The following is a 144,179-nucleotide window of genomic DNA, read 5'->3' as shown; positions in this document are numbered from 1 at the left end:
GCTTATTATTCAAGACTTCGTAAAAATTAGTATCCGAATGAAATCGAAAATGGCGATTTCCCTCTGCCCACCCTCGCGAAACATAGTCCAAAAACTACGAGCTTGAAGTTTCTTGTAGTATACCAAAATCAAAGATCATTATAATTTCTTAAAGGTCTATCTTTTCTTAAAGGTGATGATATTTTGTATGACTTATACCTAAAACTAGTATTAATAATTATTTATTTATAATTTTTCAACGTGATTCAAGTAAAAAAGGTGACAAAAAACTTTATTTAATAATTTAAATATTTGTTTTGCAATCAATTCATCGTCAAAATTCATTCCAATTAGGTATAAGTCGAGCAACATTTCATTAACATTAGGAAATTACAATGATTCTAGATTTTAGTTTACTACAAGAGGCTGCAGACTCGTAATTTTCTGACCATGTATCGCTCGTAGTGGCTGATGGAATTCGCCCAATTGAAACCGGCAATTTGAATTTCAGCCAGATACCGATTTTTACGAAGTCTTGAATAATGAATGTATTTAATCAGTAAAACCAAAAGATTTTTTAACTATTTTACAATAAAAAGAAACTTTTCTTTTATTCTCTTCCCAAAGAAAAAGAACCTCCCCTTAAAAGTAAATCTTTGTGTTCTCAATTATCTGTATAACAATTTAAATTATTCGGCAAAATTATAGTATATTCCCTATGTTTTCAAGAGATTTGTATTTTTTTAATGAAATACTTTTCATCAATTAATTTTAAATGTCTCACTCAGGTGGATTTCTTTGTTTGTATATAATTTAAGTTTAAATTATTTTGTTTCTATCGCTCTATTTATCGTGCATTTTATAATTTTATACTCACAATACAATCTGCAAATTATCACAGACAAATTTTTTTACACGCAAAGCTATAAAATAAATATAAATAAATTAATACCTCAATAAATATCAGAAAGAGTACGGGCATAGCGTAGTGGGTAAATCGATTGCCTTGTACCCAGCTCACCTGGGTTCGATTCCCAACCCCGCGCATAAGATTAGAGATTTTTCCAAAAAAGATTTCTCTTAGCAGAAAAGAGGAGAATGACTCTAAGGTTAAAACCACTATAATCAAAAATAAAATATGAGAAAGGCAAAAATTTAAAAAAAAATCAGAAAATGTCTATGTTTACTAGTATGTGTACATTACATAACATACATATTTGTCGTTCTCGCAGACAACTAAATCGATTCATACAATCTTCCCCTCGTTAAAGGGCTAATCAGTTATAATGCATGTTTAACATATCGGTAAGAATGAAAAGATCTCGTGTTCAAAAGCAATCTGATAATGTGATATGACGATTTTGCATAGCTGGTCCAGGGTTGGAGTAATTCGAACTTATGATGTACTTTTGCGCTTAAGCGTTTATACACAATAAAAGTAAGAGATCGAAAAAGCCGTATCAGCTAAAATGTGCGCAATTGATCAGGCTTCCCAGGAAAAAAATAAATGCAGCTAGTCGGTGAACACATTTCATAGCTCATAAACCCTTACTAGGTCCGAATTAACCCAGGTCCCCCTAAGCCTTTCTTATTGACCAACTGGATATTATATTGTTCTCATTTGCACATCGATCTTTTGAATAAGTTTGCTAGATGTATAACCCAACTTGTTACGAAAATAGCATTGTAATAAAATTCTGTTATTTAATTTTGATCGGATATGGGTATGAAAACTTGTACAGTAATGTTTCGATCAAATCACGGTCGGTCTGTATTTTAGCGTGATATATTTGAAGCGTGATATATTCAAAACAAAACAAAAAATTACATTCAAGCATTAACCCATGTTTTTTTTATAAACAAAGAGTAATAAAAAGTTAAAGTTAGTCAAAAAGAATAAATCATAATGGGTAATGAGCCTATTTTGCCATGTTTCTATTACCACACTACCCATTTGAAGCCATTGGTTAGAGCAGCGTCAACGCGTTGGGTCAAACGATATGGCATAAGCGGATATTTTTTCCCCATGCAGCTTCACTTTACCGCTTCATAAAGTTGTTGAACCTCTCAAAGCTAAACTTGAAGGAATCTGGCACGTTAAAGTTTTGGACAAATATCATGACAATTAAAATCAGTGTATTCGAAGAGGCTACGATTCAGTTCTCGTTGTTTCAACATCCATAGAAATAGTCCCATCTCCAATTGTTGCTTTTGTCCTTTCAAAAGAAAATGCATATCTCGGCATACCTACCATATCGTGCGTATTTTGGTTTGCTCATTATTTTGTTAGATTTTCCTGCGGATAACTAACAATTAATCGAACAAAAAAAGAAGTCGATTTGTTCACCCAATACACCAGACGGCCCCTCAAGGACACTACAAATAGGAATTTAAAACTAAAATTGGAATCGGCCGAAAGATATTTCGGCACTCCTAGACATTACAACAACATTTTTGGTAAAACATGATTTCAAGATCATTCACGTTTAAAGTTTCGCGCCACGCCCTGTGTTCATGTAAAGGGACAAGATGAACAGCGCTATAACTTCTACTGCTTAGACCTCTATAAAAATTTCAGATGCTCTCTTAAGAATCTATACTTTAAGATAAAAAAAATAAAAAAGCTCGACTTTTTGACCAACCTCATCATATACAAACCCTTAACGAAATATGTAGTCCGAAACCCAATAATATGCTCATTACCCTACATGTAAATAAGCAAATCAATTGTAAAAAAAATCCTAAAAGTGCCAGGACACAACAAGGGGCTTAATTGGATCAAAACGTAGTGTGCCTTGTCTGTTTTTCAAAAAGCGTGGTATAATCGAGACAAAACCGTGATATAATCGAGGGTGATATAAACGAGTATTGATATAAACGCATAGTGATATAATCGAAACATTACTGTAAATATTAAATTTATGTAATACCCAAAACTGTGATTATATATGACCTATTTGAACAGATAAAATGCCAGTTTAAATACAATTTATAATATTTCAAATTATTTGGTTCATCAAGGTCAACACATTCTAAAATATGGTTCTTCTACATTGAAGAACCCGTATTGCAACGTAGAATTTGTACTAAACACTCATTTCAAACAGATTAAAGCGTTATGAAACTATATAGTATATTATATATTAACAATTCAATTTCTGTTTCCGACTCTGCACTTGCAAGGATATTTTGCATTAAACCTGTAGACTAGATTTCCGAATAACCCTATCTTAAGCTGTGCCAAATCTATATATATAAAAGTCAATGTTTGTATGTATATGATTTATAGACTCCCAAATGGCTTAACCGATTTCCGTAAAAATTATACACAGTAGGTATTTGTTATGGGGCGTGTTTGTGTGCTATTAGTTAGAGATTATCTGCCCGCCAGATGGCGCTTTGGAACAAATTGTGGTTTCCTCCTATTTCGTTGAAAATCGCAGCAACGCGCGATGGGTATTAGCTAGTATTTGATAAAGAAAATAGTTTTGATGAACATTAGCAGTTTAAAATCACTATAGTATCATGTAGTCATAAGTTTGCAGAGAACAAAATATATTTCCTTACCACACACAAAAAAATAATGAAATTTAAACGACATGTAAATCAATACGAATGTAAACATACAAAGATTGAATCAAAACTTTGATTGAAAATTACGTTAAAATCAATGCACTCAATTGGAACATCAAAAAGCATACAATTTTACACTTTAATTCGTGTAATATTACATGTTATTCATTTTACAGCAATATGCGTGTAAAAATACCTTGAAGTGTATTGCTTTTCCGTTTGAAGAAACTGTAATTTTCAATCCACGTGCAGAATTAAAATAAAATTTGTTGAAGAAAGTACGATAAGTCGTGTGGATTTTTGGTGGAACTTAATTTTACATTTATATTTATGCTCCAAATATGTGCATGAAAATAAACTTAAAATTACAAAATATTTTTTTCTGTGCATATTGTTATAAAGTGAAAGATTACGATAATTTCATTCCTGTCACCCATATCGTTTTGACTCTTCAAGCAATGGCTCGTCGTTATGGTTAGTGGGCAATGCATGATCAAATTTTAATGAGAGGATAAATGCAATCCGCTATGCCCAGTGCTATGGGGGTAGTAATACATAAACATCATTGGATGCGCGATAATTTCATTCCAAATCACTGTGCATCTGCACACGCTATGCATATGGTAGCCTTTTTATCCACTGACTCTTCATCCTGCAGCTAAACGCAACACACAATCTTACGAAAAAAGATTCTCACGAGTGGCGAAAATCGCATTCGCATGAAAATGCTGCCTCTAGATTCAGTGAGGGTGGCATTCGGGAGAATTTGCTTCATCCATCGTACGAAATGCTGTGTGAGCAATTCTAAACTAGATTGTGCCAGCCTTTACTCAACAACGCCACTCATCAAGCATTATATTCATCGCATGAACATATAGCTGGGGATGAACAAACCATTATGAGATTCGACGTGTGCATCATCACAGCACAAAGCGAAACGGGAAAAAATCGACGTTCACTCAGCAATCAACAAGCTTGCGGGGAACGTGCCATTTAAGCCAGTAGATTCTGATTCCTGATACGTTCTCGTCGGATGTTTGTCTTCATATATCGTTTCAGTGTGTCATAAATTGAAATACTTACTGAACGTGCTCAGGAACAGGTTTCTGATTGTGAAGTTAATGTTTTCGTTCAATTGAAAATCTTTTTTTTTCTGGCAGGGTTATGATGGCAAAAAAAGCAGAAAGAGGTACGTTGAACGAAAAAGATTGAAAACCACTGTTCTAAGTAATCAATTTCAGGTAAATTTAATAGATTATCACCAAAATGCATTTGTGATGTGAAATGATAAGTTGGAAATATTTATACAATGCAGCTTCCAAACTCAACTCCAGGTTTTAGTCACCGTTTATGAATGTTTTTCAGTTGATATTTTTCGGTGATAAATTATCAAAACCACAGTTTACCGTTTACGTTTCAGCTTACTTCCTTATTTAATTTCAGCCATCCTCAGAATTATTCGCTCACGCGCCTTGCCGTCGGTGGGGGGGGGGGAATGCGAAACGTATACGGTAAACTGTGGTTTTGATTATTTATCACCGAAAATATCAACTGAAAAATGGTAACAAACTCAGTTTTTCAACAATCATAGACAAAAAGGGTAAAACTTTTGCATGAAGCGAAAGTAAGAAAGATTTAAATATTTAATAATATATAAACAAGTGATGGCTTCAAAATGAATATTAATAACAAAATATTGACAATAAAATGTGAAGATTTTTATGCAGGCATTTTCTAATACTTTTTACATATTTGTTTCATATGAATAGGTGGAAAATAATCGAGCTCTTAAAAATTCATTATTGAAGAGGCGGCAAATTTAATTTTTGGCCCCGAGCGCCAAAACACCTCGCGCCGCCACTGCAGCTAATGTAGCACTATAAACACCTACATCAATTTATTTCTGAGAACTCAAATAGTAATCGATAGCAAATAAGTACCTTTACACTTTCTATGATAATGGTAAATAATCGAAAAATACATTTTTTCATTAAAAATACCAGGAAAAAATTATGGCGCTCAGTTCGCTTTGGCTTAACGCAGGTCATATGTTCCTGTGGCTGATGGCAAGTTCTTGAACCCTCCCAACACGCCGAGGCTCCGCCCAATAGAAAAATATTGGGCAATTGTCAAACGGAGCTTTAAGAAGATGCGAAAGACAGTTGATAGCGAGATGGAGTTCAAGGCAAACTTGCGTCTCCCGGCGGGGAAAGGTACCAAAGATGCTGTGCAAAACTTGATGGATGTAGTCTAACAAAGGCCACGCAATTCAAGTTTGCTAAAAAGAAAGCTCGGGTGAATATTTTTTCTTTATTCTGTATTAGAACTGTAATACAACATGCATAAGAAACATAATTTAATTTTACAATAAAACGTTTGATCGATGTGCACATTGATGTTTGGTTAATTTTGGATTGTAACACCCTTTATTGCTTCAAATGAATTTTTCATTGGCAAATCTCATATAACTCACTAACTAACTCAATTTTTCAGATTTATCTAAAAATTGCGGCCATGTCTGTAAATAGTTGAATAGTCAGAATATCCCGTTGCTTCTAGCTATAATTTAAACTAGTACATAAACGCAAACATCAAAATCAAATATGTTTATCGAACACTACCTATTTGGATTAATCGGATTTTGCATAAACACTTTTTTTGCTTGTAGGCTTTGCTAGCCTGCCCATTTCCCACCTGTACAGGTTAACCATTATTTTCAAAATGAATAATTTTCTGCATATTTACTGACGCTTTTCAAAAAAAATAGGTCCAGTTCGCTAGGTAGCTCCTTTCAATCAAGCAAGATACCGTACTGGACGCACTGCCACCATGTACCAAATTTGCTCGCCCGCATCGGTAATAATTGTGTAAATTAGGACGTGAGAAACGTGCCGCCGATCGCACATTCGATCTTGATTCGATGATCAGCATCATCGGCACGATTTCCGCTGTCGTTTCATTCGCTTCTCGATTTATGTCAGGAAGCAGAGCATCTCCCATCTAAATTTTGATTGGCAGTTAAAACGATATGAATTCGAACCTAGGAAGATCATTCTTTGGCAGCAGTAGGGGAACCTGGGCCAATTCGGACCTGGAACTTGTCACCCGATTAGTAAGTGCTTATTTTTACCAATTGCCCACATTATTTTCTACGGCGAGTTTTTAGATCTCTTAGCGATTTGTGTTTAAATGGTTTTGCGCAAACGTACATCAAAGATCCGAATTACCCCAACCCTGGTCCGATTCGGACAAGGGTTGGGATTTTTCAAAATTGCGCTCCGAATTATCCGAATAGTTATTAGAACTAGGAGGTACCCTTTAGAAAAATGTTGAACTCTTTGCATATTTTTCATGAAAAATTGCAGGAAATGGCAATTATCATATGGTCGGTGTCAAGACAGACCGGACTAAGTCGCAAAACATCAAAAAATGAGATAATGATAGCTCTGGATAAAGAATATCGTCAGCTACATTCGACTTTTGCCAGATTTGAAATATGTAACAATAAACAAGAATTATGGAAAAAATAAATTTCCAATCATAATGTAAAGGATGCTGCGATTGAAACTTTAAACTCGTTTTTCTCGAAATCAATATTTTGTCACTTAATCCGTCGCAAAACTCTGACTTAACACCGACCATATTGTTGTCCATAAATCGCAAAATGTTTCTTACAAAACAGTATAATGGTATGCTATATACCTTAGAGGGTCCTTTTTCTTCTTTCCAGAACTGTTTAAATCGAAAATCGGTTGAAAAATGACAACGGAGTTAATGTTTTGGTGCTGAAGGTCTTTTGCTATTAATAAATATTTTGAGGGTATAATAAATTTGTCGGATATGGTTTTTCGTTGTTTTCTTTCAATTTTTATATTTGACACGGCTCATAGTGGTAGTTTAACGGAGCCGTGGATCTTGTATATGTTTACAAATGTAAAAATAAAAATATAAACAAATAATATTGTAATAATGGATCTCGTTCGCGCAACTTTTGAAGTAGAATACTTCTAACGTTTCAATATGGGGGTCCGGTATCAAAATATCGGCTATGGCAGTCGTGTCAGATTTTGAACGTTAATAACTTCCATCATACTTAACCGTTGTGTGTCCGACGCGGTACCCGGGTACCTTTTTAAGTTTCAATTAATTAAATTCCTATGTTTTATCCATAGCTGGAAAGTGAAACTTTGTTACATCTTAGAACTTCACTAAGTCAAGCTTTTGGGTTAATAATATTGTTGATATAGTAAGGGTGGGAGTGAGGAGGGGCTCCTGATTTTTTTTACTACGTAGCAGGCCGACGTGGGTACCCGGGTACCCACAAAATTAAAATGCCCATAACTAAGGTAATATCCAACCGATTTCGATACTTTTGGCCGTTTTGGATTCAGGAACTCATCCACTTTTGGACTTAGTAAGAATGAACTTCATTCGGTTCCCGGGAATCCGGGTTTCCGGAAGCAGGTTCCAGTGCTGGGGTACTATTTGCGAACTTCAGTGGAATACTAGCAATATGGGTATCAAAATTCTTGGAATTGCATCAGTAGGCTATATCTCGTGGTTTTGGAACCATTTGGTGATTTAACACCGGAACGGCCATTCCGGAGCAGGTTCCCGTGGGGCCGTGAGTGGCCATTCCATTCCAATTCCATTTTTCAAATTGCCATAGGGTCCCGTAACAATAAAAATAGACTTTCGAGACAATTTGAAGAGTTTTGATACTCATATTGCTAGGACATTATTAAAATTTACAAATCATATCCTAGTACTGGAATATTACTCCGGAAAATCCGGATTACCAGAAACCAGATCCATTATTCCGGTTCTATTGTACAGAATCAAAAAGTGGACGAGTTCCTGAATCCAAAACATCTAATAGTGTCCAAATCGGTTAAAGGAAGCCATACACTCAAAAAAAAGTAAACGTTATGCCTATTGATTTTACACATAGATTTTTGCAATTAACGGAGGCATATAGACACTATTTGCTGGCACATAAACCTAATGTGTGTATTTACAAGAAATATTGATCTTACATTCACATTTCATAACTATTAGGCACATAAGACCCCATTCTATAACAATATGCACATATAACTTATGTGTATGCATACATAGTTTATAAAGTTGACACATAGAAGGTATGTGTGCGCGTGATAACAATAGCATTTCTTCTTCATATGAATTTAAAGCGGTTTGAAGCAAATAGAATTAACGTTTGGATTTTTTTCAGTGTAGTTATGAGCATTTCAATTTGTGGGTACCCTTGTTGGCCTGCTAAAGGTGTTTTTTTGTTGGACACATAACTGTTAATAGAATAATTTGAGGTTTAAAGCAATTTTATCAAAAATATGTTCCACAATGTAGTATTAAAGTTTGGAGTATGTATAACATGTATTAATACCGAAAATACTATGTTTTAAAAAATCTTTCAAAAACTACCGACAATGGTGAAAATTTTCAGGTCATCTCAGCCAGAGCCGTCAATATGGTGCACCAATCGAACACTTAAATGATGAAAAGTTTTAAATATAGGTCCGCTACAGATTAGTTTCTATCAACATTCGTATTTGGTTGCTTGGCGCGAACGGATGGCTGTACAATACCGAGAAATATTTGTGAGCTGTACACGACTGGTGGATGAATCAGTTTGTGTCGATACGTGCTACTAGCAGAGGCCATTATTTTCATTTCTGATGAATGTAAGATAGCACACACACAGGAAAAAACCGATTTTAAATCATCTGACTGAAGCTCGTTCCTGCTTGGTTCCCTCTAATTCCATTCCACCGAGCTGCAAATCTTGATTAAAAGAAATTGTCATTTCAGTCGGTTTCAGCAAGTCCACTTGTCAGATGTCCGCAGACTGTATGTCAACACCGGGAGAAAAGGTGATTATTAGGATTCATCTCCGTGGATTAATTTGTGCAGCTCTGTGTTAGAAAGCAGGAACAACGTGAATATCTGCCATTGTACTGAATGGAAAAATAAGACTATTGGGCTATCTGATTGGAAATATGTACAACAATTTTGTATCCAATTCTGCAGGATGTACAATTACTAAAAATAACGGAAAGAATGGATTTTATGAAAGTAGTAATTATCAGATCGTTGATTGGTCGGTACAATTCGATCAATTAGCAAGCGTTGCTAGGACAGCCTCTTTTTCATCGAATGAGCTGCGACACGTTTAAAAAGGGAACATAAGAAAAATTCGTTAGTTTGTGTTCTGACGTTGTAAGCGTAAGCTGCTGCTTTTCATTTCAGCTCGCATTCTTTGGTGGTAAGTGTAACATCTCATGACTGCCGCCAGGCGCTGCTGATAGCATTCCATTCTAATGATGCACGGGAGTGCCAGTTTCATGCATACACGGAAGATACAATGATGACACACCACAGAAAATGCAGAAGGCTCTTTCTTTTGGAGCTGAATAAATGGATTGGAGATGTGGTGGTTTGGTGAGAGAACCGCGCTTTCTTGCTCTGTAAATTATATGTGGCATTAGGTGCGTGTACAGATAAATTCACCACGGCGCGCGTCTCAGAGTGCGCTGTGGTGTTTACAAAGAAGTTGTAACTAGCGTGTGCTCTTTGGTATGTTTTCCTCTAGCAAGCGGTAGTGCGATTGCAATTAACGATTAGATAAGCACTGGTTGTTTCGTTGTGTAAAGATGTGTGTGTTACTTCGGAAAGATTATTTGCAAATTTATAGAGCATTTTTACACTACCAGGGGAAACTTAAAATACTCGGTCATCGGAGCAAACTGGAAAAAAAGTTTCACGTATCATCATGCTATAAACACAGTTAAATAACGATCTATAAAACCATGGAGTTAAACGCGCCCTCTAAGGAAATATGATCGTAGCTTAGCTATAGAACATTAATTGCCAGAATCTAATAAATATCATTCAACCAATATTTCCCCCTGTAATCGCCATCATAACGCTTTGTAAAATGTCCAAAAACATGTAAAATTTTCAATGTTTCATGGGCAAGGCAAAACGCACTTTTGCGGGGGTAAACTTCACCACATCAAGGAGTCATAATTCATTACAACAACGGGACAGAAAGCTCGTTGAACAAAGACGTAATTTTGTTTTTTGTTGGGATTTCACAAAAGTGTAGCTTTAAATCGCTTTAGACTATGCAATTATTGGGATTTCAAAGCAATTTTTCTGTTTTAGATTAGAAAGATGGGTAGGTTATGTCAACGACATTACCGAAATGAAGTAGCATACATTTTAAGCTGTTCATACGAATGCTGCAATTTTTACTAATTTCTAAAAGGTTTTATTAAAATATGTTATTTCGGTGCGATACAAGTATATCAAATTCTCTGCTGATGTCAAATGAATTATTTCACTCTCATTAAATGCTCTTTTCAGGGTTACCATATGAAAGTAAATATGTTCGAATATTTTAGGTTTCGATGTACGTCTACCGATATTTCGGTATTTTCATTAGAAATAATAAAACAGCTTATTTTAATACAACCTATCAGAAGATAGTCAAAATTGTAGCATTCGTATTAACAGCCTAAAATGTATTCTACTTCACTCCTCTCTGACATTACCCTTCCATCTTTTTCACGTCCAGGTCGAAGCCGGCTTGGTGTCCGCGATCAGATGTTTTCCCTGTTTCTTGCACTTATTGTTGACCAGTGAAAATCCCATATTATTATTACCTTCCTTGCTGATGTTGCTTACAGTTGATTTTGGGGTGCTTGTTTTGTGGTTGTCATTATGGTTTGAGCAACTGCTGCCACAAATTTGGGCACCGTTTGTGGTTCAGGCATTGGTATTGAAAACTCTGATTTGGGTTGGTTTGCCATAGATGAGTTGGCAATCGGCTGAGACGTGTCTTCCTCTGCATCTTCCGCGCATGATGTGCTGTCTGATTACAATACTTGCTTGTAGGAGTTTGCCCCTCATCGGTGCATAGCATAGTTTGTTTAATTGTAGTTTGAGTTTTATTGTCAAGTAGGAGGGTACGGGCCTTTCGACCCGCATCCTCACTACAAAACGCCGTTAGGAGTACCCGGGAAGAAGTTTCTCCAAGTATCAGGTGTAACGGATTCTACTTCTCCGTATCGCGACATGCGTTTTGCAATTGGCTCAGGAGGGGTACGAGGTGATAGGTCATGTAGCTTTAGATCAATATAATAATTTTCAATATAAACGAGAATCTTAATCTTAACGTTGTCACTTTCAACCACGTGTTTTAAGTTATTCTACAAAACGAAACGCTCAGCTTATGCTAACGTGTTGAATGATATTAACACTACATTGCGAAGATGATGATACTGAAGGTATAACACTTCCGTAAGGCTAAGTTGCATTTATACCTTCAAAAGGTATTCCACTTCACAAAAACTCGGCCTTGTTGAACAAAATTTCAAGTCAACGACCGCGGCGTTGGGTCGGAGTAGAGCTTTTTCGTGAACTTTACTCATCATAACAAGAATAATCCGATGCTTGCTTTGTTCTCGAGACAATGTACACTAGATCAAGAGGCCTGTTGTTGACTTGGTTTGAGTGTAGTTATGACTGCGGCTGAGATAGAAAGTAAACTGGTGGTTTTTTGTTGTATTTGACAACAATCTATATGTACAAGTTCATTTGAAAAGTTTATTCAATGTTAGTTTTTGTTTGTAGCACTGTCTAATATTGTATTACCTCAGAAAGTTTTAGACTAAACGGAAGGTTAGGCGACCCACATCTAAACGATTTAGCCTTTACATAAGCTTAATTCTACTATTTATGCAAACGCAAGACTACTGGAATGATTTCAGGAGTGTCTACCCTAAGTACAATTACACCAATACCTAACCACACTTGGTTCCACCTGATTAAAATGGAGCACGCTTTCCCGTTGCTTATACAAACTAAACATCGATGAAGGGAGTCGGGCAGGTGTGAAATGGTATTTGAAAATAGATCCATTCAAAAGCGTTGTTGGTGCAAACGTTTTCGTCTGGTGGGTGGAGGGATGAATTAGCAGCATACGTGGGATGTGCAAACATTACCGGTCGGATATTGTGGCTTCTCATTGATAAATAGATATGACAATATGTCTCTAGATTAACGCTGTATTCGCAACATTGTGGCGACAGGACCACACTTGTAATTTTAATGAACACCATTGCCAATAATGATTGTTTGCCAGACGATTTATGAGCCGTAACAGCCGTAGAGATGCTAATGGAAGTGGTGCTGGGAGATGTGTGCAGGGTATTACTTTAGAGACCGTTAATGTCGGTTGATGGAGAATTATTATTATTTTTAACTGCAGCTACAACTCTTAGTGAAGATTGCTGAACAATAGGAAATGTCATATGCACGACTTACATAATTTTGATTTTTCGTAAAAACTACATGGAAACAAAAGTATTTCCAAAATTGTGAATAAAATGCCATAAATTGTGGAACAATCGATGTGACGTTCGAAAGCAGGATCATGAACAAAATTCATGTGATTTATAATTATGTTAAATTTCCCTTCAGTAACGCCCGCATAACGTTTTAATTAGTGGCGATAATTGTTTATGTTTTATAAACTTCAGTCACGGCTTCCGCCATGTTATTAAAAAATCGATATCCATGCTCGTGTAGTTGTTCACAAAATAATGAAATTCTGTTAATGTGATCGCGAATTTGTTCATGATTCCTAGTATAGTGAAATAGTTCACAAAGTCATAAAATATTCTTCATGAATCCTAGTATAATAGTCACGAGTGATCATTAGAGTGGTGCGATATATAACATTTTTCAGCACAGCACATTTTGAGTTCCTTTTGTGGTCCCAAGTGCCTGTGCAAAATTTGGGAGCGGTCGGTTGCTTCTTGGGTTTGCGCATTGCATTCAAAGTTGGTATGGGATTGTATATGGAGAAATCAATTATTTTGCATTTACGTTAATAAAGATCGCTATTTTACTCAATATGAAAAACCAACTTTATAAAACTATAAACCTTTGTTAACAACTTTGTCGAAGACGGTAACTAGCTACGAGTTTTCAAAAAATAGACGATTTTAAAACATATGGTTCAATCCAAATGCAGAAATTTATTATTTTTCCAACACTGCCAATGCACCACCGACATCGACATTTAGAATTTAAATAAATGAGAATATATTCATCGCAAAGACTTGGTACCTGTAAAATGTGACGTTTTCACATTATGTAAAACTTGGTTAACTTTCGATATAGAACTCAACTTTCACGATTTTAATATAATTCGTCTGGATCGAGAAAACCCTTATGAAGAAGTACTTTTGGGGATTAAAAAGTGCTATTCTTTCAACCGAATTAACCTCCCTTCGACACTAGGCATTGAAATTGTTACTTGTCAAGTTCTAATCAAAGGCAAAGGCCTTTGCATTGCTTCCATCTACATTCCTCCTAGAGCCTCGGTAGGGCACCGAACGCTTTGTAATATCACGGAATCCTCATCGGCACCGCGGTTAGTTGTGGGAGACTTTTACTCGCACGGTACGGTATGGAGCTGTCTTCATGATGATAATAGATCAACATTAATCCAAGATCTGACCATCTTAAACGCGGGAAAAATAACGCGGATTCCTACACCACCAGCACGCGCAAGCGCGTTGGATTTATCGCTATGCTCGACATCGCTGTAGTTAGATTGCATGTGGAAGGTGATCCCTGATCCCCACGCTAGCGATCATTTGGCTATCGTAATTTCAATTGCTAACGGTTCAAGATCATCAGAAATAATCATCAATGTCTTGTATGACCTCACACGGAACATTGATTGGAAGAGTTACGCGACCACGATATCCGTTAAAATCGAATCTAGTCAAGAACTTCCTCTGGAGGAAGAGTACAGGTTTTTGGCTGGCTTGATTCTCGACAGTGCGAATCAAGCTCAGACTAAACCAGTACCCAGCGCGAATACCCATGGACGGTCTCCCACCCTGTGGTGGGATAAAGAGTGCTCGAAACTGTACGCGAAGAAGTCCACTGCATATAAGGGCGTCCGGGAAGACGGGTTACCCGCTAGTTATCAACAATACGCGTCGCTAGAAAGGCGAATGAAGAGTCTAATGAAAAGGCCAAAAACGCAGTTATTGGCTCCGGTTCGTCGACAGGTTAACGAGAGAAACAGCGATGAGCACTCTTTGAGGTACGTCTCAACGTAAACGTAACCGAAACAGTACTAGTGAGAACGTGGAATATTCAAACCGCTGGATATTCGCTTTCACCAAGAAGATCTGTCCGGACTCCGCCCGGTACAAAAAACGTACCGCACCCGGCTCCTTACGATACCGCGAACGAAATACCGTTTTCAATGGCGGAGTTCTCACTTGCTCTCTTGTCATGCAACAATAGCTCCCCATGGTTAGACAGAATCAAATTCAAGTTGTTGAAGAATCTGCTTGACACTGCAAAAAGGCGCTTGTTGAACTTATTTAATAAGTTTCTTGAGGGTAACATTGTCTCTCATGACTGGAGGCAAATGAAGGTCATCGCCATCCAAAAGCCAGGAAAACCAGCCTTCGACCACAAATCGTATCGACCGATTGCAAAGCTGTCCTGTATACGAAAGTTGTTCGAGAAAATTATCTTGTTTCCTCTCGACAATTGGGTCGAGGCAAATGGCTTACTGTCAGATACACAATTTGACTTCCGCAAAGGGACGAACGTTGCTTTCTACAGAAATCCAATTTGTCTATACTAACAAAGAGCAGATGGCATCAGTCTTCTTGGTTATTAAGGGGGCTTTCGACTCAGTTTCTATCAACATTCTGTCAGAGAAGCTGCACCAGCATGGTCTTTCGCCGATTTTAAATAACTCTTTGCTAAACCTGTTGTCATGCACTTTTCGCATGGCGATTTAACAACATCGCGATTTAGCTACATGGGTCTTCCCCAGGGTTCATGTCTGAGTCCCCTGCTCTACAATTTTTACGTGAATGACATTGACGATTGTCTTGCCAATTCATGCACGCTAAGGCAACTTGCAGACGACAGGGTGGTCTCTGTCACAGGGCCCAAAGCTGCCGATTTGCAAGGACCATTACTAGATACCTTGGACAATTTGTCTACTTGGTCTCTTCAGCTGGATATCGTGCTCTCCACGGAGAAAACTGAGTTGTTGTTTTTTTTCCTAGGAAGCGTGAGCCAGCGCAACTCCAGCTTCTATTAATGGGTGTAATGATAAATCAGGTCTTCACATTTAAATATCTCGGGGTCTGGTTCGACTCTAAAGGTACCTGAGGATGTCACATTAGGTATCTAAAACAGAAATGCCAACAAAGGACAATAACTGGATCATGCTAGGGTGCCCACCCAGGAGACCTGATCAGGTTATACCAAACAACGATATTGTCGGTGATGGAGTACGGGTGTTTCTGTTTCCGCTCTGCTGCGAACATATACTTCATCAAACTGGAGAGAATCCAGTATCGTTACTTGCGCATTGCCTTGGGTTGTATGCACTCGACCCATACGATGAGTCTCGAAGTGCTGGAGGGCGTTCTCCCGCTAAAAAATCGATATTTTTAACTCTCATATCGATTGCTCATCCGATGCGACCTTCTGAACCCGTTGGTGATTGAAAACTTCGAGCTTAATTTTCAAACCCTATTTATATCCTTGTACTTCGACTACATGGCACAGAGCATTAATCCTTCTTCGTATAATCCCAACCGCGTCCGTCTCATAGTTACTTCTGATTCTACTGTATTCTTCGACACCTCCATGAAGGAAGAGATTCGTGGAAGTCCGGACCATATACGCTCGATGTGATCCCCAATGTATTTTATAATAAATCCCGAGAAGTCGACTGTGACAAAATGTTCTACACTGACAGATCAAATCTCGATGGGTTCACTGGTTTCAGAATCTTCAATAATACTATTATTGATGCAATTCAGTACACCCCACAGATCACTACTTCCTCGTTTCGGACAGCCTCAGCTCTATCGAGGCTCTTCGTGCGATGAAGCCCAAAGAGCAATTCCCGTATTTTCTGGGGAAGATACGAGAGTCCTTGTCTACGTTATCTGAAAAACCCCTCTCATTGATTGCTCTATCCCGAGCAACGAAAAGGCCAACGCTTTAGCAAAGGCGCATTAGAAGGTGGCATATACGAAAGACCAATCTGCTTCTACGAATTTTTTAGTATTTGTCGTCGGAGGACACTCAACAGTTGGCAAATGTCATGAAGCAATAGTGAACTTGGACGGCTAAATTCCATTATCCCAAAGGTATCAACGAAGCCTTGGTTCAGGGGGAAGGATGTGGATCGGGATTTCATTCGTGTAATGTCCCGGCTCATGTCCAACCACTACACCTTGGATACGCTTTTGCGGCGTATTCGGCTTGCGGAGAGTAGTCTGTGCGCTAGTAACGAGGGCTATCACGACATCGAGCACGTTGTCTGGGTATGCGCCGGGTATTGTGACACCAAGTCTCAGTTAAAAGATTCTCTGCGGGCCCGAGGTAGACCACCCAATGTCCCAGTCCGGTATATGCTGGCAAATCGCGATCTCCCCTATATGTGCCTTATTTATATTTTCATAAACCATTTTCAGAATAAAAATGAAATTTCACCCCGAGAGACCTTATATTCTACATGGCGAAATTGACATCAGCGACGGACATGAATGCCTATTTTGCTTTTTATCATATTTATTTTATATCCGGCAGTTTTTTATCCAAATAAATGATTTAAATATCCTTTGAATACTTGACAGGACAAGTTTCAGTGAAGATTTTTTCAGAATTGAATAACTGTGAACTTGAATAGGTTACCTGTTCATTTTACCCACAACTCCGCTATAGTGCAATCTTATGGACACTTGCCTTATATCCAAGCTCAAAATGCGCGATATATGTCAATTTTTTGTCATATATGTCGCATAGTGAATCATAGTTGTTTGATACTGATGTAGAAATAGTTTTATTCTCATAATCAGCAGTGATCCAAATGCTCATCACGTCATTTGGGACTAATTAGATTTCAACTAGAGAGGTGATGAATTGATGAAATGCTACATATTCTCAATTTAGAGAATCGTCCAACATTTGCGCGATCTGGGAGGAGAGACGTGCTATTACTAACTCTATCCTGTGACAGTATTACGAATCGGTTGACCAATTCGCTCAGGAATAAGCTCAAATGTTTGTTATCCCAAAAACCTAGTCATCATATCCACTTCGCTTGGTCCTGATTTGCTTTTTATTTTCATTTTCTTAAAATTATATTCTATTATCAAAGGTGTTATTTGTCACTCTGTGGTGTTGTTACATTCCATGTAGATGTGGTGTGAAATACCTAGCTGCTAACTTTTTGCTTTTTGTGCCTTTACTATCCCTATTGCTAATCCGCTCGCCCACAATATGGTGTGCAGTTCAGCATCGGAACTGCTTTAATGCCCAGCCCGGTTTGAATCAACAAATCAGAAAGATCACGAACTGGAATAGTCGATGGTCACCCAAATCCATATTTTCAGATAATGGCCAGCGAGTATGTTTTAAACGGCACCTACCCCACCATTGCCCAACACACCTATAGATATATACTTTCGATTTCATTGCCGGTGCTGTCAGCTTCAGCAGCGGTCTTGCGGAAAAATAATCACATTAACGACCGTTTTGATCACGGCAGGCAGTTACAGAGAAAAGCGTTCCCGAACTGCCATTATCTCCCATTGCCAGCCAATTTAAGACCACTTTTCAACCTTGTTTTCCCTCGATCATCGCGTCGCCAGCCGATCGATGGCGCAGAAACCGTGAAAACATTCGCGCAGATTTGCATGCAATTTACGATGTTATACATTTTTATTACTGAACATAAAACTTGCATACGCCAGTGGGTATGAAAATTGCATAAAAATAATTTAAAGATAAGCGTAATAAAGTACGATTCTTCTGCCTTTCCGTTCGGGCATGCATGAAGGGCTGCTTCGATAGGGTAGAAAGTTTCTCAGCGAAACCGTAAACTTGCCGCAATCATACGAACCAAAAAGCGAAGAACAAGTTTTCCCATTTTCCTTCTGAAATGGAAATTGAACTCGAAACGATATTTTAAATTCACGCTCAAGGCTGTGGCCGTAGCCTCCGAAAACATCAAGCAGAACAATATAGCTGTCATATCTGTCACGACCGCAAAGCAAGTTAACTGGAAATGGTTTGTTTGGCTTGATTAGCTTGTGGGAGGATAGAGATGAAAACTAACCGGAAAACCATAATTAGAAGCTGCAGGTTGGAACTGAAGGTACAATCCATACTGCGATATCAGAAGCCACGGAAAAACACAATCTCAACAGTCAGACAGCTGTTCAACTAAACGACAAGTGAAAATGAAAACTTCTTCCAGCTAACAATCTAATCCTTCGGTTTGTTGGTGCACCGTACCATTAGAAATCAAAAGAGGATGAAATGTGAGCTTCGTTTAATTTATTGTGCAGTGGGGTGATTTTTTTTGCTTTCCGTTGTCTGCCTGATGAACATAGACTTCTCCCTATTACCGGACTGGAGCACGACTCGTTTGGGTATTGGAAAGAGATGATAAATTTCCATGGACCAAAGAGCAGGTCCCCACTGGTTGATCTTTCACCAGTATGGCACATTGGTTTGTGCTATGCAGGCAGAGTCGAACTATAAACTGCTCATAGCTCGAGACTGGTCGGTAGCCTTTTTACTGTCCGTCGTTAGTATGCTATTTTGTTTCAAATTCAAAAGTAACATTTTCATTTAAGATGCCATTCGAATTATGTACTGGTAAAAAGGATGTAATTTTGAGTGTGTTTAACGAAGAACTGCGTTGTGAAGCAAGGCAGCATATAAACGACGACTGATTGCCATAAGTTTTCGTTTCAATAAGCATTTGGAAATAATGTTATTATCCGGCTGCTTATCTACCACATCGTTGTCATTTTTGCCAGGGAAAGTTTTTAAAAGGCGTACTATGAAGCCTTACTCTGCACAAAACTTCCTGTGCCTACCTTGCATGAAATATAATAATGTATTCGCATACATTTTGTATTTATCCCAAAATATGGTTTAAAACGTAATAGTGAAAATCTACATAGAATGGCGATTCCTTTCGTAAAATTTAGTTAGCAAAAAAACACCATAAGTTGGATTCGTAGAAAGATTATTTACTGGAAATGTAGGCCCAAAAAATGGGTTAGAAATCTGAAACTGAAGCTGACATTAATAACATCGTGGATAGCGTCGAAAACTGGCAGTTAACCTTCGAGCACTCAAAATGTTGAATTTTGTACAAGACTTTGGGATTTTCCGTTATTATTTTGGTAAAGATATTTAAAAATACCAAACTATCGTGTACTTTTTCATGTAACAAGTTCTAGGCAAGATGTAACCATTTTAATACACTGGTATACCTCAAGTGCAGCAATAAACCCTGACATTGTTTGTTAAACCATATATGGGAAGATCAACAAAACAACGACCTTTTCAATATATCTCGAGATCTCGATCATGTAAAGGGTAACGCTATTCGGCAAACTTTTTCAGGAGATCAATACCCACCATGTGGAAGACAAAAAAGTTTTTAGTTCTGTCACTAGGAAGCGCCAGCGAGCATGTTTTTTCAGTTGACTATATCTTAAGAATCTGATTTTTAGAAGGACGGTATCTTCGACAAAGTTGCTCAGGAAAGCAAGACCTACTATGGTACCAAGAACAATATTTCGAGATACTGCCATTTGGCAGCGCTAGTGAACATGTTAATCAATCGACCTACTATATTTCGCTCTTTTATTTTTTTTATGAAATTGCTTTCTTCTGTTCGAACTAAATCAGAAAATAGTGCCTCTCACTACGGAAAGTATATATCAGTGATACTTTAGAAATAAATTCACAAAATTGTCAAATGATGCCGATCCACCTTATCGCAGTAAACTGAGTAATTATGATAATAATGAAACAATGTTTTGCCTTTCTCCTATAGAAAGGTTATGCAATCACTCTGAAAATCGACTTTTTAATCGAGGCCCGGAGGGCTGAGTCTCTTATACCATTCGACTCAGTTCGTCGAGTTAGGTAAACGTATGTGTGTGTGCGTATGTGTGTGTGTACAACGTTGCCATAGACTGCTATTGAATTTCATTTTATTCCGACTTCCGGTTCCAGAGTTACAGGTTGATGAGTGGGGTCACGTATGAAATTCCCATATAAATCGAAATCAGCATGGTATCTAAAAGATGCAAAACTTCATAAAATGTATTCGAAAATGTTTGGATTTATAGTTTCAGCTCACTGATGCCCAATCAAATCCACGTAGACCACATTGGACAACTTCGGCGGAACCGGAAGCTTCGGGAAAGTGGTTATGTTCCTGAGTTGAATAAACATCTTCTTCTCAGAAATGTCTGACTAGATTTTCACTAAAACAGTCTCAAATGAAAGCTAGAATATTCCTATTTAATGCTATTGAACTTCCTTTGAATCGGAGTTCTTGTTCCTGTGTTATGGGTTGAAGTATGCGGCCACATGCGAAATTTCCATATAAACCAGTAATCAATATATGTATAAATGATGCAAAAATAATTAAAATGAGTTACAAATTTCTTGAAATTGTTGTCCGACACTCTTATACCATTCGACTCACTTCGTTCGGAAAACGTGTGTATTCGTATGTGTGCATGTGTGTGACCAACAATTGCGTTTGCGCATCGGTTACTCGGAGATGACCAAACCGATTTTATCAAAACAAGTTTCAAATGGAAGGCATAATATGCAATTTGGTGTAGTATCGCCCCCTATTACCCTAACACCTCCACATTTCATCAACTCCCCTCCCCTCTTGGCCACCCTCGCACCTGCATTAGAGCATTGCAAAAAACACTCATTTTTGAAATCTCAAAGTCTTCCTATTGTGACAAATAACAAAGTAAACTCAGATGCCATATTTCATATCATTTGGACAATTTTAAACCTCCGCCCACTTTGCTTCAAGTTTTTGACATTGGTTCCATGGGAAAATACATTCCATATTTATACGTTTACCCTAATTTTCCAGAATAACTTTTTTTTCTATTAAAGCAAACGGCACTAATTTTTTAGCGTGTGCTTGTTCGTTTGTTATGGTAGTTTAAGTGAAAAAATGATGTCCCATACTTATAAGTTCACCTTACTTTTTTGCCTTTCTCATATAGAATGGTTATGCAATCACTCTGAACATCGTCAACCTAATCCCGGTCTATCCCCCCATCACATACCATCCTTCCTTAAACCCACCTTCCCTCATCTCCCCCAAGAAAATTTCTTAGTTCTTCCAAAATAAACTTCCCTAGTAGGTTTGTAAAACCAGTGAAAAATTTGGTTTGAATTGATTTTGAGTTTGAAAACTGGTTTAAAATTTAACAAGTTGAAACTTTTTGGCGGGGTCCGGACCCCCCGAACCCTCCTCCTGATTCCGCTGCTGGGTTCAAGTGTTTCAGCTTCGACACATGGCTTCTCAAGTTCGTGGCTGTCGACCGTCCATGGTATGTATGTGCAAATCGTACTGAATATGTAATGGACATTTCCACCATTAGATTGAACATAATGGAATTGCACACGAAAAAAGTCATAAATTCATGAACAAAAGGTCACGATTTCGTAAACTGAACAATGTACGAAAACCATGACCAAGTTCCTGAAATTATGAATAATAAACCTCGAAATCATGAAACTATTTGTGTTTTCAAAAAACTTTCGCCCCGAATATATACATGGCGTTACATTTGAATGTTTTGGTGGGGTACTGTTGTTATTCCCTGGACATGTTAGTTTTTGATCTGATTCTATGAACTGAGTATACACAGCCGACAATCAAATGATGTTCATGATTTCAAGAGCTTATTCGCGATTTTTGTGATTTCTCATCACGTTATTGTGCTATCTTATTCAAGAGTTTACTATCACATTTTGCTGTCAGACTAGCGGGATTAAAATTTATGATTTCAGGATCTTAGTCGCAATTTTTGTAATTTCTATTCACGTTATAGTGATATTTTAGTTATGAGTAGAGTGATTTGTGTTCAAGATTTCAGGATCACGATTTTTGTAACTGCTGTTATCGTAATGTTTTAGTCATAAATAGAGTAATTCATTTTCAAAATTTCAGGATCTTAGTCATGATTTTCGTAATTTCTGTTCATGTTATCGTAATGTTTTATTTTAGAACTTACTTTCAAACTTGACACGAAGAGTAATATGACTAATGTTCATGATATCAGCAGTTTTACCATGGTATTCGTAAATTCTCTTCGCCTAATTATGATCTATTACTTTTTACTATTCGGAATTATTATTTTTTTTATTCGGAATAACATGACGATATGAACTGGATCATAAAAATGTGACTGATTCGCAATATCTTGTTCTGTGAATTATATCACGCACACTATTTGGGATTCTCAGCGCAGTTTTCGTTTTCTATCCAGATATTACCATTAACCTTATCAAACGAATAACAATGTTCGAGGTCCTAATAGTTTTTTTTGTATCTAATGCTCGTGTCTATTACTTCGGTCGCTAGCAGCTGGACGTTTCATAAAACAGTGCATGGAATAAAAATGATTCCACGAAAAATTCTCCAAATTTTGTGAGAGTTCACGAGAAAATTTCATTATCATGTTGCATGAAATTGTAAATGATTATATCTTCTAAATATCACGCAACGCAACATAGATTGTAATCATGTAGGTATCATGAAGCAGTTCACGAATATATGAATATTTGATGATTTTGTGAACTATTTCATGAGCACGGATATTGGATCGTACCTAATAGATTAGAGATCATGAATTAGTTCACGAGAATTCAATTGATTCATGAATACAAATTCGAATTTCGTGAAATAGTTCACGAGAACATCCAAAATATTTTGATTTTGTGCACTAAGGATCCTATATCTAAAACCATCAAAAGTCAACCTTTAGTTTTAAGAACAATGTTCATAAAGTTGTGAACTAGTTCGCGTACTGAAAATTGCATTAGAAATGACTTAGCGGAAACCGTGACTGAAGTTCACAAAGTAAAAACAAATAGATCCACTAAAATAAGCGTTACTGAAGGGAAATTGAACATAATTATAAACATTATTTTTGTTCATGGTCCTGTTTCCATAACGTAAAAACCTGATTGTTCCAGGATTCATAGCACTTTATTCAGGATTTTGGGAACATTTTTTTTTCGTGTAGTTAGGATTTATGAGAAGGCACAATTGCACCGCTAGGTGGATTAAAACAGGTTTTTTTAGAAATTTTTACCTTAGGGTGCGGTGTAGGGAATCCAACACAGGTGAGCTGCGTACTAAGAAAGCAATTTACCAATCACACACCAAAAAATAATGAAATTTAAACGACATGTAAATCAATACGAATGTAAACATACAAAGATTGAATCAAAAATTTAATTGAAAATTACTTTAAAAGCAATTGGAGCATCAAACAGCATACAATTTTACACTTTCATTCGTGTAATATTACATGTCATTCATTTTACAGCAGTATTCTAGTAAACATACATTGAAGTGAATTGGTTTTCCGTTCAAAGAAACTGTAATTTTCAATCCACGTGTAAAATTATAATAAAATTCGTTGAAGAAAGCACGACAAGTCGTGTGTATTTGTGGTGGAACTTAATTTTACATTTATATTCATACTCCAAATATGTGCATGAAAATAAACTTAAAATTACAAAATATTTTTTTCTGTGCATGCTATGTCCGACCCTGATATGGTCGGTGTTAAGTCAGACCGGACTAAGAAACAAATATTGATTTCGAGAAAAACGGGTTTAAAGTTTGAATCGCAGCATACTTTACGTAATAATTGGAAAATTACTTTTTGCCATAATTCTTTTTTTTTTTTCATAAAACGTTTATTTGACACGGCATTTGCAAAAGCTTTTTTACGCCGGGGTTTTTTTACATAACATGTTACAAAGGTTCTTAAGACTATCACGTTATAAAAAAAAATTCACTTTCTAATGCTAACACTGAGGATAATCATCATTTTGAATGTTTTTAATTATACTCTATTTTCTTGAATTTCATTGTAAACCTATTGATAGTTTTTTTGTAATCTTTGTTTATTTTTTTTTCTTTATTTATATCGTTTTATCTAACTTAACTAACTGCGAAGAAATCTAAATTGTTTGTGGGTAGCAAGGGAAAAAACTAGAAACATTGTGGGGATAATTATATTTGAATATCTATTGTTTTCAGGAAATGATGAATATGGCTCATGTATGTAAGATCTCGTAAAGCGAGGATATCACGAACAGGTACATAGGGTGGTTTACTTCTGGCTCGTAAGGAGTCTATTAATTGGGATCTGGCTTCACGATATTCAGTGCAGGGGCGGCGCTAGGCTTTTTGCCGCTCGGGGCTAAAAGTTAAATTTGCCGCCCCCTTACATATTTCTGACTAACCAAACTATCTTGTCAATAGAGTTTTCCGCGGTGGTACATATATTGCACCTAAAAACGATTTATTTATTTTTATTAAACTTTCAATAATGACATAAATACACTTTTTTATCCATTTGGAATCAACAGAATAAAACGAATTGAAATTGACCAAGTAGCTTTGCGGCAGCGTTGCGTATTAATCACGGCGAGCAAAGTGAGGTTACAACTCTGTTCACAAGGTCGCACTTCGCCGTTTTGTGTCCGACAGCGAACTTCTTTGCAGATTTTAATCCATGAAATTCCAGTACTCTTTCCCAAACTGGAAATTGCAACTTAGTGACATCTTAGAATAATACCAAGTATTTCTTTTGTGGGAAAAACCTAAGGATACAGTGATCGGGGGTTTGAGGAAGGGCTTTTGGATTTATTTAACCCGTAACAGCCCGGTAGGGTACCCGAGTACCCCCAAAATCGAAATACTCGTAGCCAGGGATGCCAACGGTACCGATAAACTACATTTTTTTTCGGTATATTTACATTTGCACAAGCCGTACAGCCCGCTACAGCGACGCATAACTACAGCTCTTGCCAGAACGGTAGCCAAACCGAGTACATTTTCCCGTACAGCAGTAGAATACACTCAAGTTTTTTTTTACGCGGTTTTTTTTTTGCGCGGTATTTTTTACGCGGTTTTTTTTACGCGGATTTTGAAATTTACGCGGTTTTCATTTACGCGGATTTTGAAATTTACGCGGTTTTCATTTACGCGGTTTTTGAAATTTACGCGGTTTTCATTTACGCGGATTTTGAAATTTACGCGGTATCCATCAATGAGGTTCCCTTTATTGCGGATTCTTAAATTTAAGTGGTCTTCATTTACGCGGATTTTGAAATTTACGCGGTTTTCATTTACGCGGATTTTGAAATTTACGCGGTTTTCATTTACGCGGATTTTGAATTTACGCGGTTTTCATTTACGCGGATTTTGAAATTTACGCGGTTTTCATTTACGCGGATTTTGAAATTTACGCGGTTTTCATTTACGCGGTTTTCATTTACGCGTTCTGTATCCCCCGCGTAAAAAAAAACCTGAGTGTACATTTTTGTTTTGCTGCTGTACTCCGACTGCTCGGTGGGAATGTGGCGTAGTAAAGTTTGTTCTCTCGCTTTGTACATTTTTCTCTGCATAGTCAAAGGGAGAGGCCCGCACACGAAAGCGTTGATGCCGGCCGTGGCGTAAATGAGCCGCATTCATTGTCGTCATTTTTGAATAAAAATATTAAAAAGATTGAAAATATTAAAAAATGTAAAATAAGGAAAGAGAAGCTGTACCGCTCGCGTCTGGTGGCTGTACTGGGGACAGTAGTTTTTTGTCATGTTACTGCTTTGCACATAGGCAGCCGTACAGCGCTGGGCGTCCTGCACTAGCGAATGACAGCAGCATCGAGAGAGAAATGAGAATGTAGGCAGAAAAATTACAGCCGCAGAAAAGGTAGGTATTTTGCATTCTTGCTCGTAGCTATGGCATTTTTTCTCCAATATAGACACATTTGGATGTTTTGAATTCCAGAACTCAACCACTTTTAGAATCTGTAAAAATGCATCTGGTTCATGGTAATCGGATTTCTGGAGGTAAATACCAATACTGGGATATAAAATGTATAATAATATAATTGACTCCGCAATGCTCTTTCCGGAGCAGGTACCCGCAAGGCCGTGAGTGACCGTTCCGTGGTAAAATCGTCATATGTTTCCACTACGATAAGAACCCTCCGAATTATTCCAAGTTAACAAATTGTTTCTCAGTACTGGAATATCCTTCCGGAAATCCGGATTAGCGGGATTAACCAGATATATTCGTCGTGTTCAATTTCACTGATTCTAAAAGTCGATGATTTCCTGAATTTCGAACATCCAAAAGTGTCCTAAATCGATTAAAAATTGGCATAGCTACAAACTTTTGAATTTTCGGGTACCCGGGTCGGCCTGTTTTTTTTGTTGGACACACAACGGATAATTTGTGGGCTATCGTCACCTTCAGTAGCGAAATGAGAAGCCTCCGACCAGATAGGAGTTTTGTGCAGGTGTAACAAGCCGTCCGGAAACACAGCTTTGCGTACGGATCGGATCAATTAAGTCATTCTACGAAAAAAATGCTATTGGAAATTTGGAACTGTAAGTCGCTTGGCTTCCAGGGGATCGACCGCATTTTGCACGACGGGTTGTAAACTCGTAACTTCGGGGTCGTAGCATTGCAGAAACTTTGCTCGGAAGGACAAAAGGTGTGAAAAGGTTAGCATCGAGCAGCCCCATTCTACCAGAGCGGCGCCACAACAAACATGCTGGGTTTTATAGTGCTGTACAAGATTCGCCCACGCTTGCTCAAGTAACCACAAGAGAATGTATGTAGTGACAAGCAAAAGTCCGTTTCTTCAACTACCGTATCTTCAACGTTCACTGCCCGCACAAAGCGAGACCAACGAACGACAAAGATGCATTTTAGGCGGATCTGGAGCGTTTCTATGACAGCTGCTCACTATGGGATGTTAAAATGATTTACAGCGACATAAACGCCCAGATAGGTCAGCAGGTACAAACCGGACAGTCTGCACTCAGTTACGAACGACAAACGGCCAACGATGCGTGATCTTCACGCCGAGGCTCAACATCTGGCAGCTACGATGGTGCTGCGGAAATACGTGCAGAAGCTGGAGACGGCACTACCAACGGAAGAATAGGTCGGTGTGACTACTCTTGATGGCTGGAGCAACTTATGAAGCATCACAGGTAGCACTACTGAGATAAAGAGAAGAATACGGCAAAGGCGAGAATCATGCAGCACCATACGAGGGTGAACGAGAAACGATATAAACAAGCACGGATCAGAAAAAAAACTCGGTATTCGGACAAAAAACGGTAGATCCAGATAACGTGGCGGTAGAGCTATAAGACGATAACAAGGCAAGGAAGTTTTGCGAGATGGCGAATCGTTCTCGCGAAGGCTATGTGTCACGGGAGATATGTTTGAAATAAGTGGAAACAGTATTATGACAAACATCTAAATGGCGAATCAGTATACGCTGATAGTAATGCGCTAATCAGCCCTTGGATGCGCGCAGCTTACGACAGATTCCCAACACCGAATCTAATTGAGTATCAGAAGGAAATCATATGGTTGAAGAATAATAAAGATTAACTGCCGTGTGACAGAGGAGGTAATTGGGTTGAGCACTCCACTGGGTGATTTAGAAGACTTAAGAGGAAGAGACTTTACCAGAGGATTGTATGGTGAGCATGGTGACCGCCGATGATCCCACCAGCAGAGAAATTCAAAGATGTATTCTGGTAGGTACTTTAGGCTCGGATTTTCGGTCGAACAAAGTACGATACGGTACGAAGCAAACCAGCTACAAAATCTTCATTGAGTTGGTTGGCCAATGGGCTAGTGACCTGTAGTGCTTGGTTGGTCAGGTTGACCCCCGCCAAGGGCGCCAAGCTTAGAGGCACACGGAAATCTGCTGTATAAAATAAGTAGGGATAAATATTAAAATAAGTAGGATAAATGCGCTATGCACGCTAAATTACTGTTCGTGAGTCGAATTGAAAATAGAGCACTAAACTGAAATTGCACCAACAGTGTGAAAAGAGTACGCAAAAGGCCCTATCTGAATGGGACTAGATTCATTCACAATAAATAGCATTGAAATCAAATCTAAAGTTGATAGAAGATTAAATAACGAACTGCAATGACTTACAATTGGAAAAAATAGCGAAAATTGTTGCAAACTTAACGCTCGTTTTGATAGTTGCATAGCAACAAAAAAGAGACAAATATTTGATCATAGCTTAGCTTAGCATATACGATTGCACAAATCGTGGGTGGCTGTATAATGATCAGCTAATATTTAACAAGATATCCACCATACCATTTGGGATTAACGGTTTTTCTTTATAGTGGAAAAGCATCACCTTATTCAACAACATTTCAGTGCAAAATGAATGTAACTTACCATGTTTAGCCCGTATTTACAGTAAGAAAATTATTTGGATAAAAAATATAAACATTTACAAAATAACATAAAACAATTTCACCTGATCTTAATTAATTGAGGGGCAAGAATTCTCTTCCACCATCAGTAAAATCGTTGCATCAACTAGTGATTTATAGATGGCACTACGTGGAACGAGCGAGTGTATTTTTTGTGGCTAGATTCACGCGCGTGTATTGTAAAGTTATCAGAATGTGATGAAAAAATCACTACGTATAATCTATCTATTCTCACGATATTTACACCTATTAACACTGAACTGTACAGAAGAAATGACTATGTGAAGGATTGACTTCGATTATCCATAAAACTAGGGTGACCATACGTCCTGGTTTCCCAGGACATGTCCTGGTTTTGCATTGACTGTCCTGGTGTCCTGGGAAGTCGAGGAAAATGCTTGATTTGTCCTGGTTTTTCTCCTGTAAGCCTAATACATTTCTATTTATTCAGTCTTCGATTTTCACTATGCTCCCGACCGCAGTAACGACCGACCGCAACCATAACTGCGACAAACAAAACTTAATATAGTCGAATCTCCCAATTGTACCTTCCGATGGTTTTTTTTAATCTCTCAAGAGTGCCTCGTCAATATCGATGAAACAATTGGATTGAATGACGATTTGGGCGCTTCTTCTCGACTTAAATCGTCATTCAATCCGGGACCCGAACAATTCCCTTTTGTACCTCTAAAAAGACACATCGGCATTTTCGTGCTTCTGCTTCTACTTGAGTTCTCTTGCTAGTGGCTTTTTTCGCCTTACTGGAAATCCATTCCATAAAAAATGAAAGGGTGGTGTACAGGACACGACCACGGTGACATTAAAAATTTAGCTTTTTTCAAGAGCGTGCAAATGAATTTTATCTATCACACATATCGACTCACGCTCTTGTTCACTCGCCTGTTTTCATATGTTACAATTTGCTATATACCCTCCCCGTCAAAACATAATTTATTGAAGGTCTTTTAACGGTAATCTATTAATTAATCAAGTATCTCACTAGGTGATTGGCATTATTTGGCTGATCCATCTAGTAAAAATAGGCTGGTCTGTCCAGAAAATATATTCAAAAGAAAAGTTCCATATTGAGAGCTGTGATGAGGAAGCCCACGCCCGCCAACGGAAATATACAGATTCTCCATGAAATATGAAATTTCATTTTCCATTTAAATTTTCAATAATGTACTAATGAGCTTAAGTAAACAATCTTAAGATTAAGTATTTCTTGATCGATTAGTGATTGAACAAATGAAATTATTTGATAAATTACATTGTTATACAACGTTCGCACTACCAATTAAAACGGGTTTTTATGCTATCTTGGTGACATTTTTCTTGTTGCTAATTATTAAAACGTGTTATAACTCTGTAGTGTAAACATTGTATAATTAAACCAATTCTGCAGCGTTTTATGTTATATAGGCGTTTTATGTGGTAATAGGACTGACATAATTTATCTTCAGTACAGCGGTTTGTTTCATAATTTAAAACAGATTTATTTTAAAATTGAAATTGTATACCCAACCGTTCTATTTGTTGTATACTTTTAAACGCAATTAGAACTGTGTTTTAAATACATAGGGTAGGACAGATATTCTGACTGGATAAACTGGGAAAACAATTTTAAGTCCAGTAACGCTTAAGACATGGCTTGAATTTGAATCGAAAAAGAACAACCGCTTAAACTGCTGCTGGGACGGTAAGTTCTGTTTTAAAATTTTCCGTTGTGTGCAGTACGAAACAAAAGTATTTGAAATTAGAAAACAAAAAGTTCTGCTGGGAATGTGATTGTTTCCGATGCAATTACACTCAGATTTTTCACGCAGGGGATACAGGCCGTGTAAATGAAAACCGCGTAAAATTTAAAAAAAACGCGTTAATGAAAACCGCGTAAATTTCAAAATCCGCGTAAAAAAACCTGAGTGTACTCTCCTATATAAAATACTACGCTGCTGAACAGTGCAATAACTACAGAAGCACGTTGTCAGATGCCTTACTCATAAAAAACATATAACCGAAATATGAAACATGAAAACCAATAGGCTCTTTACCCTACGCAGCTACAAAGCGCCGTAAACATGGATTAACAAGTTACAACGCACACGCATGCATAAAAATAAATATATTTTTTTCAAACGCAACACTCTTAAGCAGCACACACCGTATTGAATTAAATCCAAACCACCCCACCCACCCACTTTGCAAATCATTCTGTGACACCGTGCTGGTACCCGAAAAATCCGCACACGGCCACCGCTGCCGAAAATGCATAGCGTCTACCGCTTAGTGTAGTGCCTAGACGCTGCAGCCATGATCTTACCCGTTCGACATAAGAACAAAAACTGATTCAAACGGGTACGCGTCACCTCTATTTATAAACTAACCGTATATGGTTTAGTCACTTAGGTGCGAGTGTGTGCGAATGCCAACGTTGCCGAAAATCGATAGCGCTTATTGCATCGCCCGGAGACGATGTTGCTCATATGGGATAAGAGCAACAACTGATTTAAACGGACATGCGTTGCTTCTATTTATGACTTTTCGTTTGTGATTGAGCCACTAACCTACCCTCTAATGACGGCTGTGTCTGAGAAATCTGCATCACGAATGGTAATTTTCCCGTTTTTCGTGAACTTTTTAATTTTACCAATTTTTAAAAGTCTACTTTTATTGGGGAGATATTAAATTATTACCAATATTTAAGTTAGGTGTTTCTGAATCGGTTGGTGTATGAATGATTAAAATCCATCTAGTAATATCGGAGTTATAAGCGTGCAAACCTTACATAGTTTCGTTACATGGGAGATAGTTTAGATTTTAGAATGACACCTAGCCCCAGATACTGGAGTAAGACATTTTTAATGTCAAAAGAAAAATAGCACCTAATCAGTCGCTCTGCTTGTCAACAGTGCAGTGAATCAAACGAAAGTTTCTACCTAAAGTCTGCTGTCTATATGTAACGTGATAGTACTATAAACAAGCAAAGCAATCGAATAATAAATTTCGTCCCAAGCCACTGTGAACAATAAAGCACCGTTACTTTCATCGATCATTTATTTCAAGATGTTTGAAACTCAACAGTAAAATTCAACAGCAAATTTGCAAATGCAGTATAGACTGACGGAAGTCGTCGTTATACACGCTAACCACACTCGATACTGATAACGTTTAAAACTTTGGCTATAACGGAAAGCTACGCTATGGAAGACAACATGCAATACGTCATTGAGCATGAAAATGTTAGGACCAAGATACCCGTTTATATTGACAATGATAAGATTGATATGCGTCTGCACGATCTACACCTGGGTACTATTAATAAATTTATTACAACCATCATGTCGGAACACGTAACGGGTGAATCCTTTAAGTTAGAAACCTGGAGAAATTCAGGTATTTCCAACGGTTTTTGTTTCGTGAGAATGCGAGTGACCTATTCCTTTATATCTGAACTTTCAATTCAAAGCAAAACTCCTGACCAAATCTCAAATCACGCTGTGCACGTATGAAGGACAGACCCCTGTGTGCCCTACGTTGTTACACCGGAAGACACACTACCAGAAACCATGTACACAAACCTCTAACGAAGCAATATCAACTGCAAGCATACCCATCATCCAGCCCTTCATCAACATCAAGTAAACCACAAACCACCGGAGTTGCAACTCAGGCACCAACGAATACTGGAACAACAGAACGTACGCACAGCGTGAACCATCATTGTGATATGCCTACTACTTCCCAAACAACTGCCAGAACCACCGATAATAAAGTAAATAACAAAGAACACGAATACGCGATCGTGACCCGTAGACCCCACAAGCAACTGAAACTAGATAATTGTGAAAGCCCATACAACATTAACAGCGAGAATAGCATGAAAACGATAAACCTAGAGAAAGCGGACTAAGCGAATCACAAGCAACAAGAGGCAATAAAATAAATAGATCTTTACGTAAAGTAACAAATCGTGTATACAAGATCCGATGGATATACAATAAAATTCGATTTATATTTATTTACACATTGATAATATTAAAAGTTCCACGGGTCAGGTAATACATTGAGGAGTGTCGAATAAAATGGGTGTGAAATATCTAATGGACGATTAACATGCCTTCACGCCAGGACGCTGAACAGCGACTAACCGCCGAGTCGCATTCTACCCCAGTCAAAAAATTCATCGCGACGGGCATGAATTGAATTTTGTTTTCTTTCAAGTTCACGCAGGGGTGTCAATTTTTTCAAGCTCGGCCTCAAACTCGTATTATTTTCACCAAGCTAGTTTTCATATAACAATCGATTAAACAGAGAAATTTTTGGTAACAACGGTAGGTTTTGCAGCTCTCAAATCGAGAGATAATGGTTGTCAATGGAGATTGCCAGGCATAGCGCAGGGAAGCTACTTGGGATCACTGATGTTTCTGATTCACGTCCATGTCGTGTTTTAGTACTGAAAACTCCTCGCCGGTACTGCACAGACCATCTCAGCATTAAACGTTTGCTTATGGTGGTCTAGCAAGAACTGCCACTGTGGAATTCCGATGAAAGACTTTCTGGCAGAGTTCTTCCTTTCAGACTCCCATAACTTTTTTACTGTCCAAGCTCTGCCTGCCAGACCCCAGAACTTTTCAACTGCCGAAAACGTGCGGAAAAGGCAATGCCGATTGAGAGGTATCGAGGGGAAGCAGTACCCTTTCGACTGTCCTGGTTTTTCACTCGTCTGATATGGTCACCCTACATAAAACACATTATATACTATAGGGAAACTTTGGAACATATCGGACGAACAGAAAGACACGTCCGAGCGGTTCGGCCATGTTTAAAATCAATGTCAAAAAGAGACAAATATTTGATCATGGGCAGTAAAGCAGGTAGCCTCTTTAAAATTGTAGCAAAGACCATGAAGAAAGTTAGATCATTTATCAGCGAGAAGATAACCCCCTTTTTGATGTTTCTTGAAACGCTGGAAGCTCTTAAATTTTCAAGACCTGGAGCTGTTTGCTTCGGCTTTGTTTCAGCGTTTCCTGTAGCTGTTATATTCGATCGTTCATAACAAATGTTTTTACCTTAACAAATAAATCGGTGATTTTCTAAAAAACAGTTTTCGTGCTTTTTTTGGTGCTTTTTACAAAAGTCTTCATATTTCGATATCTTGATTTACTTTATAAACTAAGAGCAGATAAATCATACAGTAAGTCACGATACGTGTGCGATTTTCAATTACACACTCAATTATTGTTCGAAAGTCGAACAAATTCAAAGTGGTGTTTAGGGCACAAAACTGCGACTCCGCCAAGGGCATCAGAAGATCACGTTGTGGCTTTGGGACTATACTATCCATCGTTCACACAGCAAAATATGCGAGGCTGTGGTGAGTTGGGCACGTCGTTAAAGTCGCGGACGACAACCCGGTAAAAATGTTTCCCGGAACTAATCCGACTGTCACAAGTAGCCACAACGAGCAAAGTAGGTCAACCACGATGGAGGGAGCCTGAGGAGTCCTCGTGATCTGCGAAGCTGGGGACAAACAGCAATTAACGGAGTGGGCTAGAGACGACATATTGATACAGCAAAGGGCATGGTGGTATTAGACTGATTGGTACGGTAGGTAACAATAGAGTTAAAGGGGTTAGTGTAAAGATTTCGCCGTTGTCAAAAACCAATTGCAATTGTGAGTGTTGGAAATTCCCAAAATTTTGGAACGGTTATTGAAATTAAATAAAACGCCGTATAGCGTGTGGGATATATTTGCCACAATTAGATAGTGTTAATATAAACACAAGAAAAAAAATTAACAACAAATTTACTTTCAATTGCGGCAGTAAGAATCCAATTTTTCTGGTTCCTTATTTGTGAGACATAAACTGCACTTTCACCTTTATTCTTCCTTTTGTTAACCTTAGGCCATTATAGTTTTTTTTTCTCAAAAATAATTAAGTTATTAAAAAAGGATTTTTTTAAAACAATTTTCACTCGCATTTGCTAAGCTCGTTGCGTTCAGGTTCAGATATATATTGTTTTGTTCCGTCAGATCCATCGTACTTCTGATCATTAACACTCTTAATCTTTTACAGTCGCCGAAACAATTCGAATTCAAATTTTTCACACGAACTTAACGTCTATCGCGATTAATGAACAATGATAATCACTAATAGATAATTATGTTGAGCAGCATTTGCCGCTCCCAAATTTTGCCGCTCGGGGTGGCTGCCCCCTTCGCCCCCCCTTAGCGCCGCCACTGATTCAGTGCAAGACCAAACAACATGTTCAATGTCTTCGTAACCCTCTCCGCAAGCACATTGATTATCTTCTGCGATCCAAATACGGCGGAGATGCGCATTCAACGTATAATGGTTGGACATGAGTCTAGACATCACACGAATGAAGTTTCGACTTACATCCAACCATATTGCCATAATTCTTGTTTATGGTTACTTATTTCAAATCTGACAAAAGTCGAATGTAGCTGATGAAATTTTTTATCCAGTGTAATAATTATCTCGACTTAGTCCGGTCTGACTTAACACCGACCATATAATGTATTTAGGATTTTGGAACGGACGAAGAAATTTAGAGTAAAAAAATCTGCTGATGCCAAAGTGTACTAGAATGGATCGACATATGCCATTTCCCACCATAGCAATTCTTGAGTTCCTTTTCTAGTCTGAAGTGACTGTAAATAAGGGGGGGGGGGGGGGGTGACTAGTGGTTCCTCGGCGGATTTATGTTTTGCGTTTAAAGTATGTATATAAACAGTGGTGCAGTAGCGTCAGAGGGGATTGGGGATTCCATTGAAATTTGAAAAATTCAATATCTTCGACAAAAATGTGCCTTTTTACGTTTCTTTTGCAAGAGTTAACTTCTGAGAATATTTTCTTGTAGCGAAAATTGGCGACAGACCTCAGCATCTACCGGTTAGCTCGTTGTGCAAGCTAGGTCTGCCGACGAGGACTACATCAAGTATGTAGTTCGCGACGAAGCGGATAGTTAAATAGCTCACTTATATCGAAACAAAACTGGGAGCTAATTGGTTCGCGAAACAAACATCGGTACCGAAAGAAATTCCGCCGCCGCGGAGCTCTCAGTCGGAATAGAGTAGTTACACCACCTGGGAGCTTGATGGCTCAAAGAAACGGATATCAGTTTCGGAAGAACTTCCGTTGCCGGGGAATTCTCAGTCAGATTAAGGGACAGATTGCGACAAGGCTTGGAACTACCTAGCGAACGGAAACCGGAGCTAAATGGTTCATGGTATCAGGAGCTAAATGGATTACTGAGATGAAAGCTAAATGGTTCCCGAAAACGAGAGCTAAACGGCTCAGAGTAACCAGAACTACATGCAAAAATGGCTCATGTATGCAGAGAATCTATATAGCGGAATAGATGGAGAGAATGACGAAAAGCAAGAGGAATGTCGGATGAATCGAGCCATTTCATAGATCAAGCGACGCTTCTAATTAACTGCAGAAAACTCCTGAGAAAAAGGCTTCGTGTCGGTCATTGGTGCGACTTCGACTGGACAGTAGAGTGAGGCAGTAAAGTAACCAACACAAGAGGATTTATAATACGGGAAGCTCTAGTGAAATTAGACATACGAGTGTGCAATGAAGGTTCCGTTACCACATTTCGGAGCGACGGGAGGGAGTCTATCGTCGACGTCACATTCTGTATTCCTTCACTGACGGCGAACATGGTCTGAAGAGTGTGAGAGAAGTATACCCATAGCAACTACCAGACGATTCACTACCACATCTGCCAAGGAAACCTGCTGCAGCATGGAGAAGGACGTCCGACGAGCGAAAGTGGAAGACCGGTTGGGATCCACTAGATAATTGATAACAGTCTATAACACTGCGGATTTTTGGAAGCAGAACGAAAAAAATGGCAAAAGTTTGGGCTCCCAGAAAATCTCTGGCGAAGAATTTTTTGAAAAAAATTGGAAGAGGGCTTCACAGATTATAACCAAACTTTGTATGGAGAACTTGGGGTGTTCAAGAGGGAAGATATTAATGAAAATGGCCATCCCAAATTTTCGCTAGTCTTACATAAAATGCTTATTACATCGAAAAAGTAAACTATGCAATTTGTTGGGTCAATCGGACATCGGAATTCAAGATGACCATTTTCATTGATATCTTCCCTCTTGAACACTCATAGTTCTCCATACAAAGTTTGGTTTTAATCTGTGAAGCCCCGTTCCAATTTTGTTCAAAAATTTCTTCACCAGGGGTTTCCTGGGACCTCAAACTTTTGTCATTTTTTTTTCGTTCTGCTCCCTGATCGTGTATTGAACAGTGTTACCCGCAGTACAAACAGAAGAACAGGTAGACGAACTTTGTCAAAGTGGCTATAATTGGGAAAAGAAGACCCGGTCATCCGCAGTGAGTCTGATAGAGTGTAAATAGACTCACCCCCTCAATGTTCCCGGTATGCAATTGCTTGCAGTCTAGGATCTTAACTTGTTGAAGTGAGGGGTCCTTAAAGAAACCAACCCCGTGCTTCAACTCATCTTCGCACTTCAGACCAGGTTCGGATATAACCTCGTCAATTTCTACGCTGGTACCTAGGCTTTAAATTCCCGCGTAAAGCGTTCACAACAAGCAATCTTGGTTGCCTGGCCAAGGTCATTTACTAAAACACTTATCTTGCTTGCTCGAACACGTGTGCTCTTGTGAGAGTATATATTAAAATTCTTCGGCAAAGTTGTAGAGCGGGCTTTTATCAACAACTTCGCTGAAAACATACCGTCTTTATCTTTAATATCTTCAACATTATTGCTGGTTGTTTTTGGATGATACCTTTCAAGCCAAATCAGTTATATTACTTTTTAAATCTAATTCTGACAAGTTCAGTATGTTTCGTAAAAAAGTTTGAATTATCAAAATGGACATGTTTCTGCGTTACAACATTGGCTGATCTCGTGTATTTTCGAAGTGATATTTTGCTGCTATAATTTTTTTGATAAATCCTTCTATAAGTGAGGTCAAGGTATAAATATTTTTTTTGGTGAAAAATTACCTAACGTCTTTGGAAATGTTGTGGAGATTGCTTTCACGAATATTTTTGCTGAATACACAAAGTCTCTTCTTTAAATACTTATAAAAAAAAGTTAAGGCTCGTTACATTTGGTTGACCTCGAAAAATATTTCTTTTAATATCTATTCAATTTTCATCATTTATCAATACACAGTTCTTTGGATATGTCAAAGGTAAGACTCTAATTAGATTTGTTATGGCTAAGATCGCAGCTGTCAGTTTTTGTATGCCAAGTAATAAACATTATTGATAACTAAAATTAGTCTAATGTTATTTTGAAGCTCCCTGCATTTTTTTACCGCATACGTGATTTACAGCGTTCAAAGCAAAACCTGATGGGAAAAAATCTGCATGGTCGCACCATGAATAATTTCACCGAATCGTAGACCTGCCGCTTCCTATGGATTGAATATTCTGTGCAATCCGAAGCATCGGCGGCCTACCCATCGAGTAAAAAAACAAAACGAAACTAAACAAAAATAGCAGTCGAAATGGTGAAAAATGATTGAAAAATTGTATGTTTGATGCTATTGATTGGTCTTCGACACACGCTCGGAAGTGCGGATCTTGTACGGGAGGCAGCACTCTCACCCCATTCCATGGAGGCCGCTTCGCCTCTGCGTTGCTCCAGAAAGGCCGAAACCACAGACCGATGCCATTTTTTTTCCTTCTCAGTGCTCGAAAAAGTAGGTTGGCTTTTGGCTGTTTTTGGAGGTTTTACAGTTCTGCAACTGCTATTGTTTGGGCATTTGTAAGCATGATTGCGGTTGCTCGGTTGCGGGGCGTTTATTCAGTGCCTCTTGGAGCGCACTTTTGATTGCCGCCGATTGACTCGAAAGCAAGCATTCCAAAAATTCAAATCAACAAGTGCACCACCAGAAAACCAAGAATTTGATTTTCAAATCGACAGACTAGACGCACACGCGGCGGGATGCCTCGGAGGTTGATACCGGAATGAGGTGAGATATTATATAAATTCGCTGTGCTCTAGTTTCGGAGAAGCTCCCTGAATTCTGCGGGCGGCGGCGGGAGCAAAAGTTGTGTAACTGTACCTGGAATTCGATCTGGTCCAGTATTGCAGTAAAGGCTTTTTCTGGAAATTGAGGCGCATGGCTGCAATTTCGTTGCGAAAATTCTTCGCGGCTTTGGTTGTTGGAGTGGGGGCCGATCAGTGGGCTTTATATTGCTATATTTTCCGGTCGTTATCGATTAAGTTCTATTTCGCGTAAGTTTTGCACGCCGTTATCGTACGAAAGATGCAACGGGTTCTACTGTAACAAACTAAAAGAATATTTGGGGCAGCACTGAATCGCTATCAATTCGATCGGTAATGGTCCATATCGATGGGAACTGGAACCGTGGTTGCCTATGAGTATGTTGAAGGTTTTCATATAGGTATCAAATTAACGTTCATCGGAGAGTAATAGAACAGTTTAAAAATTTAATAACATTCTTAACAAGTTGGATATCTTTAAACTTTTGAATGTTTCATGATAAATTTAGTTGTTTTATGATTCGATTTGAAGTAGTTTTTGGCAGTCTCGGGTAGATAATACAACAATATTTTATACACCAGCACAAATCGAGTGAAATAGTGTTCCCATCCATGTAACTTACTCAGTTCGGTGGTGCCCACACGATACTGATCTCTACTTCCCATGAAAATAAACGAGACATTCAGAAAGCCGTTTAATGAATTGATCATTACGAAAACTAAAACCACCCACTCACCAAACCAAACAGTCAACCACGTTCACTTTCCCAGGTATACAAGTGGATGTTAGAAGGAGAAGCTTTTCCTTTTCTTCGTAGCAGCGCACAGCCACTCGAAGTTCCTGGTTATCAAGTGAGGCTTTGGTGGCATTTGGCGAGAAACATATACGGAACTAACCGAAAAAAAAAATCGAAAGTTCAATGACACATCCGTTAAGAGCGGCATCTCAAGGAAACGCGCCACTCGTCGAAGTGGACGCTTTCCGCCCCTACGGATCGATGGAATTTCGAAGCGTGGATGCCATACGGTTCGCATAAACAAGTGCAAATTGAAATATTCCACTAGTCACTTTTGGTAATGATTTTCAGCGCATGCTCTGGAGAGTGTGAACTTGAAACTAATTTGGTTTTATTACCTTCGCGATCGTTGTGGGTTGGGTGAAAACAAAAGTGTGAAAACAATGTTAATTGATTCTCAACGGGATGATTGAAGCGGCGAATGGAGATTGTTGGAGTGTGTGACTATCGGTTTAGTACGGTTAACATCCCGTGTCGGCCGTGGTGAACTTTTAAGTGGCGTCTATAGAGCATCGTACCGTTCAGATGTTAAGGACAACGGAGAAAGTAACTTTCCGTTTCTACCAAACTGGTCACTTTGTAATGGAAAACACATATCATTTTTAACGATATCCGGTAATAGCTAAAACGGGCCCCCACTGCTTAATCAGTCAGAGATAATTTAGTAGTAGTTTTTGTCCTTCACTCTAATAATGTTTTCGTGATTTCTTGGTTAATTAGTTAATTTGTTAGAAGTGAGGTGGACTATTCTTATTACCCTAATTCTAAGAGTCTCCTATTCCCAGTTCTTGTTACAGTTAGTTTGTTGCGAGAACTTTGATTTCCTCATTACTATATGTGGTGTGTATCACCATCTGTGACGAAATTCGGCGTCGACATGCACAGGGGAATCGCATTTGAACTACCAACGAGTGATATACCATACAGATAAATCATTATGCATGTTGGTGGTAAAGCACAATGATAATTTACAAATTTTGGGTTATTTGCATGAAGTGAAAAAAAGGTGTTTTCTAAGTCAATTTTGGGTCGTTTTTGTGATTTTTTGAAAAAGGTGTTTTTGAGCACTTTTTGCGGTTTTTTGTCCATTTCTCAGGAACAAATCTTCCGATTAACACAAACGAACCATTCGAAAGGTATTGATGTGCCCATTCCAAAAATGTATAACATGTTAGGATAAAATATCAAAAATTTAGGGTAAAGAGCAACCAAAGTCAAAAAAGTAGCGCTTGGTAAAATTACTAATTTTTAGTTGTTTTTTCATTAAAATATAAATCAGCAAAAAATCTTTTAAAATCTTATATGACAGACAAACTCCTCACGTGAATTTTAAGCCTAACATCACAAAAATCCGACAAAAACTGGTGATGTTATTAAGCACCGAGTGAAAATTGCTCTGTTTTCACATATCACTTTTGGTCTTAAATAAGATTACACTAGTTTACAAGAAAAATGAAGTTACGAGAAAAAGTGTTATCTAGAATAATTTTGGGTCGCTGAATACGAAAATAATACTCTATTTCTCTTTCAAAGAAGTTCGAGTTAAAAAAAGTTTTTTTCGTTTGCTTCCGCTTTTTTGTTTTTGCTCTATTTTTTATTACAGAAAAATATTTTTTTCATTTCATATTTTCAGAATCTAATGTGACAGATTTTAACAATTTTAAGGTAATCGCGATAAGCTAAGAAGAAAGGTGTTTTCTCTCTACTTTTGGATCGCTGAATACGAAAACCAAGTCCATTTTTTTTTTCAAAGAAGCATTTTCAAGATTTCTTTGAAAAAGGTGTTTTTAGTTGTGTCAATATCTTGTTCAAATAGAATCCGATCGAAACAGTTCGAAAGGTATTGATGTGCCCTTTCCAAAAATGTATAATATGCGTAGATCAAATCTCGACAAACATATGATTACGGCTTAAAAGCCAACTGTCAAAATTCTCCTTGAAAGAAAATTTCAGACAAACTGTTACCCGGCAAATGTTTATAGTAAACAAAAGAAAAAAGTTTTCTCTTGCATTAACTGCTATGAACTGCGTTTAGCCAGTAACGGTTTGTCCGGAATTCCCTTTCAAAGAGAATTTTGACAGTTGGCTTTTAAGCCGTAACCGTATGTTTGTCGAGAAATGTACATTTATTATGATTACAATCAACCAAAGTAAAAAAAGTCTAATATTCGACCTTTTTTAAAAAAATGCATATTTCTAGTAATTTTTTTATAATAAATCAAGGACAGAAGAAATTTATTTTAGAATCTAATGAGATAAATAATCTTTTTGCATAAATTTTAATCCAATGGTCACAAAAGTCGGATGAAAAATGTAGATGGTATCCCGATCAGAAAGAAATAACAAAATTATTACATACTGTGTTACTTTGTTATGATAACAAGTTGTGTAATAACTCTGGTCTCGTTAGTTGGTAAAATAACAGAAAACATAACAGAAATTCTTCTAGTATATATCAAAAATGTGACAACCTGTGATAGGCTTCTATCAGAATTATAACAAATTTTGTTAGGTTCTCCCACGGCCAATATAGCTTGTATTACCTATTGTATAGTATCAACAAATTTAGCGTGCAGGTCTAAAAATAGAATAGAATAGAAAAATATAGCATACATTAACGCGTTTTCGTTTGGCAGCAAAAAGCTTCATGTAGCAAAAGCTTTATATAGTTTGGTCAAATGATTGCATACATGCTGGCTGATGGTTATTACGAATATATGACAAGCTGATGGTTATTTGTGGATTATAGCGATTTGAACCTGGGTATTCTGAGTTTTATGTGGATGTTTCCTGCATGAACCAACGACGTTGCTTTCGATTGATGTTTAATGTTAGCATAATATTCCTCGCATCCATCAAGGGCAAAACGATTATAGATGCATCTTGTTTCCAGAACGCACACATTGAACTTTCCCAAAGCCTAAGGACTGTTTGTTTTCCTTGTGTCATACGCTTTGTTTTCATGCAGTTTTACTCACTACTACAGCTGCCTATATTACGATAGACTGAATAGCTTTATAGTATAGGAAAGTGAGCTATTTTTAGATTCTGAATAGTGCACTTCGGTGCTTCTCTTGTACGCTAACATGTTTTACACGATTTCTGGTAATAATGTCGATGCGATATGGTAACATTGAGCGGATAATTTACGTACATTATTTAACGGAGAATACAACGAATGTTATTTATGATTCCGAATAGATTCAAAGAAACAAATACCATAGTTTTGAGGTTCGATTTTTGAAATTTCAAGAGGTTTTGTTATTAGCACTTTTAATATGGGGAAGATTAAGCAAACCAGTACAATTATCTCAACCTAATAAACTCCTAGAAATACAAATCTTTTACGGTAGCGCAATCTATCAACTGCGAATATTATAACAGATAATCAGAAAATTCGAGATATTTTTGAGGATTCTTCGGTGTGGCGAATTGTAGAATATTTTATGTTTTTCTAAAATGCATTTTCCATTCCAAATTTTATTATTTTTAAGGGGAATAATATTTCAATATTTTAGCTACTTCAAGTATTATTTAAAACACATTTAAATTGTAACAGCGAACAATAATACCAGCTGGGATATGTATATAATCAGAGATTTCCAAGCCATTTTGAAATAATTATAGCTTTATTCAGCATACTCACAAATATTAATCTTTCAACAATTTGAACAGGTCGCCTTATTTTGTTTTAACTTTCTACAAAATGAATCAAGTATCTTGATTATTACGAAAATTTGTTAGCTCGATGATTTTTAAGAGAAACGAAAACCAACGAATACAGCGGAAACATTAGAACATTGCGCATTCGAAGCAATTGTCAGTTCAACCGTAAAATGTCAAACTTATCTTACGTGGAATGAAAAGATACAACAATCAAGTAAAGTCAAACATTTTTATGCGAAGTTTAAATAAAAAAATGCAATGCTTTGGTAGTTCGGAGAACGCAGAAACTGGCCAATTTTAATTCGTTTTTGCAATATGCACAATCGGTTAAAAGAAAATTTATTATATAACCATTTGACTAAACCATAACAAATAGTTTAAAAATGCTTTTTTATTTCAATTCGCGTTTTATTATTTCATCTGGAGTGCTTGAGTGCTCCTGCATCTTTTTCAAAATAACTTTTATATGAAAATTATAATCTTTAGAATATCTTGTTGATAACCTTACGATTCCAATTTTTTTGAATAAAGGCGTTGAAATCATTAGCCCCATAATCGAAATTGTGTGTCAGACGAGTGTCTCAGAAAATAAATAATCTCTTAATCAAAATGCAACCAAGTAAGTCAAACACCTTACTGACAAGTTTTCCGACCACTTACATCTAAAACCTCCAAAATTTGTTTTAAACGTTGAATAACGATGCATGAAAAGAGACTTCGGCGTATTAGTAAACTGACCGTCTTTTGTGTAATGTAACAATCATTCACAGTTGATTGTTTGATTTGTTTATTGGGGCTTTAACCAACTGGCCATTTGCCCATTTTTCAGTTTACAGTTAGCATTCAAAGATAATTGTGAAAGAATATGTAATGTATTGTAGCATCATCGTTATATGCGTACATTAATATCATATTAGCAGTTCAATGATATCACCAGAAGATATAATCTTGATATATGTTTGCTCGCCTTGCTGATTGGGATATCACAAAGATAACACAGTGAGTAATAAATATCAACATGAGATATAAATTTGATAGCTTTCTGTTATGTCGTTCTGATCGGGATGAAGCACTGAGTGAAAATTGTAAGTTTTAATTTTTCGCGCAATCATACTTTCGGCTGAAATAATCTTCTATATTTGATAGTTATTGTTTGTGTTGGGTACTGTCTTCTCTAGCTTGTATCCATCCATCCTGCGGCATGTGAAATGTTTTGGATATTTCATTGTGCAACTAAGTGCTCTTTTTAAAATGCGAAATATTGTTGGAAAAGTTTTGTTTTGTCTGTGGTGAGTACATATTTTACGAATTAAAAGGAATTTTCGCCTTCTGCTTCAACATGGTTCACAGTAGATTCTCAGTTCACAGAATATTACGTGGCTAGTGCTACGATCCCACTGAGACTCCTTCCCGATAGGGACTCGAATATTTTACGACTGGCTTATGAGACCAGTGCTACACCCTCTAAACTGCCGCACCAGGGCAGGGACCGCTAAAATCATAAAATTTCCATTTCGCTCAACGTGCCATAGCATCAACATTTTCCATCCGATGTTAGTGATATTAGGGTTAAAATCAACGTAAACATATTATCTGTCATCTTAGATTCTAAAAGGTCCGAAAAAATTGTTTTTCGGTAAAAAAAAATCATTTAAAAATGAGTAACTTTTAAAAATGGTCAAAAATGCACTTTTTTAAACTTTGGTCTCTTGCAGCACTAAAAATTTACATAGGATCGATATTATATGTTTTTGGAAAGGGCATCTCGGCACCTTTCAACCTGCATATTGACTTAATTATTTGAATGATTTTGACACGAAATATTGGCTAAAAACTACAAAAATCGCTTCTTTGAACAAAAAATTAATATTGTTTTCGTGTTCAGCGACTCAAAATTAGTCTAAAAATGCTTTTTCTTGAAGCTTCATTTTTCTTGTAAACTAGTGTAATGAGTTATGTTTGCTCGTCGTCTATGCTGAAAGGCTCGAGTGCAAGACCTGACTTCTAGCAAGCAGAAGGCAAAACGTTCTTATTTTCCACTCTAACTTTTTAAATTTCTTACAAAAGAACTTTTGAAACTGTTTCCGAGGCCTGGAGAGCCGAGTATCATATACCAATTGACTCAGTTCGACAAATTGGGACAATGTCTGTATATGTATATATGTGTGTATGTATGTGTGTACACTAATATGGTCGGTGTTAAGTCAGACCGGACTAAGTGACAAAATATTGATTTCGAGAAAAACGGGTTTAAAGTTTGAATCGCAGCATCCTCTACGTTATAATTGGAAATTATTTTTTGCCATAATTCTTGTTTACGGTTACATATTTCAAATCTGGCAAACGTCGAATGTAGCTGAAGAAATTCTTTATCCAGTGTTATCATTATCTCATTTTTTGACGTTTTGCGACTTAGTCCGGTCTGACTTAACACCGACCATATCATGTAATTATCTCAGCAACGTCTGAACCGATCTCAACAAAACTAATTTCAAACGAAAGGCCCAATGTGACCATTTGGTGCTATTAGTTTTGAATTTGAAAATGTTGTTTACTTACTGAATCATGGGTGCTTTTGTCATATTAACATGTTTTGAGCATATAACTTCCGAACAAAGCAATCTAGTCACGTTATGTGCATATAATTAGAAAATTTATAAAAAAAACCTTTCAAACAAGCTATAGATTGTCATAACCCGTTCACGTATGGCTCAGATGTTAAACATTTTATATTGCCTTTCTCAATAGAAAGGATATGTAATCACTCTGAAAGTCGCCTTTGTAGCAGAGGCCTGGACCATTCGACTCACTACGTCGAGATCAACAAATGTCTGTATGTGTGTATATATTTTTTAAGCTCACTCATTTTCTCAGAAATGGCTGAAAATGAACGGTATGACGCTCCCATAAGCTGCCATTGATTTTTTTGACTTCCGGTTCCGGAGTTGCGAGTTGAAGACTGCGGCCACACAGCAAATTCCCATATAAACTGGTAACAGCATGATGCCCAAATCGTGTAATTCGTATTGAAAAAAGTCTAACATTACTTGTATTTGCAGGTCTAGATCACTAATGATCGTTCAAAGCAGCTTTGTCTACATTGATCACCTATGACAGTTCTTGTTGCCCCCGGATGCTTTCCAAGTTCCTAAGTTAATCAAATGGAAGATATAATATGCGGTTGGGTGTAGCAGTCTCCATCAACCCGGGGACTAGATCGAGTAGATCGGAACAAAGCGGGAACTAAATGGCTCATGGATACGAACATATCGGTATCGGGAGAAATCTACCGCTCGGCTTCGCGAATTCTCCGTCGGAGTAGGCTAGATCTATCGTCGGGAACTAGACCGAGTAGTTCGCGAACAAGATTTTAGTAAAGTCGGGAGATGAATGGCTCATCGGTGAGGTAGAATGAAATGAACGAGAGGGAAACAAAGGGGCCTAAAGGAGAGTGCGGTGCTGATTGGTTCGGTTTCGGGAGAACTTCTCTCGCTGGGAAATTCTCCGTCAGAGTTGGCTGGATCCACCGTCGCGGACTAGACCGAGTAGTTCGCGAATAAGTTGGAAGCTCAACGAGTATGGTGCGAGAAGGGAGTTGCGATGCTAAACTGCACAAGGGAGCCGAGTCGTGGTGCCGAATGGCACAAGGAGGCGAAGGGCACGGTACATCGGACAATCTGAAGTTTGACGCCCAGATTGTATTCGTAGGGAAAGAGCACTAAGTCTCGACCCACATCCAGCTTTTCCACTGCCATGCAGAAATTGCAGTCTGTGAGGATGGTGGATGTATTGAGGAGTGGTGCTGTAACCATAGCTGGAAAATGTCATGGTTATGACCAATCATCTGGTGACTGGTCGCATGTTTGCTCGTGACATGTACAAGTTGCGGATTCTTGCGACATGTGACATTTTCCCCGTGACATGTCATAAAATTTGTACATGTTTCAAAACAAAACTGGTTTGTCAAGCGGCTGTACATTTACTGAACTGTGACATGTATGTTCGTTTGCGAACGGTCGCGACAATAGAAAAACAGGTTTGCTTGTTATGTGACATGTCGACAATGAACCGGTATTGAAAATGGGTAAAATATTGAATACCGTACTTTGGCGGATAATTGGAAATATAGAAAATGAGATAATTGTATTTCTTTCAACATTTCACAAATAAATATTGTTTGTTATTGCGGTTTAGAGGTGTTGAAAATCAATAGTTTTAGACATTTTAAATGCACACTGGGAAGTAAATGCGTCAAAATCGAAAAAAATTCAACTTTTCACAGATAAACATTGTTTGTTATTACGAGTTAAGAGTTGTTGAAAATCAATAGTTTTAGACATTTTAAACGAACATTAGGAAGTAAATGCGTCAAAATCAACTTTTCACAGATAAACATTGTTTGTTATTGCGAGTTAAGGGGTGTTGAAAATCAATAGTTTTAGACATTTTAAACGCACATTAGGAAGTAAATGCGTCAAAATCGAGAAAAATTCAACTTTTCACAGATAAACATTGTTTGTTATTGCGAGTTAAGAGATGTTGAAAATCAATAGTTTTAGACATTTTAAACGCACACTGGGAAGTAAATGCGTCAAAATCGAAAAATTTTCAACTTTTCACAGATAAACATTGTTTGTTATTACGAGTTGTTTACTATTATTACCTGCAACCGTCGGCGCGGCCCGGCGCGGCGGCGCTGGGCACACCTCTAATTTTAAACGCATTTTTAAATTTCCATTTTGTCGAAATTACTTCCCATTGTGCATTTCAAATGTTCAAAACTTTTGATTTTCAAGTCCTAATAACTCGGAAAAACAAGCAACATTCATCTGTAAAAAGTGAATTTTGTGATTTTGACGCATTTACTTCCCCATGTGCGTTTAAAATGTTCAAAACTAGTGATTTTCATATCCTAGTACAGTAGGATTCCGTTTTTGGCAACAATTTTATTTTTTGCTGTTGCCAAAACCGGAACCGTGCCAAAAATTGAACCTTATTTTTAAAGTTTGGATTTTCAATTTACGACTTCAAAAATGTTTCAAGGATTTTTAACCATGTGTGAAATGGAATTAGATGAAAGGAAAAAATAAGAAAATTCAATTTTATTCATATGTTTATCAAATTCAGTCTTCGCACAGTGATCACCTTCCATAAAAAAAGTCGGTCAAAACCTCAAAAGGGATCCGAATTTGATAAAAACTTCACATTGGGGTAATTTTACGTCGCTGAATTCATGTTTGGTGTTAATTTATTATTTCTTTTTACCCGAAAATTTTGGCACCTAGGGAGGTTTGCAAAATCAACATTTACGAATATAAAGTGCACTATATCTGAAAATGCATTTTCAAAAAGACATTGTAAACTATTTGGGAGCTATCAGTTTTGTATTCCTAAATACGGGCTTTCGATATGTATTGCAAATTTAGTGCCAAGTTTTGTAGTGACGTTGTATTATGCGGTGTAGCGCATTCATCTGCATTCGACTATAAAAATTGATTCCGTCTAACACTAGTTACACTGCTACCACTTGTATTATACATAAACAATACATTTCTATACTTATTGTTATCATTAAATACGACACATATAGTGTAAAACATAGTTAAGGACATTATACATGCGAGCCACAACATAGCTGCTGCGCCACACACACACCCCTCTCCCCTGCCTAACCATGTATCTGACATGAGCAAATATAAAAATACGTTTTTCAACACACTAACCTTGCTGGTGTGCCACGAAACTGCTACTTAAGGAAGCTAGAATATTTTCCTATACAATCAATCCGAGTTTTTGACGGAATGCCATCTGTAGCTCCTATTTTGTGCGAAAATATCGCCCCTCTTCACTTGGGGTTTCTTTTCGAAACACTTCTTCTCGTTTTCATTGCACTTTTTCAAATGCACTTTTTTCACACACCACTGCAAAAACACTCACGAAACTTTAATCGTTTACTAACAAAACTTCAAATTTTCTGCCAATGTGCAGATGACCAAAGGAAAATGTTCGGAAACTCTCATTTGTGCGTTTGAATTTTCACTTCAGATTTCAGTTTTTCCTAATGTAAACAAGCGAGTCGGTGCCTAGCAACGTGGCTTCCGCATATCTTCACCTTAACCTTTAAATGCATAACGCTTTTTTAAAACAACATTGCGAAAAACATCACAAAATTATCACAGTAAAGTATTGAAACTGTAAGACAATTTTAACAAAATTAAAAAAAAAATGATTTGGGCTTTTGAGGATTAATATGACTCCCATGTTTAGAAATAAAGTCAAATGCAATGTCAATTGATACAAAAAATATCTATTGCACATTTTTAAAAGATTTATTATGTACAACAAGAATGTTGACAAAAACGGAACCCATTTGTTGCCAAAATCGGAGTGTGCCAAAATGGGAGCATGCCAAAAACGGAACGTGCCAAAACGGAATCTTACTGTAACTCGAAAAACAAAAAAAAATTAGCGAAAAGTTGAAAAAATTTCCATTTTGACGCATTTACTTACTAATGTGTGTCTAAAAAGTCCAAAACTATCGTTTTTCAACTTCACGTAACTAGCAATAACAAAAAAAAAATTGTGTGAAAGTAGATTTTTTTCCATTATGACGCATTTACTTTCCAGTGTGCGTTTAAAATGTCTAAAACTATTGATTTTCAAATCCTCGTAACTCGCAATAACAAACAATATTTATCTGTGAAAAGTTGAAAATTTTTCGATTTTGACGCATTTACTTTCAAGTGTACGTTTAAAATGTCTAAAACTATTGATTTTCTACTCCTCGTAACTCGCAATAACAAGCAATATTTATCTGTGAAAAGTTGAAAAAATTTCGATTTTGACGCATTTATTTCCCAGTGTGCGTTTAAAATGTCTAAAACAATTGATTTTCAACTCCTCGTAGCTTGCACTAACGAACAATATTTATCTGTGAAAAGATGAAAAAATTTCAATTTTGACGCATTTACTTCCCCTTGTGCGTTTAAAATGTCTAAAACGATTGATTTTCAACACCTCTTAACTCGCAATAACAAACAATATTTATCTGTGAAGAGATGAAAATTTTTCAATTTTGACGCATTTACTTCCCAGTGTGCGTTTAAAATGTCTAAAACTATTGATTTTCAACTCCTCGTAGCTTGCAATAACGAACAATATTTATCTGTGAAAAGATGAAAAATTTTCAATTTTGACGCATTTACTTCCCAGTGTGCGTTTAAAATGTCTAAAACTATTGATTTTTAACTCCTCGTAACTCGCTACATTTACTATCAAAAAGTTGAAAAAGTTCAAAATAATTCAATTTATATAGCGTCTACCATTCCGTTTATCTGCCACTGCACGGTACTTAAACGATCAAGAATAAGATACAGGTCAAACAAGCAAACCATAACAAAATGTTCCTCTTTGTACAGGTTCGTAAACTGTGTGACTTGTATCGCCTTACGCGCGACAGGTAAATTATCCTCATGACCAGTCTCAAGACCGATGACGCATTTAAATTCCATGACATGTCACGAGACCAACCATCGAGGCTTGGAAGCTAACCTGTTTGAGACATGAGACATTTTCAGCAGAGCGTGAATGTACGGGTGGCTTGACATGTCGCGAAAAATGTACACAGGTTCCAACTATGGCTGTAACCCTACAGAAGGAACTAACTACTAAGTAGTTGAATTAGAGTGGGTGCAATGCACAATGTACATTTATTCCTGCAATCTCAGGGTGATCTTGAATGTTTTTAATGCTCTAAAATTATGAAACATATAGACGCATAAGGAGGCAGCAGGAACATGAAGGACAAGAGTCTAGGGGCTTAACGAACCACCCCCGCCCCCGAGTCCTGCTAAGAGTTGGGAAGTCTTGCTAGGATATGGTGGGGTTTGAATTGGGCTCTGCAAAATCTCTAAGAAAAAAGCTGTAACTCCGGCAGCAGCTTCGACGAAGCGAATCTATGCCGCTTTTGCTAAGATTGTTAGATTCCAGTAATCTAAGATCTGAGCAATAAAAACACCCTAGCCCAACTGGAGTGCCAACCGGCACATCGGGATCGATGCCAGTAACATCCTGATTGTGTCATACTGGTCATGGCGAACGTCAACGGACAGGGCACGGATCACGAATTGGACGATGACTTTGGGCTGACAGGCGTGCTGTTCTACTCTATGAGTAAGGAAGGATGGCACCGACTTGAAATGGCGAGTGGGCTAACAGCACGGCTGCCTCCGTCCTGACAAAATGTCCGGGTACGTTCAAAACTCGTCACCATTTACTTGGTTTGTTCGTTTGTTTTTTTATTTACATGACTTTAAAATTTACTTGGTGGTACTAGGTTCGGTAGGAGCATTCCCGATTTTAGGCCGATCCGGCTCTGAACGCTACTTCTCATGAAGGATAGTGCCAACCCTAGCATGACCTCACTGCTCGCACAGCACACGGGATCACGAGAGGCGACTATATACAACAAGTGGAGTGGACCCATTAAAATAGAGACATCCAATAAAACAAACGATGAGAACGCGATTGCGGTTGCAATAAGTGGTAAGCTGCAGAGATCACCGTTTACGCCACTGGCAGCCACAGCGGGTACTAGCAGCGGCTTGGTACATAGTGAGCCACGAGGAAACCAGCGAGAGATGCGGTTACCGAATCGAGTGTTCACCTCGAGATCAGGTAGCCACACCACCCAGAAAGACATCTTGGGAAGTCGTACTTGACGGAGGTGAGGAAGAAGGTCGGCGAGCTCTATGAGTTCGCGAAGGACAAGCACAATGTGCACTACAATGTGAAGCAGCTAGTGACGACTATGAAATCGGCCGTAACAGATGCTAAACACGAGCAGAAGGCGTTTTTGTTGAGGGCATAATCAACCGAAAAAGCTCTGCTGGAAGCCACAGAACACCTGACGACAGAAACTGGGGTGACACCGAAGAGCCACCACAATACTCCTCGGAGAAAAAAGTGAGGGACACGCCGAGCTGGAGGGCTCCAGCGACCAGAGGAACGTTGGGAAAGACCGTGGTTTGTGGTGCATTGCGGGAAACCAGCAGGCGAAGAGGAGGGAACGGAAACAAAAGGAAGAAAAGAGGAAGAGAAGAAAGAGAAACGAGACGCGCTCAGAAAGGCGAGATGATCTTCGAGCTGGAGAAGGATCCTTCCGTCAAGAACTCGACCTACCGAGAGCTCGTTGCTAAATTTTTGGGCAGCGAAGCGAACGTGAGAGCTGCGACAGTAGCCATAGTCGAATGCAAGGGTCTAGACGAGATAACAACCGTAGAAGAACTGAAGGATGCATTGATTGAGCAGTGCAAACTGGATGTACGGACGACTATCAGGATTTAGAAATCATATTGAGGCACTCATACGGTGGCTGTTCGACTACCGGTGGCCGTTACCAACAAGCTGACGATGAGCGGCAAGATAAAAGTTAGATGGTCGGTGTTTTCGCTGAGAGTCGCTCCGCGAGTTACCAAGCAGATGGAGCGATGCTTCAGATCGCGAGCGCGGAGAAAGCATCGAAGCAAAAGAGAAGGGGTAATTGCTATTGCGCCGTGGTAACGATAGACGAGAAGAACGCGTTCAACAGTGCCAGCTCGGGGTGGATCGCCGTAGCGCTGCATAGAATGCGGGTTGTGAACTATCTATGTAAGATTCTGAAAAGTACGAGTACTGGTCTACGAAACGATCATGGGACAGATGCCGATTAGGGTCACGGCGGGAGTACCTCAGGGCTCCATATTTGGGCCAACGCTCTGGAATATAATGTACAACGGAGTGTTAACACTGGAACTGCCCAGGGAAGTTGAGATCGTTGCAGATGACGTTGTCCTAACGATAACTTGCGAAACCCTTGAGAGAAAGATGTTGACGGCAGAGACAATAGGCATCGTGGAAACCTGGATGGCTGACGTCAAGCTGCAGCTGGCTCACCACAAGACCGAGGTAGTGCTGGTCAGCAACCGTAAAAAATCAGCGTTGGGGGAAAATCTATCCCATCGATGCGTGTCCTGAAGCACCTGGGTGTGATGATCGACGATCGGTTAAATTACAGCAGCCATGTCGACTATGTATGTGAGAAGGCTGCGAGGACAACTAATGCATTAGCAAGGATCATGCCGAATCACGGAGGAGCAAGAGGCAGCACGAGACGTCTCCTGGTGGGTGTCTCATCCTCAATACTGAGATATGGCGTACCGGCCTGGGCTGCTGCGCTGAACTTAAAACGGAACCGGACGTTTCGCCTAATGGCTGTTCGTGTCGCGAGTGCGTACAGATCGATATCGTCGGAGGCGGTATGCTTAATTGCCGGGATGATTCCCATCTGCATCATTTTGGCTGAGGACGTGGAATGCTACCAACGGAAAAACGCGCGTACTGCAAGGAGGCTAGTCCGAGCGGAATCGTTGGCTAAGTGGCAGCAAGAGTGGGACAACGCGGAGAAAGGAAGGTGGACCAATCGACTCATCCCAAATGTGTCTGCTTGCGCACATTGGAAGCATGGAGAGATGAACTTCCATTTGACGCAGATTTTGTACGGACATGGATGGTATCGGGAGCAGTCCACCGCCGGGGAACTCATTGTAGGGTAGATTCGCCGCCGTGGTCTGCCCGACAGAATCGTGCCAAAATTAGAGCTAATTGACTCACGAAACAAACACCGGCAACGAAAGAAATTCCGTTGTCGGGGAACTCTCAGTCGTAGTAGGATAATATCTGAGTTGATCTCGATAAAGCTGGGGGCTAAATAGCTCTAGGGAGCGGGTATCGGAGTCGGGGGAAATTCCTCCGTCGGGGAACTATCGATCGGAGTAGGGTGAGTTCGCCGTTGGGCACTATCCAAGTAGATCGTGATAAGACCGGGAGTTGAATGACTCACGGAAACATGAGCTAAATCGCTCAAGGAATCAACACCTAAATGGCTCACGGGGACAAGAGCTAGACGGCGTACGTCGATAGATGGAGACAAAAAGTAAGAAAAGAATCGAGAATTAAATCAAAGTTCATAGGTCGACCTATTCTATGAACCAAGTGAGACTCCGAGATAGAGCAGATGAAAGAGGGGCTACGAAAGCACAACGAGCTGCCCCCGCGAAGTAATACCTTGACGTAGTTCCATGAGGAAGAAATGCGAAAAAAGAATTAGGTGCGTTTTAGTTGTTGGGCACAAACGTGAGTAGTAAGTCCCACACAGTGCCAAAACACTACAAGCCAGACTTCTGAAGCTTTTTAAACCAAACACACCACCAATCTCTACTTCCCGGGTGGGTACGTAGACAAGATACTTCTTCGTAAGAGCTCGCAGCGAGCAATGATATTTACCTATTCAAGGTCGCTCACGGATAATCTATGTTCATCTGGTCGGACCATGGCCAAATATTGTTTAGTTAGATTACGAGATCAATGATGTTAAATGGCTTATCTTTGGTTTGGAAGTAGTCGGATGTATCTATTAAATTGATATAATTTGTATGGAAAAGGAAACTTATTTTTGCTTTCCGGGGAAATATTTAAATCTACCATCATTGAGCTTCTGGGGATGTTGGTCGTCGGATATGCCTACCCATTAGCAAATACTATCATGCGGGCTTCACTAGCATCGAAAAGAAAGTTTCATCGAAGGGAATAGGAAATTAATGCAATGAATCTGAAAGGAAGAAAGACATTGGTAATTTGCGGGGGAACCTCTGTAGCATCAATAATCACCAAACACAATTTTGTGGTCGGTCATACAGTTCGTGTTTCCAAATAGCTAGCAGCTATTATCCGTCAATTTTAATTTTTATTCACACACGCGATGTCGTCGTCATTACGAGTATAAATCCTTTCAAGAACAATAGCACGAACCAGAGCAAAACAGAAACTGAATCTACTCGTTCGAGATTTAACCCGGGTATGACGAATTCATTCGAACAAACGCATTGCGAGTTATTTTATGTGTTTGTAATACAAGCTTGTATATTGAGAAAATGCGACAAATTTGCGACCTTCCACCCTATACTTATTTTACTAGCCGCTCGGAATAAAAGTGTTACGCCGGTTAAAACTTGGGAAGAACGTTGATGTAAAAAAAATATTAGTTTCTATAATATTATCAATATATTCGATAAAAATTGTTGATAAATTGACAAGAATATTTAGAATTTTCCAGTCAAATAATTAATTTGGATTAATATATTTATAGTTGATTACAATAATTATGTGTAGTTTATTATAAATCAGGCAAATAAAACTTAGCTTACAACAAATTATCCACGCGTATATTCTAGCGGCTAGGTGTAATTTTAAAAATTGCAATGGATAAATAATTTGTTAGGTTATGTTTGTTTTTAAAATTCTTTTCATTTCAAGATCTAAATGGAATTCAAACGCTTAAATTCATTAATGACTAAAAAAAATCGTCGATGAAAAGGTTATATCAGTTAAGGTTCGTCTCCTACCACATATTGAAGTCACTGTCAGTTATCTGGCTTGATGAGTAACAACGCCACAACTTCAAGTTACCAACATGCAACATTAAACTATCACGATCATGCCAACAACTGCTCAAGTGCTCACATACACGACCCTTCACCGTCTATCTTTCTCTCTCTTATTCCCTAGCACAAGTGCAAATCCACTGAGTATGCGATCGATGACGACCGATCATCATCGATCGTTTTATGCTTCCATGGGTTTCGTCGCATTCACCGAAATGCTCCCATGAACAGATTCGAGATGGAAGAAAGCTTCATGGGATGATAAAAAACAACAACATTAGAGATTAGATAAAAACTGTTCCATCCAGAGCACTCGGTGAGAGTGTCCAGCGCGGTGAGAGAGAAATGCTGCGACGGATCTTGCTTGTTTCGACTAGGAATGGTATTCCTTGATCCTCAGTTGGTCTTCGTTGGCCATTGAGAAAGGTCGTATAGCTTTTGCGGTATCAGGCTCTACTGTGTGTGTGCTGCTGCTGCTCCCGAACAACGGCGTTGTTTGTTTTCTCCTCTCCACGAGCGAAACTGTTAAAGTCTAATTCGCGCGAAAGAAAGTGGTTTGCGTGTGTGTGCGCACGCGCACGGGTACGGAAAAAGAAAGTCGGTGCGCTGTCGATCGGCGCTGCATAAACCGTGGTGGAAAAATGCTACACTCCGTGACCATCGAAGAGTCGGTAGTAGCTTAACATCCCCCTTGCTGCCAGCTGCCAGTTCAAACTGTTTTCGGCCGTTTCGCGGACTGGTTGGTACTTTCTTTTTTGCTCTCGCTCTTGCTTGGCTGCCGACTGGAGTCGAGCCAAGGCCCGGGTGAACATATCGTTTCGATCGGCTAGTGTCTTAGCGATTGCGCTTGCGGTTTTCGGCCGCGTTACAGAAACGAAGCGCTCATCGAGGAGAAAAAACCAACGGATTATTTGCAAATGCTAATTATTCAAATTTCTCAACTTTCCTAACTCGGTATTGTCCGGTTGCGGTTGCCAGAGACGGTGCACATTGGGTTTAGGTCGCGATCGCGAGTGTAGTACTGCGTGCCAGTTAGATCATCGCAGATTTGGTGACAGTAGGTGAAGTTCTCCAAAACGGTAGCACCGACTGGCCGGGAGAAGAGAATAATTCAATTCAAAGCGGGAACAGCAACAAACCGAAAGAGTTCAAGGTTCTCCAGTTTCTCGGAATCCGGTCCCTACGTCTGGAGAAAGTGTGTAATGTTTGTTCAGTAGTGCCGGGTTTTTGTATTTCGTCCTGCTTGCTTGGCTGCAATGTTCAATGAAATTGATTAAAAACAAATAAAAACGGAGAGTACAATACGCAGGAAAAGTGCGGACGAATTGTTGTCTTAGATTGTTTTCCCCATACGACGGAGGGTTCATCCTCTGAGGGAAGAGTTGTGCGTGAGGGTGATAGTGAAAAGAAACGTAAAAATTCGCAATTATTTGCGGGCAACAACATGGTGACCAACGTCAAGTGGCGACTGCCGGTGGAGGCAGTGTGGATACTGGCGCTTCTCATCGCTAGCTGCGCACTGCTGCACGAAGCAAACGGGCTCAGTTCAACTGACGGAAGAGGTAAGTTGACAGATATGATGTTAATTGATTGACAGCGGTCGCACTCTCGCTGGGTTGAAGAGTTAAAGTGTTCCGTTTCGGGATGCAATGGCGCATTGGACTTCGGTGGGAGCGAAGAATGTTTGTTTACTTTCGTGTGAGTGGGATTACAACACATGATGTTCGTCTTCTGACGTTGGGTAGGGGAGATTGATGGGGATGAGTTTATATAGTTATATATATAGAGTTTATATAGTTACGCCGTGTTTTAGTTAGTTGTTAGTCAAGGTTGAATTTTACATTTTAATATTTAAGTTTTAAGTTTCAAAAAGCGTAGCCAGAAAAAAAACAAATGTTGATAAAGAATGAAATACATGTTATTCATCAAAATGACAACTTAGAATGTGTAATTGGACATTTGTTTAGTTTATTGGCTGGAACAAGCCAGCTTAAGTGGATATCGCGATCCTTCTCCAGTAGGCATAAAACCACCTTTTTATAAACACTAATATTACAAACGGAAGCTTAAAACTAAGCTTAATTTTTAACTTGCGTATTAAATGTAATTAAATGTTAAATGTCACACACAACCTACAACTTTATTCTAACTAAGTTTATTCATAATGGACAAATTAATGTAAAAATCCGCTCGTAAATTCATGGAAGAAAATCTCGTTTTTGCGATCTGAACAATTTACGAGAATCGTGATCAAGCTCTTGAAATCATGAATAATAATCCGCGTATGCATGGATCTTTATGTGTTTCCAAAAAACAAGTTGGCACCAAAAATGTGTATGGCACTACACTCGAACGTTTGGTATACATTAGACTGCCCAGAAAAATAATAAATTTTTGAAAACTCAATCGGCCCACCCCTGACTCGATTTCTAGTCCCACCAGGAGTACTTGCTCAAAATTTGAAACAAATCGGACATGTCTAGCTACCGGACCAACGCTCCTAAAGTTTGTATGGGATTTTTCGACAATTTACATGGGAAAAATCCACTATCTCGCATTTTCACCTCTAGGTGGCACTGTATGCATCGTATCATCACTGTAAGTGAAAATAAGACAGGTAATTTAATTTTCTATAACTTTTTCGAAGACTACTAGTCAATCCGGCTTTGTTAAAAGAAGTTATTGAACTTTCAACGAAGTGATGTGTGAGTCAGTTTTGCATGGAACCTAGCAGCGCATGCTTTTGTATCAGTACTCGATTCCTACGAACTAAACATTTTTCTAAAATAACGGTTAGGTTTAGCTCAATAGTATGTTTAAAAGAATTATAGTAAATAATACGAGTCATATTTTGATTAGAAAATTTTAGTTCAATCTGTGACCGCATAGAGGGCGCCAACACTAACTTTTCATAGAAGAGAGACATGTTCGAAAGAAATACTGCAAAATGTCCGTTCTACAACTTTGTAGAAGACACCTAATTTCTATCTCTCTCCGTTGAAAAGTTAGTGTTGGCGCCCTCTATGCGTTTAACATGTGGAACTAAAATGTTCTAATCGAAACATGACTTGTATTATTTACTATAATATTTTGTTCGCGGGAATTGAGTACTGATACACAACCATGCGCTGCTTGGCCCCATGCAAAACTGACTCAGATAGGGTGATGAGCCTATTTTCACCATACTAAGCAAGGTGCCTCACTAATTCGGTAATTTCTTGCCTTACAATCAATGGAATGCGTAAAAATTGACATCAACCGCTTTGCTTCGTTGTTAAGAACCAATATAATAAAACAAATGCGTTGAAAACAGTAAAATTCTCGTGCTTGAGCACAATGAAAACTCGAATCGAGTGCCCCTATTGTTGCGCTACCATTTGACTCAATGCGTTGAACAAAGATGGCAGACACTGCTCTAACCAACGGATTCAAATGGGTAGGGCGATAATAGAAACATGGCGCAAATAGGCTCATCACCCTATCACTTCGTTAAAAGTTTAATAACTTCTTTTGACAAAGCCGGATTTATTAGTAGTCTGCGACAAAGTTGTAGACAATTAAATTATCTTTCTTATTTTCATTTACAGTGTTTATACCATGCATACAGTGTCGCTTGACGGTGAAATTGTGAGGTAGTGGGTTTTCTCCATGTAAATTGTCTAAAAATCCCATACAAACTTCAGGAGCGTTGGTCCGGTAGCTAGACTTGTCCGATTTCCTTAAAATTTGGAGCAAATACTCCTGGTGGGACTAGAAATCGAGTCAGGAATGGGCCGATAGGGGTCATTTTTTTTCTTGTCACTCTAGTATACATACTCTATTCGGCTATGCGATTTCCCAACGGTCGTGTAGTCAGCAAATTTGGAACTGATATCTCAGTAAAGACGAATTTCACGCCAAATCGCATTCAGAGTTGGCAGCACCCTCTCAGATTCCAATGAAACTTTCTGTACATGAAGACTTTGTCACAAAAAGCCACATTGCATATTTTGTTTTTCCAAAAATGATCTAGACTGTCTTTTGAAAAGGGCCAAACTTTTTTTCCCAATTTTTTTTCAAATGGCTATAGTATAAAAATGACAAATCCTACAAAAATGTTGTAGGAGTGGTTTTCACAAAATTAGTCAAATTTTCGAATAAAAATATTGAAAAAAATCATCATTGACTCCTACACTGAAAAGAATCGATTTAAAAAAATTAAAGTCGATTAACAAAAAAACTCATTTTTGATTTGGATGAAATTTTGTTCGAAGATAGACAATTATGTTCCCTACCTTCCATCAAAAATTCATGTTGGGCACTTTTAAGAAAAAAAAAAGTTATTTGAAAAAAACTTTTCCTTGTCCAAGCTCTATTTTTTTCTTCAGTGTATTTTTATCGAAAACTAAACCAATGAAAGTCATAATCATCTCAGAATCCAATAAAACTAAGTTTGTGAGAAGATATTGTCTAATTTAGCAACTAAGCATATTTTTATTAAGGGGTTAACTACTTTTTCATTTTTCATGCAATCGAATTTTTTTATTACTTTATCTGAAATTACAACTTCTTGAGAATGTTTTCCCAAATTTTTATAAAGATCCGAGAAATATATCCAAAGTTACAGCGCTTCCAAGCGCGCTTCGTCTACCAAAAGCAGTGGTAATTTGAAATCTTAAACTCGATTATCTCGAAATGTCGTTTTACTAAAAACGGGTTTTTCCGTGATCACGATTACCAGAAAAACTACTTAATCAATTTTCTTAACTTTTTTTTCAATTGATCGTAATTAATTTTCTCATACTTTAACGATTCCTTTTTTATTCATAAATTTTTGTTTCGTGCATAAGAATTTTTTAATACAATTTTTAGAGCTTAAAACATCGAAACGTTCTCGAATGCAGGAAAAAAATATTATTTATTCAAACAATCGTTAAGGTACGAGGAATAATCATATACTAATGGAATTTTGGAGTTTTGGGATTTTAGATGATCTATTGGTCGTCAATCGTGATCACCGCAAACCTCTTAAATAAAAAAGCCATAACTCCGCCAATTATCAATTTATTTTTATAAACTTATGCTTGTTTATTTTACTGAAAAATTTACTACCAAAATATTATAAGTTTGATGTAATAAAATCATTGCTTTATTCCTTTACGTAAATTCAAACATTCTTGAAATTTTCATCACTAAAAGCTATGTAACCCCTTAATCAAGAATTCCATTGAAAAGAGTTTATGACGTTAAACAAATATTCTATTATTACTTTTTTATTTTCTTGTTTAGTGCTGAGAAAGAATTAGAGAAAGAATAACCACCACAACATTGTGTATTGAATTTTACATATTTATTTATATTTATATATTACATTTGTCTTAAAACTATCTTCATGCATGCTCTTTTGTATTATTTCTATACAAGGAAAATATTTTTGGTTCATCTTCTGAATTAGAATACCTTAGAGTTCTTCTGACATTTTGTTGTACCGTTCAGTGAATATGTAGCAGAAAATTAATTTTGTGATATTTTTATCAAGTTATATAACTCTCGGGGAATTGTCATGGTATTTCCATAGTCGCGAGCAAGACTGGCTCTTTTTGCCATTCGCTTGAGAGTGCCACAAATAGCATCACAGGGTCCTTTTCCATGGGATGCTGCAACAAAATGCGATTCTGCGCTTAACTCATACATTGACTTGAATCTACACAAGCTTGCAAAGTTTTTCTTATTTTTGTATTGTGCTGCTGCTTCATCAGACAGAAAATAAATTTTAGAAAAGTTTGTCAATCGTTTCATAAAATTTATCAGTTTTGAGAGGAACAAATGAACTGCAGTCTTCCAGTCTTCATTCTAGTTTGTTATAAATATATACCAAATTCGTTACTGATATTTTTTGCATGTATCAGGCAGCAGCTGGGAAAATGGATTCTGTAATGATTATGACTTTCATTGGTTTAGTTTTCGATAGAAATACACTGAAAAAAATTCAGTTTGGACAAGGAAAAGTTTTTTTCAAATAACTTTTTTTCCTTGAAAGTGCCCAACTTGAATTTTTGACGGTAGGTAGGGAACACAATTACCTATCTTGCAATAAAATTTCATCCAAATCAAAAATGTTTTTTTTTTGTAAATTGACTTTAAATTTGTATAAACGATTTTTTTTTCAGTGTAGGAGAAGATTTTTTTTCAATATTTTTATTAAAAAAAATTGACTAATTCTGTGAAAATCACTCCCACAACATTTTTTTGTAGGATTTGTCATTTTTAGACTATAGCCATTTGAAAAAAATTGGTAAAAAAAGTTTGGCCCCTTTTCAAAAGACAGTCTAGATCATTTTTAGAAAAATAAAGTATGCAAAGTGGCTTTTTGTGACAAAGTTCTCATGTACAGAAAGTTTCACTAAAATCTGAGAGGGTGCTCCCAACATTTGTTCGAGTTGGCGCGAAATTCGTCTAAAGTGAGATTTGTTTGCTGATTTTTCGAAATATTTTCGAAACGATGTTCATGCTTTTAGGATCTTAATAGCGATTTTTTGTAATTTCTGATCATTCGTTATCATGATATTTTTTTCACGAGACGAGTTTTGTTGAAAGAATAGTGTGATTCGTGTGCATGATTTCAAGAGCGTAGTCACGATTTTGAGCTTGAGCTTGTGCGACCACTCCTTACTGCTTCTCCGTTATCGATCTGGACTTGCTAAAGTTGCACAGGGAATCAGTAGATAATTATGCTTCTTGGGAGTAGCGAAACATCTTTCAATGTACAACTCCTGGTAATCCTAAAGTATGTATTGATCAATACCGGCGCCGGCCAGGCCCTAACGTAGTTCGCGGAAGGAAAGAAAAGTGTTAGTCAGCTACTTGCTTTTGCTAGAGGCTGTATATACTACTGCGCACCCACAAGTATGATGGGAGGAGGATGTTTGTTAGTAATTATAAGGGTGTGATTCTTCTTCATGTTCTAGTTATTTTCCGTCAGCCTATTTTCGCTACGAAGCCAAAAATCGACCACCAGAGAGGTGACTCCACCATCTGGACTAGACTAGGGGACCAACAGCTTTACTTCTCTTCCCAGGAGCGGATCCAGAAAAAAAATTCGGGAGGGGTCCGAAATTTTGATTTTGGAATGAACATTGTACAATAAATACGTCAAAAGCTAATTTAATGAAAATCAGTTTTGGTGGTAAAATTTGATTTCAAATGATTTTATGTTTGAAACTAGTATAAAATTAAAACTAATTTAAAATTTCTCAAAAGGATAAAAAATTTCGGAGGGGGTCCGGACCCCCAGAACCCTCCCCCTGGATCCGCCACTGTCCCTTCCTAAGGAAGACGTGACCGCAGATTTTTTCACCTCCGAAAAATCTCAACGACCTCGGCTGCAATTGAACCCAGATCAACGGCGGTCACCGTCTTTCAGGAGTCACGATTTTCGTAATTTATATGCATGTTGTCATAATATTTTAATCTTGAGCTTTATATCGAATTTGAGATGTATAGTAATGTGACTCATGTTCATGATATAAGCATTTTTATCATGATATTCGTAATTCATATGTTATATTTGATTATTAGCGAAATTTTTACTCGGGTTTTGGTGATAATATGAACTGGATCGTAAAAGTGTGGCTAATTCGCAGTACTCTGTGTTGTGAACTAGGTGCTCAGTGCAGAATTCGTTCTCTGTCCGCACATCACACTGAACCTTATCAAATAAATGGCGATAATCGGTCCCTATATCTATAGCTCGTACCTATTACTAGTCGCTAGCAGATAGACACAACTATATTGCATTTCATAAAAAGTTCATGGTGAAACAATGCATAGTATTCCAAATCACGTAAAAATTCCGTGATTATGTGCCGAGTTATATGAAATTTATCGTGTATAACGTACTATGAATCAAAAGCCAGTTCACGATTCCATGAATGATAGCTTGATTTTGTAAACTATTTCGCAAATGGAGAATCGTGACTAATATACTAGAAATTATGAACCACTTCACGAATTAATGAATTCTGTGAACTGTTTTACGAGCACGAATGATAAGTCGTGACTAATGTACTGGGAAGCATTAACTAGTTCACGATTATATGAATAATATTTTATGATTTCATGAACTAATTCACGTGCACGAATGAGGAGTCGTGACTAATATACGAGAAAGCATGAATAAATTGCCGAATAATGCTTTATGATTTTGTGATATATTTTGCGAGTACGAATAGTCAGTTGTGATTAATACGCTGGTAATCATGAACCAGTTCACGAGGATTGAAAGAATTCAATAATAATATTACAAGTTTCGTGAAATAGTTTGCAAAAAATATCCAGACTGTTTTGATTTTGTGAACTAACAGCCATGAAAAGCGGATCATGATCAGGACTTTATAAATCACGTAGTATAGTCGGACTCTGAACAAAGTTCCTAATTCTACGTATAAAATCACTATTCTTATCTGCTTCCAAGAATGCAAAAATCGTCGATCTAATAATCATTCAGTATATAGTATCGTCCAACTAATTGTTTGATATTTTCTCCGGTCTCGAATAAATATCACAAAATGCAATTCGTAAAAGATCGGAAGCGAACATATTTTTCGGGAAAAGGGATTTTGTTCATGTAACCAATAATTTTGTTCTTTACACTACAGTAATGACCCGTTTTTATCAACCAACCGGAAAATGTTGGTTTATAAAACAGGGAAGTTGATAAAATCGGGAAAAATTTTTTTATGGCATTTCTCATTTATAATGGTTTTAAACAACCGAGAAACGATATTAAGCTGACTGGTTATTGAAATACAAATCCGGATCACCTGTCAGTGCGAACAGCCTTTTACTTCCTAGTCGACTATAATTGGTTGTTGATGAAAAGGGTACGTCAGACTTGATTATATGTCCAGATTTTCTAGATTTTCTAGATAAACTCGTTGTCGATAACCAAGTATTCCATAAACAAGACTTGATGATTAATGCCCTCAAAACTAACAAGCGAATTTTATTTAATTCGTCGTAAAAAGGAGGCGCTTTCAATAAAGTTACCGTCTTTTTTCGCTCCAAATTGTGTTAAATACTAAAGTTTCTCTGTTTTATTTCAGTTCGTAAATTAAAGTACACCAATTCATTTGTACATGTCAACATAGTAGATACATAAAAATAAAAATTAATTGCAATCAACTTTATAGTGAAACTGGATTCTTATTGACAATCTCCATAAGAGCTCTTTCCCTGAGACGACGCAGAAACAAAATATCACCTATGGGTTGAGAACCCTCTTCGGCCCATTCGATCACTTTATCGAAATGTTCTATTACCGTAAAGCTGCCAGGATTTTTGAGTAGTATATCTGCTCGTTCAGATTCAACAGATTGTTGTTCTTCAGCAGATTCGTCAGGTTCCATGTCGTCACTAACTGTTGCTTCTGTGACAAGCTTCAAAATATCTTCTTCTATCAAAACCTTGCAACTATAACGCTCTTCTATGTTATGCGGTATAATGGGTTCATTCGGTACTGCGTTCAGTAGTTTTGCCAGTGGTAAGTCATCGATGTCAATTAGCTTGTTTTCATTGATATATCCAATGTTTCTCCGTGACTGACGTATGACCTTTGGTTCGACATTATGCCAAGCTTCATGAATCCAAAAGCATATATCTTTCATGTTAATTTTTGAAAGTCGTTCTTGTATTTTCGTATCATCGTCATTAGCCATTAGCTCCAGCATTAATTTTTGTTGATACTTCAACTTAATATTTTGAATAACGTTCTGGTCCATTGGTTGTATAGCGGCTGTAACATTCGGCGGAAGAAAGAAGACTTGTATTTGCCCATCTTCACTGGATAATTCGTCATTAGTGTGAAGTGCCGAACAGTTATCCAGCAGTAGAATCGCCTTTGGTGCGATGTTATTTTGCGAAGCAAACTCTCGAACTTCTGGTACAAAGTTTTCAAAAAACCAATTTCGAAACAATTCTCTGGTCATCCAAGCATTTTTAGATGACATGTAGATAACTGGTATATTAACGTTTTTGAGGGCACGTGGATTTTTAGATTTTCCTATAACAACCATGGCCAATTTATGAGTTCCCGACACATTGCAACATGGCATAAACGTCACGCGATCTTTGGACACCTTACGTCCTGCTGCACTTCGCTCGCTAGGACCTACCAATGTATGACTTGGTGTTATTTTATAAAACAATCCGGACTCATCAGCGTTGTAAATCATGTCAATTGTTAATTCCCTCACTGCAATTTCTTCGAGGAATTTTTCGCGAAATTCACCAATACAGTTCATTGGACAAGACAAAATTTCCCCACATTGTTTTAGCCGCCTGATTCCATAGCGCACTTTAAAATTGTGTGCCCAATGAAGTGAGAAGGCGAATGTGTCAGGAACAGAGCATTTTGGAGCGAGTTTTTTAGCTTTTTCGATCAAAAAAGATGTTGATACAGCGTGATTCAGACGACTTTGATTCAAAAACCAAAGAAATAAAGCGTCCTCCAACATCCGGTACTTCCCAGAAGAAGCGTACTTAAACTTTTTACCAGGCTTATTCGTAACGGCAGATAAGATCGACGCAGCATTCTTTTCGATAGCGCGAATAGTTGACTTATCCACGCCGTACTGTCTAGCTAAATCAATTTTTCTTACCTCTGGATTCTTCAGGGAGTTCAGGATGTTTACCTTGTCGTGCAATGTCAGCGATTTACGCTGTCTCTTCTCGATACTCCTACTTGGCATACTCTAGAATGCAAGTTAATTATTAGCTTCTTTAACATATAACAACACTTCAGTTACCGATAATGAATTATCAACAAATTTAGAACAAATATTTTTAGTGCACGAGTAGTTTATATCACGGATTGTCACAAAACACAAGAGCCACTGTCATTCTGTGTGCAGCTTTAATTTACTCTCTGAAACTCAGGCAAAACAAAGGAATACACAACACACATACACAGGCCATCTGGTGACTAGCACATAAAAATGAAAAAGAATCTCCAGATACTGGGCATCTAATAAAAACTCTCTTTAAAAGAAGCAATTTTAGATAAGTTATCTTACAAAATGAGATATTTACCACATTCTAACAGTTTATGTACTCATTCACTCAACACTCAACTATTATAAGATTATAATACATCTTAAGTGTGAGCAAAAACCTTTAATTTTATGAGGTTGATAAAATTGGGTACGAAAAGTGCATAAAACAGGGAGTTTATAAAAACGGGTCGAAACTGTATAGAAATTTGTACCGTAGTCGATATCTATCAAATATGGTAATATCTTTCTCGATGTAGCACAACGGTTTCTTTCATATCGGAACATTATAATCGCCGTGTTTTTTCCAGTTTTAGCAGTGTCTGATATTGATCGGAGATTGTGAAAATAAACAATATTTCTAGGCTATTGCATCATATCATAGTAACTGATTTTCTATCACTGTGTATTTATTAAAAAGGATCCTTGGCTGCTTCCACGTATGGTTTCCCTTGGTGTGTCATCTGATTACAGAGCTGGCACATAGAAATCTGTCTTTGATGCCTGCATAACGTGGTTTATGTGATAGTAATTTCATGTGTTTTGAATTGTATAGTCAGATAGTAAGGAATACTTTTTCCGCTTTGCATTCTTATCACAACAAAACGGCTAAGAGTACTAGAGAAAAAGAATGTCCTTAAGTATAAAGTGTAACGCATGGCGACATGTATTTTCAAACGAATTTATAGCAAGCGTGTAGTTGTTCCCTATTTTGTCATTTTAAGAGGTGGAAAGTGACAGCGTTGGGACTAAGTGTAGGAATAGTTAGTTCCAACGGTGTCACCTTGTACCCCGTAGGCTATGGTTTACCGCGGATTTTTCTGCCTTCATAGCAAAAGCTTATTCAGTACATCAATTCATCAATCACAACACATCAATAATAATTATTACCTGAAAAATTACACACCACACTTCACCGCGTCAGTAGCTAATGCCATCTTTGGGCTCGTTAGACGATAAATCCAAATTAGTACCAAATTGGTGCAAGGTAGATATAAAATCCAAATAGGTCACGCAACATATATGAACGCCTGAAGCAACAGGTTGATTCCGTGTGATGTCTCGGGAAACAAGCGCAGATGCTCTGGTAAGCTGGCGCGAAATTGAAAACGAACTCTTGTCTTGAGAACCAAACGCCTGATTGCTAGGAAAAATTTATATTCTTTTTGAAACTTAATATTTAATTCAAACTCAGGAAGAAAATACTGTAACAAAATTCTGTAAATGAATCCAAATCACCCTCACTGAATTATAAACTATGAGCCGCACATGCCCTCAATCATAAGCATTTTCCGACGAAATCGACTACAAATCGGAGGAAAAGTCACCACCCTCAATACATTGAATTGGGACAAAAAAATAAATCAAATGAAGTAAATATAAAAACACTGAAATAAATTTGTTTACTTGCTAAATTTTGCATTAAAAATGAATACACAGACGATTATAGTAAAAAATTCCTATTCAAAAGTCAATAACTTGTCCGAGCAGCCAATTTACAAAAAGGAACATATTTCAAGCACTAATTGAGGTTTCGATTTGAAGAACAATTAAGCACGCTTTGGCGAGAGTATTCTTGAGTTGTTCTACCAGGGGGTTGAGCTATCGTTACCCATCTGCTTGCATTCCAATGTGATGTGAAGTTTGCAAACATGTAATGCTATCTGTTTCGTATACCGACAAGCTTTCGCGCGTTAAGAAATACCAAGAAGGCTACAAAGAGAGGCGTGAACTAGTACGTGATTTTGTCTCAATTTTTCGACGATAGAAAATCTTCAAATCTTGTATAAATTTTCCAAAACGTATTTAGTCAGTGATTTTCAATATTGTACACCTCATCTACCTCTTTTTCAAAGTGAATGCCACGGGCCCATCCAGGGAAAACTAATAGTTTGAATTAATGTAGCACGGACTACACCGTTGTACTGCACAGTCAAAAACGAAAATACCCTAAAATAACTATAAGAAATTAGCTAAGCATGATTTGACATAGAACTCGATTATTTTTATATGCGTTGGGTGCTCTTATAGTTGAAGTGTACCAATGGCTACAGTAGTGTTAAAATTTCGTTTTTTTAAGCTTTGCGATTTTTTGGTAAATCATGGGCCCTATTCTCACAGTCACGTCACCTAATGACTAGAAGAAAATTTCCTTCTAGTCACCAAGTGACGTGACTGTGCGAATAGAGCCCCATGTATTAGTTGAAGAGCTGATATCTTTTAGAAGGCACTCTGATCATTAACACGATCATCTATAATTTCAGAGGAAAATGTCGTCATGCGGCATCTCTCCCGTACAATAGGGATGGATATCGTATCAAAATTGCGCCACTCGATGGCGGAGGATGCGTGCTCATGGTCCGAGACATCATATGGGACCATATAAAGACCATACTAAGGTCCGCTACAATTAACCCTCTGGAAGTCGCGCTTATGGCCCACTGAACGAGCAGCCGCTGGTGTTCTAAGACGATTTCGCAGCGTGCACTCAGTGCACTAGCGCGACTGCCGGAAGGTTAATCAACCCCATAATGCACCATAAATATACCATAGTAAGGTCCTTTGAAAATAACATGATTATCTTATACCATAAATCACCCATTGCATAGTGCAATGATGGTCCTAATAGACTCCTTATGACCCGCATCTCAACAAGATTGGTATTTACGGAATGGACTTGAAGAGTAGGTGTCAGAGATTCATGTTTGACGCTATTTTGAAATCCAAGATGGCAACTTCCGGTTTAGCGAAATTCTCTATAACCCAATCAATATGGATATTTTCGGAAAGGTCTTGACGAGTAGGTGCCAGAAAATGATTTTGGACGCCATTTTGAGATACAAGTTGGCGATTTTCGGTTCACCGAAATTCCCGCATGAAGAATCTGGGCAATCATCCAAAACTCGAATATATGCTCTAATCATATACCAGTGAAATGCGAAATATTTTTATGTGTTCATCTAGAAGAGTGCGGTGAGAATGGAATTGAGAGAAGAAAGAGAAGGATGTAGTGTGAGTTGGGGGTTTGAATTTATTCCGATTAAACACATTGCTAAAATTCAAGTAAATTCAACTATTTAATTAAAACTATTTGTAGTACAACTTCAACTTCCAAAAATACCCATATTGATTGGGTTATAGCGAATTTCGCTAAACCGGAAGTCATTATCTTGGATTTCAAAATGGCGTCAAAAATCAATTTTTGGCACCTATTCGTCAAGTCAATTCCGTAAATATCCATATTCATGAGATGCGGGTCATAGGAAGTCTTCCAGACTCGTCGCTTCGATCTTTCCGAAAATCTTTTAAGTCTTTTGCATTCAAAAGGACTTAGAATATTTATGTAAATACCTTGTTAAACCCTAAAAAAACTACCAAAATTCTTCAGAGTTCTTTGCATTTAGAAGAACTTACATTTTTTTCAGGAAAAAGTCTAAGTCTTTTGCATTTAAAACGACTTAGAATATTTTTGAAAAAAAAAAAACCGCGTTAATTGGAAAATCGGTGTAAAAAAATGCGTTAATAGGAAAATTCGCGTAAAAAAACTGCGTTGATTCGAAAATCCGCGTAAGAAAACCTCCTAAAACAACCGCTCAAAAAACTGCGTGAAAACCTGAGTATGCTCTCTAGAACTGGTTTTTAGTTTTATTGAATTAAATAAGGAATTCAATTATATTAATTTATAATATATGATGTTGTGAATTCGACTAACCTTTCAATTTTTAAAATATTGGAATAAAGGAATAATAGTTTTTAAACGTTTTTAACTGTCATTATACTGAACGGAATTGCACAATTTTTGCACTAATAAACCGAAAAAATGTTCACCAATTTTATGTTAAACTAGCTAATACCCATCACGCGTTGCTGCGACTATCAACGAAACAGGAGGAAAACTCAATTTGTTCCGAAATGCCATCTGCCGGGCAGATAATCTCCAACCAACAGCAACAAACACGCTCCACAACAAATGCATACTACGTATATTTTTTACGGAATCGGTTAAGCCGTTTGGGAGTCCCTAAATCATATACATACAAATATTGACATTTAAATATTTAGATGCGAAAAGGCTGAAAAAAATTTTTGTTGGCTTACCCTTAAAAAAATTATTTGCTTCCAACATTTTCAGATTACATTAGTTACATAACAAAAACAAATATCACAAAAAACTTTTCGGTGAAATCATGCTAAAACGTAATTTTTATTATTTAATGCTTTTTTCCACAAATCTAATATTTTCGGGGTTATAAATGATTAAAAGATGTTCAAATTTATAAAACTTATATAATTTATATAATGAAAATATATTATAAAGTTCAGAAACTCGTAACTTGAAAAAAATATATTTAGCCAAAGCAAGAAATTCGTGCCAATAATTTTTAGCTAAAAAATGCAAAACAAATTGAAGAGAACTAAAATTTTAGTGTAAATCTGACGTGGAAACGTATTCTGCAAAATTTAAAGTCATTTAAAACAATTTTTTTTGATAACATAACACCGGTCTACAAAATCAGAAAAAAATTTTGGTGCAGGCTTGTGATAGTAGTTATTAGGGTACATCGGGTGCGCTGAGTTCAAAAATGACCATAGTTTTTCCCACCGTGCTCCTGTTTTTGAGATTTTTGAGATTAAATTTTTTTTCTAAATTTTTCGAATTTGCAAACTGTATCAAATCTATTATTAAAAGGTACTACAAACACCTAACAAATATTTGGAAATCTGATAAGGCATATTGAATACTGTCAAATTCGAAAAAACCATGCGTAAACAAAATAAAATTCCACTTTTTTACGAAAATTTGACATTTTGCAAAGTTCAAAATGCTGCCACTTCAAAAGTTCTCAATGGATTTCGATCAACAATATCTGTATTTGTAGCTGTAAGCGTCTCCTTTCACACAAAAAAGTTCAAGCTAAACAGACGAAAATCGTCTGAGTTCTGATCAATTTACCTAATTGAAGAAAATCTTCAAAATCAACGCTTTTTGATATTATTCAGAAAATCTATTAAAAATAAATGTTTTTTTTATAGACTTCGATGCTCTGAATATAATCTGAATCACATTTCAAAATAACCTAAAAATATTTCATTTTGTAATAGTTATACTATAAACAAAAATACGGAGTTCAAGAGTTAGAAAGAGACAGCGAATAGATTTGGACATACTCAATCTGAATATGAAGTCGTAGTTTTGTTACTTTTGGTCAACTTACATAACCTAATTCAATTATATGTTCAATGACGTTTGCGAATGGAGTTTCGAAAAGGGAATAGAAACGACCAGTGATCACAGAATATATTTTATTTTATATATGAAAATTTTTATTATATCATATCAATATAGCAAATTAAACTTATTTTTGTTGAAGACGAACCACTGCGACCAGTATTTAGATCTATTCTGGTATGCCCTTCTTTAATCTAAGTGTACTATCTACTATGACATATCACCAGGTGTTAAAATATTCGCTCATTCTCACGACAAGCAGTTTATCGCACAGCTTTTTCATCCTTAGTAGGCACGGACCCAACTTTTCACCTTTCAAGAAATTGCGAGAATTTGCTGACAATGCAGTATGGAAGCATGATAATGTCGTAGCCTCGAACCTCGTGATAAATTAAGTTCAAGAAAAACCATTAATATATTACATTATAGAATTTATTTCCCCACATTATTGAAGTATTTACATTTTAAGGATCTAAATTTACTCATTTTTGTGATTTATTGCGAAACCATCAGTTATTCGGCAGTTTTACATTAGGCGCGAAAATATTATCTCATATTATACCGCGAAAAGATAAGATCCAATGCTGCCTTGTCGAGAAAAGTTGGAGAGCTAACAATGTTACATCGTATGTTTGCTTTTTTATTGCTGGTCGAAGTAGGTGAAATATCGCCTTATTCTGTTCATGAACGCGAAAATTGTAAACTCTGCATATCACTATTCATGAGTGATTGTCATTATTGAGATACACACTCTTTCCAGTTAGGCACACCACTTCGTATGAAGTTTATTACCTGCTTGGGGTTTACAATCCAAATATCAAAAGGCTCCAATGTTTTTTTTACTGAGGACTCTTAATCTGCGTTGTATCAATGCAAAGCATTCGCAGAGTAGATGCTCTGATGTTTCACTTTCAGATCCGCAGACGCGGCATGTATCGTTTGTAAGCTTACCAATTTTTTAAAGATGATATTTACTCGGACAGTGTCTGGTAAGTAGCCCTGTCATGATACATAGTCCTTTTTTGTTTTATCTAAGCAACTCCAGACTTTTTTTCTCGTTGGGTGAGATAAATTTCTTTGATTGTTGTAGCCCAGATGTGGTAGTCCAATTGTTCTTCATAGCTGTAATTTCCCACTTTTGCAATTCCATTTTGAGGACACTCGATGAGAATTCACAGAATGGTTCTGGGCCGATAAAATTAGTGGAAGACCCTCTTCTTGCTAGCTCATCGGTTTTTTCGTTCCTTGCAACGTCGCTGTGTCCTGGAACTCCGTATAAATTAACATCTCCGCCATTTGTCGGAGTGCAAGAATGGGAGTGTAGTAGTTTTGAACGACATGTAGGAGCCCTTAATGCGTTGAGCGCAGCGTGACTATCTAAGAAAATGCAGATATTTGGGTACAGTTATTTTCTTAGAATGACATATATTTGTTTGAAACACTGTCGGCCAGTATCCCATAATTTGAATCATTCTTACGCTGTCTCCGTGAAGACGCCATATTTCTCATTGAATCAATTTTGTTTCGGTGAGCTAGGCATAAAGTACTGAATAAATGCAATATATAAATACCTGTTCGTATTTACTTCTCGCACATTCCAAGAAATATGCAGGCAACAAACTCAAACGGTATCACAAATGAAACACCAAGAACTATAGAGCTGAACTACCAAACGCCTTCGATCGTAATGAAGTGGGGTGCAAAAATTGCTGTCTTTTACGAAATAAAATATTTTAAGGTTATGTTAAAATGTGGTCATAAAACTACTTTGACTTTTAATTTATATCCAGAGCATCGAAGTCTGTGAAAAGAAATTTATTTTTAATAGATTTTCCGAAGTTTTTGTCGTAACTGTGTGTGTGTTAACCATCCTAACTCCCACTAGCTGGTAGTGATTTACAGAAAAAAGTTGTTTGCATGTATTTTAACATATGCATACAAATAACTTGGTTCAAGGATTTAGGTAGGTGTTAGCTCAATTGACTTTCCGATGACCCATTTCGTGTACAGAGCCAGACATGTTCCGAGGTCATCGTTCCATCAACCAGCCCCGCCTTACTGTAATGTTTGTATCAAATGGATTATAACATTACAATAAGACTTTCGATTTCTTACATGAGGTAAGGAATCGACGCGTATTTAGTGTATTTATTTGATTTTTGTATATATAAATTAGAATGTCTGTAGAAAAATATACCAGTTTTTCTGGAGACTTCACTGGCCACGCACGTGGTCCTGACCCGAAACAGGTTTGGAAAATGTCGGAAGAAAAAGAAAAACTGACCTGCAGGTTTCCGAATGTGGAACTAAGAAATTGGTGCGACACCTATCGGGCGATAGCTACGGGTGACGCGCTGATAATTTGGAATCGCCACTTTTTTCACCAAGTGACGCCGTAAAATTTTCACTTTTTGGGAAAGATTTATCACTGGGAAAAAACACTTTTTTTGTGAGTTTTTGATCTCCACTATTATTATTTACGTTGTTAAAACACTTTTTTCTTTCCCGCATCGGGAATAGACTGCCCGTATTGCGGGAGGGGGCACTTTTGACACTAATGCTGTGTGGCTTTGAATCACTTTACGCCGGGATGAAACTCCAAAAAAATCACTGAATTCCACTTCCAATTTACGAAAACTGTTCACCGAGTCGTTCTTCGTATTTAAAAACACTTTTGTTTGATAATCCGTACCGAAAAACTACGATTTTGGAGCGACTAGCGAGGAGCTCCAAAACAGTCGACCGATCGCGGCTAAGGTACACACTCAATCTTCCGAAGTTTTTGTCGTAATTGTAGTAATATTACTTTGAAAAAGGAGTTGATCTTGAAGATTTTCTTCAATTAGGTAAATTGATCAGAACTGTGACAATTTTCTTCTGTTTTGCTTGAACTTTTTTTTGTCTGAAAGAAGAGGCTTACAGCTACCAATAATGCCATATATTGACAGAAATCCATCGAGAACTTTTGAAATGGTAGCATTTTGAATTTTGTAAAATGTCAAATTTTCGTAAAAAATTGCATTTTTTTGTTTACGCATGGTTTTTTTCGAATTTGGCAGTATTCAATATGCCTTTCCAGGTATCCAAATATTTATTAGATGTTTGTAGCACCTTTTAATAATAGATTCGATACAGTTTGTAAATTCGAAAAATTTGCAAAAAAAAATTGAACACTGACTAGTAAAAAATAACAAATTAATGTAGAAATCTCAAAAATAGGAGCACGGCTGTAAAAACTATGGTCATTTTTGAATTCAGCGCACCCGATTTACCCTAAAAACTACTATCGCAACACTGCACCAAAATGGCTGTCGACCAGTGCAATTATATTAAGAAAATTGTGTGAAAATTTCAGAATGAACCCGAAGTATTTTATGAGATATTTCAATTATAACAAGCCTATCACTGCGCGTTTAGTGTAAAATTGCCTTGTTTTAAGTTTGTAATTGAAATATCTCGCAAAGTATTTCGAAATCCACTCACAAATTTTTACACAATCTTTTTAGCAGTATTCTTAATATTTAAAGAAAATAATAAGTAAAAAACTTGGTCCAACTTTAAAAAACATCAATTTGTTTCTAATGATGGAATATTTTATACCTAAGGTTTATAACGAACAAAAATTGTTATGATTTTTTTCGGTAACCTCATTTGAAAACCCAACTTTTTTTATTTAATTTTTTTTCCATATATCGAATCGTTTTCGAGTTATCAGTGATTGAAAAATGTTCAATTTTATAAAATGTCATATTCAGCCAAAACAAAAAATATGTGTAAATTTTTTGAACTAAAGGATGCAAGAAAATTTTGGAAGATTTTAAAATTTTGGTTATAAATCTGACGTGGAATGACCCATGCATAACACAATGAACAGTTCCCACAATAACAGTAATCATTATCTTTGCCGTATGTGAGTTTTCTATCGTTTCAAATTTGTGCTCTTGTTACAATGTATCCCATGCAAGCTGTAGCTTCTGAATGGTCCTGTCTACCAATACTTTTGATTGTCCAATGTGGATTTGACAATGACAAATGATATCTTAACCGTTATGTGTCCAACAAAAAAACACCTTTAACAGGCCAACGAGGGTACCCGGGTACTCACAAATTGAAATGCTCATAACTATGGCTATTACAGCACTGGAACATGCTTCCGGAAATCCGGATCCCCGGGAAAAATTCAGGAGCTCCTCCTCACTCCCCCTTACTATATCAATAATATTATTAACCTACAAGCTTGCCCGAGCAAATACTCATGGATTCAAACACCACATAACCCCTTGAAAAGACCTTAAACATGGTCCGTGAAAAAAATTCACAACCATCAAGACACCATAAAATGGTCTCAATAACCCATAAATACACCAACATATGGTATTTTATATGGGATCTACCGGACCATGGCACAGTGTTTTAAAACGTCGTTTTCGTGCTCAAAATTAATAGCGTCTAAACCGTTGACTTTAGAGGTATAGTTTGTTCGGAGAAGTTGTTGTTCTTATGATTGCGCATCCACAGGAGTATACCATTCAGTGATTAATTCTTCTATAAGTGATATACGAAATTTATTTTCCGAACTAATTAAGATAGAGACTTTGTGTCTTCGGCAAAGTTGTAGCAAATGTTACTACAAAAGAAATTGCTGAAGATACCATATATCTAGCTTTAGTAGTTTACGAGTTATGCAACATATTATATGGAAGACCCCTTAAAATTAATTTTTTCATGATAACTTTTTTAGACATTCTCCTATCTTCTTAGAATTTTTCACAAAGTTGTTTGCGGTATCAAAACACATGTTTTTGCCGAACATAGTTAATTCCTATCTGTTGAATTTAAAAAGATATTCCAAATTATACGATATTTTTAGGTAACTTCCACCTTAAATAACTCGTTAAGGAGCAAAAAGGAGCAAACAACATCATAACATACTGAAAGTACTAGCTTTTTACTTTTATATAGTCGCTCGATTGTTAGTCGACACGATTCTCTCCGAGTGTTATGTTCAAAACAATGCGATAAGTAGCTTCTTCTTTTAATGGTAAATTGCATAAAACATATTCATAGATGTCCAAAAAAGGACAAGGGAACTTTGACCACAATCAGGATCAAAGTACGAAACGTAGCATATCGTGCGTTCGAGAAGTGTGTCACGTGAAATTTGCGTTCGAGAAGTGTGTCACGTGAAAACAATCAGTGGATACTGGTAAACTTGAAAAAAAAAACGATGGAATTCCCACCAGAAGGTTTATTAATGTCTTTCGTGACATTTAAATGGAGCTTGATTAACGTCACCTGTTCACAATGTGGATCCTGTCGTGACTGAAGCTCGGGGATGACTAAAAAAGTATAAAACGATTTTTAGAAGACGCCAATGCTCTTCCAGCGGAAGAAAGCTTTGAGGATACCAGAGAAAACGATTATTAAAAATAAATTTATCTATTTTATAATGGAAATATCGACTTTATTAAACACATCCAAAACTACACTTTGATTTTTGAAAGGCAAACCATATGCATTGCATGTTATAGGCGTACGTGTTCTATGCAATTTACCATAAAAACATGAAGCGTTTGTCTCAGTGCGCTTGAATATTTCATTTTATACTGCGATGGCATATTGTATTGAACATAACACTCGGGGAGAATCGCGTCGACTAACAATCGGGCCACTATATGAAAGTAAAAAGCTAGTACTTTCAACATGTTATCCTTTTTGCTCCTTAACGAATTATTTAAGGTGGAAGTTAACCCAAAAAATCGTAAAATTTGGAATATCTTTTTAAATTTAACAGATAGGAAGTAGCTATGTTTGGCAAAAATATACGTTTCGATACCGCAAATAACTTTGTGGAAGATTACAAGAAGATACGAAAATGTCTGAAAAAGTTATCATGAAAAAACTAATTTTAAGGGGTCTTCCATATAATATGTTCCATAACTCGTAAACTACTAAAGCTAGATATGTGGTGTCTTCAGCAATTTCTTTTGTAGTAACATTTGCTACAACTTTGCCGAAGACACAAAGTCTCTATCTTAATTAGTTCGGAAAATAAATTTCGAATATCACTTATAGAAGAATTAATCACTGAATGGTATACTCCTGTGGATGCGCAATCATAAGAATAACAACTTCTCCGAACAAACTATACCTCTAAAGTCAACGGTATAGACGCTATTAATTTTGAGCACGAAAACGACGTTTTAAAACACTGTGCATGGTGATGGTGTTTTCATGGTTTCAACCCATTTCAAACACCCATGTCAAGCCCCATGACCATAGGGGTATTATGGGCTTTTCGTTTGCTCGGGTGACTTAGTGAAGTTTTAAGATGTCACAATGTTTCAATTTCCAGCTATGGGTAAAACATGGGAATTTCACTAATAGAAACCTAAAAAGGTACCCGGGTACCGCGTCGGACACATAACGGTTAACTGTCGCGACTTGTGTTTACTTATACTAGAGCTTTTTACCGATAAATACCGATATCGGATTGTTTTCTGAAGACGATGCTCGGAATCTTTAGGAGAAAATATTTCATTTATTTTTTTCAAATACAGTGAAGACCCGATTTTATCAGCATCCGATTTTATCAGCTTTTTGACCCGGTTTTATCAGCTGCGTATGAAAATTGATAGTTGGTAGTTTGATGGGCTCTAGCAGGCGAACCAACTTGAATTCGAGTAGAACCTTTCTTGAGCATATTGTTCTTATCTTAAAGATCCAAAGTAGACAAAAATGAAAATTTTAATTTTTTTATGAATTTTGCACTGTTAGACCCCCTTAAGGAAAATTCAAACAAAATAATCAGAAAAGGTTATGAGGCTAATTCTAGGGACTAATGAAGAATACTTTAAGAGCTTCGGTTTCTTAAAAAAAAAGAAAAATATATGTCCCGATTTTATCAATGTCCCTGTTTTATTAGCCTAAAATTCGTGATAAAAACAGGTTTTCACGTTACATATATGATTACCATTATTGTCAGATCCACTATCATTTGTAAACGTCCTTCAGAATGACAACAAAATTGGGCTCGCAAACACACATTGGCATTGCACATTTTAAAAGGTATCACTTCAGATTGTGTGAGAAAAAATCCCATCGGCAAACAAGTTTGCATTATTTAGTGGACTGCTTGATTAGATTGTGAACCAATTTTATTATAATTGCCTTCCAAAATTTATTAATATTTTAGTAGATTTCAGCAGAATCTTTTGAGGTACCCTTGCGCCGAGCCTTTCGTGCAGTTTGTTCAGTGTTGGCACGTGACGGCTTCATACTCTCGTGTAAATTATGTGCCTAGAGCATAAAGAAGCAATTAAAAAAGTAAAACTAATAATAATGAAAGTATAATTGTCTGTCAAAAGTAGTATTACATTTTTATATGAATGAGAACAGGACTATTTCACAATCGGGCCAAAACCCGTTTCGCAAGTTTTCCGATTGACTTATCTTAGCACGATTCATTATGCGTGAATAAATATAGATAAGAATTTATGTTCAAATACTCCATGCACTTATTCCTTTTGCTTTCAATTTGCAAAATGAAAAACAAAGTTTTTTCTCATTATTGTTTATCCCAAGCGGTATTCAGAAAAATTGCTAGCTAATGGTTGATTGCTTTCAAAAATAAAATCTGGGGGCAAGACTAGACGTTGTCTAGAATCGCACCGAGCTAGGTAAAATGACTATTGGCACATCGCGCTATCAAAACAATCGGAAGTCGTTAGTGTCGTCATCATCTATTTCCCCACTTGATCAGCCAGCTTGCGCGTGTGATCTACCGCGGAAATTACGTTCCATTTTGACACTTTCCTTTCCTAGGAAACTATCAACAGCAAACCACACGCACAGAAATATAAAATCAACAATAAAAATGGAAAGTACTTAAATCGTACATACAAAATTCGACACAGAGACCCACATTCGCTCGGAGCACATCCAGCGCACAAAAGCGTTACAAAAAAGGAATCAAAGAAGTGTGTAAATACTTGCCAAAGCAAAACATGGCCAGGGTAAAAAAAACAAACTACAAACCGCAAAGCACGTGAATTCTGGTGTGGCTAAGCTCGAAGCGCCGCTGTTACCACCAACGGAAAATTCTCACAGAATCGCCCAGGGACGGCTGTGGTCAGATCCCCTGCGCACACATATGTAGGTTAGTCTCTAGGCCGTATAGCGTGAATTCTTCCATATCCATATTTGGCCGAGTTGTATTTTATGGCTGCACTATTATTTCCAACCTTGCCATGCCTAAGTTTCTCTTTCCGAAAACCTTGACCAGCCGAAGTTACCCGTAAAACGCAGTTCACCTGGAATAAGAGGTTCTTGAACTTGTTTCGCCGGTGGATTGTTATGTTTGACTCTATGCTGGTCAAAGGGGAAAACTCTACCTCGGTTTGCCGGAACGGTTTATTTGAATTTGTGTGCCGTTTTGATGCTCCATGCATGTAATTGTGTCGAGGTTAGGGGCTTCCGGAAAAACAGGTTACAGCAGGCATAAGATCCCTCAGTCACTTATTAAAACTGAATGATTATTATCCGTTCACCACATGTCAAGTTGCTTTTTTCGCGGTCAAGCGTGTCTATTCAGCATCCTAACGGTGAAACTGTTGTGTTGCTTTCTTTCAAGCCGGTGGTATCACACTGAATCGGTTATCAGTGGAAAGGAAACAGTGAAGCACAACTACTTCGAAGCTGCATTCCAACGGCAGTCTCTGTAGGATGCTCCAATCTTTCCTAATATGACCGATGGGACTGTAGGTTTGCATCGCTCTAGCACCCATAAACGGATGTCCTGCACTGGCAATATCGCATCTACCCAACCGCATCTGACAGATTACGACATAATTCAACCGACGCTAATCGGAACCCTGGAGAGCGCACCCAACTCGATGGGCATGCGAACACGATGAGCATGAATGATGGACCTTGAACGATAATTACCGTAAATAATTCAAGTTAAAACATGACCACGCTGAAGCCTCAATTAACCAGCCGGTAGCAAAAGTGGAAAATCTCCGCCTTGTTAGGGAAAAGGGGGCTTGAAGCGATTGATTTTCCGCTACACAAGCACTCTTCACCGTGAAAATGTAGGTGAGAGTTAATTGCGCTGCGGGGACACGACGCGCCTTGACGGCAGAAATCTAGTCGAGCGTGTTTGGTCTATCCAGCCTGCTCCATCAGCCACCGTCCATGTTGTCGCCGGAGGAGATAGCCAAGAGAATGGTTGTTAGAGTTTGCATTTCCGGTCCCATGACTTACCAAGGGTAATTAGAGCTAATCATTGAAATGTATAAAAATAGAAAAGAAATATATTTTAAAAAATGTGTCAGAGACACTAAAGGGATGGCAAGGGTTTCAATGGAAACTAATTTTTCTGCGATTTTTTTAGAAATTTGGGTGAATAAAATTGATCAAATCAATTCAATAACATTCTGTAATTTTTCTATACAAAAATATCGACAAGCGAGTCGATGACGAAGCTTTATGTAGAACGTCTCTGAAAAAAAAGATTTGCGGTTTTAACTGCAATTCAAAAACTACCTAACCAATTTATTTCAAAGCTTTGCATACACATTCTATGTATAAATACAGAGATAATTTACATATACGAATGTTTCAATAATTCTGGCAACAAAGTTTATGTTTTTGTTTTGATTTGTTCCTGCAGTCATGCTTCTGGAAACGTTTTGTTTTGATTTCATCGAGCACAGAAATTTCTAGCAATTCATCCTTTTTTCATGTCACATTTCAACCCATCCTCGGCCATTCCAAACCATTCTTTAGCAATTTTGGAAATGAGAATTCTTTTTGAACTAACCAATGCCACTTTTTATCAATCCGTTCAGATTTTTTAATTATTTTAATTAATTCATTCCATGCTGTCCCTTACGACTGTCCTGGGTTTTGACTTACCTGATATGGTCACCCTATTGGGTCCGAATTGGCCCACTTCCCTCAATACAAAAGATAAACGCATCAACAAAAATGAGTAAAAGATCCGTAAAACAGAGTCTCGATCGTATTTGAGTTGAAATCAATTGCGTTAAATCGCACAGCTTCTTTTTACTTCCGGAGAGCGTATTGATGGCGGACAAAAATCGTTCCCGTCGATCTGCCTGTTAGAATACGTACAACCTAATTGGACAAGAGATACCAACGTTTAGTTGGTCATACGTGTCATATTTTATGATCGGACAGCTGACGAAACTGGGCCACTGTGAATGCGATACGTTTTTTTCCGGACAACTACTTTGTCGATCTAGCCCAGTCACAGGAGTAATAAAAGGTATCTCATCAATCAACGTTTGTGTGCGCAGGTACACTTGAGTATCATGTGTGTGTATGTGAGCGTTTGCAGGTGAGCATGTAGACTGGACCACCCGTCTGCCAACCATACCCATTAGCGTACGCTTTGAATTTGAACCGGGTGACGAGCGACGTTCCGTTGCAGCTGGATCTTGATTTAGGTTAGAGATTCATCCATTCAAGGCTAGCTGAACTAGTTCTTGCAATGTTGAACTAGCCGAAGCAGAAGTGGTTCGTGCGGTTGCCATGGAGCATTTGGTACTGTTAGAATGCCAGTCAGATTTGTCTTCTAGACTTATATAAAAGATGCAGTGGAAGTGTGATTGTATCTATTGGCTTGTCGACATACACTGGCAGATTCAAGTATTGGTATTAGGGGCTCTTGACCCATTAGCTTGCCTAGTGATTATATGGGGAAAATAAAAAAGATCATAATTAGCGAATACCGCACTTTTTGAGTTTGTTTAGATGTCTTAAATGACTGCGCGACGTTTTGAAGTTTCCCGGATTTGACTACGGCGAGTAAAGTTTTCGTGTCATCATCCAATGGAAATGCGCTGAGCAAATGCCAAAAACACACATGATAAATGCTTCAATATCACTGTTTGGCGAATTTAGCCGGTTTTGTGACTTCTCAACTACATTTATGTGAATGAACTATGGAATTAGCGTTTCAATTTCGTCTCATCAGAATCTGACACTTATTTAGTCAGATTGATACTAGCTTCAAAAAAACAAAAGCACTATTTGTGTTTCTGAGCAAACCCCTAGTCCTGCGTGATGTCCCACAAGAAAAGGAGTGCTGATTAAGCTGATGAGAATTAATGAAATGGAAACTTGGTTTGGCTTAGCAAGCCAATGCAATATGCACTAAGCTATATAAAATTTAGGTAAAAACTATTTTTTCTCACTAAGGAGAAAATTGGTAAAACCACTTAGGACCGATTTCTTCACCGACCCTCGCTAAACTTTTAAACCGGGTTCACCAGTACGTTTAAACCTGGCTTAAGTGCTAAAAGCGCTAAGCGAGGGTGAAGAAATCGGCCCGTAAATTAACAAAAACCATCTCGAAAACACTAATGCTTAACTACTTTTGCACTTGAAAGTTTCTTAGTTTTACTAATTGAAAGATATTAGGGCTTTATGGAGCACTGTCAATTGCTGTTGAACGACGGATGTACCCAAACAGAATATGTGCTTTACGCTACTCTTCCGTGATCTGTTTAGCAAACAACGCCTACTCACAGAATATTTCGCCAGCGAATACGAGAAGAACGACGGGCCATTACCCTATGACAATACCACTTCCGTGGATAAGCGTGGACAATTCCTGTACCCCCTTTATGATGTTCATGTGGACTTTCCATTTGTTTTTTCGGGTAATTTCACAAAAAATGGGTTTTCAGAAAGTATTAGACTACTATGGCGAAGAAGGATTTAATGAAAATCGTGCAAACTTCAATCACAGAATATCATACACTTCTTTAGTCTTTTGTGAATTTTCCATGAAAATAGCTCATTTCTGAAATACATTATGATTTTTTATATTACCGTTTTAAAGATTCATCATATTCTATTCTATTCTATTGTAACTCTTACACAGCCAGTATTGAAAAGCATCCTGGAAAACACTGCAGTTATTCTGTAGTGTTTTTCTTGTCAATATTAATATTTGAAGCATATTTTCATATGTCGCAAATATTAAAACGGCCAGGCCTACTGTGCAGAGTTGGGATTGAAGATGTTTCAAAATTAGACGACAATTAAATTATTCATTTAATGAATAAGTTAATTATCGAATTGTTTTGAATCCTAAAGGTGGAAGAAACGAGGACAACCGTACCAATTGTTTCAGTTTAAAAGGGTTATAATAAATTGCTGGGAGTGACTTGGCTAAGAAGGTTAATGTCACTCCATTGGTCTTTTGGGATGGGACAGAGGTATTTACACCTTGCCCTGGCTCATTAAGGCTAGGTTAAAGCGCCTTTACTCGCTCTTAATTCGCGGCCGAGAAATCCGGATGTTTTTCCGAACTATTCTGGCTGCTTCTGAAAACTGGAAAATTTGACCAGCGACAATCGTATTTTCTCTTATTCTAAGGAAGGGAATCACGTTGGAGATATTACGCATAATTCGTACAATGATGCGCTATAATGCGCACGAGCTCCGACATGAGGGATTAGCACTAAACAAGCGAAAAAACGACCGTCGCTGGTCGGACCCTCCAGCCCTCAAATGCAACAATAATACTATCGAACGAACCAACTAATTTCAGAAATAATCTTTTGGAAAAAGGCAAATAAATCTGACTCACGTGTAATAAGATCATCCAGAATGCTGTCATCTGTATCTCTCGTGATGGCGGCATTGACTCCCACACACAGAATACTCACGATTTTCTGGGTTCCAGTTGTAGTTGATGTTGCATTCAATCGAGCCCTTATCGGGCCAGCCATCGCTTCAAACATTTTTTGAATGTTGAACACTCTGGAGTGAACGTATTTGTCGGGTTCAATGACTCCTGCAGCCAGGAGGTCACTGGAATGAATCAGTTCTGGGTTTTCCAGTTTGGAGGGGATTTCCTGAGGTTGAGCCGCTTGCGGGTGGATGCCTGTGGTCGTCGAACTCAGTCCGCTTGGGGCACGAACTTCTAAATGCAAAATTGTTCTCTTCATCAGCTGAGTTGTTGAAGAGCAGCGAAAGAAAAACTTTATTTCCTCAAAAACGTGTCGGGAGTGAAAAAAAACTCCTTCGTCGTCAGAGGTTGCTGCGATCGACCCGTTTTAAAGATTCATCATATTAGCATAAATTTGAAGTAACCTGTGGATTCTTGAATTGGTCCGTAATTTTAAACACAAGCTTTCAAATCCAAAATTAGTGGTATTTGACCAAGTCACAGAAAATTGAATCAAATGAGTTACACAGAAATTTTCCCGAATTTTGCTTCGCACGATTTCTTCTGATTTTTTCATGATAAAAGTACCATCACAGACTGTACTGTTATAAGCACCTTGACTATGCATGCCAAAATTTTGAAAAAAAATTAAGATAAGCGTTTACATCAATGACGATACAAATTTATTTAATTTTCTTATAATTTTCTTATAAATGATCAGTCGAAGATGACTAAATCCGAATTCTGCCAAGCAATATTCTGCGATCGAATTCGCGGAACTCGTGCGACTATACAACGGTTCGTCGATTTTTCTCAATATTCGTTTGGCCGTCGTTGTACTGCCAGCCAGATAGAATTTTTCGTGCCGTGGCCCATACTAAACAGACAGTCCACCGGATGAAAAACTCCCCGAAAGCAGTTAGCAATGAAGGTCGTCCGCCCTTCCAGCGTCTGGTTTGTGAGATTGCGCAGGACTTCGAATCTGATCTACGCTTCATGAGCTTAGTCGTAAGCCAGCAAGGCCTACCTGGTTGGTTTGTTCGAGGATACGGAATAGTGCGCCACCCATGACAAGTTAGTAACCTTCATGCCAAAAGACATCAAACTGGCTCACCGAATCCGCCGTTGGTGGACCTATTGTGTGTCGAACCAACGATCCTTTTCAGGACCAATCAATTATATTGTAGTGAGAATATTTAACTGAAATTTTCTTTTTACATTGCATCACAAAACAAACCTCACCCGCCCTTGTCTTCTGCCCACCTGCCCTTCTTAAATTATTTTCAATCTTGATACTATGCGGCGGCGGCACTGATTTCTAGTACATAAGTAATAACACGTTGAAAATCATCTTTGGTGTGTATGTTGTTTTCAAGGAAGTTGTAGTTTCACTTAAATTTAATTCGCCAACGAAGGAGAGATCAAAGTAAAACTCTTCATGCGAATAAAATGGTCGCTTTTTTGACAGCAGAATGGTATGGAAGTTAGGCAGCACACCATCCCGGGCAATGGTCAAATTGGAAAGCAAATTGTTCAGCCCTTCGTCATTGCGAATAACCAGTTGCAGATGACCCTAGTCTCTTTGTGTCCACGGGCAGCGCTTCTGCCTGCTCCAATATTTCGACGACGAAATGTAGTAGCTCTTTCTCAGTAGACAGATTCGGCCGACAGGAAACTGGAGACCGGCGCGAAACGAGCGAGATTTTGGTTTACCCTTCACCTTTCCTCCTTTACCGCATCCAGACATAGTGAGCGTATGTGTGGTGCAGCCTATACGAATGGAACAAACGAATGATGTAGCACTCGCACACGACCCTCGTTTTTATACTTGGTTCAGTTTGCGTTCGAAGCCAAATGGGCTGGCCATCGAATGAAATCAGTTTACTTCCATCGTCAAAGAAGAGGAACTTCGAACAAAAACTGTTCAAGATTTATGGCTCAGTGGATGTAATTAGCGGTAACCAATCAAGAATAAGCTTCAGTGAAATGATTTAGAATCGATTTTCCGTGTGTATGTGTGTGTATGCTAATTTCGACCCGTTGGAAATATAAAAACTACAAGGGGGTTGCACGAACTGTAGACGTAGGACTATACTACTTAATGTAAAATATTTATTTTCTTAGTACTTAGTGTGTGGGAAAAACACCCGGACCGGTGAAGAAAAATCAAATTTTAGACAATATAATCACATCTCATGTATAGAACAAGCTTTCTAGTTTCTCTCAAACAGATCCTAAAAGTTCAAACACCCATGGATAACCCCAAGTTTGTAGATGTGTTTCGATGCCACAGAATTGTGAAATGGTTAATATTACGTCATGAAAATTCAATTGTTCCGTGACAATTTTTTTGCCTGCAAAATGCCCTGTGTGTATGCAAAGCTCATAATTTGTTGGGATATTAGCATTGATCGGAAAATGCTTTCGAACGCTGCGCATTGCATACATACAGGACATTTTGCAGGTCACCAGAATCTGTTCATTTTACCCACTCGCTATACTGCCGTGATATGCATAACAGTCCCACCTGCATAGGAAATCCATAGCAAATGGGACTGTTATGCGTATCACGGCAGTATAAACATGTCTCATTTTTGGACATGTTTAGAAATCAAGAATCATGTTTGAAAAAATGTGTTTATGGCGAAGTATTTTTACCAGATATGTACAAAACATGTCTAACAAGAAACATAAGGTGATTGTAATATCTCTATCACTTATTAGTTAGAAAATAATAATGAATTTGCTGTTCATTTTACCGCCAGTTCCCCTACCTACCAACACATTTGCCCCAAACATTGAACCCAAGCGTACAATGCCAAATGAGTCAACGCTGATGATGATGGGTAGAGCGAAAGAGACAACTAGTACCACCACGACACTATTAGCGCGTTTCACCAAAATTCCACGCGGCCTTTCCCGATTGAAAGGAACGGCCGCGCTTAGCCCATCTGTCATAATATCGTGATTTTGCATAGCGAAGGGCTGAATGATTTTGTTCCAAAAAACAGCCCTGCGTTATGCAACACTTTGTGCAGGTTGATTATACCAGTTGCAAGTGGGGCCAAATTCACCAAGTTCCGTAAAATTCCTTTTAAATTACAGAATTGATAAAATTGCTTAGATGAGCTAAACTAATTAATCAAATCCTGTTTTAAAAACTGTCCTTGCGTTTAAACCAAAATGGGAAGCTTATTACTACCACTACATTACTTAATTTCAAGCGAAAATAGCAAATACACGTGCTAGTTAAACCAAAAATTTACTGGCAACATTACAGCGGCATTTAGGAAGCAGTTGGAGCGGTCGCCTGTTGGACGACACAGGGTAGCGTCTCTCCACAGCCAGTGTAGCGGACTTCTAGCTCAGCTACACTGGCTAAAAAACACAGCGCAGTGATCTGCTTCGCCAGCCGTTCAACAGGGAACTGAGCGTGTCTGGCCAAGTCCGTTCTTTAAATAGTCGATGATGACGTCATTCATAGAAGCGCTGCGCGCTAGGTACACCAATCCGTCGTACAGGGCTTGGGAAGCGCTATCTTCTGTGTTAATGCGCGATATTTTGACAAGGTTGTATATTATTTAATTTTTTAATGCTATGGTATCAAAAATCCTTGGGTTTATCTACTGGAATCTATTCTTAGAAGTATTTCGGGGCGATTTGTGCAAAAAATTTGAAAATTTATCGTGAGATGGCTGAATTATATGCGTTTAAAATTGGACCACTTTTCGTTACATACCATTGTTGTAGAATTTGCAAAGTGCACCCCCATATCGAAAACAAAGACGTAGTCCTACGTCAAAAAATCGTTGGCGAAGGAAAATGAAATCAATCACGAACTGGCTTCAGTCGGGTGTTTTAAAATCCGGTTTTCATTGTGTATGCTATTTTCTAACCAACAGAAATAAAATTAATTGGATAACAGGTAATGACACAGACTGATTCATCCACCAACCGTGTACTGCTCACAAATATTTCCTTCTCGGTATTGTTTGAAATATACTCGGGAAGGCTTTGATTGGACCAAATTCAATTCATCTAAAAGAGCGATGAACCGTATGACAAATTTGACTTTCACCAGCTGCTGAGACAAACAATTTATATTGATAAAGGTCACGGAGATGTTCCCAAAAACTATAGAGTTGTTTTTACAGACAATTTTACCAGTAAGCTGCTGATCTTACGGGAAATCTGCAGTTATGGCCAAAAGACTTTGATTTTCATCCCAATCAACAATATGAACCGAGTTATACATCAACGAATGTCTGATAATCGTATATTGATTCACCGGGGCCCTAACCAGTTTGGCGAGTAGCTACCACAATAAGCTGTCCGTAATTCCCCACAATCGACATTCATACACTCTATAAATGTGTAGAGCGAAAACATGGATAAGGATGCTATTTCAATGGCCGGATACTGGTCGGTTGAGCCCGTGATGTTGAGCAGCAGCTCGTGAAGAAGTTGGAGACATGTATCAAAAGTAAAATTCGAATTTTCTTTCGAGAGGAAAAAACCACAAAACTCCCAGACGCGAAACGCACAATAAATGGTTCTAAGCAGAACTGTAGAGAGAATTTATCCATCATTGTAGATTTTTCGAACACATAAACGGTTAAGCTCGAAATCTGCTGAAAAGATAGTTCTCTGCTTTTAGGTATAGTGCATATAAACCTTTGTTGCAAACCTGTAGTAGAATACACTGAGACTGTAAATTTGAATGGTCATTTTTATGTATTTATTTTTTTCATTATTTTTCGTCGGCCTCTGTCCGCAATGAGTGCCTATCACCAACGCCAGAGAGGTATTTCCACAACCACATACAGGTATACCTCGATTTAACATACTTACGATTTAACATACCCTCGATTTAACATATATCGATTTAACGTAATTTTTACCTCGATTTAACATACATGCAAAAAAATTTTAATGTCATTGTTACTAAAACGAAATGTTAAGAATCAATATCAATTTTATTCTATGACCCACTTCCAATGCTTAAAGAAACATAATTTATTTTCGTTTTTTCGCTAGATTATGTTTATGATTCTTATTTTGATACCGCACAGCAAAATGAATACACAAATTTGTGGTTCGAGTTATTTCCTGACAATAGTTTTATGGGTTTTTATGTGTAAGTTAAAAATAGATAACTGGAAAGATATGGTTGATGGAAGGTATAGGGCGATGACGAGATATTGGCGGACGGTGAGTTCCACTAATAGGCATTGGGGCTGTAGCAGTTATTACGAAACTATTGGAAATTTGTAATGAAGTCATGACAGTACCTCGATTTTAACGCACCCAACTAGAGCTTGAAAGAACGTAAGCTCGATTCTTGCTAAAGATAATATTTTTTTTCAGGCTGTATTGAACAGGTGAATTTCTCAGTGCATGTGGACATTTTTCAAAAAAAAACTTCATTATGGATCGATTCCTCTTGCAAAAAAATGCAATAGACGATAATGGTGGAAGATACAAGTCTTCCTTCAATGTACGACTCCTGGTAAGCTCACGGTGTTTATTTATCAATACCGGAGCCAGTCATTACTTAATCCAAACAGAAGAAGCACACAAAAGCAATGTTAGTCCGACACTGATTGTGATTATATTATTCATATATTACTGCGTATTCTGTATATCTAGATATATTACTATTAACAACTGCAACGGGTAGAGAATCGTCGTTAGTAGAGATTGGGATTCGAATAAACTGTACTGGCATTTGCGTACGATTTAAGATGATCGAGGACTCTGGATACTTGGCCCCCAGGAGTACCATAATAAATGTTCACGTTTAAATAGAAATCTAGGATATAGATCTAATAAATAATAGGCTAATAAAATATGTAAAAAAGAGATAGATCCAAATAATGAAAAGATTTCCGTCTTTGTCGCCTGTTACAAAGTGGGAGCAGGAAACCAGTGGATCAATTCTTGCCTTTAGACATCACATGCTACGCGGCTATTTTGGAGATCGATAATAGTGACATCAACATTCCAGTGAATTCCACCTCCTCGTCGTACATAAGGATTAAACAATTTTTTTAAAAATATTTTTGTATTGTAATTAAAATATCATATTCATTCTGATGAGTTCGACTTTTAAACTGAGGTATTGTATCTGTCGTGCACAAAATGATTTAATTAAACTTTTCCTTAAGGAGAACTATAGTGCTACAATGGCTCGATTTGGTTGTTTTTTTTTCTTCAAGTAGAACTCCTGTGCTTACAAAACTTCATGACTAGTCGTTTGCTCGTGAACTCAAGTAGTGTTCTCTTTTTGAATTCTGCGATTATCTGACGGACAGGTTGGTCTACCAAGATAAAGATGAGACAAAGTAGAAACACAAATTTTCTTACTTACTAAAATTAGGCATTGTGCTCTTCATGTACACAATGGTTAATCCAAATTTGTTGACTATTCTTATAATAACTTATGAATTCTGAGAAAATTTTGCGACGAAATTTATGAAACGAATATCTGTTAGAATTGGCGAATACTTGGCAAGGTTAAGATAAATATGTTGTTTATGTTCAGAAGAACAATCTAATTGTTTAATTGTGAATATGTGGTTTCTATGTCACTGTTAGGTGGATACAATCAGTAATATCCTCGTAAATATTTCGTGTGATGAATAAAAAAAAGAATTCTATTCGAAAACAAATATTTCTTTTGTGTTTCGATTTTACATAAAATTCGATTTAACGTACATGATGGAATCGGAAAATGTATGTTAAATCGAGGTATACCTGTATCGGGTCATAAACACATGGACCGGTACCAACGGCTCTACTTCCCTAGTGAAGGAAGTCGTGAAAGTCGTTTCACCTCAAAAAATGTCACTGATCTCGGCTGGGATTGAACTCAGACCCACTGGGCTAAGTGGCAATCATGCTTACCATTCATCTACCAGTGCAGTCTATGATCAAACAAGAATGCATGTAGGGTGAAGTGCCTATTTTCACCATACTAAGCAAGGTGCCTCACTAATTTGTTAATTTCTCGTCCTACAATCAATGGAATGCGTAAAAATTGACATCAATAGCTTTGCTTCGTTGTAAAGAACCAATATAATAACATAAATGCGCTAAAAACAGTAAAATTCTCGAGTTTGAGCGCAACGAAAACTCGAATCGAGTGCCCCTATTGTTGCGCTACCATTTGACTCAATGCGTTGAACAAAGATGGCAGACACTGCTCTAACCAACGGCTTCAAATGGGTAGGGTGATAATAGAAACATGGCGCAAATGGACTCACCACCCTAAATCGATTATTTCTTTTATTGAAAAAAAGCATTTTGTTCATAAGCCTAGTTAGTATGAAATACAGAAAAATATTTAGTTAAATCTTCAGTTAAGCGTCTTTTAATTACTGCCATTAAATTCTATACAACCACCTCGTCCACTTTGTTTGCCACTGCCAAATTACTTAAACAATTGTGGGTCTTGTTCAGGTTCCGCTTGACGATGGACTAATAGTCCTCGATTGGGCCGTGCCTTAGGGTGAAGGAAGGATTGTTGTTCTTGTGCGCCACCTGTGCGTTGTTAGAGCCATACCACTACATAACCTTTTTCCGTAATGGAAGGATTCAAAATCCTGCCAACACAGCATAGAACAATCGTGTTGCTTCGTGAAAGGTAGCAAACGTATTTCATGAACTCTTTCACCTAAATTTCCTGGTTGAAGGTCTCGGTTACAATGAAAATGACACTTTTCAAACCACAGGTAAAGTAAATCATAATTATGGTAAATCATAAGTGGATGAAATGGAACAAAGCGAGAAAGCTGGATAGTGACGTTTAAAATAATGAAAAAGGATTAATAACACGCAAATAGTCAAAAACCTACAAATATCCAAAATACAAAAAAGTCTAAAGTGAAGAAATAACAGAATATGAACAAAATTAGAACAATGAAGAAGTTGAAATTTGAAAGGTTGTAAAAAATTTAAATAAATGGCAACATACAACAGATTAAATAAATGAAACAATCAAATTAGACGAAGGATATTAAAAATGGAATTTGACTAAAATTGAATAAATAGAAAAATATTTATTTATTTATTTATTTATTTATTTATTTATTTCTCATTTCTCATCTGACCCGTGTTAGTCTACATGAAATAGTATGGGAAAAGCCCATTTCAAGGTTCACTTCAGAAGCAGACCTCAAATGCGCGTAAAACCCATAATCTTTTCTTACGTTTTTTCAACTATTACAATGATCTCATATAACAAATTTACATACAAGGTATACAGCATTACAATAACATTACAAAAATATTTTTACATAATCTTATAAACTAAGTCAATCTCCTAAGTCTATTCTTGAAAATATCACTAGAAACATATAAATCGAAATGGTCATCCTTACTATTGAAAACATTACACATCGTCCTTATGGGTTCGTTCTGACCGTACTCGGTGCGCTGAAAGTCAAGTCCTAAAAAGTTACGTGATCTAAGATTTCTTGGGGGTACGTTGATGTTGATTTGTGAGAGAATATCTGGGACAACCATTTGACCAGTCAGTATTTTCCCAACAAATACCGCTCTGAATGTATTTCGCCTTTTTGCCAGAGTTTCCATATCGAGCAGACGACAGCGATCGATGTATGATGGTAGCTCTGTTGGGTTACGCCACGGCAAAGTTCTAAGAGCAAAGCGGAGGAATCTTGCTTGTACTGCTTCAATGCTGTTAGTCCAAATGCTCGTATAAGGACACCAAATGGCTGCGGAAGCTTCTAGGACAGACCGAACAAGTGAAAAATACAGTGGCCGAAGACAATATAGATCATTAAATTCGTTGGCGAAGCTTATTATGAAGCCAAGGTTTCTATTTGCCTGTGCTATAACGTGAGAGTAATGGTTTTTGAAGGTCAGTTGCGAGTCCACCAGTACACCAAGGTCTCTGATAACTGACACTCTCTCTAGCAATTGGCCGGCGACGTTGTTGCTCCAGAGAATTGGATTTTTTCTGCGCGTGAAAGATGTTATAGAGCATTTGGACACACTGAGAGCCAAAAAGTTGCGATTACATCAATTACAGAAAGCATCTAGATGTCGTTGAAGTTCGATACAGTCCTCTATTGATCGCACCCAGCCGCTCGATCTTTGCCAGATCTGCATGGTCAAAAGCAGCTTTAAAATCAGTGTATATAGTGTCTACTTGTGAGCCATCTTTGATGTTTTTAACACAGTACGATGTAAATTGGGCTAGGTTGGTGGTTGTCGATCTGCCTGCAAAAAAACCATGTTGGTCCCTCGATATGTATGCTTTGGCCTAACGAAAGAGCGTATTGCCTATTAGAATCTCAAACAACTTTGATCCAGCGCAGAGTGAGGTTATGCCATGTTATTGCAAAATGGTTAAAACAATGAAAAATGGGTTAACGACGAAATGAAAAATAAAATATCATAAGTAAAGAAAACAGGAAATACGACAAAACGAAGAAAAATGAACATAACAAAAAAAAATTTTAGCTTTAAAAAATAAAAAAATTAATTTTTTTTGGATAAATTAATTTATAACTGAATAAGTGCAATGGAATAATGCAAATAGAAATAAATATAAAGAATTGAACGAAACAGATTGAAGGAAAGAAATGGAAAAAAGGGAAATGTGAAAAGAGCCCAAAAACAAAACCAAAAGTGAAGTGATAGAAAACATGTAAAATTAAAATTCTTTAAATAGGTAAAAATGGAAATGCTAGACGAAATGGGAAAATACGAATATTAAAAAATAAATTGGTTAAAGGTAAAAAAGAAAATGTGACTACATATTAGTCGAAATAAAAAAGGAAAAAAATAAGATAAATAATAAACAAATTCATATAAACCAAACTTAAAATTAGATGAAAAGGAAAATAGAAAACATGCACAAAATACAAAAAAATCAAAATACAATAATGGGAAAAATGTTCAAATAATGAACAAAATGGAAAACATAAAATTCAAAATTGCTTAAATGGGCAAAAAGGAAAGTGCTAAATGTAATGTAATACAATAATAAAGAACGTGACGAATGAAGAAAATTTAAAGTCACGTAAATAAAACTAAACAAAGAAAAATTGAAGAATATTGAAAAAATCCGCACATAAGAAAAGCATACATTTCAAAACTGAAAACGAAAAAAAATAGAAAAAATGATTATAACAAAAAATATGACAAAAGTGCGGATGGAGAAAATTTCAAAATACTATATATGAAAAATCCAAAATTAATCGTAAGAATTCAAATTTTGTGAAATAAATTCAATAAATTTGATGAAGTCAATTGAACAAATGGATGCAGAAAGAAAAATAAAACGAAAGATAAGACGCAAAAATGAAAATAAAAAATGCGACAAATATAAAAAATGGACGAATTTTAAAAAGCCGCACGAATGGCACGGTGTGTTTGGTAGAACAACTTTATGCAAAAAAATTCAGCATCTCTAAAACTTCAGGATATGAAAGAATGGACTATACCCTTTCATTTGCAGCTAATTTCAAAATAATCCATCGGGGGGTCTAGAGCAACTTTTTTTTGAATTTTTTTTAGCGAAAACATAGGTTTTTTTATTGGTTAACATATCAGCCCCTAGATGGTGCTTTAGACATTCGAACAACACTAAAAGTAAGAATCTGATACATAATTTAATTGTCTACAACTTTGTTAACAACTGGAAATCGATCTGAAATGATCTGGAAAAGTTGTTTAAGATTTTGACGAAGTTATGTCTAAGTTAGTTTCACAGGAGGCCTAGTGTTCATAAGTTAATTTGCCAATAGTTGAGTTTAGTTGAACAGTGCATTCAGAGGAATTTGAGTGCATGAAAAATCTCGACTTTTAGCTCAAAAGTACAATTCCAAATTCCACCTTATATAGGACACCATTGATGTCTTTGAAATAAGAATATAGGTAAGTGTGAACCAAACTTGTACGCTCTTTTCCAAGATGTTTGATGATTTTGCATGCAAAAATAGCTTTATCGATAACATATCTTTGACTCCTTCTCCTTTTCGTCGCTTGATCTCGGGGATAACTAATGTAGTCTTGAATGAATCTGCTCCCCAATGTTTCCCTTCTCTTGTAAATCAAATTTGACTTAAATTCTAATATTTCGAATTCAATAAACTCCGTCAGACATTTCGTGGCATTGCAATATTTGACGGGATTCATTGCAACTTCTTCGTCGAAAATTTTAATTGAGCTACTCAAAATTATGTGTGCGACAACAAGGGGGTAAGGTGTCATGTTATGCTACGTAGCTTTTTTAAAGGCGAATAGGGGTTGACCTGATGTCACGACAACCTTACCGGTTTCATCTAACTTAAATCGTTTTTCATTTTTTTTTTCAATTTTTTTACTGGGACAAGGAGGAGAGGGTTACCGTCAAGCTACGTAATTATCAGGGGGTATTTAGAGTTTTGTGACGAAATGCTGCGCTGAGGGAGGGGGATGTTAAAAATCACTCAAAAATGCTACGTCATTTATGGATGATCCCTTAGGGTATTTGAAAGCATAAGCATAAGAGATCGCCCGTAGTTGCTACTCCGTTATTGACCAGAACCAAATTAGGTTGCAAAATGTTCATTGGAACAACATGCTTGGGAATAACATGATGAGCCACATTGTACAATCTATTCTGATCCCTGCATGCTGATCAATACCGACGCCGGCCACGTACGAATGCAGATCTTCTGGGAAAGGTAGGAATGTTAGTCCGATACATGTTGCTACTAGAGACCGAGGAATCCTCTGCATCTCCACATGTATCACGGGAAGGGGAGAGTTGTTAGTAAGTGTGCCAATAGCGTTATCATATAGTAATTGCTCTGGGCAGCCGGCTGCCGAGAATATGGGAAATTTATCATTTGTTGTATTAATACGATTAGCAAAATAACCAACTTGAGCTCCGGATAGCCGGCTATAAGGAGCACTGCTTATATTTTTTTAATAATATTCAATCACGCGACGAATTTTTTCGTGGTTTCTTTCGTGTCGGTGCTGATTTTACTCGGCGATCGTTTGAATAAAATGAGGAATCTTATACAGAAGGTTCATCAGACTCTTCAATAGGTGTCGCGGAGTTGGTAGTTTGGAAGGGAATAGGGTGTAGGATTCGCTATAAGCAAGCGATGCGACCTGTAAATCATAGTTTATGAGGCAGTAGCTCAGTTAGTTTTCGAGAACACGATCGCTCGAAAAAGAAGATCTTTTTTTGTTTTTGGTTCTTTTTAAACTCTGGGTAGCCGGCTACCGAGAGTATCCTATGTTTTCTAAACAAAAGCAATTTCAACTCCACACAGCCGATCGTGGGAGTATTGCCTAGAAAAGCTAATCTTATCTGCGTAAAGGGCCGGATCACTATTTATTGCGACATTATTTAGACTAATTTCGCTATTCCTTCTCTACGATATATTTTTTGGGTTGCAAACTACCGAGTAATAATACGTTCTACAGACAAATAGTTATGATAGCTCTAGAACAAACGATTATATCGAGCATTGAAGGAAAATACAGAGGATCGTTAACCTGATGCACGGGCTTGCTACCAATAACGGAACTTGAAATTAGATTCATTAAAACAGACGCGGCGAATTTTCAGTACGTTGACCCGCGATCATCGATACTAGTCAAATTAAAGTCTTATTGGAGCTGATTTCCGAACAAATTTTACGGTATTGTTTTCTCGGCTAGATCTGTTCGCACACTCTCATTCAGCTACTATTGGCAGAAGGCTGATAGCTCCCAGTCGTCGCCGGTTTAAGGACCAAATGTCATCAATAGACTTAGACTCGCGTGGAGGCATGAGATAGAATTGAAAGCTAACCAATGAACATGACAGCAAAACACTTATTCTTCGTGCTGACATAACTGAAGGTAATTGCCAACCGGTCTTCGATCCCTCTCGCGAATTGTCAATTCTCAAACCTTATACATGATTGAAGTCATCATTCCACCATTTTTATATTGTACACTGTGTTTCTAGATGTTTTTTGTGCACTTTTATTGTCCTTGTATCGGGAATCGACGGCTCGTAATGCGAGGAAAAGATATTTTTTCATTTGCCGGAATTCGATTTTCACAAACTGTCACCATTCACGTCTGTCGAAAATATGCCGAAAAATGCTTTTATAAGCCACTTCACTGTGAATAATCGTTAAATTGCACCGTTATTCACACTGATCCTTTAGGGTATTTGAAAGAAACAAAAAACTATTTCTGCTTTTAGTTCAAGTATACAAACTTTCCCGATGAATTCGATGGAACTGCCATTCATTAGAGAGTACTGCTTAGCTGTAAAGCTTTACTTACATTCATATAAGATTTAGTTAGGGTAAAATGGCATTTCAGGCGTTGGTGCCAGTTTTGTTTGTTTATATTCTGAGTGTGATGATGATCACCCTATATTTCAGTTCGAGTTAGATGGTCTGTCGTGATCTTCTTTCTCTGATACTAATATTTTTCTTTCTTCAGAATATCTATGCACACATTTAGTTTTCTGTCTCGTTCATATTTTTATTTCCAAACCTTGTAACTCTGCGGCTTGCAGATGACCCTACGAATTGACCAACCAATAAAAGGACCAGCTCGTGACATCTGCACCCATCGCAGTCATTGTCTTTACCGCTGCTGTTGTTACTCGGTTTATAAGTAAGTCACTCTTTTTAAGTCCAAAGAAACCTTTGACATATTTTTTAGTTTCTCTAGTTTTCTCTCTTAGTTCAGAAAAAAAATCTCTTGTATAACGAAATAAAATCGAAACCTAAATTGTGCTCCACTTAGTTTTTTGAAAACAAACGGCCCAAGAATTATTTCAAATTATACATCTCCAAGTTTTACGTCATTTTGAACGCAAATATCTTGGCATATTTAACTTATCGCAACGTGTCATATCAAATACACGGACTAAATCAAAAATGCCCTTATGTGGGACATTCCACAGGGGCAACGACTCGCAAAAATCCAAATCTCCTTATTGAGAAGCTGATGGATCCGGGAACTGTGACGTATGTCTATGCAAGTAGCGTCAATCAAATTAATCTTTCAACTACCAAATGAAAACTTTCACGACTTTTTCGGCCCTGTAATTTCCCCCGTCTGACATCGCGCGTCAAAACAAACGCTAGTCGCGCTGTGCCAGCAAAAAACGGCAGTCAGAAGCTTTTGTTACGGCGAAAATATGTATACTTATTATATTAACGAAGAATGCAAACAAGCAAAACTTTCTATCTCGATTTCAACGCCGTACTGTCAACAAAACAAGTGACGAACCCAACAAAAAGACCGATGTGCCGATGACGACGAAGACGCTTTGCCGGTTTGCAATTCACTTTCACATTTTCGTCTTGCATGCTGCGTACGCCGTCGACCGCCGATAATAACAATAAGCCACAAGTCACTGTCCCGAAAGCAGCTAGTTGCTTTGGAATTGTTGAATTTATTGAGCTTCGATGGTTCAGGTTGCCGCGACCACCAGGACGCGGAATGAAGTTCTTGCGCGACTCACGAGCTGGGCTAGCGTCGAGAGTTGAACATTTTTTGCAAGCGCGGTGTCAGTGTCTTGTTGATGTAGCATGCTAGGTATTTCATTTCCCTTCCTTTAGCGCTAACTTGTCTTTTTTTGCATTTTCTTGCGCTTGCTGTTTGCTGTTGAACGAGCTGCTGCCTAACGGTTTAATTGATACTTTTATGAGCGGCGTGTGGCTGAGGTACGGCGAAGAAGCATACTTGTCATTCCAGTCAATTTCACTGCCTACATGCTGGTACTGCGAGGCTAAATAGACAACCGGATAGCTGTTAAATCAATGCGAAAAGAAAGGGTTCTTCGTCATGACCATCTGCACTTTTTCTACATACACAGGCACGCGCAGCTGTTTGTTTGCTGTGATTGGTCGCACTTATTTAATAAACATAGGCAATTTCTTTTATAGTGAATGGGTTATGAACTGCGATTACAACGCGCGTGCTTATTAAATGATATTTAATGTTTTCTACAGATAAAAGGTATACTTAATTCTTCACTGTTTTCGAGTCATGTCTGTTGTCGAGTGAGTTTCAAATGCGAATATTGCCTAAGTAAATTTGAAATGATTTCCATACATGGCACGAAGTGGTCAGAAACACAATTTTTACAAGCAGGGAAGTCCGCGGGAGTGCTAGTTCGGTGTGGTGTGCTAATGAGCGACAAAAGTGGTTTTCATAGCAATATTATGAAACTACAAGTAAAACTGGAAATACCAAGTATGCTTATCCTGGACCACAATTTAACTATAAAATTGCCAGGAGAGCCAATGCAATGTCGCATGGACACTAGATTGGTAACTTTTTCGAACTTTTTTCGGAACACTGCTAAATCAAGTGGCAATTAGCTCTACACACATTATGCCAAATATGAGCTTTTTCTTATAGCTCTAATTAACACACAAGAGTTTAGAAGTTTCTATGGTGAAATATATAAAAAAATGGCAATAAAAAATCTAAATTCAATAAAAACTCCCACTGTTACTCTGCATACCTCAAAACTTCAGCTGGTGTATTTTTTTTAATAACGAATAATTTTCAAAGTTGTATAATGATTGGAGGTTACCAGAAAAAGTTATTTAACTTCGATGATCAGAAGAACTTTAGCAAATGCCCTATTTTAAGAATGGGCGAGAAAGAGAGGCAGCATTTAACATTATATTAGAATATCTTTTTACCACAAAGTCGACCAATTTGCAGTCTTCTGTAATGTTGATCCTTTCATCTTAAGCTATACGTCTGAGGATTTGAGGATACATAAGATGATGCTGGCATTTTTACTTAATTCATATGTCTTTACATACAAAATTACAAATTCTTGTGAGTAAACCAGAAGCATCCGAACGAGATTGTATTTGGAATGGGGCTTCTGGAGCCAATTACCATTCTATTGTGTGGTGTTCCAAAAAAAGTCAATTTTTGTGCCGGACTAATGGGCACACTGGGTTAGTACCAGGAGCACTGAGGTTTTGAGGGCCCCGCATTTAGAATAAATAAAACATCACAGTAATTACTAGCACTGGTGGCGCTAATATAATTATGCGAACGAAGTGTTTCTACTCTTTTTGTCGCGTAGAAAGGACGGAGTTGTTATGTAAAATACACGATCAGAATGAATTAGAATGCAGTTTAGGATGTAAATCCGGTTGCAGTAATTTTACGTGCTTCTGACAGATAATATTAAATGTTTTTTTTTTTGGTATTATTTAAATCTGTAAGTTTCAGCAACGTAAACTGTTCAAGCACATTCTATATACAGGGTGTTTGGTTCATGGTTAAGAATCTCTCGAAGGGTGATAGAGGATCATATTTGGGAAAAAAATTCTACACATACTTTCAAATCACAACCGTTACAGAGTTATTAAACTTTTTCTCTATTTGACCTGTCTTTCTTTAAAAACCAAAATTTTATGTTATGATGAGGTTTTTGTAAGTTTTCTCAAAATAAAGAATAATGCAAATAACAATACCTATTATCCAAATGTCGAGTTTCAAAACGATCTACAATTTATTCTTCAACATGATATGCGTATCTCTTCTCCTTTCGTTGAAATTTCAATATTTAACTTTTTCTGTAGTCGACTTGTAAGTGCCTGAAGGAATAGCATCAAACATATGCTTTATATCCTTATTATCACGATTTCATTGGAAATCTGAGAAAGTTTTCTACCAAATTATGTACAAATACTTTTTAGTTAAGTATACTAAATGACGTTTCCCAATAAAGTAGTTTAGAATTAATGTTTTAGAGGAATTTTGTAATTTGTCTAATTACTAATTAACAAATTCATAGTTGCAAATGTTCATTTCATGCTCTTTAAAAATCCTTACAGCTTGAAATTTTAGTATTTATTTATTGCAGGTTCAGTAGAGTGACAGGAAAAAATGACCCCTATCGGCCCACCTCTGAGTCGATTCCTAGTCCCACCAGGAGTACTTGCACCAAATTTGAAGCAAATCGGACAAGTCTAACTACCGGACCAACGTGCCTGAAGTTTGTATGGGATTTTTCAACAATTTACATGGAGAAAACCCACTAGCGCGCATTTTCGCCGCTAGGTGGCACTGTATGCATCGTATTGTCACTGTAAGTGAAAATAAGAAAGATAATTTAATTGTCTACAACTTTGTCGAAGACTGCTAGTAAATCCGGCGTTGGTAAAAGAAGTTATTAAACTTTTAACGAAGTGATGTCTGAGTCAATTTTGCATGGGGCCTAACAATGCATGGTTTTTGTATCAGTACTCAATTCACACGAACTAAACATTTTTGTGAAATAATCGTGAGGTTTAGCTCAATGGTATGTTCAGAAGAATTATAATAAATAATACGAGTCATGTTTTGATTAGAAAATTTTAGTTCCACCTGTTACCGCATAGAGGGCGCCAACACTAACTTTTCATAGAAGAGAGATAGAGTATCAAGATGTTCGGAAGAAATACTCAAAAATGCCTGTTCTGCAACTTTGTAGAAAACACCAAGTTTCTATCTCTCTTCGTTGAAAAGTTAGTGTTGGCGCCCTCTATGCGGTAACAGGTGGAACTAAAATTTTCTAATCAAAGCATGACTCGTATTATTTACTATAATTCTTCTGAACATACCATTCAGCTAAATCTAACCCTTATTTCACAAAAATGTATAATTCGCGGGACTCGAGTACTGATACACAACCATGCACTGCTAAGCCCCATGCAAAACTGACTCAGACATCACTTCGTTAAAAGTTTAATAACTTCGTTGAACAAAGCCGGATTTACTAGCAGTCTTCGACAAAGTTGTCGACAATTAAATTATCTTTCTTATTTTCACTTACAGGGATAATACGATGCATACAGTGCCACCAAGCGGCGAAAATGCGCGCTAGTGGGTTTTCTCCATGTAAATTGTTGAAAAATCCCATACAAACTTCAGGCACGTTGGTCCGGTAGTTAGACTTGTCCGATTTGCTTCAAATTTGGTGCAAGTACTCCTGGTGGGACTAGGAATCGACTCAGAGGTGGGCCGATTGAGTTTTCAAAAATTCATCATTTTTCTGGGCAGTCTAAGGTTCAGTGTCATTCGCTGACAGAAGTTAAAATTAAAATTCTTGAAATTAAAATCGAACATGCAAATCATTATTCTATATTTCACCCCTGAGGAAAGAAATTGGATAAAAACTCTTTTTTCTCCATTTCTGAGAAAAATTATTAAAACCAATTTGGGCGTAGATGACACAAAAGCTATAACTAGCTCTAAGTTAGTGTCGGATTTTGATGAAATAAAATTGAAACGCGAACTTCATAACTGATACAAATCACGCTTACGCGTCTTTGATTATTTAAAGTCTATTCGATTCTTCTAATAAATTTAAACAACCGTAACTAAAATCGCACGTAATGTTTATTATACAATTCATCACCATTATTATATATGTATGATTAGCTTCTAAAGAAAGTATGGTTTAGAAAATTCCGTTGACTTAACCCAATGTATCTATCTATTCAATATTTTCAGGGGCTGTCAGTGGTTAAACAATCACAGATAAAGACGATAAAAATCTTCCGAATAATGCAATTACAGTTTCTTCTATTTTGAGGCTCGTTAACAAAATAAAAACATTTTTTTGTAATTGTACTTTTTTAACTTTTTTTTTTATAAAATAAACGTAAAAAGTCTCATCAAAATCGAAGATGGTCACCATCTTTGACGTAATTGAATTAATCGTGATGGAATTGCTTTACACCAGAAAACATCTGTCACGTTACATAGGGTCTAGGTCAATTGGCATAAAGTCATTTGGCATAAGGTCATTTGGCATAGGATCATTTGGCATAACGGACATTTGCCATAATGGTCATTTGGTATAACGGACACTTGGCATATCGAACATTTGGCATAATTTTGAGAAGTGATCACTCTGGAGGTCATTTGCCATTTTTTCAACAGGGGAAAAACAATTTTTAACTGTTCGAGAAGGCAGGAAATTCGGCATAATTTTAAGCCGTGCTACTGCTGAAGGTCTTTCCGTACAAATATTTTTATGTTAAGAAAAACAGTTATTTAGCATAACGGTCGTTTGGCATAGGTATATGTAGTGATAAAGTTATTGATTACCAGGATGTTTTTTGAGTATATCCTTTCTTGTATGTATTATGTATTTTAATTGTATGTTGACAATAGCGTTCATCGTTCGAGGGAAAGTTAGTTATGCAGTTGTAAGCAGCTGACATGTTGATCACATGTTTGAGCATAACGGCTACTACCTAAATATTCAAATGACTTTAAATGAGTTGGTTTACCAATAGTACTAAATTTTTTTTTTTATTCATTTCGTTTATTTGATAGGCACAAATGCGTTAGCTTGGCGGTGCCAAATTCTTTTGTTTTTACATTTTGGATATTTTAAAACTAGGAGGTTACAATGGCGAAATATTTTTTTTTTAAAAAGAAAATTTTTTACAGCTATCTTAAGACTAGAAATAAGATTCTATATACAAGAGAGGGAGCAAAAGATTTTTTTTTTATGAAAAATTTTAAAACAAGGAATTCAATAGTAATAGTTTTTTAGGAAATATTTACAGTTATCTTAAAACTAACAATATAGTTTGGTACACAAAAGGGGGAACAAATGTTTATGAGAAAATTCACCGGTGTTTTAAAGCTAGGGATACAATTCTATTTACAAGATGGGGGACAATAGTTTTAACAAAGAGGTAAAATTACAACTATCTTAAAACTAGGAATACAGAATACAAATTTGAACTTTTTTAGCGGAGACTTATGCTTGGTCAAGATATTCAGAGGGGGCTGTAGAAGCAGTTGTATCAAGGACAGGGGAGAGAAAGCGTAGATGGTGACCGGGAGAGAAGAGCAAAACTTGCAACTTTCGGGCAAACGGGAGATCAGCGAAACAAATTAGCGCCTCAGTCTAGTAGGTCGGATTGGCGGATGGTATTCTTCGGACCCGCGGGGAATCCTTCAAAAGTCATCGGACCTCGAGTCGCTCTCGCTTCAGTTTCCGTAGTGGTAAGTGCGACGGCGGTTACATAGTTGCAGTCTGGAGCTGATCGGTCCCAAAAGGCAGGAGAAAACTTCTAAAACGAGAAATAAAAAGAGAGGGGCTAAATTGGGATATTTATCGTTTTTATGAAAGTATAAATAAGGGACATATAGGGAAAATCACGATTTGCCAGCATATCTCGGACTGGGACATTGGGTGGTCTACCTCGGGCCCGAAGGGAATCCTTTAACTGAGACCTGGCGTCCAAATACCCGGCGCATACCCAGACAACGTCGTGATAGCCCTCGTCACAAGCGCACAGACTACTCTCCGCAAGCCCAATACGCCGCAAATGCGCATCCAAGGTGTAGTGGTTGGACATAAGTCGGGACATTACACGAATAAAATCCCGACCCACATCCATCCCCCTGAACCAAGGCTTCGTTGATACCTTTGGGATAATGGAATGTAGCCATCGTCCAAGTTCACCATTGCTCCACGAGGTTTGCCAACTGCTGAGTGTCCTCTGACGACAAATACTAAAAAATTCGTTGAAGCAGATTGGTCTTTCATATATGTCACCATTTAATGCGCCCACCTTTGCTAATGAGTCGGCCTTTTCATTGCCCGGAATAGAGCAATGAGAGGGGACCCAAACAAAGGTAATTTGATAAGATTTTTCAGATAACGTACACAAGGACTCCCGTATCTTCCCCAGGAAATATGGGAATTGCTCTTTGGGCTTCATCGCACGAAGAGCCTCGATGGAGCTGAGGCTGTCCGAAATGATGAAGTAGTGATCTGTGGGCAGAGTGTCGATGATCCCAAGGGTGTACTGAATTGCAGCTAACTCTGCGACGTAAACTGAAGCGGGATCATTGAGCTTGAATGAAGCGGTGATAGTATTGTTGAAGATACCGAAGCCAGTGGACCCATCGAGATTTGATCCGTCAGTGTAGAACATTTTGTCACAGTCGACTTCTCGGAATTTATTATAAAATATATTGGGGATCACTTGCGGGCGTATATGGTCCGGGATTCCACGAATCTCTTCCTTCATGGATGTGTCGAAGAATACAGTAGAATCAGAAGTATCTAGGAAACGAACACGGTTGGGAGTATATGAAGAAGGGTTAATGCTCTGTGCCATGTAGTCGAAGTACAAGGTCATAAATCGGGTTTGAGAATTAAGCTCGACGAGCCTCTCGAAGTTTTCAATCACCAACGGGTTCAGAATGTCGCATCGGATGAGCAATCGATATGAGAGTTCCCAAAATCGATTTTTTAGCGGAAGAACGCCCGCCAGCACTTCGAGACTCATCGTATGGGTCGAGTGCATGCAACCCAAGGCAATGCGCAAGCAACGATACTGGATTCTCTCCAGTTTGATGAAGTGTATGTTCGCAGCGGAGCGGAAACAGAAACACCCGTAATCCATCACCGACAATATCGTTGTTTGGTTTAACCTAATCAGGTCTCCTGGGTGGGCACCCCACCATGTTCCAGTTATTGTTCGGAGAAAATTGATCCTTTGTTGGCATTTCTGTTTCAGATACCTAATGTGACATCCCCAGGTACCTTTAGAGTCGAACCATACCCCGAGATATTTAAATGTGAAAACCTGGTTGATCGTTGCACCCATTAATAAAAGCTGGAGTTGCGCCGGCTCACGCTTCCTAGAAAAAACAACCAACTCAGTTTTCTCCGTGGAGAACTCAATACCCAGCTGAAGAGCCCAAGCAGACAAATTGTCCAAGGTATTTTGTAATGGTCCTTGCAAGTCGGCAGCTTTGGGCCCTGTGACAGAGACCACGCCGTCGTCTGCAAGTTGCCTTAGCGTGCATGAATTGGCAAGACAATCGTCAATGTCATTCACGTAGAAATTGTAGAGCAGGGGACTTAGACATGAGCCCTGGGGAAGACCCATGTAGCTAAATCGCAATGTTGTTAAATCGCCATGCGAAAAGTGCATGTGCTTTTCAGACAACAGGTTTAGCAAAAAGTTATTTAAAATTGGCGAAAGACCATGCTGGTGCAGCTTCTCTGACAGAATGTTGATAGAAACTGAGTCAAAAGCCCCCTTAATATCCAAGAAGACTGATGCCATCTGCTCTTTGTTAGCATAGGCCATTTGGATTTCTGTAGAAAGTAACGCAAGGCAATCGTTCGTCCCTTTGCCTTTGCGGAAGCCAAATTGTGTATCTGACAGTAAGCCATTTGATTCAACCCAATTGTCGAGGCGAAACAAGATCATTTTCTCGAATAACTTCCGAATACAGGACAGCATTGCAATCGGCCGATACGAGTTGTGGTCGGAGGCTGGTTTTCCTGGTTTTTGGATGGCGATGACCTTCACTTGCCTCCATTCATAAGGGACAATGTTACCCTCAAGAAACTTGTTAAATAAATTCAACAAGCGCCTTTTTGCAGTGTCAGGCAGATTCTTCAGCAAGTTGAATTTAATTCTGTCTAACCCTGGGGCGTTATTGTTGCACGATAAGAGAGCAAGTGAGAACTCCACCATCGAAAACGGTGTTTCGTTCGCGGTATCGTGAGGAGACGCGGCGCGGCACGTTTTCTGTACCGGGACAGAGTCCGGACAGATCTTCTTGGCGAAAGCGAATATCCAACGGTTTGAATATTCCACGTTCTCGTTGGTACTATTACGGTTACGCATACGTCGAGCCGTACCCCAAAGAGTGCTCATCGCTGTTTCTCTCGTTAACCCGTCGACGAACCGGCGCCAATAACTGCGTTTTTTGGCTTTCATTAGACTCTTCATTCGCCTTTCTAACGACGCGTACTGTAGATAGCTAGCGGGTAACCCGTCTTCCCGGAAGGCCTTATATGCAGTGGACTTTTCCGCGTCCAGCTCTGAGCACTCTTTATCCCACCACAGGGTGGGAGACCGTCCATGGGTATTCGCGCTGGGTACTGGTTTAGTCTGAGCTTGATTCGCACTGTCGAGAATCAAGCCAGCCAAAAACTTGTACTCTTCCTCCGGAGGAAGTTCTTGAGTGGATTCGATTTTAACGGATGTCGCGGTCGCGTAACTCTTCCAATCAATGTTCCGTGTGAGGTCATATGAGACATTGATTGTTTCCGATGGTCTTGAACCGTTAGCAATTGAAATCACGATAGGCAAATGATCGCTACCGTGGGGATCAGGGATCACCTTCCACATGCAATCTAACTGTAGCGATGTCGAGCAAAGCGACAAATCCAACGCGCTTGCGCGTGCTGGTGGTGTAGGAATCCGCGTCTTTTCTCCCGTGTTTAAGATGGTCATGTTGAAATTATCGCAAAGATCTTGGATTAATGTTGATCTATTATCATCATGAAGACAGCCCCATACCGTACCGTGCGAGTTAAAGTCTCCCAGAACTAGCCGCGGTGCCGGTAAGGATTCCGAAATATTACAAAGCGTTCGGTGCCCTACCGAGGCTCTAGGAGGAATGTAGAGGGAAGCAATGCAAAGGTCTTTACCTTTGATTAGAACTTGACAAGCGACAATTTCAATGCCTGGTGTCGAAGGGAGGTTAATTCGGTTGAAAGAATAGCACTTTTTGATCCCCAAAAGTACTCCTCCATAAGGGTTTTCTCGATCCAGACGGATTATATTAAAGTCGTGGAAGTTGAGATTTATATCGGAAGTTAACCAAGTATCACATAATGCGAAAACATCACATTTTAAACTGTTTAGTAAGAATTTGAAGGAATCGATTTTCGGGAGGATACTTCTGCAATTCCACTGTAGGACAGTGATCGAATCAGTGACCTCGTTTGATGACTTAGCCATCGAAGGATACGATCGCTGCAAGGAGGGGCCATTTAGCAGTCAACTGTTTCAAAAATGTTTGCACCATAGGGAGAAAATGTATCAGAATGCTTTTAAGAGGATCAGTAACATTGAAAGCTGTGAAAATTAAGTCCACTATGTCAGAAAATTTCATTAGTCCGCTACTGGACTGAGTATTTGTTTGAAAAAGGGAACACTTGGGTTTTTTGGTGTCCCTGGAAGTGGTGGATACTCCTTGTTAGAATTAAAATTTCCAAGTCCTGGAGCAAATTGCTTCGGCTTTAGTGCATCACTTCCGTTGGATTTATTGATTGTAGTTGGCGCACTGTGAGTGGACGACACCTTGGCACCCTTACGAGGCAATCTAGGGGAAGCTTGATTTTTCCTCTTCCTGGACTCCCCTGGGTTAACCAAAGATGTTCCCTCTTGTGGGTCGTCAGATTCTTGCTCAACGCCAGCCAAAAGAGCAAAGGAATTTTCGGAAGGGACAGATGGCGAAGCATTCTTAAGAATTTCTGCATAAGAGCGCTTTGAGCGTTCCTTAAGGGAGCGCTTAATTTTATCCCCGCGCTGTTTGTACGCGGGGCATGATTTAAGATCATGCGGAAGGCCCCCGCAGTAAATACACTTCTCAGTTTCTCCACTGCAAGAGTCATCCTCATGTTCTCCCTCGCATTTGCCGCACCTTTTCTTATTGCCACAATAGGTGGCTGTGTGGCCCAGCTGCTTGCAATTGCTGCAGTTCATTACCCGCGGTACAAACAGGCGAACCGGTAGACGAACCTTATCCAGGAGGACATAGTTGGGCAGGGAAGACCCGGAGAAAGTCACCCGAATCGAGTCTGACAATGAATAAGTTGTCTTATTATTCTCAGTTTTTGCTGAATACAATTGCTTGCATTCCAGAATCTTCACATGTTCAAGTGAGGGGTCCTTAAAGCAACCAACTCCATACTTCAACACGTCTTCGCACTTCAAACCCGGTTCGGCAACGACCCCGTCGATCTCCACTGCCAAACAAGGTATATACACCTTAAATTGCTTTGTAAAGCGCTCGCTGCGAGCAATCTGGTTTGCCTGGTCGAGGTCATTCACTAATATGCGTATCTTATTAGCTCTAACACGTGTTATCTGAGCTACGGCCGGGTAGTTAGCAGTCAGCTCCCGTGAGATCTCTAAAATATTAAGCGATTTCGAAATGGGCCGGAAATAGACCACCCAGGGCCCAGTTGAACTGGGCGGGTATGTTTTAATACGAGGAGGACTGGGGGAATCAGGGGAGGGAGTAATTTCGGGTTTATCCGGTATATCCATGGGAATATCATTCCCATCCAATGTTACTTCGCCCTCGGCCATTTAGGCACGAGGATAGCACGTGGTGTAAACGAGAGATGAAACTTATATTCAGGGGAAAGGGATCTAAGAAGCAGCGACAGATCGGGGGAAAGGGAAATGAGAAAAAAAAAAAAAAGATACTTAGCTTATATAGCGGCTTGTCCGGTTATTGAACTATTCACTTCACCAACCTAGGCACCGGCGAACAAAGCCTGCCGCAAACAATGACTGGCCTTCACAATGTATATATTTATATTGATCTACTCTATGCACAGCACAAGAAAACGATCTGCTTCGATCGAGAGTTCAGACGATTGTGGATAGTACTAAAATTGAACTTGAACCCAAATTAATTAGATTATTCTTCTTTACCAATTAATAAAACAACAAAAATTTATAGCCCCTATGTTTGAGTAATCCGGGCAAAAGAGTGGATCACAGGTTTGCTTGCGAGGGACCGCCGCTTCAGACGGCGGGCCGGCGGCCACCTCGTCCAGTGGATCCTCACCCGCTTTGCGCCGCTTCGGATCCTTGGACTCGGTTATGCGGCAAAGCCGCATTGCACTGGCTTCGCCCCAAGTGCTAGAGCAGTGTAACAACCGACGGTTGAATATATGTAAGTTTATTCAATAAATCATCGTTTGAAAAACATGACGAAATCCACAAATAATAAAGTAAATAATTCGAAAGAACAGCTCATGATATAAAGAAAGATAATAAGGATAATTTTAATTATTGTAACATTGTATGGAAAACCAAAACTCATTGGCGATCATAATAATAATAGCCAAAACAAAACATACGTCGGGTGGATCGCAGATCTGCACTATACTTTACTAAAACGTATGTCATAGCAAAGAATCCATAATTGCAAGAATGAACAAGCACACAAATTTCAAAAATGAAACTCAAAAGAACTGCTCATATTTAAAAGATGATTTTGCCTTCTTTTAAATATGAGCAGTTCTTTTGAGTTTCATTGAGTTATAAAATTTTAAAAATTCACTCTAAATATAATCAATATTAGTAATAGATAAAAACACATTATTATTATTATTGCTTAGTGCAGCTTTAACCTTACGGGCCATTCACCTGATAAACTACACATTCGTATGTTATGCCAAATGACTTTCAGTGAGATCGCTTGGCAAAACTATGCCAAATGTCCGTTATGCCAAATGTCCATTACGCCAAATGTCCGTTATGCCAAATGACCTTCAGTGTGATCAATTTTTAAAATTATGCCTAATGACCATTATGTCAAATGACCGTTATGCCATATGATCTTCAGTGTAATCAATTCTCCAAATTATGCCAAATGACCATTATGTCCAATAACCGTTATGCCAAATGTCCATTATGCCAAATGACCTTATGCCAAATGGCCCGCTCCACGTTACATAGGATGAATTGTGTTTTCTCCAAAATTAATAAATACAGTTTCAAAAAGTAGACTCAAAATAGTAAGAAAAACATTGTATGACAGCTGTTGGTGTGGTCCACAAAGCTTTTTCGAATTTTTGATTTGTCACGTTACAAGTTCTTTGTTTTTCACTACTCGGTAAAAAATGCTCACGTTAATGTAAAATGATTTGCTGTTGATTTCGCACTATTGGCAAACATTGCAATACGATGAGCCAATCCATTGAAATTGATCACATCTAAACACTACGAAATTAGCAGAAAATCACTTCAATTTGAAATGCTTCACACATTGCTGCTGATGGACCATGCAATGAATTCAGCATGCTTCCCAAACATATGATCTTATTGAAATGCGGTCATCAGTCTTAAAATTTATGCAGAACAGGCTTTGATGTTCTCTCCAACGTTTCGACTATATTTTCTAGTCTTTTTCAAGGATTGCTATAACATAAGTTTTAATTTTGGAGCTGTATTGACCTAATCAACCAAACATAATTTTTACTTTCAATAAGGTCTGCTCTATGTCTGTGGTGTTCATGCTTGTATTTCTAAATGTCCTGAGTGTATTTATTTTATCCATCCGTTGTCTGCAATATGTGTTTAGGTACTAAGAACTGCTAACCATTTTACATATTTTGCTCGAGACTAACCTGATTTTTATTATTTTTGAGAAAAAATTCGAAAATTTCATTCCTAATTGCACTAAACGGGCCTGCTGTCACTGTGATTGCAAGTACTCTGGCTATGTGTGTAATGCATTCATTTGTTAATTAGTTAGGGGTGGTCGATTTTTTTGTTTCTTTATATTTTGGAAATTGAGTATTCCTGCGTAGGTATGACTTAAGCCATCCACGTCAGTATGCTTGTTGACTGAGTTGGTAGCGTTAAAAATATGCCACATCTCTAAGATCGGTAGAGTGGATCGTTTGTATCTATAATCGATTATTCTAGTGTTAGCTTGATCAAATTTGTGTTCATGATCTATGCTATGCGTTATCAGAGCGGTTTTCTCTCGGAGAGCTAATACCTTATTATCGCTGTAGGAGAGACCACTTTTGATAAGTTTCTCTAACTGCTTTTTGGATGTTTGGTGGCCAGATACCCGAGCAAATACTCATGGGTTAAAACACCACACAGCCCCTTGAAAAGACCTTGAACATGGTCCGTGCCAAAATTCCCAACCATCAAGACACCATAAAATGGTCTCAATAACCCATAAATACACCAACATATGGTGTTTTATGTGGGATCTACCGGACCATGGGAATGGTGTTTTCATGGGTTGAACCCATTTCAAACACCCATGTCAAGCCCCATGAGCATGGGGGTATTATGGGCTTTCCGCTTGCTCGGGTAATCTGGTTTTAAGGAGATTGGTCGTCATCCCAATACAATGATGTGAACCAACTTCCAGTATAGCATACAATAGTGGACATCGAAACGATATTGCAGACCAACCCAGATAGACGCATACAAAACCATACCAGATGCCTCATCACAAACGCCGTTCAAAACCACACCTACAAAATGAATTCAACGAATACCGACGATCAACTAACACGTTTTTGCAAATCCAGTGTAAAAACAACAAGAAGTTTTCTCAAAGAGCATCCAAACATACGCATAATGTCTGCCGACAAAGGAAACCGAACAGTCATCATGCACATCCAGGATTACCGTAATAAAATGAACGAACTATTACTAAACTGCACCACATACCAACAAATAGCAAGAGATCCAACATCAAAGTACCAAACTGCCAACAATAAAATGGCACAACGTCTACTTGATTTAAAACTAATAGACTACCGGACATACATATCTATTAAAACGTATACAGCTACATGCCCAAGGATATATGGACAACCCAAGGCACATAAAACAGACCTCCCTTTACGCCCCGTGGGACCTAACATAACAGCACCAACATACACGTTATCCAAATACATCAGCACCATATTACGATCCGCGCACAAAAATCAATATAATATCTTGGATTCATTCAGTTTCTGCAGTTTCATAAACACCGTCAAACTACCACAAGGCTACGTCATGATTTCGTTGGATGTAGTTTCTTTGTTCACCAACATCCCACAAGAACTAGTCATCAAAGCAATTATCGATTATTGGAAAGAGCTAAAAGACAACACCAACATCTGCTTGGACTTTTTCTTGAAATGGTCAGCTTGTGTATAAAATGTAGTTATTTTCAATTTGAAAACAAATACTACCAACAAATAACTGGAACAGCTATGGGTAACCCACTCTCCCCAATAATTGCAGAGATGGTTATGGAGTTTCACATACCAGTAATTAGAAACTACGTGGATGATCTTTTTCTTGCCGTACCGCATGATAAGGTGGATGACGTGCTACGTGCGTTTAATGGTTATCATCCAATGCTACAGTTCACCTGTGAGCAAGAATCAGAAAACCGTTTACCATATCTGGATATGCTACTGATCCGTAAAGATGATCAATCAATACGCACTCAGTGGTACACAAAGAGTATTGCTTCAGGACGCATATTGAACTACAAATCATTCCACCAACTCAACCAAAAGATTAATACGGTAATAAATTTCATTATCCGATTAGACAAACTATCTACAGAATACACTTCGTAACAAAAATACACAATAATCAGATCTCACCTGAAAAATAACGATTACCCTGCAAGCCTAATCAACAGATGTTGGACCCGATATATCCACCAACCAGTCAGCAACCAGTCACCAATCACCAGCAGCCAACCAGTCCATACTACCCGTAACATACTCATACAAATCCATACCGTACATCGGAGGTTTATCCCCACACATAGCAAAAATTTTCAAAAAATATTATAGCGCCATCAGGAAATTTTTCCTATAGCACTATGAACAATGTTGGAAGACTCTTTCCTCCTGTTAAAGATAGCATACCTAAATTGCAACACCACAATGTTATTTACAGCATAAACTGCCAGGATTGCCAGTCATCATATATTGGGATGACGACCAATCTCCTTAAAACCAGACTATCTGGCCACCAAACATCCAAAAAGCAGTTAGAGAAACTTATCAAAAGTGGTCTCTCCTACAGCGATAATAAGGTATTAGCTCTCCGAGAGAAAACCGCTCTGATAACGCATAGCATAGACCTCAACAAAAATCGTATAATACTAACACTTTAGAACACTCTAGATATACATTCTGTTCGCATACGAAGAAGAATCCAGCGCCTTCTAGTTGTCATCGTCACCAAAATTCGCCAATCATCGACATTTCATCGACATCTTTACCAATGCCCAAAAATTAGACCAGAGAGAAGGGTTTCCGGGACAACATGTTTCCGACTGAGCCACTATAAAAGGAGCAATGACAGCATTGGGCAATCTTCTTGCCCGACTGTTGAGTGAAACGTCAGTGTCATCCGATGTCATAGAGAATATTTTCATAAAGTTTATATTACAAGTTATTTTATTTTGAAGTTATATGAAGAACATTATGTAGTAAAGTGAAGAAAAGCTGAAATAAGAAAATTTAGTTTAAATTACCTGCTGTTTGAGCCGCCGTTCCTGCCGAAAGTCCGTCACACCTGTACCAACATCACTTACCTGCATCTGCCGTACCTGAAAAGGAAAAAGGATTAACTCACCTGTAAGTCCAACTCCGCTGCTTTCGCTGATCGCCGTCATCTGGTCCTTCGAGCCGGATAAGTGTCGAAACTCCACTTGTCCGCAACCGCCATCCCATTGTGGCGAATCGAATCGCCATCTTACGTCCGCCATCCTGTGGATCCACTCGGCTGGGAATCGGCCGCCATCCTGTATTCAACTCTACCAAGAGGAATTCATTTGTACAAGGCACATTTATTGCCTCAAAAAGGTAATTAGTATTCCATTAAGTTTCACCCGTCTCGTTTGAGCTACGCGGTCTTCCGTTTGCAGTTCCCGTTCAAAATGTCTACGGAACGACGCATCAAATCGCTCAAACTACGGCAGCGTAGTATCCAGACGTCCTTCGATCTCATCAAGGCGTTCGTGAATTCTTACGAGGACGATACTGACGCCAGCCAAGTTCCGGTACGATTAGAGCATCTTGTATCGCTCTGGTCAGACTTCAACAAGGTACAAACGGAGCTTGAATCACTCGATGAAGTCGGTATTGAACAGCAGTTCAAGTATCGCACCAGCTTTGAATCGTCCTACTACAAAGTAAAGGGCTTTTTGCTCACCATTAATAAAACACCCGTTACACCATGCGTCGCTTCTAGTTCTCCTTATGCTGGTCATTTCCCTCCATCGGCATCGCACGTGCGCTTGCCCGATGTAAAGCTCCCAGTGTTCAATGGAAACTTAGACAATTGGCTCAACTTCCACGATTTGTATTTGTCACTTGTCCACTCATCGGCAGAACTATCGAACATACAAAAATTCTACTACTTGCGCTCGTCCCTGACTGGGGACGCTTTAAAATTGGTTCAAACAATACCCATTAGTGCCAACAATTATGCGGTAGCCTGGAACATGCTAGTGGACCACTACCAGAACCCAGCGAGGCTGAAGCAGACCTATGTGGATGCCCTGTTTGACTTTGCCACCATCAAGCGAGAATCTGCTTCGGACCTACATTCGCTCGTGGAGAAGTTTGAAGCCAACGTCAAGGTGTTGCAGCAGTTGGGCGAGCAAACGCAATATTGGGACATCATTCTTATTCGCATGCTCAGTATACGACTGGACTCAACAACACGGAGAGACTGGGAAGAATACGCGTCAACTAAGGACACAATATTATTCAACGACCTCACTGCTTTCATTCAGCGTCGTGTGACTGTGCTGCAAAATATTCACCCCAAAGCCGTCGAAGCACCGGCAGTAACTAGTAATGTGAAAAGGCCAAACTTTCGTCCAGTTGCTAGTAACGGAGCTAGTCAGTTTAATCCCCGAAAGTGTGTCATGTGCAGTGAGCATCACCCGTTATACCAGTGTTCAACATTCTCAAAGATGCCCTTAGAAGACAAGGAGAGGGAAGTACGTCGTCATCAGCTGTGTCGTAATTGTTTGCGTAGGGGACACTTAGCCAAAGATTGTTCGTCATCCAGTACGTGTCGCAAATGTCAAGGTCACCATCATACTCAATTGTGTGCTAGTGGGGTTAATCATGGGAAGTCAATAGATTCGTCTGCCTCCAAACAAACATCTTCGCAATTGCCCGAACAGCCATCAGCACCGTCAATATCAGCCACTGTCGTCGAACGTGTCAACTACTCGACATCGAGCCACGGGCGGCAATGCGTTCTTTTAGCTACTGCCGTCGTTATCTTAGTAGACGACAACGGAAACCAGCACACTGCAAGGGCACTTTTAGACTCCGGTAGTGAGTGCTGCTTTATTAGTGAGGCTCTCGCCCAAACACTCAAAGTTCAGCGGAAAAAGATATCACTCCCGATCGCGGGAATCGGGCAATCATCCACTCAGGCCCGCCAGAAATTTGCAACGACAGTACGGTCACGCATCAGCAATTACACTGCTAATTTAGAGTTTCTAGTCCTCCCAAGGCTCACTGTAGACTTACCAACAGCTTCTGTTGACATCACATCTTGGCGAATCCCACCTGAAATTCAATTAGCAGATCCATCATTTTGTAAGGCCAATCCAGTCGACCTCATCCTAGGCGTCGAAGTCTTTTTTGATCTCTTCAAGGTGTCAGGCAGAATTCCATTAGGCGACTCGATGCCAGTGCTTGTAAACTCGGTACTTGGCTGGATAGTAGCGGGAAAGACCACGCACTGCAAGCCCATCACTCCCGTCGTGGCGAACGTAGCTACAATTTCTGATATACATAAATTGATGGAAAAATTTTGGACATTGGAGGAAGGTCATTCGTCTCCCTGCTATTCGGTAGAAGAAGCGGAATGCGAGGAACATTTCCGTCAAACCGTCTCTCGTGCGCCAGAAGGACGGTACATCGTCAGACTCCCACTAAAACGGGACACACTAGCCAATTTAAGCGATAATCGCGGCACTGCTATCAGACGGTTCCATTTGTTAGAACGTCGGTTAGCACGTAACGAAGAGTTAAGTCAAAGGTATAGCGAATTTATGGACGAATACTATACTCTCGGACACATGGAACGTGTCGACAACCCGCAAGCAATAACTAAACCGTGTTTTCACCTCCCCCATCATGCCGTGGTACGTGAGAGCAGCTCAACAACAAAAGTGCGAGTCGTCTTCGACGCTTCGTGCAAGTCAACGAGTGGACCATCTTTAAATGACGCTCTTATGATAGGTCCAATTGTGCAAGATGAGTTAAGGTCCATCATCATGCGTTCTCGGAAGCATTCTGTAATGCTCATCGCAGACATTAAGCAAATGTATCGGCAAATTCTGCTGCACGAGCAGGACACTCCTCTGCAACGAATTGTTTGGCGAAATTCAACTGACGCACCCATCGACACATTTGAACTCAAAACCGTTACTTACGGAACGGCCAGCGCCCCTTTCTTAGCCACACGAGTGTTAAAACAACTAGCCGAAGACGAACGAACTAATTTCCCTGAAGCAACTGCTGTACTCGAAAAAGACTTTTACGTAGACGACTTGTTCACTGGCGCGCGAAACATTAATGAAGCTACAACACTACGGAAGCATCTAGAAATTCTCCTAGCGAAGGGCGGATTCGAGTTGCGTAAATGGGCATCGAACGAAGAAGCTGTTCTAGAAGGCATCCCGAATGAAAATCGCGCGCTCCAGCCATCCGTCGATTTCCATCGTGATCAATGCATCAAAACACTTGGCTTGCATTGGGAACCGGCTTCAGATGTACTGCGATACAGAATCCAACTACCCAGTTCAGATACAATCACCTCACTCACCAAACGAATTGCACTCTCACAAATTGCTCAACTATTCGACCCACTTGGATTGGTGGGTCCGGTTGTTACAACGGCTAAACTTTACATGCAAGCACTATGGACGATGAAGGACGAAAATGGACACTCCTGGGGATGGGATCAAGTACTCCCGAAAGCGATGATAGAACGTTGGATTGCCTACCAATCTCAACTTCCCCTTCTGAACGAGCTGAGCATCGAACGCTGCGTGCTGTGCCCAAATCCAACAACGATTCAACTACATTTGTTTTCTGATGCTTCGGAACGTGCCTACGGGGCATGTGTGTATGTACGGTCAACAAATTCAGCAGGCACCGTCAAGGTCGCCCTGCTAACAACCAAATCAAAGGTTGCACCACTCAAGCAACAAACCATCCCACGATTGGAACTGTGTGGGGCCTTACTAGCAGCACAACTTTATGAAAGGGTCGTCGAATCTCTACAACTACCAGTCCAAACATTCTTCTGGGTGGACTCAACTACGGTACTTAGCTGGCTCAAATCACCACCCACAACTTGGACCACCTTCGTAGCAAACCGTGTTTCTAAAATTCAACAAGCAACGGTGAATTGCACCTGGCGACACGTAGCAGGCAAGGAAAATCCTGCCGACCATCTATCACGAGGAATGACAGCAGAGACACTCCTAGAATGTGTCAACTGGTGGCAGGGAACAACCTGGTTGCACCTTGATGACAACGAATGGCCCATACAATGTCCATTTGCAATCGAGGATCCTGAAGCATCCATTGAGGCGCGCAAAGTAAGTTGCACAGTAGCACCGGTGGAACCCGAACCATCCTTCATCGACCAGCTCGTCAGTAGATTCTCCCAATATCAACGAATGCTGCGGATCGTCGCATATTGTCTTAGATTTCCTAGAAACTGCCAACTCGCAAAGGAAAATCGACCAGAGAACACCTGCGTTACTGTAAACGAAACACAAGAAGCAGAAACAATTTTAATTAGACTCGTTCAGCAGCAATCATTTGTGGAAGAATGGCGGTTAATCGAAAAATCAATGCCAGTTTCCACGAAATCACGAATCAAATGGTTTCATCCCATGCTATCATCCCCTGAGCGCCTGATGCGCATTGGAGGAAGGATAAATCAATCCCAGCAACCCTACGACGCGAAACATCAAATCATCCTACCGTCATCTCATCATTTGTCAACTCTACTGGTAAGAAGTTATCATGAGCGACACCTTCATGCCGCTCCCCAGCTGCTAGTCAGCATTCTACGTCTCCGGTATTGGATTATAGGAGCCAGGAACTTGGCACGCAAAATTGTCCACAAGTGTGTTGTTTGTGTCAGAGCTCGTCCAAAACTAATCGAACAGTTCATGGCTGAACTACCAGCGAAACGCATCATCGCCTCTCGACCGTTTTCAGCAACTGGTGTTGACTACTGGGGTCCGATACTGTTACAGCCACCTCACCGTCGAGCCGCTGCGCGGAAGGCCTACGTAGCCGTTTTTATATGTTTTTGCACAAAGGCTGTGCACCTGGAACTGGTGGCAGACCTCAGCACTCAAAAATTCATACAAGCACTTAGACGTTTCGTTGCTCGTCGTGGATTGTGTTCCAACCTATACAGCGACAATGGCAGAAATTTTGTTGGAGCTGCTAACGAACTAAAAACTCTCATTCGCAGCAAAGAACATCAGCAAGCAATTTTCCAGGAGTGCAACGAAACCGGAATCAAATGGCACTTTAACCCACCTAAAGCTTCACATTTTGGCGGCTTATGGGAGGCTGCCATTCAATCGGCACAGAAACATTTTGTTCGAGTTTTGGGAAACCGTTCACTAGCTCATGACGACATGGAAACACTATTAGCGCAAATTGAATCCTGCCTCAATTCGAGACCAATCGTGCCTCTCAGTGACGATCCTTCGGATTACAACCCACTAACACCAGGACACTTCTTGACGGGGTCAGCATTGAAGGCCGTTCCTGATGTCGATCTGTCCACTGTGCCTTTCAATCGCCTAAGACAGTGGCAGCAGACTCAAAAAATCCTGCAGGATGTATGGAGAAGATGGCACACCGAGTATCTTTCAACTCTTCAGGCGAGAACGAAGTGGTGCAGTCCACCGGTACAGCTCGCCAAAAACCAGCTTGTTATCATCAAGGAGGAAAACTTGGCTCCCATGCGATGGCCAACTGGTAGGATTCACGAACTGCATCCTGGTCCGGATGGCATCACCAGAGTAGTTACACTACAAACACCACAAGGGAAATTTACTCGTCCTGTTGCGAAGCTTTGTTTACTTCCCGTCGTGTCATCGGATGAATCAAATGCAGCAGAAGCAGATCACCTGAAATAAAATACAAGGCCCTTTAAAAAAAGGGACAAGGTAAGCACCTGTCCAATATTCCCTAAATCCTTTGAACCCGCTACCGGGTCTGTTTTATTCGCCAGAAATAATTGTCAGCAGCAACCGTCGAACTCGTGGCAGCCAATGAAATAAAATGCAGAAACGTCATGTTAGATGATCATCGATTTTGGCGCGAGGGACAAACCGTTCGTTTCATCGATTAGCAGATATCGACATCTTTACCAATGCCCAAAATTAGACCAGAGAGAAGGGTTTCCGGGACAACATGTTTCCGACTGAGCCACTATAAAAGGAGCAATGACAGCATTGGGCAATCTTCTTGCCCGACTGTTGAGTGAAACGTCAGTGTCATCCGATGTCATAGAGAATATTTTCATAAAGTTTATATTACAAGTTATTTTATTTTGAAGTTATATGAAGAACATTATGTAGTAAAGTGTAGAAAAGCTGAAATAAGAAAATTTAGTTTAAATTACCTGCTGTTTGAGCCGCCGTTCCTGCCGAAAGTCCGTCACACCTGTACCAACATCACTTACCTGCATCTGCCGTACCTGAAAAGGAAAAAGGATTAACTCACCTGTAAGTCCAACTCCGCTGCTTTCGCTGATCGCCGTCACATTCTATCTAATTTTTTACCGATTTACAAGTAATCGTTTTATTTTGTGACATTTGGGTTCATCAACTTTGACATTTGTAAACAATGGTGTTACCATTCAATTTCAATAGATTTGAACAGTGGTGCAAATCGAAAAAATAAGCATCTTAACTTAAAGGTAATATCCATTAAATATTTTTGAAAACCAGATCACTTTGACGCTAATTGTAAATCACTAGAGAATCAATGCTAAATCACTTCAATTGGTAGTGAGGTATGATAAACTTATTCAAGTGCGAAAGCTTTTGGATTGGACGTGCCAATTTGTTACCGTGTACTTCGCAATTAAAAATAAGCAATAATCCATTTTTATCTCAAATCTTCAAACCATATCATCAAATTTATATTAGACTACGATGGAAAAATGTGGTTCTAGGCAATAAGATGATAATATGGATTTTGTTTACCTTTTTCTCTCCTTACGGTCTTTAAGTCATTTTCAGGTCATGCAATAAGTATCAACAAAGTTTAATAAATGACAAACACGGAATTTTTTGTTTGACTTGCCATTCATTGTGTTTGATATTAGCGGTTATATACATGCGAGAAAAAAAAAGTTTGACGAAGAATTTGACAGAAAAAAATTTCGACTGTGGTTGCCATTTTCGGTGCATATATTAACCGTTATGTGTCCGACGCGGTACCCGGGTACCTTTTTAGGTTTCAGTTAATGAAATTCCCATGTTTTATCCATAGCTGGAAATTGAAACTTTGTGACATCTTAGAACTTTACTAAGTTAAGCTTTTGGATTAATAATATTGTTGATATAGTAAGAGGGGAGTGAGGAGGGGTTCCTGAATTTTTTTACCCTGTTACGTGCCGACGTGGGTACCCACAAAACTGATATGCCAATAACTAAGGTAATTTTTTTTACCGATTTTAATACTTTTAAGTGTTTTCAGGAACTCACCCACTTTTAGACTTGGAAAAATGATTATGGTTACTTGACATACTGTTTGTGAATTTCAATAAAATACTAGCAATATGGGTATCAAAATTCTTGGAATTGCATCAGTAGACTGTATCTCGCGGTTTTGGAACCATTTGGTGATTTGACCCCGGAATGGACATTCCGGAGCAGGATCACGCGGGGCCGTGAGTGGACATTCCATTCCAATTCCACTTTTCAAATTGCCATAGGGTCCCGTAACAATAAATAACAGACTTCCGAGACAATTTTAAGAGTTTTGATACTCATATTGCTAGGACATTATTAAAATTTACAAATCATATCCTAGTACTGGAATACTACTCCGGAAAATCCGGATTACCAAGAACCAGATCCGTTCATCCGGTTTTATTTTACAGAATCGAAAAAGTGAACGAGTTCCTGAATCCAAAACATCTAAAAGTGTCCAAATTGGTTAAAGGTAATCATAGTTATGAACATTTCAATTTGTGGGTACCCGGGTACCCTCGTTGGCCTGTTAAAGGTGTTTTTTGTGGGACACATAACTGTTAAAAAACAAAAAGCAAACAGACAATTACGAACAACAGCCATACTATTAGAAAGCGTATAATAATGCAAAAAAACTCCAATATTCGTTTTATGTAAAAATACAAATTAATATCTATGCCAACAATAAAACATACCAAACAAACCACTACAATCACTTTTCAACCAAGTGAACAGATGTGTGTTAAGTAGCACCAAATTACGATCATAAGCGAAACGATAGCCTCATTCCATTAATATTTCGAGCGGAAACTTGAAAGCCATCTGCCAACTATGCCGTGGGTTATCTTCACATATTTTACTTGTATTTACTTGTGTGCTTAACACACCTGAACGCTAAAACCAAAACAGTCGAATCACACCGAGCCTGCCAATTAACTGAATTTCAACATGGCCAGAGTTGAAATACAATTGATTTAATTCATCCCTAGGAAATGTTATTGCTAGTTTTTTTGTTCAGTTGGGTCCGGTTAAGATATTAAATGGGATCAGTTTCCATAAATCTGACTAACCTAGATTTTCAATTCCCCTTACAAACAATGATCTGTGTTATTTGAAAGGAAATAATCAAAAAGATCCAAATATCACACTTGCATATAATGCTGATAATAACATATATCCACCAGATCAATATCCAAAACAAATCAATCTCAACACAATTTCCGATCGCATCCATAAACCTAGTTTCGCAAACCCCATCCCAAGCAAACCCATACGTGCAAGACCGATTCCAGATTTATTCTTTTTTCTCAAAAAACGGAACGCCGCGGGCGATGTTTTGGATCTTTTTGCGTGCTCATGGCGCAATTTCTAGATCTCAGATTGCATCTTCGCGTACCTACCACGAAGCTCTCAAACATATGGATTCACACCGAAAAAATAGGAGATCTGACGCCATCAGCGAACCCATTGCATACCACGATCGTAGCTAGCGAAATATGAGGTAGGTTGTACTGATTGATCCACTGATCTCGCGTGGTAAAACGATGAAAAAGAAACGGAAAACGGTTATGATCCGTTACAAAATTCACACTTTATTCGCCAAAGCGATTTTCGATACGTGTTGTGTGCGAAAGGCCGCGGGTTTCAGTTTGGAACACCCAGTTGGGGTAGATCGATACAGCAGAGAGAGGAAAATGATGGAAAGAAAAAGGTGCAAATAACAATAATAATCAATGAGCGGTGGCTGCTACTGCTGATCACCGCAGACGATGGTAAACGGGAAAGGTTGGACGGTAATTGATCGATTTCCCTCTCCGCACACTTTAAAGGTGGAGAGATCGAGCAGTTCTTCGTCCTCGCCTCAGCTGCTCAGAGAGAAACTTTAAATGCCGTTGATTTATGTTTCAGCAGCTATAGACATGGGATTTCTGTGTGTTCGTAAATTTCATCCAGGGTTTATTGTTTTTCTAGGTAGCTGTCTTTCAGTTAGTAGTACACTATATAAGCAGAATCATAGTTACTAAGAAGGTTTCCAGTGCCAATTAATTTGTTTTACATTTGAAATGTCTTAAAACTTGAAACCACATATTGATTTTTTTTGTTTAACAATGATACTAAAAAACTTAGGGTCAGCTTATAGATATACAAGACAGTACAATATAATATTCGTAAGATTAGCGCGTCATTTAGTTTTATTTATTTAATGTAGTACACTTTAGCTTATTGAAACAATTAATTTAGATTAGATTATTAAAACAATTATTTGCTAAGGAAGCATCTCAAAACTAGGAATACCTAAGAGAACATCTCAAACCTAGGAATGATTGAATTTTATTTAGATAAGGGGGATTTCGGACACTAATGAAATCGGTCAATACGAGTTAGGATCGAAAGTTGGTTTTCCTGGTTTTTGGATGGCCATGACCTTCACTTGCCTCCCAAGGAACTTGTTAAATAAATTCATAGCAGAGCCTAGTAGATCCTTCAACAAGTTGAATGTGGTACTGTCTGTCCCTAGGGCTTCATTGTTACATGATAAGAGAGAACCATCGAAAAAGGGGGTTTCGTTCGAGCTATCGTGCGGGGACACGACGCGGTAGATCTTCTGGTTCGGGGCGGAATCCAAACTTTCTTGGTGAAATAGTATATCCAACGATTTGAATATTCCACGCTTTCAGTAGTACTGTTTCGGTGCTTATCGATGTTTCCCTCGTTTGTCCGCCAGCGAACCGGCACCAATAACTACCTTTCTTGGCTCTTTTGAAACTCTTCATTCGCATTTCTAACGTCGCATACTGTCGCTAGCTAGCAGGTAACCTGCCCTCACGAAAGGTCTTATATGTGGCGGCCCACTTCGCGTACACGTTTGAGTATTCTTTGTCGTACCATGGGTTAAGAGGCCGTCCGCGAGAGTTTGTGTCTGATACATGTTTAGTCTGAGCCTGAATCCCAGTATTGCGAATTAAACCAGGCAGGATCCCGCACGCTTCCTCCAGAATAAGCTCTTGGGTACACTCGATTTTGCCGGATATCACGGACGCGTTTCTATTCAAATCGATATTCGGTCAAACGAAACATTGATTGTGTTTGGTGGCCTTGAATCGTTTGCAATAGTAATTACGATTGGTAGATGGTCGCTGCCGTGGGGATCAAGTGTTACTTTCCACACGCAATCTAACTGCAGTAATGTCGAACAAAGGGACAAGTCTAAGGCACTCGGACGTGCTCGGAGGGTAGCGATCCGTGTCATATAACCCGTATTCAAAATGGTCATATTGAAGTTCTCACGAAGCTCATGGAATCACGATTATCGACATGAAGGCCTTTAATTCTAATATAGCAAGCGACAACTTCAATGTCTGGTGTCGAGGAGAGGTCGATTAGATTGAAAGAATAGCACTATTTGATCCCCGATAGTACTCCTCCGAAAGAGTCTTCTCGATCCAAGCAAATAATATTAAAATGGTGCAGGCCATCGAAGGATGCAATTGCTAAAAGGATGGGCTATTTTACAGTCAACTGCATCAAGAAAGTTTTAACAGCGGGGAGAAAGCTTGTCAATATGATTTTAAGAGGGGTTTAAAATACTTAAAGCTGTAAACAAACGGTCCACAGTGTCAGAGAATTTTATTATTCCAGCGCAGGTTTCTTTCTCCGGCTGAACACTTGAGGTTTTTGATATCCCAGAAAGTGTTAGGAACTCCTTTTCTGAGCTCGGGTTTATGATACCGGGAGCTACTTGCTTCGGTTTTGCAACAATAATTTTTGGAGGACCTTGAAGAGACACTTTTTGGCCTTTACAAGGAAGCTTATGAGAGGAAATGTTCCTTCTTTCTTCATTGCTTTTAGGCACAGCATAAGATGTTCCCTCCCGTGTTTCATCACAGTCGCCTTCGTCAGAGGACAAGTTAGTATAGATTTCCATAGAGACCGCTGGCGTAGCTATAGTTACATTTCTGTAAAAGATTGCTTAGAGCGTCCCAGAAGAGAACTTAAGTTTCTCCTCTCGCTGTTTGTACGCGGGATATGCCGGGAGATGTGGATTTCCCCTAAAGTATAGGCACTTTTCAACATCCCTTTCACAGTAATCAACCACACGATTCCCACTGCATTTCACGCAACCTTATGTCTACAATGGGAGACTATGTGTCCCAGTTCATTGAATTTAGTGCAGATCATGAACCGTGGCACAAAAATAAGAACAGGTAGTCGATTTTCGTCATGGGTAGTTGGATATAGCAGGCCTGGCGAAGGTCATCTCGTCATTTACTCGGTGACGACCTCGTCAAATTCAACTCGATTAACTGGCACATACACTCTGCAAAATGCCCATAGTCAGCAATATCATTTGTCTGCTTCAAGCTATTTACCACCACCCGAAGCTTATCGGGACGATTTTTCGATATTTGTGTCACGGTTGAATATCTCTCCGTCAAAATTCGGAAAATCTGCAAAAGATTAAAACACGTTTTGTCTTTAAATCGGAAGAAGTATTATTCTTTATCAAATCGGAATAGCATTATACTTTATCGCGTTACACTGCACGGACTGAGATGATCGACTTATCGGTCTGAGAGTCACCGAACGAATGAGGTTTTCGCCGTTGATACTAATTTGGCAAGCGACGACTTCAATGCTTGGTGTGGAAGAAAGGTTAATTCGATTAAAAGAATAGCCTCCATAGGTGTTTTCTTGATCTAGGCGAATTATATTAAAGTCGTGGAAGTTGAGATCTATATCGCAAGTCAACCAAATTTCAGAAAGATTTCTCCTCTTCCTGAACTCCCCTGAGTTAACAAAAGGTCTTCCCTCTTATGGATCATCAGATTCTATCTCAACCCGTGCCAGAAAAGAGTTAAGAAAATTTCGGAGAGGTTAGGTGGCGAAGCATTCTGTTTCAAGCGTCCCTTAAGGGATCGGTTCATTTTATCCCGCACTGCTTACACGCAGAAGAGGATGAAAGAATTTCCGGAGGGCCCGCGCAGTGAATACTCTTGTGTTCCTCTGCTGCAGAAACCTTCGCATTAACGCAACGCTATTTATTGCCAAAATAACTGGCTATATGGCCCAACTTTTTGCAATTGGTAGCGGATCTTGTCATAGAGGCATAGTGCAGCTGTGCAGATCTGGTGTAGGTTCCCGAAACGAGTTGGTTGGAGAGGATAAGGTCTTAGTTTCCTCGGTTTTTATTGCACGCAATTGTTTGCTGTCGAAAATCTTCACCTTGTGAAGCGTCCAACCCCATATTTCAACAGGTCTTCGCATGTCAGCGGCGACCACCCCATCTATTTCCACTGCATTCGCAGATGCATATTATACGATGGTACATGAGGCTATAAGAAAAACATGATCTTAGGATAGATTACCATTTACGTTCATGTCTGTTGTTGGTGGATCGCGTGATGGGGGAGGGGGTCACCCGCAATTCGCTATTTTAGGTGATCAACACATGGTGGAACCAGAACAAGTTTAACTATAAGGCCACTGAGACAAAGATTCAGAAAAACATTACAAAGTACTTATTTTTTTATCGTTCGAAGTCAGCTGATTCTCTTACCAACAACCAACCAACAAAGCAATCCTCAACCATTATTGCATCACAACTATGGTTTTTAGGATGGGAACGGAGCAAGGAAAAGAACGCTAGCGTCTCGATCGGGAGCTCGAAAGCAAATGTGAAATGTCAATGTTTAAATTACTCGTAATTATGATTGGTATATATTTGGTTTCAATATGCTATCGTATGCCGTTTTGAAATCGACGAACAGGTGGTGCGTTGGGACCTGACATTCTCGGTATTTCTGGAGGATTTGCAGAACGCTAAAGATCTGGTCTTTTGTCGAGCATCCGTTGATAAAACCAGCCTGATAACTTCCCACGAACTCATTAGTAATAGCTGTCGGAAGATAACCTGAGATAACACTTTGTAGGAGGCATTCGGGATGATGATCGCTCTATTGTTCTCACATTCCAGCTTGTCGCCTTTCCTATAGATGGAGCAAATAATCCCTTGCTTCCACTCCTCCGGTAGGTGTTCGGATTCTCAGAATCTGACTATCAGTATGTGTAGACAAATAGTCAAGCTTTCCTGGCCCGTTTTGATGGGTTTTCTTGAGCTGTTGTATGGCATCCATAACTTCCCCCAGCGTGGGAATAGATTGATTTCCATCGTCCGCCGTACTTACGTAGTATTCTCCTCCGCTGCCTTGGCCTTCTGCCTCCGTTTCTTCATTGTCAAAATTGTTAAAAATAGTGTTGCTTCCACCTTTCAGTCACCTTTCGTCCATCCGTCAGAATGCTTCCATCCTTATCCGTACACATTTCGGCTTGCGGTACGAAACCTTTGCGGGATGCTTCTGATAGAATTTTCGGGTTTCTTGAGAACGGTACAACTGTTCCATTTCCTCACACTCTGTTTCTTCCAGACGGCGTTTTTTTCTTCTGGAACAGTCTTCCGCTTCAGTCGGTATCGTTCTACATTCATCAGCGTTTCATGCTGCAGCATCAATGCCCGCGCTGCGTCCTTCTTTTCTAAAATCACTCTACACTCCTCGTCGAACCAGTCGTTCCGTTGACTCTCAGCTGTGTTGTTTATGGCTACTTTGATAATGTTTCAGCAGTCCTCAAGAGGGGCTCCATCGAGTCCACCCTCATTCGGCAATGCTGCCTCCAGATTCTGCGCGAATGTATGGCCAAGATCATACCGAGGTATTGTACATTGTTAACTACGGAGAGTTTTGGGCGCATTTTTTCCATTACCAGGTAGTGGTCCGAGTCAATGTTAGCGCCATTATAGGTTCTGAGGTCGATAATGTCAGAGAAGTGCCGTACATCGATCAAAACGTGGTCAATTTGTGATTCAGTCTGTTATGGTGACCTCCAGGTGTACTAATATGGGAGACTCTGGTGGGAATATGGCCATATTCTTGGAGGTGGCGAAATCGATTAGTCGTAAGCCGTTGTTGTTCAGCAGCTGGTGTGCTTCGGTCTAAATTCCTAATCCAGGCCAACCTGAGCGTTTAAATCTCCTACGATGATTTTGATGTCGTGGCCTGGGCAGCTGTCGTATTCGTGCTCGAGCTGCGCGTAGAATGCGTCCTTATCATCATCAGTGGTTCCAAAGTGTGGGCTGTGCACGTTAATTATGCTAAAGTTGAAGAACCGACCCTTGATCCTCAACCTGCACATTCTTTCATTGATCGGACACAACCTTCTGAATTTCGCCCATCACGATGAAAGCTGTTCCCTACAGTTCCACGTCCCGAGTTTCCAATCGGTAGTCCTTATTATTTACCATGATTATGACGGTCCATATAATCTCATGGATTGTTGATTAGTTTTTTATGACTGGCTTACAAGGCCTGACACCAACACCTTAAATTTCCGGGGGACCATGGTGCATAGTTTAGCTTAGAGTAACTCGCTGGAACTCGGACGATGATCAGCCACCCCTAACATAGGAAACAGACGCTGTTGTGGGCCACTGCTAACATGGAGAACAGGCGCTTCGCTCCGGGTTTGCCGAAGTAACCCCCCCACCCTTCCTTCCCTGTCAGCGAACGACCATAGTTTCCACCGGGGGTTGGTTACCCGTTCTCCACTATAGTTGCTCTTACTCCGGCAAATACCGCGCGGATGTAGGAATAGGAGTTGCGTGGTCGTAAGCTAAGGACCACAACTAGTGGGTTTTATTTTATTCATTCAGATACGCAATTTCCAGCCATTTGCCAACCCGAGTTTCATGATATTAATATCCAATTAGAGATTATTTCAAAAAATCCTTTAACGTGAACCTAAAAAAATATAAAATATTTTTTAATGCATTTGGTTAAAAGCAATAAAATTAATAATTAGGGCGGGCATAGCGTAGTTGGTAAATCGATTGCCTTGTACGCAGCTCACCTGGGTTCGGTTCCCAACCCCGCACATAGAGTTAGAAATTTTTCCAAAGAGATTTTTCTCACCCAAAAAGAGGAGAATGACCATAAGATTAAAACCTCTATAATCGAAAAAAGCAAAAAAAAAATTTAATGTCCGAGGTCATAACGTTGCAAATAATTGTTTTCGGGTATTATGTCTGTTTGTCCGTGGTATAAGTACCGTTTGGTATATGGTATGAAAAGACTTTCGAATTTATTTAGTGTCACATGTTCGAGAAAATCGAGCAATCGAGTGTATCGAACGTTTATCCACGAAACGATTTCAATAACAATAACAAAAGAAGGATAAATGCTCTAGAAACCTACTAAATCATTTTTCAAAACGTGCATTCACTTCGATCTTAAAATAGATTCAAGGAAAGTTAAAAAATCAGCCACTATGTTTGAACAAACCGGGAAGACGAAAAGTTCACAAGTTTGCATGCAAGAGTTATTTGGCATACACATTCAACGAGCCGCTCATGTTTGAAAGAAGGAATTAATCCATATATTCGATAAAACTAGTTACTCAAGTGGATACCAGGTTTGCTTTCTAGGGACCGCCGCTTCCGACGGCATAACCTCAGCAGCCTTACATTGCATCTGTTCCTTGAATTAGGCAATGCTCAAACCTAACAAAAAGCAATAAAAACATTAACTTTTCTGAGAAATGGTGCATTCTGGGAAATGGGGCATTTCGGAGAATAGATTTTTAGGAAATTATATATTCTGAGAACTGGCTTTCTGGGGAATGGTATACAATCCCTCAGAACTGATAAAATTATGTGCTAAGTTTTTAAAACCACTCTGAAACCAGATTCTGGTTATACACCTGATAACTGCTACATTATTTTAATATATTTTGAAAGTGTATGGAACCCGCGACTGGTTGGTGGTTGGGTTAAGTTGGCGGAGTCCTCTTTTCTCCGTGTCTATTAGCTACACGACGCTGTCTCCCATTGTGTGTCTCAAGTAATGTGAAATACATTTACAAATGTGTTTATGTTGCATAACATTTTGTTTTGTAGAAGTTGTTATTGATACTGTGTTTTCTAGCATACTGAATAAATTTTCTAAATATGTGTAATTTAACCCTTTCATGACCAACTTTTTTCTAGCGCATATAGGATTTGAACATATCTTTCGGACTGTTGTGGTCCAGAAATGCGAAAAACCTGTTTTGAACAAAATAGGTGCTCCCTTGCAGTGTCAGAAGCGGTTAAGTTTTAACCTTCCGATGCTGAATACTAGAATTTTCGAAATAGTCCAAATGCATAAAAAGATAGTCGACGCTAGTCTAAATTGATAGGTTTTATCAGTTTTCAATAATATTGCAAGATATCGAAGATATATCAAAATTTAAATTTTCATCGCTAACTGAAAGTGGCCCTGGCAGCACTGTTCCAACGGAAGAAATAATTTCAGTTCTACGGATAATAATGTAAGCGCTCAAATAAAAGGTGATAGTCCCACTTACTAGCTTTACTTATTTTAGTGAGTAAATCTTGCCTAAAACAATAGTTATAGCTGCTTGAAAACATTGTTGTTCATAAACAACGTGGGTGAAGTTAAGGTGATTATTCATCTATTCCACAAATGATTGAATTTTTTGAATGTGCGTGAAAAAGTGCTTTCAGAATCCGTATGGATATTACACCTAACCGCAAATAAAAAAAAATTTTAATGCCTTTTTACATTTCTTATAAAAGAAATGTATAGAATTCGCTCAAACTTTCAAGATTTTTTCCGAGGCCCGGAGGGCCGAGTCTTATATACCAATCGACTCAGCTCGACGATTTGGGACAATGTCTGTGTGTGTGTGTCTGTGTGTGTATGTATGTAACGGACAAATTCTCATTCGTGTTTCTCAGCAATGGCTGAACCGATTTAATCCAAACCAATTTTAAATGAAAGAACTAAAAAACAGTATGAACGCTATTAATTTGTTTTTGATTCTGATGTTTAGTTTCCAAGATATGAATGTTTGAATGCGTAAAAATGGCGTTTTTTGCAGTTTTTTTAAATTATCTGCCGAAATTGACAATATAGATTAACAATTTATATGTTTTATACAGCTTTAACGAATACCTTTCGAACAAGCTATTGTTCGTTGGAATCGGACTATTATCAAAAGAGATATTTAACATTAAATGCGGACGAAAGATTTTTATCATTTCCCATTGCCAGAAATATGACCAAAAACATGTAATCTATTATTAACGCCAAAACGGCTTATTTTAGGTCAATAGTATCTTCGGAGAATTTAATGGAGGCAATATGCCCTTTCTTTTGGTATTGTGCTTTTGCTGATTAATCCCCCTATGAGTGAGATATTTTCACAAATTTTCTTGAAAGTGATTGTATCGAAATGATGCCTTCAGCAATTTTGTAGCTCTTATATTTGCGAATAACTTTACTGAAGACTTCCAATATCTATTTTGAATACTTGAAAAGTTATAGCTTGTTGTTTGTGGTTTACTCTTTGTCGCCTATTTATTGTTCAATATAGTAATAATCCATTGAAATAAGCCAAACATTATTTCGATAAATCGAATTTTGTATCTCATTTTTCTATCTACAACCGCTAGAAATAATCACCGAACACTTCCAAGTTGTCTGGAAGGAACCTGATAACTTATCAGTGCAAAAATGTTCATTTGTGCGAAAATTCTGACTGCAATTTTTCTAACTTATGACCATCGGATCGATCTGAAACATATCGGAAAATGGAAACCGAAATAAATAACTCCAAGCAACGGCGTAGCCAAGAGAAGGTTTTGGGGTTTAACACCATACAACCCACCCCCCCCCCCCAACACCCAAAAAATATATTGGATTGAAGTTGAAAATTTATTGATGCAGACTGATTTAATTCAATATTACAATAACAATTATCTGATCCGTAGATTGATAACCTGTTGTTGTAAACATCAGGAGGATTTTTGATAAATTGTCGGAATGGGATCCTGATATGTAACTGATCTATTGGCTTGATTTCACAGTTGTCTAATAGCATCAATATCTAATTCCTGCCTGAAAACATTTCAATAGAAAATTCCAGAATTCTGTAATCTATCATAATCCTCAGATTTCTTTTCAAATTGAGCTCGCTTTTGTAGAGATGTACTGTAATTAGGGTCTTTATTTAATAGGAAGCGAAGTTAAACTCTAAAAATCGTCAATCATACTGCTACTTTAAAATTAAAACTAGTTTAAAATTTCTTAACAAGTTAAAAATTCGGCAGGACCCGGACCTCCCGGAAAAGCTCCATGATCCGCCGCTGTTTCAGTATCACATAGTATCTCAAGATCGTGGCTGTCGATCCATTGTATGTATGTGCAAATCGTACTGAACATGTAATATTCATTTCCACCATTGTTTTGAACATAACCAGCCATGGAATCGTAGTCTGGGCAAATGAGACAAGCACAATTGCACCACTAGGTGAATTAAAACAGGTTTTTATTTTGGGAATGCGTCGAGTTGAGACGAAAACGTAATATGATTAATAACGAGGATAACACTTTCCGAATGTAGAGAGAAATTTATGAAAAATTACGATTTCCATTCGACTCTAACAGGTTCTGATCGATTTTGATGAGCATTTGATTTTTGTTGTATGTATAGGTCAAATGTTCAAAAACAGTAATTTAAGGTCAAAATAGCATCATTTTGAAACCGCCGATTTCGGAGGTTTAGTATCTTCGATGAATCTTACAAACGTTAAACAGCGCATCATTTGATAAAATAATTTTGACGGTATATCGTCCAAGAAGTATTTATGGTGAATTTTCTCAGGTTAATATTCATGACTACAAAAAGTCTCAACAAATTCGCTAAAGATACGATCTCTGTTACTATTTTCTGAAAAATTAATTCTGCATAATTTTAAAATTTCAAAAATTACGGTTTCGGAATTATGCCGTTTGGACAGTAAGATCCATTTTCACCAAACCTCTACCAAACTGAATTTCTGGCTACGCCGCTGACTTCAAGTAAGTAGAAACAAAGTTGTTCTACAGTCGTTCACAAGAAACTTCTTCGAATGTTGAATATCTATTATAATACATTGAAACCCCGATTTTATCAGCCAAATATGAACATATGTTTGATGGGCTCTAGCAGACGAACAAGAATGAATTCGAGTAAATCCTTTCTTGAGTATGTTTTCCGTATCATGAAGATGGAAATATGCAAAAATAAAAAGTTCATCATAATCAGAAATAGTTATCAGACTACATCAAGGGACGGGAAGAATATTTTAACAGCTTCAGTTTATTATAAAGAAAAAAATGCCCGATTTAGTCAATGTTCCCATTTTGTCAGCCTAAAATACACCATGAGATTGATAAAAATGGGTCTTTACTGTATGTATTATTCACTGTGTTTCACATTAATAGGTACATTTCGATTTGGGGATTTTTTATTGCATCGAACTACAACAATGTTTAGGTAGCTTTCAAGGGGTTATTTTATAGACTTCTTCCAAAATTTGGCGAACCTATTCCAATTCGTATACCAATTAATTGGTATACTTAAGGGTTTATATGTTGCAGATAGAGAAAATACTGAAATTTTCAGCTTTTTTCCTACACAATATTACAAAAGCTTATTAAACAATTTTTCCTAATAAGTTTGTGAAAATTATAAACTATTTGAAATTTTTTTAATAGTTTATTTTTTTATTTAACCGTGATTTTTTAATAAATAGTAACCATCGCTTCACAACGTAGTCTATTTCTCATGGCTTGCGGTGAGCACGATCTCTCGAATTGCTGAACTGAAAATATGGAATAGAAATTAATTTTTAGTATTCTTTACACATTTAACTCGCCGCGCAGATAGCTCTGAATCAGACCCGCTGGTGCCCTAAGACGATTTCGCTAGATTTTCAAAGCACTGTGCACCCAGTGCATTAACCCTTAAATGCGCAATGTTGTTTTAAAACAACAATGCGAAAACCATCTCAAAATTATCATAGTAACATATTAGAGCTGTGAGACATTTTTCACAAAATTTGAAAAAAAAAATTGGTTTGCGCCTTTAAGGGTTAACGCAAGTGACGGAAGGTTATCGAAAAGATTCGTGAAAATGAAAATTCCAGTTATGATGATGATTTTCCCAAACGGTTCGTTTTCGAGAGGTTTTTATTTGTTCTTTGGCATTAGGATTAGCGATAATAATTTAAATCAAGGATACTACTGGGAAGTCACCTTTAGAAAAAGTCGATGTCGAAGTAAAATATTTGAAACTATGCACGCATGCACTTCAGAGATAGCGTGATATCAGGAGCTGCGATTTAATTTCAACGCTTTTTTGTGAAAAGGGCGATACTTACAAATGTAAACATAGGGCTTTTTTCATACATGCGAATGAGGGCTTTGAAACGAACCTAAAAATTTGGATTCTACGATATTGCTTTCTTAAACTACAGCAAAAAATACAACGGGCGCAACTTTATTTTTGTTTGTTTATTTAAAGTTTCGCCCTCCACGCTCCATGCAAACAAGCAGGGCGATACTTTTTTTGCTAGCAGTTTAGAGCGAAACTGTTATTTTCGTATTTTTTAGGATTATCAAGCTGATACCAGCTGTAAATAGTAACAATGATCGCTATTGAAAAAACCCCGACGAAACCGGTGGTGTAAAACGGTAGTTATTGTAAAAAAACGTAAGGGCGATACTTCAATGCTGATAGGTGTTACCGAAAAAGTAAACAATCGCCAAAGGGGCGATACTATCATTTTGTCAATTTCAATAGCAAAAACAAATTTTAATTTAATAATTTTAAATACTTTATGATGTTTTGGGTTTCGATCACTGAATAATGCAATCTAGGATGTTAAGAACACAATAGTTCTTAAATAGGAAATAAAACCAAGTCTGGAAATATTCACTGTTGATTTTCTTTGAATGGTATCACTGCTAGTATCGCCCTTTTCAAGAAAAAGCGTTGATTTCTTAGTTCTCAGTCGCGTTGGAAATTTGAGTAAAGTATAAACTTCAAATCGATTAAAAAAAATTTCGGTTTTTTTGGCTCAGTACAATATATAACCCCTTTAGGAAAATTCAGTTTTCCCACCACAATTTAGATATTTTATTAACAGAGCATTAACAATAATTCGATGGTATGTCTATTTTATGGGCCATTTTTTCGCTTTCCCATTGACTTGGTTTGAGATTTCTAGCACTGATGTTGTCCTACGCTGATTTGATCGATTCTCTGAGTCCTGCCACTATCCCATGTAGTATGTGTTATCAAAAACATCGCGAAGCATCAAGTTCTAAATGTTCTCAAACGATATAATATCCGAAGAGAGTGATAAGAGTTATAAGAAATGTCTCATCACACTGTTAGGTGGATTAAAAGCGTTTTTATAGAATATTCGCTTGGGGTAAGTTGGCGGTGACGCAGGCGAGAAAAGTTGGCGGCACTATTGACAGTGCATAAATAGTCATCAATTATTTTTATTTCTGGAATCCATTCCAAAGAAAGAGAATCTTTTTCTTGTGTATCTCGTCAATGCAGGGGACATTTACATTCGCCAAACAGCTGAAAATTTTCTAAAATAATTAGCTTTAGAATACGCGCCAAAATCTAAATGCCGGGGTACTGGGCTTGAAATATAATGACAAATCTTCGCTGTTGTGCTATCTTATGACAAGCGCCATTTTGCACATTTCGAGAAAAACGATTTTTAAAGTTTGAGATTGAATATCATGAAACTTATAAATGGTAGAAAAAATTCAGAGAAGACTGCTGAAAAAATTATTGTTTTATTTTTTCATGCATTTAGCGACGAAAGAGGCAAGGAAAGGACGAAGATGAATTCTCTGAATTTCGTCGTTCATTGAATAGGTATGAGAATTTTAGGCTCTGGTCATAATCGTGCAAGAAAAATTTTCCATAGGAAAAAATCACCAATTATGAACTTTTATTTATATCTTTGGCTTAATTTGGTCTATAAACAATCGGTTAGATGCATTTTGAAGGAAATGAGTCAGGGAATCTAAAAAAATAGTTATTTTGGTTACAGTGTTGCCAAATAGGCAATATTTCCAGTTTAAAGTTAAAATAGCGTTTTTCTCCTAATACATGTAGGGTGATGAGCGCATTATCGCTATGTTTCTATTATCACGCTACCCATTTGAAACCGTTGGTTAGAGCAGTATCTGCCATCTTTGTTTAACGCATTGAGTCAAATGGTAGCGCAACAATAGGGGCACTCGATTCATGTTTTCGTTGCGCTCAAACACGAGAATTTCACTGTTTTCATCGCATGTATGTTATTATCTTGGTACTTAACAACGAAGCAAAGCTGGTGATGCCAATTTGTACGCATTCCATTGTTTGTAGGCCGAGTAATTAATGAATCAGTGAGGCGCCCTCCTTAGTATGGTGAAAATAGGCACTTCACCCTATTTTTCTTTTGAAAATGATAATGCCATTGTGTTCCTAAGACATTTTTACACATGAAAGCAACTAAACTTCATTACAACTCCCAAGATACAATGATTTGAAGCAAAAACTCACAATTTCTAATCACTTTTCTCGCTATATTTCAGTAACCAAGCAAAATTTCAAAATTCTGGAAACGCCATCTTTTACAGATTCGTTAGACGAATAATGTGGCATATCTAACTCTGTTTACCCCAAAATGGCGTTTGTCATAAGATAGTACAACAGCGACGAAATGTCGGCAAATATACGATTTTATTAACCTTCCGGAAGTCGCGCTAGTGCACTGAGTGCACGCTGCTCTGAAAATCTAGCGAAATCGTTTTAGCGCATCAGCGGCTGCTCGTTCAGTGGGCCATTTGCGCGACTTCCGGACTGCCTCACATAATTTCATTAAATTCAGAGATGTTGCCAACAGTGTGCACTTTTATGCAACGTGTTCTATTCAGCTCGATCTACCTAAATAAAAGCGGCAAAAAACTGAAACATCGCGAACTATCCCCGGTCTCCCCTACTCGAATATTTTGAGCAGATCAAAAAATATTTTGATCATTCGAAAAGAAAAGTGGGAGTGGCAGACCTTTAAGTAGATTAGAAAGAAACAGTAGATTTTATTTCATCCAAGAGCGAAAAAATGACTGAGGTTAAAAAAAATTCTGTCCTGAAAAAGTTGGGTAATAATTTTGTAACATTTTGCTGATTGTTTTCTTAACGGGGAATACAACGCAATTAGCGAGCTTCGTAAAATTTCTGCTTTTTAGCATAGGAATATGGAAAACCAAAAACAAAATAACTTGAGTCGTTGAATTCGACCTAGGAACCTGTTTGCCGTTGAAATTATCCCCCGATTGCTTAAACCCGCACCAGATTGAATCAGATCCCCTCGCATGATGTCATCTCGGCACAAGACCTTTCCTTTCGTTCACCAGTTGACTCATCAGTTTTCACTTTCTCGCAGACGCAAAAACGCATCCGCTCCGAAATAGCAAATCGATTTACGTCCAACATAACGGTTACTGCCAGCCAATAAATTTGATAATCGCAATTTGATTTGATCACACACCGTCACTTCCCGTGCAGCGTTTTGCCGCGGCGGCGCCGGCTCGAAATACAATCGAAAAACAATCGACTTCAACTTCCACGGTTCCTCGTTTCGGCCGTTCAGATGAACTGAACCGGGGCCACGAGAGGCACGTGGATTCGGAACGGATCGATTTTATAATCAAGTTTTGCACCCTCCCAGTTCGCTTGATTACTGTCCCGCGGGGTTGTTGGCAATTTAGCTTCTAATGGTGGATTTGCTGGGTGACCAAGGCGCTACCACCGCCCCGGCTGGTGCGGTGGTGTTGAGATTTTCGGGAGAAGAAAAACGATCGTGGCGAAAGCATGATCAATATCAGGTCGAACGTGACAATGTCGGAAAACGCGACCCCGGGAACTTCTTTTAATCACATATTCTGTAGAGAAAATAAAAAAGCATATTAATAGCTGTTCGCTTCTATTTTCCGACATCGCCGAAAGCGTGACGGACGAAAGCTTTGGCCTGTTGTCGGTTGGTTGATCCCAGCAGTTTACTGCTCGTTTGCCTACCTAGTTCGTGTGAATATTTGAATTAGTGGTAATGCTATCTTCTCTGCTGATCTGTTAGCGATTGTTTCGGGTTGGAGTTTTTTTTGTCGTGGAAAAGGTACAGAGTTTCTGCTGTTTTGGTTGATTTTCGCCGATTTACAGTAATTTATCTTCAGTAACTTATTCACTTTCTCCTTTCAAATTCAAGTAGTGAACGTGTTCGTGCAACTTTGTAGTTATTAAACTAGCTGGTGGGAAGATTACTTCGATATGGACGAACGTATTGCTGGTTCGTTCAGATTAAACTTAAATTTAACGATGTGCTAGATTGTTGCTAAATCTAGAGTAGTTGAGAATTCCAACATTAAATAACGATTTATTGCTATGATATTCAAAAATTATTAAGGGAGGCCTGTATTACAAAACTAAAAAAACGGTCCTAAAATTGGTAAATAAAAAATCTAAGTGTTGGCCCATACTTAAGTAATTTAATTGTGTTAAATTTAGTATTGATAAAAAAAACCTTTTTTATTTTATAATAGTACAACCCTATCAATTGATTGAAAGGTATAGCACAGGAAATGATAAAAAATTATAGACGAAACAGTAGTAAATGGTTAGCTCTCCCGTTATGCATGTCAATTTTTATATTCTCCAATTGTGCAATTTTCTGCTAGGCTTCGTATAAAGGGTTTTGCAAGAGCAAATCAGGGAATAGTTATTATCAAGCTATCATTCGAGGACGGACCTCAATAAACTTGTATTAGACCGAATACACGCTTTTTCGTTCAAATAAAATCGCTTTAGTTACAGTTACGGGCGCGTTGATATCAGTGTCATTTGATGATCCGTGCAAATCCTAAATCTGGGTTTAACTGTTCCTGGCAGCACTGCTCCATCGGAATCCAATCAGATTATGGGCCGATTTCTTCACCCTTGCTTAACTTTTAAACCAGGTTCACCAGTTCGTTTAAACCTGTCTTAAGCGCTAAGTGGGGGTGAAGAAATCGGCCCTAATTGCAATAAGTTCAGTTCAAGAGTTGATTCTGTTAATACTCAAATTGAAAGGCAATAGTCACATTTATTAACCTTACTTGTTTTTTTAGCAAATCTTGCCTAAATAGAAAGTTATAGCTGTTTAAAAACGTTGTTGTCCACAAACAACATGGACATGGATGGGTTAAAATCGCAAATCCCATAATTATAGGTAATTTATAATTTGATCAGATCCCATTTTTAGGATTCACTATGTTGCTTTTAATGTAAGCTTATTTGACACGGTTGAATGCGTTAGTTTGACTGAGTCGTGCTTCTCTTCCTACGAAATGTTTTCTCTGTTTTTATCGCAACTCAGGAGTCATGACGTCTGCAGTAGCGATGCCGACAAGTACGCGCACGATACCACAGCGACATAGCTGCTGCTTTCTTGCTTTGCACGATCTGGTGTTCATCATTGTTTCTTGGTCTTAATATTTGCTATTGTGGAATCGTGTTTAACACTCGGAATACCAAGAGGGTAAAAAAAATGGGAACGCTTACTTTGATCGGTCATATCTCAGCCGTTACATAATCGATTTTAAATCTGTCTTCACCAATAGAAAGGTATGTCTTTTGTGAACACGTCGAATTATAAAAATAGAAGAATAGAGTTGCCTACCGTAAGTTACAGTAAAAAGAGTATAACAAAGTCAGTGAGAAAAAAATGGGAACGCTTCTTTGACTTGCCATATCTTAGCTGTTTGCTCACCAATTTTACTTCTCTCTTCACCATTGGATAGGTAAATCTTTTATAAAATCAGTGAATGAAGAATGATGGAAATCAAATTTGTATAACCGAAGTAATTGTAAAAACAGTAATTGAGAGTCAGTACAGACGAAATGAGTTTTCCTGTTCAAACAATCGTATCACGACCGTTTGTCAACCAATTTCAATTTTTCTTACACCAATGCAATCCATAGAGCTTCTAGACTTGTAATATATGCAATAAAAAGTAGATTTTCAGAAATTACTATACTTTTTCGAGTTTTTAGGAGATAAGATTTTTACAATGTTGATTGAAATTCTTTACGGCTTGTTAGTTTTACGGTTTGAAAATTACCTGTTTACTCAATAGTTCTACATATTATACATGGATATTATTATATCAAAATGTTTGCACAAACGTGGAGAAACACAATATTGTATGTAAGTTACTAAATAATAGAGTGTGTTAGGACGATTCAGTAAATACGAAGAAGTTCAGAATTTTAAAATATGCGTCATATAACTTTAAATTTGAAGCGAAGACCTATACATTTTAATACACCAATCGATTGTTTTATGGCGGCTACAATTTCTGAAAAAACACATTTTTATATTTTCTCAAAAAATAGCCAAAAGTACGTAGAAGTATAGAAATTTCATTTAGTTGGCGAATAACGTCGAATTCAAGGTGATGGCCTATACCTTTTTATATACCAATCGATTATAATTGATTTTGGTTACAATTTCTGGAAGAACAATTTTTATATTTTCTCAAAAATAGACAAAAGTACGTACAACTACAGTAATTTCATTTAGTTGACAAATAACTTCAAGTATTCAAAACTATCACCTATGCAATTTATACACCAATCGATTGTAATTGATTTTGGCTACAATTTCTGAAAGAACATTTTTTTATATTTTATCAAAAAATAGCCAAAAATACGTACAAGTACAGAAATTTCATTTAGTGGGTAAATAACGTCGGATTCTAAGGGATGATTTATACTTTTTTATACCCCAATCGATTGTAATTTATGGCGGCTAAAATTTTTTGAAAGAACACATTTTTAATTTTTTTAAAAAATCGACAAAATACGTAGAAGTACGGAAATTTGATGTAGATGGCAAATAAGGTCAAATTCAAACTGATGGCCTACACTTTTATATATACCAATCGATTGTAATTGATTTCGGCCACAATTGTTGCAAGATAAACTTTTCATATTTTCCCAAAAAACGACAAAAATACGTAGAAGTACAGAAATTTCGTCTGATTGGCACATAACTGCAAATTCAAAGGGCATCCTTTTTTATACAACCTATTGTAATTGATAGCGGCTACAATTTCTGAAAAACACATTTTTATATTTTCTTAAAAAAATAGCCAAAAGTACGTAGAAGTACGGAAATTTCATTTAGTTGGCAAATAACGTCAAATTCAAAGTAATGAACTATACCTTTTTATTTACCAATCGATTATAATTGATTTTGGTTACAATTTCTGGAAGAACGATTTTTATATTTTCTCAAAAAATAGACAAAAGTACGTACAACTACAGTAATTTCATTTAGTTGACAAATAACTTCAAGTATTCAAAGCTATCACCTATGCAATTTATACACCAATCTATTGTAATTGATTTTGGCTACAATTTCTAAAAGAACAATTTTTTGTATTTTCTCAAAAAATAGTCAAAAATACGTATAAGCACAGAAATTTCATTTGGTGGGTAAATAACGTCGAATTCTAAGGGATGGTTTATACTGTTTTATACACCAATCGATTGTAATTGATGGCGGCTACAATTTTTTTTGATAGAACGCATTTTTATATTTTCTCAAAAAATAGACAAAATACGTAGAAGTACGGAAATTTGATGTAGTTGGCAAATAAGGTCAAATTCAAAGTGATGACCACTAAATGAAATTTCTGTACTGGTACGTATTTTTGGCTATTTTTTGAGTAAATATAAAAATTTGTTCTTTCAGAAATCGTAGCCAAAATTAATTATAATCGATTGGTATATAAAAAGGTATAGGCCATCGCCTTGAATTCGACGTTATTTGCCAACTAAATGAAATTTCTGTACTTCTGCGTACTTTTGGCTATTTTTTGAGAAAATATAAAAATGTGTTTTTTTCAGAAATTGTAGCCGCCATAAATTACAACCGATTGGTGTATTAAAATGTATAGGTCATCGATTCAAATTTAAAGTTATATGACGAATATTTTAAAATTCTGAACTTCTTCGTATTTACTGAATCGTCCTAACACACTCTATTATTTAGTAACTTACATACAATATTGTGTTTCTCCACGTTTGTGCAAACATTTTGATATAATAATATCCATGTATAATATGTAGAACTATTGAGTAAACAGGTAATTTTCAAACCGTAAAACTAACAAGTCGCAAAGAATTCCAATCAACCGTACGCCACGTACATTGTAAAAATCCTATCTCCTAAAAACTCGAAAAAGTATAGCAATTTTTGAAAATCTACTATTTATTGCATATATTACAAGTCTAGAAGCTCTAAAGATTGCATTGTTGTAAGGAAAATTGAAATTGGTTAACAAACGGTCGTAATACGATTGTTTGAACAGAAAAACTCATTTCGTCTGTACTGACTCTCAATTACTGTTTTTACAATTACTTCAGATATACAAATTTGTTTTCCATCATTCTTCATTCACTGATTTTATAAAAGATTTACCTATCCAATGGTGAAGAAAGAAATAAAATTAATGAGCAAACAGTTAAGATATGGCAAGTCAAGGAAGCGTTCCCATTTTTTTCACTGACTTTGTTATACTCTTTTTACTGTAACTTACGGTAGGCAACTCTATTCTTCTATTTTTTTTAATTCGACGTATTCACAAAAGACGTATCTTTCTATTGGTGAAGACAGATTTAAAATCGATTATGTAACGGCTGAGATATGACCGGTCAAAGTAAGCGTTCCCATTTTTTAGACCCCCTTGGTAATCCGCGTAACTTTTTACCTCCTTGGTATTCCGAGTGTTAACAGCATTAGCTTCTTTGCTGGTGGTACTGGTTATTGGTTTGGAGGCTTCAAGCCTTATCCTAATCTACTCGGATAGTCCCCGGCGGTGAACTCACTCAACTCCGACTGAAAGATCTCTAGCGACCGTATTTCTCTCGCTGCGGGTATCTATTCGTGAGCCCCGTTTTTTGTCACGATATAGTCGGATAG

At 38.1% G+C, this 144,179-nt stretch overlaps 2 protein-coding genes across 2 annotated transcripts; one reads left to right on the top strand and one right to left on the bottom strand.

Moving 5' to 3' along the window:
* Positions 1 to 65,135: 65,135 nt before the first annotated feature.
* LOC131679799 (jerky protein homolog-like) lies at positions 65,136 to 115,261 on the bottom strand. Its single transcript, XM_058960544.1, has 2 exons — positions 115,129 to 115,261; positions 65,136 to 65,884 (listed from the first exon to the last, which is right to left on the bottom strand). Exons 1-2 carry the CDS (start codon positions 115,259 to 115,261, stop codon positions 65,136 to 65,138), a joined length of 882 nt encoding a protein of 293 aa, XP_058816527.1.
* Positions 115,262 to 115,432: 171 nt separating this feature from the next.
* LOC131679797 (uncharacterized) lies at positions 115,433 to 120,700 on the top strand. The gene has a single exon (XM_058960543.1). The coding sequence runs from the start codon at positions 115,433 to 115,435 to the stop codon at positions 120,698 to 120,700; it is 5,268 nt and encodes a 1,755-aa protein (XP_058816526.1).
* Positions 120,701 to 144,179: the final 23,479 nt, after the last annotated feature.

This window comes from Topomyia yanbarensis, chromosome 2 (genome assembly GCF_030247195.1).
Source record: "Topomyia yanbarensis strain Yona2022 chromosome 2, ASM3024719v1, whole genome shotgun sequence".
Lineage (NCBI taxonomy): Eukaryota > Metazoa > Arthropoda > Insecta > Diptera > Culicidae > Topomyia > Topomyia yanbarensis.
Note: the sequence above shows the minus strand (reverse complement) of the source record. Positions and strands in the feature narration are given on the sequence as shown.

Excerpts from the sequence above, each read along its gene's own strand:
- LOC131679799 (XM_058960544.1), bottom strand. The coding sequence starts at position 115,261 with ATGGCGGACGTAAGATGGCGATTCGATTCGCCACAATGGGATGGCGGT. Across the intron at positions 65,885-115,128 it reads CAGCGGAGTTGGACTTACAG|TTCGAGAGTTTGCTTCGCAA; the intron begins GTGAGTTAATCC and ends TTGTACCAGAAG.
- LOC131679797 (XM_058960543.1), top strand. The coding sequence starts at position 115,433 with ATGTCTACGGAACGACGCATCAAATCGCTCAAACTACGGCAGCGTAGT.